The 144,179-nt window shown below is 39.4% G+C and overlaps 1 protein-coding gene and 1 long non-coding RNA gene across 2 annotated transcripts; one reads left to right on the forward strand and one right to left on the reverse strand.

The window, feature by feature from the left end:
• Window positions 1–39,792: 39,792 nt before the first annotated feature.
• Window positions 39,793–75,121, reverse strand: MFSD14B (major facilitator superfamily domain containing 14B). Its single transcript, XM_064437961.1, has 12 exons — window positions 74,867–75,121; window positions 61,520–61,615; window positions 58,001–58,063; window positions 55,563–55,690; window positions 54,564–54,678; window positions 52,448–52,666; window positions 51,180–51,293; window positions 50,537–50,608; window positions 48,434–48,546; window positions 47,423–47,520; window positions 45,462–45,619; window positions 39,793–41,433 (listed from the first exon to the last, which is right to left on the reverse strand). The coding sequence occupies exons 1-12, from the start codon at window positions 75,011–75,013 to the stop codon at window positions 41,230–41,232; spliced, it is 1,527 nt and encodes a 508-aa protein (XP_064294031.1). The 5' UTR covers window positions 75,014–75,121; the 3' UTR covers window positions 39,793–41,229.
• Window positions 75,122–89,277: 14,156 nt separating this feature from the next.
• Window positions 89,278–109,666, forward strand: LOC135310546 (uncharacterized). Its single transcript, XR_010370639.1, has 3 exons — window positions 89,278–89,585; window positions 97,110–97,165; window positions 108,801–109,666. It is a non-coding gene; the product is annotated as an uncharacterized LOC135310546 (long non-coding RNA).
• The last annotated feature ends 34,513 nt before the right edge of the window (window positions 109,667–144,179 follow it).

Below are 144,179 nucleotides of genomic sequence, written 5' to 3' on the forward strand. Positions count from 1 at the left end.
AATTTTCACCTCCACAGTGCCATACGTTTCTATTAACTGCTGTCAGTCATCGTAATTAGAAGTCCATAAGAAGGAAGAGTAATGCCGGCATTCAGGGGAAGACAAAATACACATTAACTCAGTTTTGGGTTCTATCAACTTTGTTTTAGTACCTGAGGTAAATAGAAATCTTCACTTCATGCCCTCCCAAGCTCTTGATGCTGAAACCCCAGAGACCTCCTGAGCAGGGTGACTGGCATGAAAGATTTGTCTTCACCACTCATAAACCCACTGAAAGTACACTTTGTCATGACATATGAATGATACCTTTAAGGTTTATCATGATAAACTGAGACAAGGATCACATCACCTATCATTTAATAGATTTTATCTAAAGCAACCATGGCAAGTTTACACAGAAACACAGTATCAGAGAAAAATAAATTTTCATTTCCTTAACAAGATTTGGCAACAGAAAACAAAAAGATGTTGATCCAGTGATCAACCGCACTGGACAATTTGGCCTCAAAAAGCAACTGGGTCTGTTTTTTATAAGTATCCAATCATCTGGTAATCCAGCCCTTTGTATTTCAGTTTTCTGATATCATTTATTCAGAACAGAGAGGGAGGATGGGCGTCACACAACCAACAGGAAAAAAAAAACCTTGCTGATGAAGTATCCAAAATTTCCATTTCAACAAAGGAGAATTTTCCAGTCACAGTAATAAACAATGTTCCAGCTAGAAAGTCCTCATCTTATTTTGCTTAATGCATTTATTCCAAATTGAAGGATATAACCCTGCAATACAAATTATTTCATGAGATTATTTCTTCCAGCCTGCCAGGGTTTGCGTTATACCTTTGGGTGAGACAGAGAAATGCTACCAGTGAAGAATGGAAAGCCCAGAAAATAAATGTTTAATCTAAAAACTGCTTTTCCCTTTTTATTTATATATATATGTATAAAATTCTGGGTTGCAGTGATCAGGGGCATACCATGTGACATTTCAACATGTTATAACAGCCTTTTATGCAGGTAGAGAGGTGGAATAGTTACCTCCCAGTGCAGTTAAGATCACTGTTGTTGTTTTCTTTTCCCTCTATTATTTCTCTTCAAAGCTAGCACTTCCATAGCCCACATGTCTGAAAAACATTCACACTTTTATTTTTCACTTTATTGTGAGTTTATCTGAACATATGCTGCGGCCACAAATCTGTTGTCCCCTACATTTTGCATGTTGAATTATACTTGTTAGTTGTGATATCTTTCCTGATGCCAAAAAGAAATCATTACTCCAGTTGAACTTTTCCTGTCTGCTTATTACTATGTGAACACCTGAAGTAACAGGCAAAGAACAAACACTCATGAATTAAAAGTAATCTGGCTATTTACCTTCACTGTACACCTGGAAATATTATTTTAAAACTTTTGTGAAATAAACTTCCAGGAAACTGACAAATCCCTGGAAAATTAAGCCATTTAAAATGAAGTAATGAAATCACATCCATAACCAGCAATGGATTTTCTAAGGATTTCTTAAGAAAAGAGGTTTTATAAGGTTGTGTAGTCTATTTGAAAACAAGACGAGTTCATGACAGATTTCTACACTGGACTCTAAAAGTCTCAAAGGCCACTTGAGGTTTGCTACAACTGAAAAGAAGATTCAAAGAGAGATTAAAAAAACCAGAATGGCCCCAGCTTTCACTAGGAATTCAATAACCTGTCTGGGTTTTTAATATCCTGCCTGAGACAAACCTGAAAATGCTGGTTCTGTTCAAGCCAGAATTTATGCTTAATGAAAAGTAGTTTAATACTTCAGCCACATCAGAGCCACTAAGCAGGACAAGATGGTCCTATGTGAATACTCCAGAGTCATCATTAGTTTTATTTTTTATTTCACTAAATGCTTGTCTGCACTAAAAATATCACTTCTCTGAGAGGAAATCCAGCTTTTTCCTAGGATTCAGTGTTTCAAAATGCCTGCAAGCAAAATCGAGGCAAGGAAAACAGGGAGTGATCTTTTGCCTTGTGCCTCCAGCACACGTGCTCATCAGAGACACCTGGCTGGCAGGATTCCCAGCCACCAGTTCCCTCAGAGATACCTGCTGGCATGTATCTCATGGGGCAGCATGTCAACAAACATTTTTATTCTTCCAGAGAACTCATAGTGGTTGTGTAATACAGTCAAAAAAAGTCAATCTGAGTCAGCTGAGATGCACAACCTCAGCAAATTTGTATGAGACAATTTCATATATGCAACTTCAAAATTAATGTGGTAGCTTTGCTATGGTACTCAGGCTGAAGCTCCACAGCCCACTGCTCCATCCTCCCAGTGGGAAGTCAACCACAAAAGAAACAGCACAATAGCGGGGCAATGTACTCCTGTAAGAACCATCTTAAAAAAGAGGCATTAGCTCAGAAACAGGAGATGAGGTGATTCAGTGCGTTATCTGAGAAAGCTGTGGAGCACTTGATACAGTTTAAAGCTGCCATTTTCTCTGCCTTTCCTTTCTGAATTATAAATCCCATGGGACAGATGTACTCCCACTGACATATGAAGGTACAAGCTGCACTTCACAACAGCATCAGTGTATCTAGTTTTCTGTGGATTAGTCCACACAGACTAGTAAATATTTCTTTACACTGCAGCTTATTAAAAAAAAAAATTTAAGATAGAAGCACTGCCCCAAGGGAGTTAAAATGCATGGAGAGCAGACTTACACATCCGGAGGGAAAATTGAACATTAAATTTGAAGTTCTTGAAAAAAAATTCCTACAATCTCTCTTACCAGGATAAGTAGTGGAAATAAATCATATTTTTATAAGTTGACAACAAAGTATGGCATACTTCCTTCCTTAACTATGATTATTCTGCATAGCTGAGTAGCAGTTTTACAAGGTAGAAAAGAGTTAATTTGCTGTAAAAACCTTTTGTTGCAAAATCATGAACTTTCCTTATGAAAATATACAAAAAATACCACACTGATGCAGCAAGAGCTGCCAGTTTAGACCAAAAAAAACCTTTGCTCTTTTGCAGGCGCTCTGAAACTTCTGAGGTCTGATTTACAAATACATGTAACTATTTGTAAGTATGTTTGAGGATTTATTCATCTAAATATGACCATAACATTACTGGATTAAACATATAGAATAAATATATCTTGACCTTCCTGGTACATCTGACTAGATAGAATGCTTGCAGCAAAGAAGAAAATACTGGGGTTTTCTTCTGGGTACTTTTCAAAAGGACTGCGTTCTCTGCTTGTGTTTCAGTTTGAAGCTTTTATATTTCTGACTGCAAGAAGTGGCACAAATATGTCTTGCAGCTATAGAAAACTTCTCTGCTATGGAAAAGGTGTAAACTTAAAAAATCTGGGCTTCTAAAAACTTTCACTGTAGAAAAAAGCTCTGTGGAAGTTATTATACTATTACAATAACCAGTATTAGGAAACGTATAGCAAGATTTTCTAACATAGGTGTCCAAGGTCATATTCCCAAATGTTTGTAGATGCTCAGGTAAAGGCTCTGGAGTTCATACGAAAAGGCAATTTTGGAAAGTAGCTGCAAAATCCTTTGGTTACCTCTGTTTTTCTAAATTTCCTTATTAGTTCAAGGGATCTTACACTGAGTAATACTTAGCATTACTGGCATGTTCCCAAAACATCTAGGGCAGGCAGAACCTCTGCCCATGCACAAACATATCATGTTCTCTGCATTTCCAGCAAAAAAACACTGCACTTTGGCCCTCCCAGCAGGCATCATCTTGAAAACAGCCTCGCAGCACAGTGGTGCTGTCTCAGAGATGCAGGCAGGAAGGACCCCAGCTCCATCTGCCTCTAAATTTTGGGCCATCATTTAGCATGTTGCTTTGTGTGTGCGGTTGGTCCAGAATCTGGATTTTAAAACACATGGTTCTACATAGCAATTTTATCACCCACAAAACATTTTAAAAAAAGGAACCTATGAATATAAAAAAGAAAAAATCAAAGCCATCAACACTATGGATGTGTGCACTGCTGGCAATGAGGAGGCTGGAACAGCTGGGATGACAACAGGGGTTGCCAGCAGACAAGGCACCAAGTGACAGGTTTTAGTTCTTGTGGTGCTGGGAGACCTCACTGAGCAGCACCTCACTGTTCTTTGCCTTACCAATGGTATTTGATTTATTTACTAATGTCCACTTTCTCTTAATTCTCTCCTGCTGCCTAGACCACTTTACACCCTGGAGAGGGGCATATATAGCACTTCCCATATAATCTAAACAGCAAAAAGCCACTTGAACGTCAAGTGGAAGCCAAGACGGAGCTTTGAAAAAACATGCGGCTCAAGTGCACAACAAATAAATACACAACACAGAAATGCCTCAGGGGTGAAGCTGCTCGTTGCTGCTGGCCTGGCATGCCCGGACCTCAGGCTGCAGCAGTGTGAAGGGCCCCGAGTTGTGGCCACATGGGCCCTGGCAGGCCCTGATGGCCAGACTGGCCTACCTAGGACACCACAGCCGGGGCCAAGCTCACAGCCCAGGCCGCCCCATGGTGCGGGGGCCTGCCACCAGCCCAGCCTGTCTCCCCCGGTCTCTCTCACAGGCTGGACCCGTGGTGTCGTGCCCAGCAGGACCCTCGGCTGGGCACCCCCCTGGCCTGCTGCCTCCTGGCACAGACACAAGGAACTAGGCTCAAAGAAAACTGCTAATAAAGCCTAGCTTTATTAGTCCTCATTAGCTTCTGGTGTGCCCATGTGAGTAGAAAGTTTTGCCTGGTACTTACAAAATCATAGTTACGGTATGCATCAAACAGCTTTTCCAAAGGGTTAAGCATCCACCTCCCTGTACAGTAACAACACCATATGTAGACAGTATATTAGGACATTTTTTGTACATTTCTTCAGATGGTAGTATTCCAGTGAGTATGTGCCAACGTGGTAACTTACTCTATCCTCTGTAAAACATTTTCAGCCAACTCATGCCCCACATATAGGACCATCTGAAACCTCCACTGAAGAGATGGAAACAAATGCAGGCAGCAAAATACAGACTGGATGACAAACTTGTCTTTTTGTTTACAGCTGGTAGTATACGATTGTTTTCAAATACACAGTTCAGCACTGAATATATTAACTTTTACATAAGCAGGCGAGTCAACAATGAAAGTCATTAGTACCCTCTGCTGGTTGACTTTATAGTAGCAGACAATACACACGTCCCTCCTTGGCCTAATGACTTCTGTGCAACCCATATTCTTAATAGGATCTACGGCTAATTAAGAGAGCTATTTTTTCCTCTATAATTTAAAAAAAAAAAGGTGGAATTATAAAAAGACATTAAAATTTGGGCTCAGTTTTCTTATACCTTGATTACCCAGAACAAAGCCCAGCTTGGAGTCTGTTTCAAAGTCAAGCCAACCCAGCCGGCTGTGCCAGGGAGAAGTAGACCATGGTCTGTCCGCTGCTATACAGGAAGGATGAGCCAAGTCTTTTCATATTGCCTGCTACCAAACCTTTAAAGAAGTACATAAGCACTATGATCTTCACACTTTGCCCATCAATTTCTCTTGCTCTCTATAGAAATGAATCTTGAACACATAGGGGTAAGAGTATCGATGCAATACCTAGAGATGTGCAGACAGCAGAGCCCCCAAAGTCACTGCTTGCATTGTAAAAACTACTTGCTTCCCACAGCCAGCCAGCCAGCCCACATCAAGCTGTCTAGGTGCACACATTGCCCAGCTCAATCCCAGCTTCAAGGCGCTAAATGAAAGAGTTGTGGCCTTTACACTGTGGGCCATGGTATCCCATTGTGCTACATCAAGGCACAGAGATATATCTCTGAATCAGAACTTCACAGTGGGAAATAAAGGACTGAAAACAGAGGTGCTAAAAGCTAGTGGAGAAGATACTGACAGCGAGCATTTTGTGTTACATCTTCAGAGGCTGGGACACAAACAAACTCTGCTCTCTCCATACTTCAACTACAGAGAAAAAGAAGAGTTTTACAACTATCTAAATTAATTCTGGATGGCTTGACATATCTGTGATGATAATCAAAAGGAAAGACTGTGTAGCAGCCATCATTCTGTAACAAGAAATCACAGCCTGTTATGATCTACACAGTGCCTTTGAAAGCTTTGCTTGAGCATTTTGCTCAGATGCCATTCAATCCTGGGAAGCAGCAGACCAGATCAACAAAAGATGAAAAAACTGAGAAGGAATCCAGAAAAACTTTGTAGCTCCAAACATTGTTCAGCCTTCACAGGTAGTTAGAGTAATTCCTTTCTGTAAGTGCTTAGAAGGAGATTTGTTGAGAGGAGTAATGAGAACAAAGCAGTTTATTTTATATCATAGCAAGAAGCTAACACGTAGTACCTGCTGACATATTTTATCGTAACAATGTAGGAGATACTGGTACAAAACAATTATTTCATTCAATTTCCAGAGCAATGCAGCAAGATTTTTGGAAAAAGGTTATTATAGTGCTAGGCTTAGGACAACAAAAAATGAGAAACACAAGTATTATGGCCCAAGCAAGACTTTCTGTCTGTCTTTTCAGTATGTATATTTTATTTTAGAAGCAAACCTTAAGCCTGAGTAGACTGTAAATATATTTCTGCTTTATTGATATCATTGTGTACTATTTATGTCAATGACAGAAGTGCCTAAAGATTCCAAACAAGGTCAGGATAGAGGATTCTAGGTACGAGGCAAGCACATTTAATTTAAAGCAAACAGACAACCTAGTGAGTTCAAAAAAAGTAGTCAGAACCTACAGTTTCAGAAATGTCAGAGGATGCTTGTAGCAAAACTGTGGGCTATACCTTAATCCTGTGCTAAACTGATGCCTTAGCCAAGATGTCTTTCCTTAATGCTTTAAATGGAATTGCATCATCCTAGTACTAGCAGGCAAGGCAGACACAGCAATGGAAGTCTATCTTGCATGTGTATTTGTCTATTCAGATGTCACCCCTCAAACTGCAGATACTCAAACCTGCACCAAAAATCTTTGATTAAGGCTAAGCAGAGAAAAAAGGAGGATTGCAGGTGATTTGAAATAAGGCAAAAGTTATTTTCTTTCTAATACAGAACACATTTTTCATTAACATTACTATAATGACTTAGGACTTTTTATGTAAATAATTTATAATAATGCAAGGTCTGTGTGAGTTGAAAAATTAAGCAAATTTTAATCTAATAAGAGGGAAAGCTAAATGACACATAATTCATTACTATATCAATGGGTTGAGGATCATGCATTTTAAAGATATTCTGGTACCTAGAGATATAGATAGGCATGATGGGAATTAGAAAGAGAAACAAATTAATCATATGAAATCCCTAAAATCAAGGAGAATCACCTGCTGGCCATTTTTAATAATTACTAGACATTTATCTTCATCTAAAAGTTGTGAAAATTATTTTCAAATCTCTATGCCTAAGAAAATTTATCCTCATACCTAGTTTACTTCTGCAAGCCTGCAACAGCATTTCACATTGTTTTGAAGTCTGTTAAAAATATCAATAAAATAAATTATTTTCCAAATGTAATGAACTATAGTGACGGCTCCATCAGCTAAACAGCTGTGGTCAATATTTAAGAAAGCAAGATTCTGTCTGCTCTTCATAAGTACTAAAGTACCTATTCTCTTAGGGATTTTTGCACCAGTGCAGTAGCTCCCTTTATCATCTGTTATGCATGTGATTAGGGGCCTTGCTTAGCAGTAAGTTAGAGAAGGTGAATCAATGAGAGAAAGCAGAGATATTAGCAAGACTGGAGACAGAGGAAGCAGAGGATTTTGAACTTGCAGCATGAGTTACAGAAATTTATTTTAAGGGGAGGAATACCATGCCCATTTTAAAGAATCCCATTTCAAAGAAGTTCCAGTTTTAAGGGATCTTCCAACCTCCAGTACATCTTTCATCTTCGGGAAAAATTCACAACTTCCAGTCATTACAACTGGAAAAATGCAGTTAGCTGCATTAAAAGCCAAATACTCTTTGGTAATGTAGAGGCTACATCTGCAAAGGACTCCACAGTCTATGAGCCTTATTATTCCTGCTTGATCATATCCACGACTATTAAAATTTCAGCATGCCAAAATAAGAAGCTATGCGTGATATGACCTACCGCCTGATGTTGATCTACCAGGAGTCTTAACTCATGCCTAGCATCAGTAACTTTAGTAGGCGTTCCTCCACCATGCTTATCTTGATATAAAGGTGTTTTTAGGGCATTGAAACTGAATTAAATCTCGTGCAAAAGGCAGTGACTGGCAGGACTTTTTGGAAGGAAGGGCTCTCTGGGATATCTAGTAGATCAGAGCACAGATCTGATCCTCCACTCCACCTGATTCGGATCAGGATCTTGTATAAATTTTCCACACCCTTGGACAGTGCCTGAATTGCACAATACCATGGAATTACTGTTCCTCTGTTTCTCCAACTGAGGCCATTCCACTTCATATAGCTAATGAGATATTGTCAGGATGAGTGGTAGGAAGAAATAGAAGACAGAAACCAGTTGTTACAGCACCCACCCAGCTAGTGTAAACCCCTGCTCCATAAAATATTCATAGGAAATTAAATAACTTCACAGGAGGAAAAACACAAGCCTGAAGTACCTAATTCAATGAGTTGGCTAAGGTCTCTTCTCCAATGCAGACAATAAACACATTTTAGACTATAACCCGTTGAATGTCCTCGCTATTAGTTTAATGGAGAGGATCTTTGTATTTTGTTTTTTCTCATTACATAGGATTGACCCCGTCTTCAGGACAGGGTTTACAGCTGAGCAGCATTAGATGTTTCTTTCTATTTTAGGCTTAACTATCTAATTATCTGTGGAGAACAGGAATCACAGTTTTATTCCCTTCCTTGGCATTATCTATTGCTTAGCTAAGACAGCTTTTTGCTCAGACTGCTGGATCTAGTGAACGGTCTGCTTTGGCAACAAACTCTCCAGGCTTTGCTAGAGAAGCCAGTTACTACTCAAACTAAGCCTGACAATCACAAAGACATACACAAGCTGCTGGAATACTCTGCAGTACTGAAGAGGGATTGCCCAGAGATTGGGAATTGTGTCTAAATAACGTATAAAGACTGAATGATCTTCATATTAGTGTCAGAACACTTTAAATAATTCATTTAATTCCTGAGCATTTTTCATTGGAAAATATTTGTATGTCAAATATCTTTCAGTACAATATTTAAGAATTTGATCCAAAATCAAAGCAAGGAAGGGTAGATATCACAGCAGAAAGTATTTTTGTGTAGTTCTGCCCAAATCAAGCAGCTGCATTTAGTATTTCTAAAATAGCTGTAATTAACCTTTAATCCAAATTTAATAAAGGTGATAATTTAATTTATATAGCTGTTCATACGCAAAATATTGTGCAACATTGGTGATTGCAAATCCTCTGTGATGATGTGCACATTTAGAATCAGGCTTTTAAGCAACATCCTGTGGAGAAGTACATTTCAGTTTATATCATAATGGGTTCAAGGTAGAAATGAGCAAATTTCATGTGAGGCTACTGTCCAAATTGCTTAGTTAAAACTGCAAATTGTGGATTCAGGCATACACCTGCTTGCAGATCAGAGTAGGAATTTCATAACTGTAAACACTCAAAGGCTTTCCCATTTTTGTCCTGATAATAGTTTAAGTCCAGCTTGCCTAGAAAAACAGAGTGAGGAATTGTATGCAAACCCTTCAATGACAAATTGTATTCCATTTGAGAAACAGAGATTATATAGTAGTGACCCCATTTCACATACCGTGTTCACAAAAAACCCCAATAGTTCCAAGAAAAAAGAAATCTACATTGCATTACAAAAATTTGAGATATGTGAATTTTCTGACCCAAGCCATTTTTCCTGGGTGCAAAAGGTAAATTGTTTGTGGGAGAAGGAATGGGGACTGTATCATTGCAAGAAGATTTGTCAACTGGCTATGGGGATAACAAACCAGGTCTGAGGAGCTGCACTCCAGGGTTTGGAAGCAATTACTGAGAAGGGCACTTGGCAAGAAGAAATATTTGAGGCAGAAAATGAGAACATGAAGAAACATGCAAACAGTTTAAATGCCTTTGTTCAACCTCTCCCTGCAGTAAGCACAAGGCTCTCAAACAAGAAACAGTGCAGCAGAAGTTCAGCTGTTAAACACCACTCCTTTGCGTAACATAAAGAGTTCAGATAGCAGCTTACCAACACTCTGCCAGCACCAGCTGGGCATAAAAAGCAGGAAGTAAATGAGTGATTGTATCCACCAGGCCTCTACCTGGCAGCAAAGTTGCACAAAGACAGACAAACTCTGAAAAATTGATAATTTAGGGTGTGAGCCTTCAGGAGCTGGCTAGGAAAGTCGAACTAAAAGTTAAAAGAAAATGGAAAAAAAAAAAAAAAGAAAAGTAAAGTCTCCCGGAGCACATTTAATCTGCATTTCAGGTATTGGTGAATAGGTTGGAAAAAACAGCAAATTATGCTATGTAAAATATGTGTTTCAGCATGACAGATTACTGGATCTGGTCGCATGTACTGACTTTGGCAACAAGCATTTCATTTCACCAGGTCCCACAGAGCCAGCCCAGCTATATGCATTGGCACTCATTCCTCTCTGAGCATTACTAATTCCAGTGACTTTTACTTGCACGCTGAACATGCGCCATAAAGAGCATATTGAAGACCACAGCTACAATGCAATAACTGAGGTCTAATGCAGAGAATGTTACCTATATTATTTGCAGGGTATAAGTGGCAGTGATGGGTGGGGTACAAAGAAACTAACTTGGTATCCAGGATAAACATGTACTGCTGTCCTGGAGGAAAACAAATCCACATCTTTTTACTTGTAAATTGAAAGCGTTAGATATGGAAATTAGGAAGAAATAAGAAATACTGGTTACTGTCACTTTTTAGAGTAGAATTGTTCTTTGCTTTTATTTATTTCAATATCTTCTCCCATATATCTGGCCTGCCTTAAATGCACAAAAAATATCTGCATAAGAAGGATCTCAGATTGCAGATCTCACTTTGCACCTGATTATCTTTTCTCATGTCTGCAATGTTCAAATCACTTTTAGAAGAGAGGCATTCTGGCAAGCAAATATGAGGAGAGTAAAACTTTCTACATCCTATTTAGCATCTAAAATAGAAAGGTTTGGAATCTTTCTCACACTGGTTTTCATCTTTCTCTTCTGCTCTAACAGAGAGACTCTGCTTAGATTTTATTCACAGCCACGTTAATTTAGAATTTATTCTTCTCCCATAGCAAATTTTCCAGCCCCTGTCTGAATTTTTTTCTTTAAGTCAACAAGCAGGCTTGACAGAGTTGAAAGGCCAATGTCATCCCTGGCATATACAGTCACTGCATCAGCACAGCTGTCATTGTTGACACGAGCACTTAATTTGGATGGGCCAAACTTGTCTGCAAGACCTGTTTTGACAAACCATCCCAAGAAAAGAATTACTATCCTGTCAAGGGAGCTTGTTGCAATATCTAATAAACCAAAACTTGGTTTCCATAGTATGGAGAAGAGCTAGGCAGCTAACACCCCTCTATGGAGATATTCTATGACAGCTTTCACTAGTGTGAGAAACCCAGCAGAGAACATTTTCCTTCTGTAAGTTTATTTAAGCATAACAGCATAGTCACCAAACATTTTAATTTCCTTTCTTGTAACATTGAACTAGGGGCACCAGGAACAAAACAAACCAAGAGCTGAGTAAATCTGACTTTTTATCCTGTTTTAAACCCCAAGCCTTCCAAATTTAAGAAAAAAAAATTACTGCCAGCAGCAGCATGGTCAGGGGCAACAACCCATGCCGTACATCCAGCACCTGCCCAGTCCTCAGATGGTGATGGCAGGCCACTAACTGGGCAGCTCTGCGCGCCTCTGCCCACCCCCTGGCAGCCAGCTCCCCCATTACAGTACTAAACCCAGTTGCTATCGTAATGACAAACTGGTCATTACTCCCTTAACGTGCCAGCTAACAAATTACAAAATTAAACTTTGGTAGCTGAAGTCTCCAAACCCAAAGTGTAATTATCGTATTTTTCACACAATGAGCACAAATTCTGTGCTAAAGGAAAGCAACCCAATGTTCAGCAGGGATTTTGATTATAACTTGTGTTGTGATTATATGAGAAAAGTTGACCCCTCCTGTCAAGTCCCCTGGCACTGCTTACCCCTTCTTTCCTGCATGTGCTTCTCTGGCAGGGTTCCTGCCAGAGCACCACCAAACCAGGTGCTCCGAGCTTCTAAATTGTTTAGAATATAGACTAAACTAAATTTTTTGTGAAGTATATACAATACATTCTGCAGTACCTGCATTATACATGACAGTAGAACATTCCGCATGGACTGTAAAACTCCAGGCCTGCTCAGGTTTAAATTTTGCACACACGTTAAGTTCTTTGCTGAAACAGCATCGCAGTCAAACATGGAGCTGCTTGGGAATCTTTTTAGCTGTTTTTTAATCTGGAAATACAAATGGAGGTCGCAGACCAGAACTGACTGGGAAATACCTCCCAGGTCCAAGATGGATTGGGTAATCAAAGCAGGAGTACATGAGTCCAGAACAGGCAGCTGGTCAGACCATCTACCTGGGTTTGGCAGTACAGGGTATGAATTCCTGGCCTCAGTCAGGAAGAGCAGAATAACACCTGGTTTTCTCGTATGTTACACGAGTGCTCTCTTGCAGATATCTTTCCCTCTGTCTCTCTGCAGGAAAAAAAGAATGTTAGAAGGCCAAGGTTTTATCTCAGAGTAAAATGGCTAAGATCCCAGATTTCAAGATTTTATGGAGTAGGAAAGAAAAAATATTTACTGTCTGGGTTTTGTAAAAGATTATAAACATTCTATGGGGCAGTATGAAAGTGTTTCAGCCTTAGAGAAAAAAAAATTGGTTTGGCATGATTTCTAGAATCAGTCTACAGCATTTGTCTTTATTGTTTTATATTGGCTAGAGAACTCGCAGTATTTATTGTTTTCAATTGCTTTCACACTGATGAGTTAGCCCTTTCGATGCTTCATCCCAAAACCGGAGTTTATAGAGTATTTCATATTTCCTTTGAGGCTGGCAAGTCTCCCAAGGAATGATAGTTGTGAATTCACTGGAAATAAAATAATCTGAATTATTCAAGAAAATCCTGCTCAACTTCAACCACTCCAGACTGCCAAACTTGTGCGTACACATGATTTTATATGCAGAAAGTAAATACATTATTTGTATGTGCATAACTTTGGCTGACAGTACAAACCCCAGAGAGTACGTAACTCCAAACACTCAAGTTACAAAAAATAATTGAATTTATAAGCTTTTAAGGCTGTATTAACTCTGTATTAGTTTTCTATGCACTATCACAGCTCCAGATGTAGAAGAATAGGAACCACTCCAGAAGCAGTTCTGATCCCACCTGTCAGTAATAAGTACTGTGTGCTGCAGCCACAAACTCTGTTCCACAGGTGAAAGACTAATAAACTGTGACCTCAATTCATGGGTACTGAGTACAAGAAAAATCATTTTTGGACCGGACTGCATCAACATATTCTGCAGTACACATTTCTGCTAAGCTTCAGCAAAGAACAAGAAATAAAAACTGAGCTAGATAAAACCGAAGATGAGAGCTGAACACAGTGAGAAGAGGTGGAAGAGATGCAGCTGTCAGCTGCTTAATGGATTTTTTCTGTGTACAATAATACGAAGAGGAACAGAACGATATCTGAGCAAAATAGCTGAATGAGGTGCATACCAAAGACTTGGGTGGGTAATCAGATACCTTGGTAATCTAATGACCAGAAAGAGTCAAGTCCAAGAAGAAGGCTTGAGCAGAAGATCCCTAACAGATCACTAACATTCATGCATCAAATGATGGAAACAGAGAACTGGTTTGAAACTTACTGTGCCTGCAGAATGAAGAGCACTGCTTCACTTACAAAACACTGAAGAATGGCAGGCTACATCTGCAGTTGTTCTGTAGGTTTCTAACGGTCTCTCTCAGTGAAGAGAGGTGTTCAAATGCTTCAGTTCCCCAAGTACACTGCTATTTATGATTTATAGTGTGATAAAAGGTTGTTAATTTCTTATACTGGCAATAGACCCTTCTTTCTAAATTCCAAAAATACCAGATTTCTGGGAAAATATTTCCCTGAGAAGCACCCATCTGCCCACCCCAAACTGTGAGATTTCAAAAGTTTTTCTGCTCTGCCCAGCAGGGACATGATTTCAAACCTTTTCTTAAAAAGCAAACTAGAACAGCCCACATCCCAGCAGTTAGAGCAATCAGGTGGCCCTTAGGAATGAGACTCCCGTTCAAGTTTGGCTTTCCCATTCTCTCACATGTTGTCTATCCTGGAGTAAGTATCTTTTAATATCTTCTTGTTAGAGGCATTCCATTTTCTACAGATGTTTAACTGAGGTGACATTTGAACTTGAACTCTGTATATGAAGTAAGTACCTTTACCTCTTTCTTTTTTGTCATTTTGATAGGAAACTACACCCAGAAGACTGAACTTTCTTTCTGAAAGTTTAGTCACACCCAGTACAGTCCTATGAAAATGCATTTTGTCAAAAATACTCCTAACAAACTAGCACTCCAATTAAGCTGTGCCTCACAAAGATGCATGATGGGAGCAAGACTTGACATGAAGTGAAAATACTGAAGGAACAAGAGAGACTGATTCCTTTAAAGCAATTCCACCTTCTCTATTTTCCACTTAAAAGGTGGGGTCAAAAATGTGGAGGTTTTTCTCCTTTGCAGACATACTTAGGTATCCTGATTGCTTCTTCTTAAAGAGATAAAGAAATATGGAAGAGACCTCTGGGAAGGACTCTCCTCTATTCCCTTACCAAAGATATCTATTCCTGAATGCATGATTGTTATGGTCTTATCAAAACTCAGTTCTAGGATATCAGGTTGAAAATCTTCCACAGTGGTTGATGTGAGACCCATAAGAACCAATGGTATTTCCAAATAAAGGGAAGTATGCCTCAACAGTGTGCCTCAGGAAATTCCCAACGAAAAAAAAAAAAACAAAATTTTATATTTCCTTATGATTAAAGATAAAATACTAATTAGAAATCACTGAGATTTTCTAACTAGTAACTAATAGGGGCCTTAAGAATTAAGACTGATCTCCTATTTCTCTTTCTGGTGACAGAAAAAAGCTGACCATTTCCATTAAGTTCTTCCTTACCTGCCAGAATTTGAATTTTTGTAAAGGACTCATCCACATGTTACAGATAACAGAGCATGCTCTTTCTACAAAGTCAAGAGCTGCTTGGAGCAGGTCTCTCCAGACAGATAAACAGTCATGGCCTCCCTGCTTTGGAAAGGCAATCTGGCTGCCGCTGTGGCCCTGGAGGGCAATGCTGGGATGCAGCTGGGGAAGCTGGCCACCTACAGTCAGTGAAGAAAACATTTGGTCTCCCATTCTCCAGTTGCGATGGAGTAGCTACAGGAAGCCCAAAATGGAAGGTTTTTCCTAATCACTTCCCAAACCAGCTCCAAGTCCTTTCTGTCAGAAAGAACACACTAATCAAAATTCACTTTTGGCTTAAGTTGCTATGAAGCCAGGATTCTCATCCTCTAAACAAATAAGAAAATCTCCTTCTAGATTTGTGTGTGTTCTCAGAAAAATACCATTAAGTTCACTCAAAGCAGAATAGGAAAACACACTAGTTTTGATGTTTCTCACACCTACAGGAAAAGCTATTCCTGTAGAAATCAGACACAAAGTGATCAATGCAAAAGACAGTCTGCAGTCTGGGAAAGACTGCGCAGATTGATGGTTTGGTGTGAGATTTATTCACAGGTGTATTTTCTCTTGCTCAAGAATAAAACAGGCAGTAAAGAAGTATAATTAACACTTCTGCAAATGACTATTTATGGTGCATTGGTTACTTTGGAAGACAGACTGCTTGGACATGGAAAAAATTTCAAAAATCCCAGTGTCATTCTTACTGTCAGTCAAATTACCATTTTTTCCAGTACATGCAGGAAACAAGAATTATTTTCTCTGCCTTGTATCATTGTGCAGTCGAGTTAATATCCAAAGAACAGCTTATAGAGAAATTCTAATTTGAAAACCAGATGGAGAAAATATTTCATACATGTTTCAGTGGCTAGTTATTTTATGATTTTATGAAAACATACTCCTCCAAAATAATAACTATGATAAATTCCGTTTTTATTATTAGAGACATGAGAAAATTTCCTTCCATTTTATTGTCTTTTCAGCCAGCTTGCCTCATGTTCTTTCAAAGATCTCAGGTTGAGGAGAAAATCTCAAGGAATAATTGGGTTTTCTAATCTTTGATGATGCTCAGGTTGAACAAAGCAGACCTCAATGTAGGCAAAAAGAAACCAAACTATTTTGCAGCTTCTGTGATCCTAACGGTTGACAATAAGCTCTCATAAATGTCATGACAATGTTACCAGAAAATCAACCCTGTAGATTATTAATCACAGTTTCTAGAAGTGCAGTTGGCAATGAATGCAGCAGCGGCAACAGTAAGTTCCATGGCTGGGCACTAGACTGGGGCTGACAAGAGGGTTCCTGGAGACAGGGAAGCCCGAGAAAAAGCAAAGAGGCCTGTGATGAGGCTGACGCAGCCTTGGCCTGACCATGAGCAACGATGGGAGATTTAAATGGCCCCAGGGAGCGTGAGCAGCCAGGAACATGGTGACCAGGATGGGCACACAGGGCAGGGTGGGCAGGGAGGGTGCTGCATGCCACTTGTAGGCTCACAGCCGAGGGAAGTCCTCTAGGTCTCTGCCAGGATGGTGGGCACTTGCCTCAGAGCTAAAACTAGTGTTCCCATGAAGAAAGCCCCAGAGATGTCTGATGCATCCACCCAGATGGAACTGGTAAGCTTCAGTAGAGATGGTAGGTTGCAACAAGTGCCCAAACCCTTCTCCTGATGTAAAGGTAAGTACCTGAACAAGTGTGCACAGGTTGATGATCTGTTGCCCCAGGTGGCTGAGTTGCAACAGACAGTTAGAAGGCTGCGCAGTATTAGAAGAGCTGAGGCAGAGATAGGTGGTTTAGGAACCACATTCCTGTAGAGGACACCACTGAACAAGGCACCTTGGTCCCTGATGACCCTCAAAACCAGGGCTCCGCTTCAGTCTCCACACTCCACCATCACTACCAACAACAGATTTGAAGCTTTAGCGGCTGCAGACACTCAGAGCAAGGTCTGCAATGTGCAGCTGTACCAGAAGCACAGAGTAGATACCATAAAAAGAAGAGACGAGTGCTCATAGTGCATGACTCTCTGTTAAAAGGCACTGAGGTGCCCATCTGCTGACCTGACAGAGTCACAAGAGGTTTGCTCCATTTTGGGCGCTAAGAACCAAGACATTGCTGAGAGGCTGCCACAACTTGTCAAGGTCGCAGATTACTATCCACTGTTACTCCTCCAGATGGGCACAAATGACACTTCAAGCCAGAGCGTGGGCAGAACCAAGGAAGAGTATAAAGCCATTGGGAAGGAAGTGAAAAATATGGTGCCCAAGTCATCTTCACCTCCATCTAACCCGCTGGAGAAAACGGGAAACTAGAAAAAGGCAAATAATGCAAATGAACTGTAGGCTACATGGCTGGTGCCAACGTGAGGGTTTTCGCTTTTATGACAATGGGACATTCCTCAGCAACCATAGCCTGCTAAGGAGGGATGGACTCCATTTGTCCAGAAAGGGTGAGAGAATCTGGCAACAATCAGGCCAACTTGGTGAGGCGGGCTTTCAACTGAGGGACTCGCGGGTGGGGGCCAAAGTGCAAATGATAATGTCATGATATCCAATGGGAAAATACGGCAAGACAAACAGAGCAGTGACAAAGGTGACTTAGCTGCCTCATAAGATGACAATCAGAAGACCAACCAACACAAGGGTATGCATGGCTGTAGTGGGTCCTCATGCACCCCTCCAGGGAAACCTGCGTGCTCAAGTACCCCTCTGAAGTACCTGTACACCATTGGATGCAGCACGGGCAATAAACGGGAGGAACCAGGGACCTGTGTGCAGCCGCTGGGCCACGAGCTGATTGCAATTACAGAGACATGGTGGGATAGCTCACATGACTGGAATGCTGTCATGGATGGCTACAGGCTTTTCAGGAAAGACAGGCCAACAAGGCAAAGTGGGAGAGTTGCTCTTTATGTGAGGGAGCAATGGGAATGTATCAAGCTCTGCCTAGGGGTGGAGGAAGAACAAGTTGAGGGGCAGGCAAATACGGGTGCCACAGCAAACGTGGGCATTTGCTACAGATCACCTGATCAAGAAGAGGTCGTTGATGAAGCCTTCTACAGACTGCTGGAAATAGCCTCACAATCACAGATCCTGGTCCTCGGGGGGGACTTCGACCACCCTGATATTTGCTGGAAAAACAGCATGGCGAGGCATGCACAATCCAGGAGGTTCCTGCAGAGCATCGAGGATAACTTTTTGAAACAGGAGGTGGAGGAGGCAAGATGTGCTGCTTGGCCTTATACTAGCAAACAAGGAAGGTCTTGTTGAGGATGTGAGAGCTGGGGGGTAGCCTTGGCTGCAGTCACCACAAGATGGTGGAGTTCAGGATCCCACATGGTAGAAGCAGGGCGACAAGTAGGATTACAACCTTGGACTTTGAGAGATCCAACTTTGGCCTCTTCAGTGACCTGCTTGGAGGAATGCAGGTTTAGGCTCTAGAAGGCTGGGGGGTCCAAGAGATCTGGTCAATATTCAAGTACTACTTCCTCCAAGCTCAAGGTCAACACATCCCTAGGAGGAAGAAGTCAAGCAAAGGAGGTAGGAGACCTGCATGGATGAGCAAAGAGTTTCTAGAAAAACTCAAATGGAAGAAGGAGGGTCACAGTATGTGGAAAAAAGGGACTGGCCACTTGGCAAGAGTACAGGAACATTGTCAGGGTATGCAGAGATGCAACGGCCAAAAGAGGGCCAGGGCCCACTTGGAACTAATTCTGTCAAGGGGTGTCAAGGGTAACAAGAAGGGCTTCTTCAAGTACACTAGTAATATAGGAAAGACTGGGGAAACTGTAGGCCCACTGCTGAATGAGGTGGGTGCTCTGGTGACACAGGATACAGAGAAGGCCTCTTTACTGAATGCCTTCTTTGCTTCAGTCTCCACTGCTAAGGCTGGTCATCAGGCATCCCAGCTCCCAGAAGAGAGAGAGAAAATCTGGACAAAGCCGGACTTCCCCTTGGTTGAGGACAATTGGGTCAGAGATCACCTAGGCAAACTAGATCCCCACAGATCCATGGGCCCCAGTGGGGTGCACCCACGAGTGCTGAGGGAGCTGGCAGATGCTGTCACTAACCCACTCTCCATCGTTCTTTGAAAGGTCATGGAGGACAGGAGAGGTGCCTGAGGACTGGAGGGCAGCCATTGTCACTCCAGTCTTCAAAAAAGGCAAGAAGAAGCACCCAGAAAACACTAGGCCAGTCAGCTTCAGCTCCACCCCCAGAAAGGTGATGCAACAGTTCATTCTGGAGGTCATCTCCAGGCATGTAGAGGAAAAGAAGGTTATCAGAAGTAGTCAACATGGATTCACCAACGGAAGATCATGCCTGATCAACCTGATAGCCTTCTATGATGGCAGGAGTGGCTGGGCTGATGAAGGCAGAGCAGTGGATGTTGTTTCCCTCAACTTTTGGAAAGCTTTCAACACCGTTTCCCATAAGGTCCTCACAGACAAGCTTAGGAAGTGCGGGTCAGATGAGAGGACAGTGAGGTGGATCGAGAACTGGCTGAACAACAGAGCTCAGAGGATCATGATCAATGGGGCAGCCTCTGGTTGGAGGCCCGTAATTAGTGGTGTTCCTGAGGGGTCTGTGCTCGGTCCAGTCCTGTTCAATATATTCATCAAAGACCTGGGTGAACAGATAGAGCGCACCCTCAGCAAGTTTGCTGATGATACCAAGCTGGGAGGAGTGGCTGATACGCCAGAAAGCTGTGCTGCCATCCAGCGAGACCTGGACAGGCTGGAGAGCTGGGCCAAGGGGAAGGTCATGAAATTCATTAAGAGCAAGTGCAAGGTCCTGCCCCTGGGGAGGAGCAACGCCATGCACCGGTACAGGTTAGGGATTGACGTGCTGGAAAGCAGATCTGTTGAGAAGGACCTGGGAGTGTTGGTGGACAGCAAGCTGACCCTGGGCCAGCACTGTGCCCTTGTGGCCAAGAAGTCCAAGAGTATCCTGGGCTGCATTAAAAGGAGTGTGGCCAGCAGGCCGAGGGAGGTTATCCCCTCCCTCTACTCCACCCTAGTGAGACCACGTTTGCAGTACTGTGTCCAGTTTTGCCCCCCCCAATTTAAGACGGATGGGGAACAGCTCAAGTAAGTACAGTGGAGAGCTACCAAGATGATCAGGGGACTGGAGCACCTCCCTTATGAGGAAAGGCTGAGACACGTGAGTTTGTTCAGCCTGGAGAAGAGAAAACTGAGGGGGGATCTCATCAATACTTATAAATACCTGGAGGGTGGGTGTCAAGAAGATGGGACTGGACTCTTTTCAGTGGTGCCAAATGACAGGGCAAGGGGCTCAAGTTGGAACACAGGAAGTTCCAGCTAAAGATGAGGAAAAACTTCTTTACTGCGAGGGTTACAGAGCAGTGGAACAGGCTGCCCGGGGAGGCTGTGGAGTCTCCTCTCCTGGGACATTCAAAACCCACCTGGACATGTTCCTGTGCACCCTGCTGTAGGTGTCCCTGCTCAAGCAGGGCAGTTGGAAGAGATGATCTCCAGAGTTCTCTTCCAACCCCTACCATTCTGTGACCCTGTGATTCTGAGAGTTCAAAAGTCAACAGAAAATCTTTCTTCACTGAAAGAGAGAAAAAGATATTTCTCCCTATCTAAAAAAGAAAATTACTGGGGACAAAGGCATATGCTATCTCTGTATTTTGCATTAAATGTACATCACAAAGCCCAAATTAATCCCTGATTTCACTGAAATCTCGTGAAGGGTGAATGTTTTTAAACATTTTAAATGTTTAAAGCAGTTTTTAAAGCTATCTTCCTCTAGAAATGTCAAAAAACAGTGCATTTCAGATAAAGAATTAATTTTCCCTCTAACTACCAAAAATATCTAAGACAAGACCAAAGGCAAAACAATTACTACTTTTACAATGCAAATCAGAGAATCCATATTCATAATTATAATATTAATAGTATTCCATTCCACCTCGGTCTCATTGTAGTACATTTCTTCTGCTACCAGGGACAATATAAAACTTTCTTCTGGAACAGTTAAAGATGTTCACTGACAGATGAAAGTCCTAAAATATTCATACTTTCACTGGAGTTAATGACTCTTAGAGCTTAAGAGTTCAATAAAACATTGTTTGCGCAAAATTTACACTTAAGTAAGTAATTAGGCAAATAGATATGACCTCTTGCATATGATTTCAACTCTGCATGCATGCCTGCATTTTTCCAGGCACAGTAAAGAGCAAGCTTTCAAAAACAGGTCATCAAGAGTACCAGGTATTTTGTAACCACCAATTTCACATGTCCCAGCGTTTCCCAATTACAAACTTAATTGGGAGTATTAAAAGTACAGAATATCTCCCCAGTTGCTCCCAAATAAATCAATGGTGCCTTCACCATTGGCTTCCACAGAAAGAGTATTAATTTCAAATAAGTGCTTCTGAAAATTAAATTTCTACACGTAATAACCTTTAAATAATTACAGAAAATTATTGGCAGACTAATAGCACAAGGAAAATACAAAACAAAAAAAGAAATATCTATTTTAGAAGAAACAACAATGGACTGCTTTCAGTCATAAATTAAATTACTTCTGATCACTTCAGTAAATCGGCAAAAAAAATTTAAGCAATAGATAGATGCAAGCAATAGATGCAAGCAATAATAAATCTGAAACAATCAGAGCCCTTCCACATCTTCAAAACCATTGCTTCCAAAGTCCAGATTTCCAGGCAGAGATAAAGGGTTTTTTGCCTTTCTTGTCATTACAATGTAGAATTGCATCTTTACCCTACCTATGTGAAAACATTTTGAGACCTCTCCCCACCCCTTGTTCTTTCAGAACTTTACCTCAGGGCTGTGAGGAAGTCCAGATCTTCAGATTTTGCTTCTCACAATGGAAAAACTATGAATAATCTGATGTTTTATTAACTATGGGTTTGTGTCACACAAGGATATCAGCCCCTAAAATAGGATGGCTTTGTCACAGAATCCAGCCCAGGGACTAGACTTCAATCAGTGCGATGGATCTTATGGATTCAGCAATTTTCTACCCTTGGGGAAGGACACAGAGGGAAAACTCCTCTGCTCAGCAGCTGCCACAGTCTCTCACTAGGACTCACTAGGACCCATCAGTCAAGCTGAATAGTTACCTAAGAGAAAATATTTTGCCAGGTGCTTCCACTGTTTCCCAAACATTAGGTGGACGCAGTTTCAAGAAAGCTTGTTCCTTCACACTGCAGGTCTGTGTTCATTCATCGTTCATAACTCAGAGGTGAGGTTAGCAAAGGTGCTGAAAAACCTGACCCTTAGTTTAATAATGAAATAAGCTCTTCTGGGTTCCTACAGTTTGTGCTCTACCTTCTCAATCTGCTGACACAGAATTTCTAATTAAGCTGCAAAAAAAAGTTCACACAGCTCAGTAAAATACATCCTGTCCCCACACAGCGCAGAATATAGGCTTTTTTCTTTATTCTGAATATCGTATGATGTCGAAGTGTGTTTGTGAAAGTGCAATCAGTATCAGCCCTTTAAAATTTAGCACTAAATAGCCAGTATGCTAGCAAAAAAAATTCAGAAGATAATGGCATATTAAATCCTATCTCTGAGGAGTGGAGTAAGGATTTTTGTCATTAAAAATTTTAGAGTAGAAAGGCAGAAGGAACTACCGAAAAGGTACTGCTGTGTTCCAACCTCCAACATCACAGCACAGGCCATGAAACTAAGTTCTTGCTTGAATTAAAGAGCATCAAAAAAACCTAAATCACAAACAAACTGAACAGAAAATCTACTGTGCCACCAAATACATTGTTCCAGTACTTTATTGCCATTTGTGACAGTCTTCATTTGAAATCCAAATTAATCTAGTTTCAACTTCCAAACTTCGGGTCTTCTTTTATACCTTCAGTTTCTGCTTGTCACGTATTTATTAGCAGATGTCTGTCCTGTCTCAGATGCCTGTAAATCATAACTCCTTCCCTTTCTTTTTGATAAGCCAAATTTTTCGTGGAGTCTCTCATCTTACAGGAAACTCCTCATTCTTTTAACTCCTTTCTGAGTCTTCTCAGACTTATCAAGTACTGTCTTGAAATTTGGACAGTTAAAAATGATCCAAGATTCTGAGAAAACCTGCTTTAGAGCCAAATACAGAAGTAACATATTTTCTGCTTTTCTACTGATAAACCCCTGATACATTCTCTATTTTACTTCAAATAATTAGAGGAATACAATCAAAGGTGTCAGTACTAATCTGATGCAGAATCAGGATGAACTGTATTTCACAGGTAGCATTAAAATTATGTTTTACACTCTAATTATCTCATAACTTGTTCATTTTCAAGTCTCATAGATAATAGTGAAAAGATAATAGGCAAAAAAAAATGTTAAAAATGGAACAGGTTCTTTGGAGACTTGGTTTTTGTGGAAATAGTCTTACTAAGGAAAGAATGAATCAACTATTCTCAAAACACCTCTATCATTAACATGATATGACTCTTGGCCTTTACAAGATAGTCTGATGCATTGTATAGAATAATGAAGAAACTGTCACACTGCACAGAGTGCTTAGCTGCAAGTGAGAAACACGAAATATTCCTTAGAAATGCACAAACATGAAAGAAATATTATGTAATATGAGATGGTGAACAGATCAAAAATAAATAAAATAGAAACTAGGTAGTCATTTCCAACAACATCATTAAAAAATTCCAGTAATTTAATAGCTGGTAACTTTTCTACCTAAGCCAAGAAAATTACACTTTCTAATTGTCACATTTTCACATTCAAAACAGAAAGAAGAAGAAAAATCTTATCTCTTTCCCAGGTGCAGCAAACAGTTTAAATGCAGAGGAGATGAAAAGGAAAATTTTTAAATAAGATTTTATGTTAGTAAAATCTACTCAGAAAGTGATCAGGTGCAGTCAAGCAGAGTATGGAAATGACAAGACCATCTGAAGAAATTATATTTCACAGAAATGACAACCACGACTTAATTTCGTACATTTGAACCAGTTTGATTATATAACCCCTGCCCACTGTTGAGGTTTGTATCTCAATAAAGCAAATTTACAAATGGCATGGTTCCTGTCAGAAAACAGTCTTACATCAAGTCATATAGCTGCACAACACAATAAAGTCCAGCAAGCTAGTATTCAACATAATTTTTGCATCCATTTAAATTCTTATTGCAGTAAGCAAGACAAAAAGAGTTAGAGCTTTACACAGAAATGGACTGCCTTTTTTTTATTCTACCATTCACTGGCCTTTCCAAGACAATCCTTAAAATGAACTGAATAATAATAATAATAATAATAAACAACCCAGTTAATAAAGAAAACTGACTGAATCAAAAAATATTTTGGAAGTAGAACCAGACTGATAGTGTGGGTTCCTTTGAGAATGGCAGCTATAGAGGACAACTTCTCTCTGTGATTTTGATAATTTTCAGATTAAAAATTCTCCACAAATTCTTGGACAAATTAAAAAGACCCCCACTACCACAGTTCCATCCTTTGTTTTTTTTAAGAAATCCTGATGGACATCCACAGAAGAGTGGAGCAGTACAGTTGGTGTCAAAACAGTATTAGACATTTATTACAAATAAATGTAATATCAATCAAGATTTTTTTGCCATAATTCCACCTACTTAGTTGTGCCCACTGGCCCAGCTTTTTGACAAAAATGAGCACATCATCCCTGCTAAGCTTAGTCTGGCAAACACTGAATTCTTTCAGTAACACATCAAACCACATTTATTAATAACCTCTGTCTTGATTAGCTCCAGTCAGAGAAGGTGCTGCCTTAGGGAGATGGCAGGGGAGTCAAAATAGAAATGCAACATACTAATCTGCAGTTAGTTATTTTCTTTGCAGCTGCAGTGATCTGAAGAGAAGCTGATTAGAAGACACATGTTAGCATATAGGTAACAAAGGAAGAATAGACTTGCCATTTTCTGATGATATAAAACTCCTCTAACCCGTAACACCAACTTTTGCCTAGTGCATCATTTTAAGAGTGTGATTTAGCAAGGTGTGGTTTAGGCTTGATTTGTTTGTGGCCTGTTCTATGAAAACAGATTTTTTTTTTAACTTCAGAAAACCTGCAGGATGCATCTCAGTTTTCAGTGTTGCTACTGTTAGAGATCATTAGTATAGATCTTCTTGGACACACTCAGAAAAAAAATGGAAGACAATGCCAGCATCTGAGAAATGGAGAAGGTTTTTCCCTCAGGTGTCTTGGTGTCAGAATAATCTTTGTAATTTCTATAAAGTAAGCCCATTTTCAATATTACACATAGAATTATATTTCATTAGTAAGCAAGCTTTTCTATCACCGCACTATAAAACATCCCTCTTTAATGAACATTTATGAAGAAAAACAAGGGTAGTTTTCCCATGACTTGAGGTCCAGCTTGCTCCCTTTGTTGACCAGTGAACACCATCTGAAAATTTATCCAGCACAGAACGACATCTACTGACTAAACAGTTTCCTGAAGTAAACATTTCATTAACCTTTCTAAAGTGAACAGTTTCTCCCAAGAGAGAAACCATGTTTCAGATAAAAGAACAGCAAAGCAGGGTACATGATCAAAAGAGCTTTCATATTAAAGAGTAGCTGGCAGATATCAATAGTGTGAAAACCTAAGAGATATGGAAGTAGGTAATTACATACCAAAAACTCCCACCCTTTTGCCTGCATCCCAATCATAGCCAAACTCCACTAGGCAAACAGCTGGCCGTAAGCCACTTTATTTTTAGATAAAAGAGTGCTACATGTAAGCTACAGTTGTGCTGTTCACATACCCATTCACTCCAAAGTTTTCTCAAAGCAGGTGATTCTTCACGCATCGAGAAGCCCTTTAGTAGCTGACCTCAGCCACTGTGGCCCAGATTTCCCACTGCATTTACAGGGTACTCAGCCACCACCTTGGACCAGCAAAGAATATGATTGGCTTTCTGTGCTGATCCTATACCATGCTGAAGCTGAGTTCAAGATATCTGCTCTCACTATGTCTGCCTCCTAAATGCCTCTATATAAATGATTTACAGTCATATTTTCTTCTTTTCCTTGTAATGGTTTTCCCTCTACCAGGGCCTTGTTCTTCTCCAGCTTATTCCTGAAGGGACCAGACAAAGCATTGACTAAAGAAAGTGAAGGGAACACTGAGAAATGAGTGTACACAAGCCTATTCACTAAGTGAACAAATGGAATCAACCTGATTCCAAAAATCTTACAGGTATAAGAATCTCAAGACACTTCGTGTAATAACTGTAGATAAAACGTTTTCAGTCTTGAGCATGATTTCTTTTCCAGAATCCCTTTAGAATTAAAAGAAGGGTTATACCCATTTTTTTGTTCCCCATAAAGGTCTTTCCCAGAATAAAACATTTTACTTTACAGTATAAAATACTGCAAGCAGTTTTTTAAACTCATTTGACTCAGCATTTCATTCTCTTTTATATTTTTCTTCATATTAAGAAATAATAGACTCTGACCACTAAGTTTCATACAAGCGTGAGTTTCCACCTACTTGCAAGTAAAAGACCTGGTAGCAAAAAAAGAGTACAGTGAATAATGGGAATTGGAGTACCTGGTGCATGAGGATAGAAATGTAGTCATCTTGTGCTGCCATTGGTACCCATCCCCATTGCCCTGAACTTCGGCGTTTGTCTCCTTTGGTTGGATATTGAAGAAGACATGACATGATGGAATAGAAAACAAACAATAGTGGATAAGCAGGAAGGGATACAGTTTTAAGACGTTTGAAGGTGAGGGAAAGATACTTGAAATAAGTGCAATGAAGGACACCTACACTGGAGTTTCACAGAGCTGCTAGTATAGTCTAGGCTATTGGCAGATTAAATTATTATATAAGCTTCATTTTCAACACACTGGATGGTTTGAGGTAAGTAAAAGACATTTAAGATCAAAGTTAAAACTAAACACACGGAACTGCAGAAACAAAAGAAATCCTATAAGCAAAGGTTATTACTTTAGAAACTATTTCTGTCCACTGTCCTTCCTATTTTCTTGCTAATCTACACTGGAGCCTTTGCGGTGAAATATTCAGCAGTGCCCAGCCCCACTGAAATCCAATTTCTTTTTCTATTTTTAAAATTAAAGGTCTTGAGTCAAACCATGATATATTATGCAATGAATCTGCAACAGGAAGAGCTGTATAACATTGCCAGCTAGTGGTCACTTGACTTCAGAGCACAATAACTCAATTCTAGCACAGTTTTAATATTTTTGAAATGTAATAAACCCTTTTATAGTTGTAGTTTAAGACGATGACAAATAAATCGCAAACATATTTCAGTCGTTTAGCTATCAGAACCTAAAAACCTGCATGAAGGTAACATTTAGTTCATTAATATGTTAGTCCTGCATTTATGTTTAGTTTTCCAATTCAGGAGCACATGGATATTTTAAGATCATAATAGCACTGATTCCCACAGTGCAGGAAACTGTATTATAGCTTAATTAATGTTGTTTCATTTTACTGTCTGTGCCGTCTCTGAGCTATATATTCTGACACCTAGATAATAATATGATTTTTTATTATGATTGTTGCTGATAAATACTATTTATCAATTAAAAGTGAACTCTGACAAAGGCACAGACATCAGCAAAACAAACATGAAATGGATACTAAAGGGGCCAGGAAAATGCAGGAGCATGCATTTATCATGAGGCATGCATTTATAATAATTACACTTACAATATTACTGATGCATCTTTCCGAATTCTCTCTGTAATCTAAGGTCCGGCTTCAAACAGGCTGTTCTGTGAAGCAGGAAATAAAGAAACGTAAACACCAAGTAATGCAAAATACATGGTAAGAGAGAGGAAAGGAATGGAAAGAATGGATCCTAAGGTAAATGTCATGTCCTGCAAAAACATATATGCTTAACTCTGTTTCTATAGATAGTTTCACTGGCTATGCTGCCTTTGTAAAACCTAAGTCAGTCAGCATTTGTGTGTCAGGATGTAAAGGTCATAGAGCTGAAGATACATTTTGGAAGCAGAGCTTTCCTACAGATTAACATAAGAAAAATGGAATTTGTAGGAAATTATATCAAAAATTACAACTAACACAAAACATTAAAGGCAAGCCAATGATGCTATAAATAGTTATCACCAAACAGTTCTTATTAAGGCATCATTGCGATCAATACTGTCCCAGTAAGCTAAAGCGTATATCTACACCACAATTTGCAAGAGGTTTTAAACTCGCTCTGTTCACACTCTGATCAACCGAGATTGGGAGCTACCATCACCTTGCAAAAATGTGTTAATTCACCTTGCCTTGCAGCCAGATTTATTGCATGGACTTCGTTTCTGAGCTAGCTGTGGTTATGGGGCACAGCCGGCTCAGAGTGGGAATACACCAAGCTCATATTGGCAGGGAGCGCCGGCAGGATCATTCTGGTTTTGCCTGTAGAAGACCGGGCCAACATATCCTGAAAAACAATCTGTTTAAGGTCCTTCCAGCCTCAGGACACCATTCTGCAAAGATTTACATACCCGTTTAATTTTATTCTGACTTCAGCAGGACTACTGAGCATGGATAAATACAAGCATAGCAGGCATCTTTGCAAATGATTCTGAGAGCTGGGATAAGTACAAGGTGCCAACTGAGATAGAGTCTGAGGGCCAAGTCCACAGTTGTCTGGAAAATGGTGCTAACACTAAAATTCATATGAAGAGTATCCCTAGAGGAACAGATCTGTCAATAAAGGCACAGAGCTACTACTGAGGACAGAGTATTTGTCCTAAACTCAGAATCCTTTAAAATTATCCACTCCCTGTGATGGAAGTCCTAATTTAGGACATGCCTTTAAAAAGGGGAGAGAAAGTAGATTTTACCTTTTACCCTGCGAGAGCGATTAAAGTAGGCAAAGGAAAATTGGTTCCCTTCAGGCTGCATCTGCGCTAGTGACGGTTCAGAGCAGTTTTGAAGCACTTCCCCTAACTCCCTCTACTTAACAGTCTCTTTTCTCAGAGTGTTTTTTCTGTGCACTGAACAGATTCCTTCGGCCTTGTACCAGGTCTCCCTGTCACAAGAACATCCAGTAAGCCCTTAAACTTTTTGGCTTTAGCTATCTCCAGACCACATGTGTGATGGAGACTTTTGGCCCAGGGCACCAAGCTAGGTGTAATTCAGAGTAAATCCCATGAACCACCACTGTAAACAGAAACAGAAGTCCAGGACCAGCCTCCAACTACTGATCCCCTTATATAGTGCCAAATGATCTCCTAGTGCAGATATAACAAAAAGTTCTATCTACTGTAAGTAAAAAACACAAAGCCAAGCTCCTGTTATGTTTAGTCATGTCTAACAGAATATAGATCTTCAAACACACAAAAACATTGTTCGTCAGCAGATTATTTAATTAACCATAACAGTGTCAGGTACTGTGAAGTGCATCTGTAAGCCTCCCAAGGCATAAGCAGACTTGCTATCAAGCAGGGGAGTTGGTAATTTTAGATGGGCCATTGCCATCCCCACAAGTGCCCAGGGATGACTTAGATTTTGTTAACCATCAGAGAACCATGGAGCTCATCTCACTGTAGTTCTCAGATTCTCCTTAAATATTTGCAAAAGTATCCAGCTGCTGTGAAGTACCTATTTTTAAGTTACGTTTTCAGGCACTTGCATGGGTGCCCCACATACATTCTCCTCCAGCCCAAGGATGCTCGGTAGCTCCAGCTCCTCTCTTGGGTCAGACATGGTGGCCTCAGCCTTGCTGCGATCTAGCTGTATGACTCATGTTTTCTTCCCCCTTTTTTCAATTACAGGAAGTTTATGGTTTTGTTTGCTTTCTAAAAGATGTTGGCAACCCTTTTCTAACTTGGTAGTTACTAACTTGTGCAGCTACAAGCAGCTTGCGGAGGAGTGCTTTCAGGCTGACAGTCACACCGCTCCAGTGCTGTCCATGACTCTACAAAGACTAGCACATTTGTCACCTCTGTGCTCTCCCACTGTGCCCGCACTGGACAAGTTTTACAATGTTTTATATAAGCCCCTCCACAGCCTTCACCCTCTACAGCCTAAAAACTTCTGAGTGCCAAAGGCTCATTGATCTCAGCTTCCAGATTTCACTCTTTGTCCCACATAATCCAATACCTGATCAGGAACTTGTTTTCCTCCTTCTAATAAGTGCTGTTGGTACACACACATACATTTCCTTTCTTTTTTTGTTCTTGGAGCTTTTCTTGATCTAGGCTTCACTTCCGCACAGAGAGCAGCATTCCTGATTTTTCTGTGATGCAGTTCCACAGTTAGCTCATATGCCTGAGATAATGGACACTAAAAACCCATTTCAGAACTAGAATTGCCACCAAATAAATTATCTTCTGACAGCCTTCCTGCTTGGTGGCACCACTCTCTTTTACGGACACAGAGCAAAGCACTCTCCAGCCACCACGCACTCTACTGAAATGTTGTCAGTCACAGCAGGGCTTTTAACTCACTCCTCTATTTGTGGCAAGTTAGTGTGGCAAAATTCAATGCAAGATGTTACAGAAGAGGAGGGTGATTTCACTTAACAAAATTATCTGAGATACACTGTGCACACAATTGCATGCTAACCAACACCAAGGCACGTGACTAAGCAGTCTGGCCAGGATCGCTTGGGCACGATGTGGAGGACAAGCAACACTGTCTATTCGACTCTCACATGTCCTGATTTATTTTTGGGTGATGATGACACACTGACTGGGGGACGTGCTTTTTATAATCCTTCAATGTGGACACTGCTTGGGGTCTTTCACTTCTGTAACTTACTCACTCCTCATAAACCTCGAGCAAAATACCTGAGACCTGTGATTCTTTTGTTTTCCTATATGGTCGTTTTACAGCTCCAGCCCTCTCACCTTGACAGCATTAATAATTCAGGGATTTCTTTCTTGCTACCAAGTCACATGAATGAAACTATGTAAAAAGTTCTGTAGCAATTAACATATACCATACCCTTGTTTGGCTCTTTCAAAGGCTTTAACGCACTATTCTGATCACAGTTTAGTCATACCAGTCTTAATATTTTTTGGTACAAATCTCTATATGTTCTTTTAGATCAATTCTCTTAGTTTGCTTCCATTTATTTTTCAGTATTTTAGCCATCTCACCCTATAGAGGTGTGCCTCGTCCTATGTCTGGTAACTTTCAATCACAAGGTCATTTAACGTAACGGCTGGCACTTGCCAAAGGTATCCTGCTATTTGACCCGTTTAATTTTAAAACGGGAATATGTTCTACTTTCCATCATCTGCTTTGGCAAATACATTTCCACTGCACAAAGGGTGATTATTTTTGAAAAAAAAAAAAGATATTTTTTTCAGTTTAATGAAATCCAGACTAATATGTACGCAAACAGACAGAAGACAACTATTCAAACTTACTAAAACTTTTGTAAGACGTGAACAACAGAGACTATATGGCGTTGTGCATGTGTAGGTGAGGATTTTTAGTTCATCAACAGAATGCATTAATGAAACTGACCTAAGATTTCACAACTGGCACTTTCAAAGAGATCAACACAACAAGGACCCTCCACTCCCTCAGTGTCATTTACTGGGGGCTGTCTTATCTAGTATTAGAAAGAGTTTGCATCCCGTTGGTAAAGCTCTTTCAGGTCCTATGAGTTGAAAGGTGACACCAGATATAATTATTTTAGATAGTTCAATGGCTTTTTGTCATAATACAGGCATTGTATTTTCTGAAAGGGCTGACAAGAAGGTCTCAGACTAACATCCCAAGAAGCATTTGTGATGTGTTACCCAAGCCTTTGAAACTCAGTGCTTTAAGGCACTTTCCAACTCAGACAACATGCTGGGTTTTGTGGGTGGATGCACCACTTCCTCAGCTAAGACTTTCTCCTATGACTAATTCTACTTAGGAATAAAGTGGTACACTTACAAAGACACCAAACACCTTAAAGCACACCTGAGACCGTGATATGAAGACTAACACTGCACCAACAAAAGTCAATATTTCCTTATATTTTTACTACTAAAACTATGCTTTCAAGAAAGCTACAACTAGCAGTGTCAGGCACTTCCAGTCCCTGCTGTCAATGGGATTAATCATCTGAATCTTTTCTAGCAAAGAAACGGTGTAGTCAAGGATCAAGCGATCAGCACATACAACGCTCTAAATAGCACTGCTGCGTGACCCTTTCCTTAGACTTCCAGATCTTTTTTATGCAGGACAAAAAGGACACAAGAAAGCATTAAACTAGTGTTCCTCTGACAATAAGCGTCTGAACGCTCTGATTCAAGCACGGTTATTTGCTGCTAAACACCGTCACGTACCAACTACTAGAAATCTTCTCAGAAGCCACATGGTCAGAAAAGAATTGTCATCTCAGGGAAAAAAAAAATATTAGAGCATGAACAAATAAACAAAAGATATTTTTACAGCACTGGAGTTAAAGAATTGTACCCTACTGGAATCAATTGTAAAAAGGACACCTGAGACTGCAGCAGCTGGACTCTCCCAGCTTTAAAGGACAAGGTACCTGAAGATCTAAGTTTTCTTCTGAGGGGATGAATGAATACTGGAAAAGATTGTGGGACCCAGGGTATCACAGGAATATGGCGCTGTGAGGTGGGGTTGAATTCTTTTCTTTGAAAGTCAAGTTTTTCAGTTTTCAGAGATCAAGTTTGGTGTGCAGGTTTTCCTACTAGCTTTTGATTCATAGGATTAATTTTTAAAAATCTAGATATTTTTCAGATATAACCTTGGCCAAAAACATCGATCAATGGGATGTCAAAAATATTTCATTTCAAAGCTAGGTTTTACTACAAGTAGAGCATTTTTTTATCTAAATGGTTTTCACAAAACCTTCTTGCAACAAGTACTAATCCTTATTGTATCAACCTCCAGATAAAGCTTGCTCACTTCATGAGATTTTTATCAGGTTTGAAAACTCCATTGGTTAAGGAAGTCAAGCAGCTTTCTTTCCTTCTCTCTCTTCAGTAACCCCGTGCTGTCTCAAATGCACTTGTATTACACTTACCCCACAACTTACGTGGGTCAGAATTTCTGGTGATGTGTTAGAAATGTAACAGCAGCAGGTGAAAATCTCAGGTTGAGTTTGGAATCTTTGCAATTAAGGAAAAATAAACATCCAATTTAAACAGTGAAATTTTTAAAAACTACCTAAAAGGCACATATGGAATTTTTCCTGTTCCATTGTTATAGTCCCTTTTCCAAATATAACTACATTCAACACTGAATAGAAGCAAATAAATTCAAAGATATTTGCCCTGGGCTCCTTCCGCAAACTTAGAGATAAGCTTTTACCTTTGTGTATTTCCTAATAAAATAAAAGACCAAGACCTCAGCCAGCTGCTTGAGGCACCTGTGCAGAACTTTTTAATATTATTGCTACATGGTAGCTTGACGTTTTCCCCCCCCTAGAGACGGGAGAAATAGGGCAAATGGGTTGTTTTTACTACCTTCAGTTATTGCCTAGAGTCATGAGTTGTTTTTCCTTTTGACAGATGCTGTAATGTCAAGGTGGCACCAGCCCACTCTTGGTGAGGCTCTACCCAAGGAAAGTGTTTTGCTCATAATATGCTGCCTGACAGTCTGACCTTTATCACATTGGGTTTTTTTTCTTTCACCTTCAGGAAGGGCAGCTGTGGTGCTGCTGATGTATTTCATATACAGATAAATAATTTCAGAATTATTCTGTAACATTAAAACCTGAACTCTTGATCTTGCTATATCTTCTGTTTTCATAGGATTTGTATTAAAAATAAAAAATATTAATTTATTTTTGATTACTTGGTTCCAATAATCATTAGGAGCTTTCAGTGCTCCACATTTCCTAAGGTATTTGCCCCAACATGCCTTCTTGTTTGAAAAATGCAAGCTAACTCATTGGCAGGGAAAGCTTGCTTCTTGAGCAAAAATGGAAAACCGTTGCCCAAGCACATTAAATCCTTAACCACTCAGTTAAGATTGCAAATTAGCAGCTCTGCAAACAGCTTTTTCCTCTACGGACTGCACAGAGGCCTACAACCTCTCTCAGATGTTAAAATGTGTGCCTGACAAGGATCTGCAGAATGAAATTGGCTTTACGTGGCATAGTCTACTGAGAATTTATATTCCTCAATCTTCCTTTTCAGTTTTCTTTCTCTCTCAGTGTTGACAAAAATATAAGAAGTACACCTTTGTACACTTCTTTAAATATTGTATTTAAAGTACTCTGCAAGCACTTAAATGTAAATGCATGTTTAAAACCTTCTGGGATCACTAGCTGCATTGAATTAGAACTCCCAAAGCATTTAAGCACGAGCACAAAGTATACATGCTAGAGGGCAAGCCTACAGAAGTTGCAGCTACTTATAAGCCAGTTATAGATGCAGCCAATGATTGCTAAATAAGTTTCAGATATCGTGGAGGCATAAAGAAGTAACACTGCAAGAAAAAAATGCTTAGGAGCTTTAAGCAATGTGGAAGGATGCTTAGACCTGTATGTTTCATTTTTTTCTTCAGCAATTAACACTTCAGTCCGTTACTAGAACAATTTTGTCATGTTTTCTTTTCCTTCACTGTTTTTCACAGGGATGTTTGAATCACTGCTCTGAGAAAAGGCATCAACTTGTCAGAAGTGGTATCTGTACACCACACAGCAGACACCTCCCTATATGACTGCGTATCTCTAACAAAAGAGAACTCATCATTTTCAGAAAATACTGCAGTGTTTTGCTGAAAAGCATGAAAATATTCTTAAAAATACTCTTTATCAGAACTGGGAGGAGGAGAAGGGAAAGAAAAACAGTTTCCTGTGAGACAAGATATGCCTGTAAGGCAGATTTTTCTGGGCAAAATAATACAGCTACAGCAAAGTTTTCCAGAACACCAACACTTCCCACCTGTGTAGAAACATCATTTGACATGGCTGATGTTGCTTGCCTGTTGTCCACTGTCAGTTTTTGTTGCATCATCACTAAATAAGATTCCTCTAAGCAGATTTTTGCCTTCATTCAGATGGAGCAGAGCTAGCAGGAGAGTTTCCTTTACAGCCTGTTTCTTTTACACAATTATAGTGATACATAAGCATTAAGGAATACATAAGGCAGCAATTAAGGGACACTTCAGGGACAAGAAACTTCCTGAAATCCATAAGCCTAAATTCTAATTTGGGTATGCAATCAGAAGTGGCCATTGTTTCCTGCCAAACAAAGCCAAGGGTTATAAAAAATATTCTGACTTCAAAATTGTTAGCACCTAATTCAGACAACTGCATTTACATCACCCAACTCTATACTTCTCAGGCATCCGGCAACTGATCCAGCAATCACCTTCAACTTAAGGAAGGATATTAACACGCTTGATAATATTAATTAACACGCTAGCAGCGCTAGGCCTGGGAACCTATCTTGAACCTTGTGCAACATCTTCCGTCCTCTTACTGCAAAGTGTTCTTTCAGAGAACGGAGCAAGACTCTTCTTTTGAAGCAATGAAAGAAGACAAATGGTACCTTGTGTTCTGCAACACCTATTCAAGAGAAATTGTCGGGAAAATAAAAAACTCTTTTAATACAGTTATTTAAACATATGGGATTCAAACCTTTACTTCTACTTATATCAACCTCCTCACCACCAAGCTCCCAAAATGCAACACGTGAGACAGCACACAAATAAACAGAGGACTAGAAATCATGTTTATTTTCCTCAATCACATAAAAACTAGGATATTCTGCTTGTCGTTTCATTCTGGTTCCCAGACATTTTCAGGTTGACTAAGAAGTGTCTGCACTTAGCCAGTCAAGCTTGGAAGATCCTGTAAGTGAATGCTTTTGGACCACATTAACAGGAAAGTCTGACCAGGAGATTTTTCAAACAACTTTTTAAATCTAATTCTTTTCTTGTTAAAAGACACTCCAAAGCCAGTATATATATCAGATTGGTTAATACTCTTTTTTAAACAATCTAAACTGTAGATCAAGGTTTTATCGCAATCTCCCAGTATGTTATAATCAACGTACAGTAACATCATATTTTTGTGATAAATGCATTTACACAGCAGCGCAAAATCTCTGCACAGAGGCAGAAGGAAACAAGTATCCTAAACATAGTTTTCCAGATCTTTCATCTCCCTTCCCTCTTCCCTTCCCGTATTTTTGTGGGGACAAGACCATGTTTAATTTCTCCTGAAAAGAAAGATATGTTGCACCAGAACAACTAGAACTTTCTCTGGATAAGGGAAGCACAGCTCAAAACGAAGACCAGCAGCTATCCTGAAGAAGCATGCCCATCACCTGAGGAAGTGAGGCGCTGTCTTACTATTATTCCTTGTTCCTACACTACAATAAAACATGCTCTGGAGTAATGGTCTCCCAGCCAGGGGGGTGAACACCCCAGGGGTGTGCATGGCAATCCACTGGGATGCAGGAAGAAAATATTACAACTTCTGTTTATTTTTTGTCTTAAAAACTAAGACAGAAACCAAGCTTTACTAATGCTTAGTATATCTTGACACTGGCACCCTCACGTCATCTGTATGTCAGATAGTCACGCATCACGTAGGCAGTATCACGAAGATACACGAAGTATCCTTGGGGAAGAATGGGTTCTTCACAATGCAGAGGGGTATTGACAGTGGCACCCTTACCCATTTGTTCACTTTGAGTGTATTGTGACATACTGCAGTTTCCATGTGCCCAGTTAAGTGGATCTATGGATTATACTATGTAGTTGTAACAAAACTAACCCTCACAAAATGACCAAGTGGTTTAAAAAGATTTCTAAAAAATACCTTGCAGATTGAAATCAATACTAATAATACAAGCAAAACAAACAAGAAAGTTGCAGAGCTGACACATCTGCTTCCAGTATGAGCCCTTTGTCAATGACATTGCACGGTAGTATCAATGCAATCTAATCAGATTTGACAAAAAGTTGGCCAAAAAAATTCAAAACTATCAAGATGACTATTTGAAATAGAAATTTACATCCTACACTGCTAACAATGAACATCAGTTTAAGTGTATATTGTGCCTTTAGGTGTTAGCTAATCTCAGTATGAAGCCATCAGGATTAGCAGGGCATTTAAAAATTAACCATCCACACATGAAGACAAACCTTCACAAGTTTTTTCAGTGATGTTTGAAGTACTGTGATAATCCAGTACTTCACAAAATTTCATAGCAAACACTGCTGAAGGTTTGAAGAAACAAGTATTAGAACAAGTTATGGCACGCGGGAGGTTTCTTGTATAGTTGGATGAAAGTGCAGGTGTTCCTAAGCATTCTCAGTTTATGGTATTTGATAGATTTTTTTAAATGACAAAATATGTGAAGAACAACTTTTTTGAGAGTCACTGAAGACAAGATGCACCAGAGAAAACGTATTCTCAAGAGTAGTTAGTTTCCTTAATAAGAACAATGATCTGTAGAAAAACTGTACAAGTGTAACCTGTGAGGTAGTGGTTGCTTTGGCTGGAATAAAAAAAGGATCCCAGGATAAGGTTACAGCAACAGTGAAATTCATGCACTGAATCACCCATGGGCAAGCTACTGCAGCAAGTTAAGTTGGAGCCAGAAGCACACAAAGTGCTAGAAGATGTCACCAGTATAGTTAATTTTATAAAAACAAGACCTTTCAATACTAGAATCCTTGAAATACTTTGGGAAGAGATGGGGAGTGACCCTGGAAGTCTTTTGTACCACAGGTTCACTGGTTATCTCGTGGCAAAGTGCTTAAGAGTTGTCAGAATTAAAGATGAGTACACATTTTTCCCACAGAACGACAAGCAAGTGTTCCAAATCTGCTGACCTTTTCTGTGATGAAAAGGGCCTGTCAGTACTATGCTACCTAAGCTGATATTTTAGAAAAATAAGAACATTTAATATCTCTTCAAGGTAAAGGTGATGTTTTAACAAGTGAGAAAATAACTGGCCTTTTAAAGAAACTCGTTGCATGGAGAGAGCGTTTTGAAAACAGAAGCTTGGAAATGTTGCCATCATCACCTGACTTTGTTGCAAAAAGCAGTGCAAAGGTGCCACCTATAAAAACTCTCATAACTGTACACTTAACTTGGAAATCATTTTCTAACCTGTTTAAAAATCTTCTAAGTGAAAAGTTTTAGTGGGTTTTCAATCCATCTGCGAAAAACCACAAAAATTCAAGACGTTCCAGTTAGCTTGCAGGAACACCTGATTGACATCAGGGAACACTGAAACTTACTGGCTGAATTTTAACAAACGCCTTTGCAAAATTTGTGGAGGGGATTGAAAAAAATGAGCATCACCATTTAGTAAGCATAGCCAGCCATGCATTGCCTCCGTTTGGATCTGTGTATCTTTGTGCGGTATCTTTTTCAGCAACAACAGCCATTAAAACCCAGTCTCAAACCAAAATGAATTTGGAGCCAGTCCTTTTAATCTCTGTAACAGAGTGTTAAATCAGGATTTTAAAAAATTGTTAAGCATATTGAAGAGCATCACTTACCGGGAATTATTAATTTTCTAGTGAGAGCAAAAAGGTATTTTGTATCACTAATATTTTTAAATTGCTTAATCTATGTCTCATCTGTTTTCATTTTTTATTTTTGACAACATACTTTATTAGTACAGCAGTACATGTATATAATTTATAAAGTATGGGTGTATGGTCAAAATGGTTTTGCATCAAGCTCTGGAGTCCTCAGCACATGAAAGACATGGACCTGCTGGTGCGGGTCCCGGAGGGCCACGAAAATGGTCAGGGGGCTGGAACCAGTCTTGTATGAGCACAGGCTGAGAGAGCTGAGGTTGTTCAGCCTGGAGAAAAGGCAGCTCTGGGGAGAACCCTTCAATATGAAGGGGGCTTGTAAGAAACGCAGAGAGAGACTTTTTACCAGGGCCTGCAGTGACAGGAAAGGGGCAAGTTTTAAATGGAAAACCTTAAGGAAGAATTTTTTTTACGATGAGGGTGGTGAGACACTGGAACAGGTTGCCCAGAGAAGCCGTGGATGCCCCATCCCTCGCAGTGTTCCAGGTCAGGTTGGACAGGGCTTTGAGCAACCTGTTATAGTGAAGGATGTCCCTGGGCCCATGATCTTTAAAGGTCCCTTCCAACCCCAACCATTCTGTGATTCTGAGTTTCTGCTTTAAACATTCAAATTTGATCCATTGCTGGGATACTATTAGCAGCAATAAATTTGACGCCTGCTACTTTTAACACTAATATAGTGTACGATATCTTAAGTTCCACACAAAGTTTAAGACATTCTACATTGGGATCATGCAAAACCTTCTTGACTGCAGTCTGGCCTGCAGCAAAAATAAAATAGCCAGGCTTGAATTCCAGGTAATTCAAAGCAGAAGAAACACCTAACCCTCATCAGAAAAAGCATCTTAATTCTGCAGTACTGTTCAGATCAGCAATTACTTTCTTTTTTTAAACTGACTCCCTTCCACTCCTCTACCCCAGTGAACACCACGTCAGACACCAAATGGACTTCTGAGCAAAGCGCGCTTTTTACCATGCTTGATGACACGGACACAACACAGCAGTATGACAGGAATTCAGGTACTTTAACCCAGCATCAGAATTAAACTCCTGTGCTGAAGCAGGGAAGGCACCATAGTGAACTTGGAAGAACACACTTACACATGAATCCTAGAAAGCTTAAGATGCAGATTTATTATGCATTAGGAAGCTTATTAACTTAAAAACCAAACCGCATAGTACAAAAGGTTTGTTATCTCTGCTCAATGTGGAACAAGTTTCAAAATATATATTTTTAAAATTTGCTCAGTCAATACACAATCCTTTTAAAAAACTGTATATCTGTCAGTTCCCTCATTACATTTATAAATACATGATTTACACAGCACCCCATCTGGAAAAATTAAAACTCCTTACAAATATCTACATATATTGCATACATATAAAACATTCATAGGAGTACTTCATTAAAGTTGGGTTTAATGGTCCATTTACACTGCAGCAAAATACATATAAATCTGTGTGTTTTTCTTAAAATGTCTCTAAAAATTAGAACATCTGTAGCCATTCATAACTCCTTTAAAGCATCTTTTAGAAAGGAAATTTGATATTAATATATCCATGAGTTTCAGCAGATAAGACAGTGATATGAAGGCTAAATATGATTAATAAATGAACACTAAGTAGCAGTTAAGGCAAGGGTGAAAAGAATTAATAGGAAAGATTATTTCATATGGTAGATAAAGTGACAAAATGCAATAAATATACATATTTCACGATGTAAACTACTTTGGCACCCACTAGTTCTTCTGCCTCAGAAGTCAGGAGTGTCCATTTTTCTGACACTTTGTTTTATCATTAAAATTCTGTTTTTTATCAGCAAAACCTTAATATGACCAGTGCTGTCAGGTGCCATCTGGATTTGCTTTAACTGCTCAGAACTCACTGTTCTGGAATGTGGGTTTAAGACTTCAGTAAGACCTTCATTTGTGGGTAATGACTGTCACATGTGATCATACACCCTCAGAAGTCACCTCAGTTTCATCACTGCTTTCTGGTAACTACTGGACCTCTCGTTCCTAAATAATATTTGAGAACGTGTCTTTAGGAAAGTTGATTACCTTTACTGATAAACACTATTTCAGATACCAGAACTATATAGGTTTGTCCCTCTCACATTGTGAGGACTACATGTGGCATACATGCAGACAAAAGGCATAAGAAATGCAAAATAACCTTTAACAGTAGTGGCAGACGCTGTTCTGCCTCAGACCTGATTATTTTGCGTACAACTTTGGGAACTGAACATTCAAACTATATAAAAAAATCCATTATGTTTGTATATTCGGGTTTCTTCCCAGTACCAGGATGTGACATAGCATTTGCTGTCCAATATTGGGTAGAATCACAGCTAGTTGTGACCTGCCATGATAAACAAACCTTCCTCCAAGTATGGTATCAACCTCAAGTATCACACAGCATGTGAGCTTCCCGTGTACACAGCTGCCTTCCTTTCAGAGGCCAGATGGTCTGTACATCCCACCAAGCTTCCACAGCCACAATTCAGCACATGAATTTGTTCCACAGTCTCCTCCGAAGTTAGCCTTCATACACTGCTATCCTGCAGCAATGGTTCAATGTCCTCTTCACTGCTTTGGTCTAGGTTGTTACTCAGAGTACTGCTGATGCTGTTGCTGTGTTTTCTGGTACTGCTGGCTTTGCTGTGCTCAGGAATAAATAAGGCGACTAGAAAAGCCAGAAGAACAATGCATGCTCCAACCAGGAAGGGTGGACCAGGAACAATTGCACTCTGTGTGTAAACAAGCATATCAAAAATTCAGGAAGTTTTAGACATTGACTTCTGCATTAAGAACAATACCATTAAGGCAGGAGATATTGGAGGATATTTACAGTGACTATAAAGTTTATGCAAACAAGTTCATATGGCAATGCAGCATGCATTTTCTGCATCTACAATCCCTAAGGATTCCTCACCCAACCTGCACACTGATCTAAAAAAACAGAAACATGCACAAAACTAGTAACTGACAATAGGATTGGTAGCAGATGAGAAAGACATTCACTGATGCTTCTTTGACATTTCTTTTTCTTCAGGCAACATGCCTGTTAAATCAGCAAGACTCCTCTGAAGATTAATAGGATATGGTTTCAACACCCAGAAGTACAAATGCTCAGCAAGTCTTTAACTTAACTTCACTTTTTCCACTTGCTTCCATGGCTGACATACTTCAGAATCAGATTCACCGAATAAACAAATGTCCCCAAAAAGCAGTACATGAGTGAGAAAAGTAACAGCAGGGCACGCAGGACATACCATTCTCACTGCAGAGACAGGATGCTGCCATGTATGATAACCTGGTGTTTGGAGTTATTCTCTCTTGCTTCTAAGCAGTGTATTTTAAAATTTTAAATACAATTTACCCACGTTTCACAACCACAATTAAAACAAGCACCAGAGAGGTTATAAGACTAATTTTAAATCGTCTAAATTTGATGACAAAACTCAAAAGTGTCAGCAGCCCAGCAATTTTTTAAAAATCCTCAACAACTTTTCTGTATTTTTCTCAATCAAAACCAAATAAAAGACAGAAGATGAAGCTTGTCAATCCAGTGTACTTTTCTTACTACCGAATAAAATGCCAGAAGTTATTCTGATATGCAGTGGGAAAGTAGCTGAAATTAAGCATACAGTTACAGGATATTTCCCTTGCTTCAACTCTTGTTATAAGCAGTGGCCTAATTTGTAGTACAACAGCTGATTTATCTGAGCAGTGTTTGAATATTCCACTATTGCAGTTTCACTGAAGAGAGCAAGAAGTTTTGAAAACTGGTCCTTACTCATTGCATTGCCAAGTGTTATTATTACTCTCCAAAAACAGCCTATGACTGCACTGTTTGCTGTAAGGGCTCCCTGTAGATAATTTCAATGATGCAACCTCACTCTCTTTTCTGACAGCAGAGAATCACAAGTGTGGCCTGTGGTAACACTGCAGCTCTCCCACTTCCATGAGAAAAAAAAAAAGTGATACTCAGTAAAATCCTATTCTTAAGTCCCCTAGAGTAACAGAAATTAATAAAGGCAAGCCAAAAAAAACCTAAAAAATAAGTTTGAGCTGTTTAAAAACCACCAGAAATGACCACTAAGATGTATTCTCCTCCATTTACTCTACATGTTAAATAACTGAAATTTGCATCCAGACTTTCCTGTCACCGCTGTTTCAATATGAAGATTTACAGAACCATTATATCTAACAATTTGTTTTAGCACTCTGTCCATCAGTCAACTCAGAAGACTTTATATCTGAAAGGTACAATACTAATAACAATAATCAGCTTTGATTAGTTAATTTTTTTAAAATGGGATAAGACAGCTGTCTCTCAAAGGAACACATGTCAAGTGACACAAATTTATTCTTCATATTAATAATTTTAAGAAAGCCTATATAAATAACCTATTTCTGGTAACAGCTTAAAAACCTGTTTCCTCTAGTTGCAGTAACACCTAGTATTACAGTAGTGGAAACAAAGGAAACAAATTCATCTCAGTAGCACACTGGGTTTGATGAAGGTCCAGCACAGTAAGAGTACATTCTTAGTTAAGTTTCTGTACTCACTGCCTTTGACAAGCAGGGGTAGAAACCAAGCTTAAGTGTCAGAAAAGAACCCGAAAAATTAACAATGCTGTCGCAGCCTAAAACGTTATATCAGTTAACTGCAGTTCCACAGACATCCAGTAACTTTTTAAGACAAGGTACTTGACCATTTAAACTTGCTATTAAAATGCTCTTAGTGAACATTTATTAGCATTCAATAAAATAAACACTTTTCAAACTACGTAGATCTGTAAAGCAACTCCCAGCTATTGATTTAAAACACTGAACAAAAATCAAGACAGGTAGCTTGCATTTGCACCTTGCAAATCCAAGGTACTAGTACCAGTGTTGCAAGCCAGGCTTGTACACATTTGCTAATTTCCTTGTTTAACTTGGTGCATACCTTGGTGTTCACTTCCACTTGTTTTACTGAGATCAATTCTTAAAGCTATATAATATTTAAATTGTGGAGTTCTTTCCCACTGTTGTATTAGACTTGAGCATAAGAATTAGTAGGAAAAAAATGTGTTATTTTCCTGAACGATAGTTTTGTGTTAGATGCCTGGTAACTACTAACAGGGAAATACGTAATTACAGACATTTAACAAAGCTTATGAGCACATACATAATTAAACATAAGAGCTGTCCCAAAGAAATTAGACTAAAAAGCAATCTTAGTTACATGCAAATACTTACTGATTTTGCTGTACTGCTAACTAAAAAATGCCTATTTATTAAGTAGGTTTTCAACAAAACAAGTACGTCAAACAATTGTTTAATTTACACTTACAGGTTAGAAAAATCATTATTTTTTAAGGAAGCTCATACATTAAGCTTCAAGAATGAAGCTTAATTTAAGCAGGACTTTCTTCTACCATAAGCTTTAGAAAATTCCACAACAGAAGTTTTGACTCATTTATAGCTTACTGGAACAGTCAGTTGCTCCACTGTAATGTATCTGGGCTACTTTAAAAAAAAAAAACAAACCACAAAACCCAAACCTAAACATGAATATTCTTAATGTAACGGAATATACTGAAATTACTTGTAACAGAAATGCGTGTACAAGGTCAAAAAGCCAACATGCTCCCTGACCCCAAGAAAGGTTCATGTGATTCGATGCTTTAAAAAACAGAGTTCAAGAGCGAAATTTTAACTAATGGAAGCATGACAAAGATCTTGAAAACCTGAAATCATGATTATAAAGGCTTCCCCTATTTTACTGTAGTTCCCTTTTTGTAGAACTAAAAGAGCGTATCTGCCCCCTTACTCTAAAACTCCATTCAGTTTGCTTGAGCAAATTATGTCGCACCTCACCATAGGTACAGCTGTGAGCAAATATGTTCAAGCACTGATTACAGTTAATACAATGGAAATATGCACGAACTGGGGGATGAACAACAAACAGTTGTTTCCACAGTAACAGGACCAGTTACTTACATATTTAGCTTATCTATTTTCTTAATCAGCTTAATGACAAGCTATGAGATCATCAGCTCTCTGAAAAGTCCATCCTTAGTATTTTGAAAAAGCAATGAATAAAAGCTGAAGACGTCAGAGCAATCAAGTCAAAAAGGAAAAAAGGTCCACAAGATTCTCCAAGCTCTGCTAAGCATATATTTGATATTTTGGAAGGCAAATAGAAAACAACAAATCAGACAAAAATGCAGACCTGAAACAAAGATGGAAGGGATACAAGAAGAGACTGAAGGGAGTTCAAAGAAATGTTGGATAGGATCGATTTCTCCCCTCCCTGACAAGTCTCATACAGGTAAGAAAAGGTGAAAACAGCGTTGTTACTGCCATTGAAGAAAAAAAAAAAGTATCTCTACTGTATACTGAATTACTGTACACATAATTAACCTACTGCTGTGATGTTCAAAGATAAACTTTTTACAATTTACTGAGTTGGCAAAAATCATCTATTGTCAAAATTTGATGTTTCACTGTAATTCACAATTACACCTGTGCTGAGTAGATTTACATCAAAAAAGTTAACTGATTCTATTAGAATACTAAAACAAAAGCTGATACTACTGTAACTCTAAATATTTAGTGTCAAGTTCAAATTATGAGCTATCTTACTATTTCAATAAAGCTGACAAGTGACTACAATTAAGTAGTTCAAGAATTACATATCAAGACTATAAATCAACCAAAAATGACACATTTTTAGCCCTTATGAGTTCTACACAGCAAACTTCATACCGAATTTTAAACCTACTTCATCACTGGGATCTTGCATTGCTTTTTTTCCAGAAGTCTGATCAGGTGGCAATTCATTTAGCTCCACATGAAAGAGAAAGAAAATAAAGCCATACAGTGCTGGTCCCAGGCCATTGCACAGACCTCTTATTCCAGTTATTATTCCTTGGACAACTCCTAATGAAGAAGAAATGAAAAAGAAAGTAGCATTTTTTTTTTTTAAATAAAGAATAAAATACACAGAGCCAACAGCTCTGAGCGTATTCTAACGGCTGTTCCAAAATAGCATGTCTCAATTATTTCTACATACCAAGATCTTAAGAAATACACTGAAGACAACTTTGCTGGATTAAAATAATGCTCTGCATGACCATAGTTCTGTCACTGTACTTGCATGCTACTGGAAGTGATATGAATTTTCAGTATGAGTGACTAAATTTATGTGCAAGTCTAATTTTTTTAATTAGTTCTTCCACCCTCACCCAAAGCCTACAACGAAGAAAGCAGAGATTATTTATTTTCAACTGAAATTTAGAGCAATATATCTGTGTGTTAAGGGTTGTTGTTGGCAAAATATGCACCAACTGTAACAGATTTCTTCCCTTTACCAGTCTAAAACCAGGATTTATTTAAGTACCAACTGACTTATTTGGGGCAGTAAATTCAGCAGTACTGCAGTAAATTCACAATACTAGACTGGTTGCAGTTTTACATTAGATTATTTGAAAAGCTTGATTAATCAAACTTCTACAGGTGTATTTCTGTTTCAACTTCATTCAGTGATTGTGACAACAGTGTAAAAAGCTTTTTGACGATCTTACAGATGAAGATGCTACAGAACACCATTTTTACACTATTAGTAGACTGTGTATCCCCTTCCTTCTTAAGGCAGTAAGTTGTAAAATGGAAGGAAAGAAAACATTCCAAAAAGAAAGTTGTCTAAGTTTTTTCTTTATAGGTTGACATGTAAGCTTAAAATCTTTGTGCCACTAGGTGGCAAAACTTCACTCTAGAAACTACTTTATGCCTGAGCTATTAACAGTAGTTTCCCCTATGTAAAATGAAAGATCAGTGACTTCTGTCAACTTAAACTAGTCATTTCATGGCGTAAATAGAAAACAAGTCTTTTAAATCTCTTTAAAATGTCTGTATTAGAAACAAAAATGGAAGACAGGGGAATGATAAAGAGCCATGGAAAATAGTGTCTTTTGCACCTTTCAAACTCAATAGAAATCTGCCCCCTAGAACTGCACCGCCTTTGTGCCTCCCATATTAACTGCACTTATCTAACTTCAGACTGTACATTAAAGCAGGACTGATACTTATATGTACAGGATTTTTTTTAAAGAGAACAGTAAATTCAGTTATTACACACCAATGTATTATTTTGTAATGACTCCTTCCCTCACTTCATTTTAAATGAAGAGTTATTTCTGATTGTTTATTCATTCCCCTTCACATCAAAATCAATCAATATTTCTCTCCTCTCAGATCAACTATTTACTTAAACTTCCTTTTCTATTGGCAAATGGGGCCAACTTTTCCACACAGAATAGAGCTTCTGGTATAGGCTTATTTTAATTTGGTAAAATGTGAGTTTGTTTCTATTAAAGAGATAGCGAGGGTTAATGTAACAATACTATCTACTTAAAGAATATTACCTTTAATTAAAAAAGAGGAAGGAAAAAACATGAAAGTTACCCCATCTGTTTTTGTTGCTTTGGTAGTGCTTTTACAGGAAGCTAGAAGAGAAGTAGCGGGTCACACAGAAACTATGCATTTTGCAATACAAATTTGACAAATTTGTGTACCTCCTTCCTCTCTGCATAGGTTGGCAGGCTTCCACAGCTACTACCAAAGAAACTCCTTACTTCTCAGCATATTTCAAAAGTACACACAGGCAAGTATTCTGCTTTCTAGACAGAAGAGTCATCCAAGAAACCAGTATGATGCTAAAACAGGAATTCAGTCAATACTCACCTTGTTGATCTGACTCTGCATTTCGTGAAACCAGAGCACTGATTGCTGGGAACGTAATACTTGACATTGCTGCTACAGCTCCTGCTGCCCACATCATCCTGTGTTAAATATGTAATTTAAATTAAAAATGAGATTGCCCATGTAATTACTCCCCACTTCCCCAGGAAGGGCCACAAGGCTACCCTCAAGGGCTTAATAGCCTTTCAAAACTACTCTTATTAAAATACCTAAAGACTGGAAGTTACCTGGTCAGGGCCTTCTTCCTGCTGCCCTCCCACAAATTACCCTGAGCTTGTTGTAACAGAAGCACATTTGATTTTACACCAGCTATTACAGCAGAGGAAAAGAAGAGAGTAGGAGTGAAGTGATGCACAGGCTTTCACTCTCCAAAGGCTGTACAAGGGAACAATTTCACAGCAAGTCCCCATGAGGCAGTTCTCTAACTTGTATAACTCACTGGGAAGTACTCTGATAAAGAACAAGCATTCTTCACTGACAGTGGGACAAACTCTGTAAAGAAAAAGCTGGTCCAGCTTATGGTTCTAGTTCACTTTACTTACAGTCAGTTTTTCCAACAAAAGAAGCCCTAGATAGTTTCCAAGACCAAATATAGTATGAAAATGACATGTTAAAAAAAGTAGAGGTCCAGTAATTGATTGATAGAATGGATTTAGTGGAATTACTGGAGAGAACATACCGCTTACTAGGTTGTGAGCTTAAAAAGAAGTTTTAACTACATTTGTAAACATAGAAGCCAGTGGACAAAACAGTGCAAGACTCCTTTTTTCAAAAGGGCTGTTAGTCTGCAGCTTACACAATATATCTGGAATGTTCTATCATTCCTACATGTGCAAAATACAGACCGAACTTTGGCAGTGTAGCGCAAATGAGAATGCTTAATTCACAGAACATTTAAATACTCAGGAAAACAGAATTAAAGGTAGAATTTCTTGGAAAAACATTTTCAGTTCCATAACCTATGTAAATGTAACTATGAAAATGCGTCCTTACCAAGACTGAGATCCAAAACCATACCAAGCCAACTGAAGGATCTGGAAGCCAAGGCCAAGGAGAACTGTGTTTTTGTTCCCTATCGACCTCATCAGGATACTGAGAAATACAGTCTGCAAGAGAAATTGGTTCATCCAAAAGTTATTTTAAAAAGCCAGATTGCTAAAGTAATTTCTCCTTCTACACAAAGTAATTGAGAAGACCTTTCAACTGCTGAGGAAATTCACACTATTCATGCTCTTACTTCCCCTGTATTAAGTCCAAAATGCAGACTAGTTTATAAATATTTGATGTACAGACTTTCTTAAAGAGTTTCTACTTCAGGACATATATTGCCTCCTCTGTAGACATTACACCTCAGTGTCTGCTTTTGCTGTAAACAGGCGTTCGTTTCTAGTTCTACAATTTTGTTTCATTACAGGCTAGAGAGTTCCACAATAAATGCTGGTACAAAGTTAAGATAGTGCAGGCTGAATATGGCTTGAATTTACAAGTATCTACAAATACTGGAGAGAAAAAAAGACTGTTAGCTCAAAAAAAAAAAAAACTATCTCTTTAGGTCAGGTGAATTACTACAAATTTACAATTAAAACCGACAGGTAAATCCTGCTACTTTTCCAACTTTACCACATGCACTGAAATTTGGCCAAGCCCAATTCCTAGGCATCTTTAATACATTTTCTGCTGACTCTCTACATGACTCATACAACCCTTTTATTTGCATATGGCAACTACTCCTAAAGGAAGACCACTGTTTGTCTTCTGTTAGTGGTGTTATTGCTGTCAGGGAAGGAGGTCCCAATTCAGATAAAACAGCAATACACTCAGGGCAAGAAGCAGACTGACTGTTCCTAGTAAGGGAAAGTCCATATGGACAACTTCACTCAGTTAACAGTGCACATGTTTTTCTTTAACATGAGAAACTCAGCAATGCCACAGTAAAAAGCTAGGCAAAAGGAACCAGAAGGATTGCAGAGCAGAGTTTACTTCCTCTCTCATGTAGATCTTACACTTGTTTTCTTGTCTCTCATTCTTAGACAAAGCTAGTTTGAAAGCTAAATAGCAAAAATACAGTAATTCTATCTACGCATGATGAGTTCTTTCTGGAGATATTCACATGCCAACATAAATCAGTACTTATGAAGCAAAGTTTTTTTCAATAAGCTGCACTCTTGAAAGAGTTCAAAAACCAGTGCAGAGTTCACTCATTTTAACACTGAAAATTATGAACAGAAGGGCAGGCATTTTAGAGATTTTTGGCAAAAATACTGGTCTGAATAAAGCATGATTGGCAAATGTAAGTGCACATAAAAGTATCAGAACAATCCCCAGAGCAAGGATTAAAATAATGACTTGTATTAATAATGAAGGACACAACACCAGTAAAACTGGTAAACACTGAAGAATGTGTTGTTTACATCAAAACAGTAAGACCTCCACTCTGCTAAAGCTGGCAACAAGGTTCCAGCACATTCTCCGTGCCATTCTTCTTCCCATTACCACAACAGGAAGACAAACTGTACCCATAAAGGCACCAACAATCACATCATAAAAAGTTTGATTCCTAAAAGGTATAAAGGACCTGTCCAAAAACCAGCTCACTGTTGCCAATTAAGAGGTATGAAAGCAATATACCAAGCCCTCACAGTTCCTCAGCCTCCACGCCGAGCCTAAGTAACCCTGAACACACCGTGTCAATACCTGCACTGTCAGTACGCAAGTTCAATAGCATAAACCAACTGAATAGGTGCAAGTAGCATGGCTTTTTCTTAAAATAAATAACACGTTTCCCTTTCAGAAGGCCTTGCATTAAGTAACCAATTTCCTACATAATTGTAATCATTTAAAGCCAGAGTTCCAGTAAATTTGGTGATCCATGCTTATCAAATTTTAGTTTCATTTTCTGATGCCCAGGTCCAGGAAAGCAGATTTAAAGCAAGACATTTACACAGACTAGTTATGAATATAACCTTTAGTGAATGCAAGATATGTTGGCATTTTAGAGCATGTAAGAAGTTTATAGACAAGCTTAACAGTAAGAAGTGTGCACCCTGGCATTCAGTTTGTACTGTTTAATAAAACACTAAGAAGAATAAAGCTTACCTGAGCTATTATAGACAGAATGCCTACCACAGCTATAAATGCCGCAATGCTAGCAGATCCAAAACCTATAATCTGAAGACAAGCAGAAAATACATCAAACAAATGCCAAACACAATCCAGGACAATCACTAGCAAAGAGATATCTTCTTAAAAGAAAACACTGATCCCTGCTTATAATCTAAATACATATAGGAAGTGTCCACTTTCAAAAATAATCCTTAACTTGACTGCTTGCCAAGAAATCCACGTGAGAAAAAAAAAGAAAACACGCCTTAAAGAAAAGGAGACAGGAAGTCATGTATCTGGAAATTGTAATTCTCTATCCCCTCCCACAGACACAATAGCTTTTCAACAGGCAAGATCCCAACTTGAGACATATAAACTGCTGCAGTGAATGGGAACAAAGGTCTGCTTAACTTTATGAACACATGCTTAAGCTATGGCAGGGTTTATGCATCAGGAGTTATTCAGTTATGCACCAAGTGTTACTTGGTTCTTAGCTTAGCAAATTACTCTGCCTTTATTTTTTGAAGCTGTATTTTGCCAGAAGGCAGTTTTCTGAGCAAAGTCTTCAAAAAGAAGCAACTCTTAGGGAATACTTAATTAAACATTCTTAATAAGAGGTGAAGACACTAACACTTACCTGTCTCAAGTAGAGAAAGAAGCTAGAATACTGGCCAGCCTCAGGCAGATAAGAAAAAAACACTGTAATGCAGATCGGGAGAACTGTAGAATCTTTTCTAACCTTCTTCAGAGACTGTAAAACAAGGATACACAAGTATTGCAACGTTTATACAGAGTTTAATGAAAGCATAAAGAAAGCAGAAAGTGGATTCGCTTTTTAAAAATCCATTTTTACTCACGCCTATGAGTCAAAAAAAAAATCACACATGGAAACAGTTAAGCTGAACATTAAGTTAGAAACAACTCCATTATGTACGGTTTGTGGTATCTGATTCTTCTGCAAAGTTTCCATTTGATTTTTGAAGCTACTGATCAGTGCCAAATTACAAGTATTCACTAAAAACAGCATCATGTAATATTTAGAAAAATGCATAATATCTTCTAATTGATCTCCCTAAAAATCTGTTCCAAAAATGCTAGCAATTAGTATGGCCTTGTTACAACTGTTTTTCTTCCCAAATTATGAGAGTATTTTTGTTGTGTATTCCTTACACTTCTTGTCCCGTAATATGAATCAGTTTGAGTAACAAATAAATTGTGGAAAACAAACTCTTTAACTGCAGTCTTTCAAGCATGTCACTCATCTCTCAATACTCACAACCGGTTCCCAGCAAGATGCATCTCATAAAGATCAATCACTCTTTCCTCTCTTAAGACATCAAGGTATAACACAAAGACAAATTAGCTAAGTAAGTAAGAATAAGTGAAAAAGTTTCTAGAAAGGCTGCATTATATGTTTTAACCCTTCCTATGTATGCCCACAGAAAAATCAGGCTTAATAGATCCATTGTCTATTAAAAAGAAATCACATACAACCAAAAGTGTAATTCAAGAGTGGGGAAAGAGATTGCCAACCAAAAGTACAAAGCATAAAATGATTATGGAAGAGTCTTACAATTATCAGGCTTTGGGGTCTGTAGCACTGTAAGAATTCAGCATTTCTTACAACCAAACAGAGTAAGTAAGTAAGAAGAGTAAAGCATTTTCCCTTTGGATTTCAAACCAAACATTGGTTCCAATTCAAGAATCATTTAATTCATAGTTTGGTTTGGGGTTTTAAAAGTAGCTAGGTCTTTTTGTGCAAGAGCAGAGAAGAGACATTATGGTATACTGGATAGTCAAGACACCAATAAGATTAAAGACTTCTCAAGCTTATACAATGCAATTAATTACTATTAATATTTAATCATCAATTATTTATTAATTACTTATTGAAGTGCATCTTACTGCAAAAGGGTCTGCTTGTTCCCAAGATATAGAAGCTCCCCGTGAAGCAGGCCTCATTTTTTCTGGCAGAGATTCTGGTACAGCTAGCAGGATGAAGCAGATGTCCACAACAGCTACCAATGTGGCCACTAGTACAACAAGATTATCTCCATAGCTGGCAGACAGGTATGCTCCAATGGCAGGGCTAGTTACCAAACTTGCTGCAAAGGTGGCAGATACCTATGCACAAGAACAGTTTACAAACTTATTGAAGTGGTTATTCTGCCCCTGCAGAAAAATGATGTAACTTGTTCAACACCATCACCCCTCCCCAGCAGTGTGTTTTTTTTTAAAAAGAAAATCACCAGTTAAAATTTAAATTTAAAAAAAACATCACTTATGACAGTAAACATGGGTCCAAATAAAGTTTCTCCAACCTCCTCCACAGCACACCATACGAGACAGTATTTGCAGTCCAAGAGTGAGTTAGGCTGAAAGTAAAACAGCTCTTACTTTCAAATAGGCTAAAATGGCTTTTGTTTTCCAGTTAGGGATTTGATGAGATTTCACTGAAAAAGTGGTCAACACATTTAAGTGCCTGCCTAAATGAGCCTGAGCCTCAGCACTCTGGGTAATACATACAGTAATACATAATGCCTTTGTTAACAGTTTGCATTTTAAATGCATAGCTACCACTGGATAGCACAGTGAACTAGGAAATCATTAGCTGTGACAACAACTTCAACAGTATCACTTCATACTATGTTGTAGTGACATGCAGCTACTAACAGATCACTTACTGTATTGGTATACAGTGGAACATGATGAAAAATCAAGTGTTATAGTTAAATTTCACTATACAAATCATTAGAAAATGTTTAGAAATAAAGCTATTTTGTTTGGGTTTGTTGTTTTGGTTTTTTTTTTAATTACTACTCTTTTCCGGTCCCCAAAATAAAAACACTCTGCGCATCTAATATTTATAATATTTATATATTATATAAATTATGTAATATCTTTTTATATATATTTATAGAATAAGAGAGAACACAAGCTAGAAATTTAGCTTTACATCAAGCTAGAAAAAACATCCTAAGGAAAGGTATAACAAAAACTGATTAGAAAGAGATGCCAAACAACAAAACAACTGCACCTTCATCTATCATCTTGTAGAATTTTAGATCAAACCGTTTCTGTTAAGAAAAAAACATTTGAAGGCAGGCAAATATATTCTCCAAAAATGCTTACAGCCCTTTTTATAGACAGGAGAAATGAAGTGGGAATTCCAGAACTTTTAAACCTGTTTTGTGCTCTGCTACAAAAATACAAGTTTAGTTCAAGAGAACCAAGTCCTTTATTTTCTTAACTCTTAAGTCAATAGCTGAGGAATCATACATCCCTAAGACTGAAAATATAGGAGACCTTAACAGCTCAAAGTACAGTACAGTCAGCCAAAATCAAGTCCATGAAAATCTGTATAGTGAAAACAGATGCACAGAGGATGAAGGGATAAGTGACATTCAAAGGCTAAGGGCATCCATCTATCAGTGGGCCTCCAACACCTAAGCCAATATAGATATTCAGGAAAGCAAACTAGGCAGGAATTATATTATTACTGTACAAGTTACTTGGTACTAACTGAACTACTTTCCTCTTCTCTTGCCAATTAAGAAAGGTCATGATTAAGTTACTAAAAATACTTCATTATGCATTTTTACCCTTCCTGCCTGTTTTGACTATAGAAAAAGACACTCCATATTAAAAAGAAATCACATAATTTAAAAGTGCAATTTACAGCTGATGGAAACATATCGTCAGATCAAGTATTAAATAACTTGCGTCGCCTTTAACAATATTTCTTGTTCTGCCTGCAAAACTTAAAACACGTTTTGTTACCTCTTCACAGGTGAAGTTGTCAAATTCTTGTCCTGTTCCTATGAGCACAGAGCAGTCTGTGCAGCAGTAAAAAGTCTAAATTAGATTTTCCAAACTCTAACACAGTGCCTTGATGAATGGTTCATTCCTTTCTCTGTCAACCTCATTATATTAATCAGGAAACAATCTATGCATCAAAATACAAGAAGTTCAATATAAAGGTCATAACCTGACCTTTTCTTTCAAGTTTCGCATATCTTACCAGTCCATAGGCTGTAATTCTTTCATGTTCTTGTGTTACATCAGCTACATAGGCAAATATTACAGAAAAGGTAACAGAAAAGATTCCAGATACCGAAATCATAGCGAAGTACCACCTAATGATTTAAAAGCAACAATTAGAAAGTTTAAGCTAAGACCTCCTGCTTCTCTCTTACTAATCAAGTAAGTTTGTATTTAAGCCATGAGAAGTGTTCCTCAAGAACTAACAAAGAGCTTTACTGGAGATGAATGATGGTGTGGCCTCACTTAAATATTGGAAAACAACATCTTAATTTTTAATATTCTACTGTTTACTTTACATCACCCTAAAAGAAGAATTGGCCCCTTCAGGACACAGTGCCTATACATTTTCACACTCTCGAAGCTGAAGCAAGTTTAAGTTATGAAAAAGGAACTATCTTAGAACTCAGTTTCTCAACCAGTTAAGGAATAAATTATCATATATAATGCTTCGGAAGCTAAAAGCATTCAGTGTACACAAAGGTCTTCTGTAATCCTCCCAAGTTTCACAATGAATGTAAACGACACTGGAACTAAGTCAATTGCACTCAGTTAAGACGTCAGAGTTGCCTAATCATAGAGTTAAAAGATCTCTTCTGCAGCAGTTATGGTATTTTTGTGGTCAGTAATTTCTAAGGTCCATTTAGCTTTACAAATATGTTTACTACAGCATTGTCAGTCCTCAGGGGAAAAAATTAACAGCTGAGATTAAACCTGAGTTAGACAGGGCTACCAAATAATTTCAATTACTGTTATACTTGTGTAAATACCGTAACTAAATCACATTCCGTAATTTCTACTTTTAAGATACAGTTTTAACACCTCTTAAAGAGAAAAGCTTCAGAATATTGCAATGACAGCTTCAAAGGAAAGTGTCCTTCCTCTTGTCTTGTTGTCCCTCTTTCACTTCCCCAAATTGCTCCTTTGACTGAATTTCTACTGCACTGACAAGCTCACTACTGCAGCCTTTACCACTTACCATGGACTTATTCTCATTAATGGAATTGGGGCACAGGTGAAGAAAACTGTAAGAAGAAGAAAATATTTTCTTCCCCAAGCATCTGATAGGGCACCTATTAGCGGAGCGCTGAGAAAGGACAAAAAACCCTGTGACAGAAGAAAAACAATTACTATGTCTGTATTTGCATTTCCAAGTTTCACTTTTACCACAATATAAAAAAGGACTACAATTCCAATTTGATTTTAAACACAAAACAGTAGATAACTGAAATTGTACACAATTTCTTCTACAGTCTACTTTTCTGTGATTCTTATGTTTTACGTTTAAAATCTATTAAACCTGAGTGCATTAAAAAAAAATTTTAAAAGCCATACATTTTTTCAGGATCAATTTGATTCAATGGAGAAGTACAACGGACTGCAAAAGCTTCTTAATCTCCAAAAACTACAATCTAGGACAGCTTTGTAGCCTCTATCACAAGACTTAGTGCTAGATTCCAAACCCAAATTCCCCTCTAATTTGGACTGTCCTAAGGGAGGGTTTTCGGTAACCTAACTGTTCTCTGAAACAAATTAAACAGACCACTAAGTGCTTTATTCTACATATTTATCACATACGTGGCATTTGTACATTTCAAGAACTATGAGGACCATTTAGGCAAGCTTGACAACTTGAGACAGGGGAGCACCATAATGGTAATCCAGTGGCAAAAGTCAGATTTAGAGGTACAGTTGTCATGGGAAAAATTGACTAAGCATCAAATACTAGATTTTTTTGCATTTCACAAAGTCGTAGAATCTAGGCCTCAAATCTGCTCTGTATTACACAGAAGAATTGAAATAAGCACAACCTTTCCCATGTTCGTTAACTGCAAAGCCTCCAGAGCAGATTCATTTTCCTAATAACTAGTATACTGTTCTTGCATCAGTCCAACTCTGCCATAAATCCAAGCACTAATAAACACATGATTCTGTAAGCACCTCAATACACCCAAAGTCTAGTCCAGCTAACTTTAGCTAACATCTGGTCAAATATTGTCACCTTCAAGTTTAACATATGTATACAGACTACTGTACTAAATCACTATTCTGCCAAATCCCAATAAACAACTCTGATTCTGATAATTTCAGTACGTAAACAGAGCAAAAGCTATAAAGCCAGACCACTGGATCCTAGGCAAGTTAGATGCCTTACTCAGTTGAAATTAATGTTTTTGATCCTTAGAGTCCGATTTCAGTAGAACATGAACTAACATGTTCTGCTGTCATCCAAAACACTTTTGATGTTTCGTAAACAGCGTTTTAAACAAAATATTGGACTCTGAAGTCCAAGCTCACTCTGGTCTATGCTCCCCTGCCATTTATTATACCTGTTAGAGCAACACATACATTTAACACCGTGATATTAATGCATTTTTCTACAGATATGCTTTGTAGCAAATATATGGGGAATCCTCTATTCACTACTTTCAAGTGATATGCATTGTTTCACTGCACTGTGAATGAACAGAGCTGCAAATAAACACCAAGAACAACATGAACTTTGGTTCTTTTAAGAGAACAATACAGAGTTAACTTCCTCTTTCAGTTTGAGACATCCCGACATCCCTAGTGCATGGTGTTCTGCCAGTCCACCATGAAAGATACCAAGGCAGCAAATCCATCGTAAAGATGTCATGTTCTTATGACTATAAACAATGCTTTAGATCTGTTACAGTATTCAAAGCTAAGTAATTTATGGGTGCTATAAATTAACTTAGTCCTAAATTATACTAAGTGCTTTGAAGTCTGTTAGTAAGACAGCAGAGACTTAAGTTTTAGTTATGCAAGACAAATTTTGCAAGCTTTTTTTGTGGCAATGATCCAGTATGACCACTGAGTGAATGCAGTGGTATAAGAAAGATGTAAGATGCCCTGAGTATCTTGACCATCACAGAGCACTCAAAAACTGCTAAAAAAAAAAAATAAAACAGAGGGGTGGGGGTGGAAGAACAACGAAACAAACGGCCCTGCTGAAAATTATCTTTTGTACCACATCTTGGACAAAATCACAGTGTTTAAGTGCTTCATTTTTTTACCTCAATGATATCACAATGGCTGCATTAATCTGCGTCTGATATAAATCATCTAACATTAAGAAGCACACATTAAAAAATTAGCTCCATTCTCAGAAGGTTCCTTACCAAGATTACAGTAGCCACAACTGGTACCTATGCAAATTAGAAGAATTTAAACTTCTGAGAAATATTCCACTTGTTTCAAGGAGCTACCATTTAGCAAGTAAAACTTGAACTGAGCCCAAGGACACAACCATTACAATAAAAAAATGGCTTAAAAAACTAATTACCTTCTCAGTGTTTTGGATGCTCTTATGGAGAATGCAGGAGAGACAAATTACAATACAGGAGCAAACAGAATATTTAGGTCAGAGGGTTTTTTTTTTAAAAATAATCTTACCTTAACACCTTGAATAAGACCATTCATTAAAAATGTATGATGGGAAAATGTTTCATGTAAGACCTGAAAAGGAAAAAAAAAAGCATTCTTTGAATCAGGAGAGACAGGAGAAAGTTGATTCAAGGTTTAAATTTGATTTGTAAAACAGGATAGCTTCATTGGGACATGTTAAGAAGTATCTTATCCCAGAATTATGCTCTTATTTGTCTTAATGGCAAGGTTTAATATCAATTTATCGGTATAAATTCCTCTGTTGGCACAGATGACACTGTACCACAGAGACAGTTTGGTTTGGGATACTTTGCTCAGAAAAGGGATCTGTGTAAGCAAAAAGCATCTCCATGTGGTACAAATCACAGACTTTTTGAGGTAGAGACTTCCTTCAAAAGGCCGACTCATTCATTGTTACTAATCAGGAGTGAAAATGAGATTCAGCTAACTTACTCTGTCAAGAAAAAAAAAGCGCTATATTCACAAGTGCCCAAAAAGGCACTGTGCAGACTGTTTCTGAATATACTGCAGACATTCAATAGTCAGTTAGGAACACTTCTGATGAACAAGTAGCTGCTCATAAATACTAGCAACAGTTCTGAGTGCTTCATGTATCCTTTAAGTACAGCTATGAATTCATTCAAGGTGCTTTGCCAGCAGTCTTAATTCAAGGGCAAGCATGTTAATCTATACTAAACAGATTTACCATAAATATGCCAGACAGTTAAAAGGCCTCACAGGTGCTACTGTGTTGATTAAGAGTTATTGCAATGATCAAAGCATGTATGCACACACACTTCAAATTCATTTGCTGTTTTCATCTACAGATAAGTGCCAAAAACTACAAAAAATATTTATATGCATACTGAGAAAGCAACTAGCCTGAAGAAACAATACTTTAGTGTAAATGAAAAATATCAGCATCATTTTTCAAGGATGACTGAGATTCTTAAATCGTAAGTTTAATAACAATGTTGTTCCCATCTTAACTACTAGTCAGATAATTCTGCTTATTTACATCCCTTTTTCCTTCTGGTCTCATCATCTGTTTATATATTTAGCATAGTTTTGCACCTGTTTGACCACTAATCTAACAATACAAATGGAGGAAAAAAAGTCAGGGTTCAAATTAGAGATCTAGAAAGTAGATGTCTTCAAAGTTAAAAAAAAAAACCAACCAAAAAAAACCACCCAAACCACAAGCAGGAAGGTCACAGAGTCAAATCTAATTATATTTCTGTGAAGTGTTTTCCAGTATTTTTCCTGAGAGGCAACCCTTGCTGATACTGGTTCAAGCTCTGAAGATTAATTTCTATTATTTTTTAGACAAGAGAAACACAAGTTGACTAACTGGTAGAGGGAACTGCTTTACTCAAGCTCTACTGACAGAAACACATATTCAAAAAAATATTCTATTGAAGACAGAATATGTCATCCAGTTATTAATATCATTTATAGTGATTTACTGGCTTACAAGTCCATAAATAAGAGTAACAAGCATAAGCTTTTGGTAGTCTGTGAGTAAAACAGCCTTTGTGTGCTTTATAAACACTTTCAATCTCTTCTAAGTGTAGTGTCATGAAACAAACGCTACAACTTTGCTGACAGATGACAAAAGAAGTGAAAAAGTATTTAAAGTTCATTGTTTAGATTAACCTCAGCTATCATAGAATACGTACATATAGTTTATTTTGATAATACACAACATCTTAAGCTGACTGAATGTTGACAATGACATGGAGAATCATGACACAACCAGAAAAAAATTTCAGTGATCATGAGCTTTGATCAACAGGCCAGACATTTCCAGTTCTGCCCTTCCTACCAGACAAACCTGCTTGAGCACAAGTGGGCAGAGACGGCAGTTCAAAGGCTAAACATTGCTGCTATTACTGCTGGCTGATCAGCAGGCCAAGATAAGTTACCACAAGTACGTTACAAGGCAGAAGGCTGCAAAGTATCAAACCAGATTTGAAATTATTTAAATCAAACAGCAGCCTTTCAGTGTGTGCAAAACTGATTACTAATAAAGATGACTACCCCCCAAGAACACAGAAGTCATTTACACCTGTGTAAAGTAAGTTACCGCATTATATGAAACTCAATTCTTTAAATTAAGTTTTCAATGCAACAGCCTCCTAAGTATTCAAGACCATGTAAAAGAGGAACATAACATTCAAAATATAAGACATTCAAGACCACAACTGTACTGAATCCACATACTTTAGTCAAAGTAAGAATTTAGCTTTGCATTAGAAGCATTTCATAACACTCCCATTAGCCACAGTACAACAATAAATACTAATTTTAAGAATTAACATTCCAGCTGCATGTGACTAACAGGAAAAATTCGTATGGAACTATTTCAGTTGGAATACACTACTGAGACACTACTGAAGAACCCACCTTACATACAGTTTTATTAGAGTGTTGGGTTGGGTTTTTTTAAAACTGCATAAGAATTTCTATTTGCACATTATCCTTTTAAATGGGAAGTGTCAAGCTTGGGCAACTTGAAGTTGACAATTTTGGTTAAGAAAAAAAGGAAAGGAAAATAAATAAGGAATCAAGAAAGACCACCCAGTAAGCTTCCCCATATTTTGACACTGGCAAGACAGCATGACAGGATGGTAATTTAGTGAGACATCTACTTTGTGGAAATCTGTTAAATGTTTACATAGACTTTTTTTACTATTAAGCTATATTAAGAAGATCAGTGATTGTCTTTAGGAAGGTTAGACAAACACCTTTCAAGAGTTATTGAGATGAATTTTTTTTTTTTTTTGTAGTTTGGGGAAGGCAAATAATTAACTTCAAGGTCCTTCAATCTCACAAAACCTTGCTCATCACGTAGTCAAAGTGCTCTCAGATATTATCTGATGAAGAACTGGACTAACAGGCTTTTGATGACTTCTCTCAGGCAGGCCTGATTTCAATGAGTAAGACCCATGTCTTCAGAAAGGCTTTGTATCCTATTACCAAACACTCAAATTATCTATTCATCTGGAAAGTAACTGCATGCCAAACAGATTAAATACTTATCCATTTCTTACATGAAAGCCTTTATATTTCACTTCAAGTTACATGCTGGCAAAACAGCCAGCCCACAATGGTGTACAAAGATTACTGTGGGATGCAATTTATTCAACTGCTAGACTGGAAGATGAATTCAACTATGAAGTCCTAAAAAAAGCCAGAATTTCCAGAGAGACTTTCATCAATACACTAAACCGATGTTACTCTAGAAAGCAAATAGAAGTTAAAGAGTAGTACAGCGTTTTGTACACTAATAATAAATAAATAAATAAACAAACAGCTAGTTTATTTTTCACTACCTTGTAGTCTTTCAGTAGTCCAGATCACAGCTGTACTATACTAATATTGGGCAGTGTTGAATGTTAAGACTCCTGGAACTCAGTTAATGAGATAAGCAGGAAGTATAAAACAAATTAAAATCCCCATCCCTAGGAATTATCAAATTAACTTTCACCATTACTGCCAAGACAATGGCAAATCAGTGATACTTACCGTTAGCATTGGAGTTGTCAAGAGGCCCCAGGCAAAGAATTCTAGGAATATGACCACCACCGCATGGTATACACTTGGCCGACCAATACCGTGTTGCTAAAAAAGAAAAACAGATGCAGTGGTTGCACACATTCAGTTCATTACCTGTGCAAACATCTCTTACAAGCATATTTTGAGCATAACCAGATTTCAGGATGACCTACTACCAAACCCTTGGGAACAATAATAAACCAAACAAGGGTGGAGAAAAGTTATTACAAAACAACTAAAGATCTTCTGGGAACTTGAGAAAGTTTGTTCCCTCAGACTCTTGCTGACTGATAAGAACTATTTTCCCTATTCCTGACGCTGCCCTGTACTGTTCTCATGTCCAGGGTACCTTTAGGTTTCCACCCCCTTGAGCACTATTCACAACCCTTCCACAGCAGTGCCACAGATGCTGTAACTCTCCCTGCTACCTCTACAAGTGATTACAAAACATATCTGCTTTATGAGGATCGCATCACCATTACAACAAAACTGTGACGATGTACATAATCCAAACAGCAACAATTTTTGTATTTGAAATTGCCAACGTATGAAAAAAGAAGGGGCAGCTTATGCCATCTGTACAACTGCCTTCTGTTGACTGCTGACCAACTGATTTCATGCTTAGGTTTGTCCATAGACTAGAGACCCAGGAGCTATTCTACTGGTCAACAAGTAATCCCAGGAAGAATTAGCAAACTATGGAAGTTCTCATGATGCTGGGAAACCATGGCCATTCAAAAGCCAAGGACTGAATTCCAGACAAGAGATCCGGAATCTGTTTAGACAAACCAGGCAGAACCCTTGGGTAAAGCAGATTTAATCAGAACTGCTGCTTGCTTTCACCTCTGTGTGTCCCTTGCCATAGTAACTTTTACAAAGTTTTGGGGTTCTAAAATTACTTTTTCCCTTTCCCCTAACACTTGCCCTGTAGAAGATTGTTTTTGTGTCTCTAGCCAATCTAAAGCCATTACACTGCCACAGGATTGGCAATTCTTAGAAAAGAGCGGTACAGTGCTCTCATCTGGTACCCACAGGTACCAGATAGAGTACTTCAGGTAGACCTGAGGTCTACCCAAAATATAAAAGCACACTCTCTTGCACGTTGCACAATTTAGTAGTGCAGGATTTAACTGAAGAGACATCATCAAGTGACAAGTATCAACTAGACTGAGTCATTTCAGCTGGTGGAGAGTAAGGAGAACACAAACCTCAGGGTCCCCCACTGAACCCAAAAAATTTTACGACGAAGGTAGAGCAGAGATGCATTTGGTGTTTCTCCCTTGCTCAGTACCTTTCATCTAGATGAGGCTGAGAAAACATTTGCATTACGAGATTCATTTAAGCTAACAGCCTATAGTAAAGATTTTTAAAGAAATCCCTACTTCCTGGACAGTTTAAGTGCCCAGATCTCGACCAATTTTTAAATCTATCACAGTTTATCAAAACCTGTAGCAGCAAGCTAGAAGTAACCCAGACAGCATTTTTTTTCTAGCTAATAATATTCAGATTATTTTCTACATTGCAGCTTGCTTCAAAGCTTGCGGATTTGAAGAAGACAGTTCTCATCCTCCTGGGAAATTACATCATATCACAGAATCACACAGAATCACACAGAATCACACAGAATCACACAGAATCACACAGAATCACACAGAATCACACAGAATCACACAGAATCACACAGAATCACACAGAATCACACAGAATCACACAGAATCACACAGAATCACACAGAATCACACAGAATCACACAGAATCACACAGAATCACACAGAATCACACAGAATCACACAGAATCACACAGAATCACACAGAATCACACAGAATCACACAGAATCACACAGAATCACACAGAATCACACAGAATCACACAGAATCACACAGAATCACACAGAATCACACAGAATCACACAGAATCACACAGAATCACACAGAATCACACAGAATCACACAGAATCACACAGAATCACACAGAATCACACAGAATCACACAGAATCACACAGAATCACACAGAATCACACAGAATCACACAGAATCACACAGAATCACACAGAATCACACAGAATCACACAGAATCACACAGAATCACACAGAATCACACAGAATCACACAGAATCACACAGAATCACACAGAATCACACAGAATCACACAGAATCACACAGAATCACACAGAATCACACAGAATCACACAGAATCACACAGAATCACACAGAATCACACAGAATCACACAGAATCACACAGAATCACACAGAATCACACAGAATCACACAGAATCACACAGAATCACACAGAATCACACAGAATCACACAGAATCACACAGAATCACACAGAATCACACAGAATCACACAGAATCACACAGAATCACACAGAATCACACAGAATCACACAGAATCACACAGAATCACACAGAATCACACAGAATCACACAGAATCACACAGAATCACACAGAATCACACAGAATCACACAGAATCACACAGAATCACACAGAATCACACAGAATCACACAGAATCACACAGAATCACACAGAATCACACAGAATCACACAGAATCACACAGAATCACACAGAATCACACAGAATCACACAGAATCACACAGAATCACACAGAATCACACAGAATCACACAGAATCACACAGAATCACACAGAATCACACAGAATCACACAGAATCACACAGAATCACACAGAATCACACAGAATCACACAGAATCACACAGAATCACACAGAATCACACAGAATCACACAGAATCACACAGAATCACACAGAATCACACAGAATCACACATTGGAAGGGACCTCAGGGATCATCTAGTCCAACCTTTCTAGGAAGAGCACAGTCTAAACAAGATGGCCCAGCACCATGTCCAGCTGAATCTTAAAGGTGTCCAACATGGCTGAATCAACTGCCTCCCCGGGGAGATTATTCCAATGGTTGACTGTCCTCACTGTGAAAAACTTCCATCTCATGTCCAGTCGGAATCTCCCCAAGAGCAACTTGTGTCCATTCCCCCTCGTCCTCTCCATGTGACTCCTTGTAAAAAGGGAGTCTCCATCTTCTTTGTAGCTACCCCTTAAGTATGGGCACATGGTGATGAGACCCCCTCTGAGCCTTCTTTTCTCAAGGCTGAACAAACCCAGTTCTCCCAGCCTATCCTCATACGGCAGGCTTTCAAGTCCTTTTTGATCATCTTGGTGGCCCTTCTCTGGACTCCTTCCAGCCTGTACACATATTTTTTGTATAGGGGGGACCAGAAATGTACACAGTACTCCAGGTGTACTCAGCGCAGTACTGACAAGCGCTGAGCAGAGGGGATAATGACTTCTTTATCTCTGCTGGTGATGCCCTTTTTGATGCAGCCCAGCATCCTGTTGGCCTTCTTGGCCGCAGCAGCACACTGTTTGCTCATGTTGAGCTTTCTGTCCACCAGGACCCCCAGGTCCCTTTCCACAAAGCTGCTCTCCAGCCAGGTGGATCCCAGTCTGTGCTGCACTCCTGGATTATGTTTTCCCAGGTGCAAGACCTTACAATTCTCCTTGTTCAGCTTCATAAGGTTCTTGCTGGCCCACTCTTCCAGCCTAGCCACATCTGCCTGCAGAGCAGCTCTCCCTTCTGGAGTGTCTACTTCCCCACTCAACTTGGTGTCATCAGCAAACTTCATCAGGCTACACTTGATGCAATTATCCATATCACTTTTAAAGATGTTGAATAACATTGGGCCCAATATCGATCCCTGGGGGCTTCCACTTGTGAAAGGTTGGCACTTGGAAAAGGAGCTATTTACCCCCTTTGGGTGCAGCCTGTCAGCCAGTTCCCCACCCACTGCACAGACCACTTGTCTAGGCCATAATGCATTAATTTCTCCAGGAGGAGGCTGTGGGTGACCGTATCAAAGGCCTTGGAGAAGTCCAGGTAGACAATGTCCACTGCCTGCCCCATATCAACGAGGAAAGTCACCTTGTCATAGAAGGCCACCAGGTTTGTCAAGCACGATCTGTCCTTAGTGAAGCCATATATCAAAGATTATCTCTAGGAGGCTGATAACTTAAGCAGTACTAACATTTTCTGTACATTATCATGCAATTTTTAATCCCTAAATAGGAAAGATTCCAAAGATGATGAGGGGGAAAAAATCTTCCTCTTATGAGAAGTCTGCAAGTACTTCTACATAATATAATAGGATAATAATTTTAAGATGTTATACATCTTTTTGCCAAGATGTATGTCAGACTATCACGTTAGCACAGATTACATTGAAGTCTCAAGATCCCTTTCACAGCAGCTTCCTCTGGAAAGGGAAATTTTACAGTAGAGCAGGTAAGGGATCCTCAGCCTTTTTCCTGCCTCTACTGTACTTCAGCCCCACCTCTGTATCACTAAGCATGATGTTGCACCATAAACCTCTGGTCTGCATTCAGCAAACAGTTCCAATGCCACTAAAAATGAAGTTTTGGAGTGTTTTGGTTTTGTAATAATGTTTTTATTACATGCAGATTTGATCTGAGATCTACATTGCTTACCAAAACTATGATGTACGTACATAATCAAAAAGACATGCAGGTTTTTTCCTCAGAACTGATTTTAAAACTTCTGTGAAAGAAAATGGTGTGAAAGAAAGGCTGTACTGAGCCTAAATGAATATTTCCTGGAGATTAAAATAACCTGCAAATCATTTTTGGCACTACCACGTAGCTTACAGATAGTTGCACTGAACTACGAAAAAACCAGAAATCTCTACAGCCTTTTGCATTCAAGCTATAACCTGGAAAAGTAGAATTCAAATCCTGAAAGGAACATGCATCTGTCAAAATGTAGTCAAGTGTTCCACATCAGATATACTGATAGCTATCAATCTATGAGCCACATAGACTGCAGCTGATGATTTTCAGTTTTCTTTAGAGCTCTAAATGTCTAGATTAATTCAAGAACACGTGCAAATGTCTGTTCAGGGAAGCTAAAATCACTTCTAACAGGAAAATTCACTGACATTGTCAAATGTGCCAATGCAGATAGTTACTTCTAGATGCCCATCTTTTCTGTAGGTCCTAAAAACTCTTATCACAAAAGCTTTCAATTTTTAGTCATGCATCAATTTTTTTTTCAAGAAAAGAAGACAGTTTATGATTGATCATGTACACAGCCTGTACAAAAAAGCAACAAAAATTCTTTACTCATTTTGAAAACAGAGAGCTTTCTAAAAACACTTCACATTTGCTTTTGAGATTAAGCTACCCCAAAAGTATTGGGCATGGCTCCCTTCTATATTGAGAAAATACTTTGTAACAGAATGCAGCTGCATACGATTTATATAAGGAATGAAACTGGGATGAAGATGCAAAAAATTATTATAAGTTTGAAGCACAAAGACCTTTAGGCTTCTTGAACTAGACAACATGGGGACAACCCACTGAATTTTTTCAGGCTAAAAAGATTTAAATAGGATTTCAGAAATAGCCCAGATACAGTCAACATACAAGTTGCTTTCATCATCCGCCACCCCCAAATTTTAAAGTGTTAATTTCAAAAATTATGTGCCCTCAGGAAAGTCTTAAAATCTGTTATGGGCTTATTTTCTATCCACACCGATCTTCTTTATATGACAGCCCAGTGTGTGGGCTGAGAAACTATGTATGAACATTATGATTGCTTTCAAATGCAGCTGCTGGTCAAGCTATTATACTTGCATAATCAATAATAAGCAAAGCATTACATAATCTCAAATGCTTAATTAAAAAGTTTAAGGCCCTCATAGAATCTAAAGTCCTAGAAGTTCTAACAAAATATCTGCCGTTTCTCCAGTTTTACACTTCTGTTCCTTCTGTGCTTCTTTTTGCCCATACCAATTCTAAAATAACCGTATTTTCTGCTGCCTTTATTGGAGGAAGAATAAACCCAAAAGTTAATCTGAAGACAACAGGGAGAACTACTGTGATGCAATACTAACTTTTTTTTTTAAAGCAGAACACAGCTGTTGAACATTAATAAATCCATGAGAAGATGTCAAGATCATAAATCCAGCTGGCAAGGAATTGCTCATTGAAAAGGGGAAAAACTGCAATACAGTGTAAGTAAGGAATACGTTATCTCAGACATTCTGAAAGAGCGCTAATGCAATTCACCCTCAAGTAACTCCACAGCAAGACGCAATTTTACAGGCAGTACCAGATCTTCAGAGCAAAGCTGGAATTGACAGCATTCATTTATTAACACAATTTTTAGGTAACTACTTATCTGTTAATTCAAATCTGTAATTTAATGATTAAAATTGTTCAAATGCCTGCAAAAGCACCTTACCATCCATTTTCAAACATGCTTAACTTTGTTTCTCTTAATGTGCTTATTTCAGAACAAAACCACTTCTCGCTGTTCAAATCCTGAAGACCTCCAGGTTGCCTCTTCAAACTTTTCACATTTGGATGAAGGCCATATAGTCCTGCTAGGCAGACTAAGAAAAACTCGATTGGATAAATACAGCATGCTTTTTTCACCCCATGAGCGTGAAGCAACAGAACCCATTCATTGCCCACAGAGCTGGGCACGTGTTCTCTGACCTCGAAGGGTTTCAATACTCAACTGGAAAAGCCCTGAGCAACCTGCTCTGACCTCACAGCTGATCCTGCCATGAGGAAGAAGAGATCTCCCTGATGTTCCTTTTCAGTCAAATAATCCTGTTATCTCTCAGGCAGATAATAACAAAACTCAAGCTGAACTTCTGAACAGGCAATCACAGGAACTTTCCTTTCTCCCTCCACATACTTCTCTAGGAAATTTTTTCCCACCAGGAGAGCCTGGTAGTTACTTGTTCCACTTCCAGTACAGAGGCAACTTTGCAAACAGCACTCACTGTCCTTGTACAGCATGTAAATCAACATTCGAGCGCATTACTTTGAAGAGTATTCTTTCTTTTTAAAAAAGCATCTACTGAAACATTCTCCCCTACAAAAACTTACTACTACATTTTTTTACACAACTACCTGCACTGCAGTCCACTTTGTCAGCTGTCATGTTTTCAAGAAAACAAAGAACTTAACAAAATCAGTAAAACACTTTGAGAAACGTGCTTTCGTGTATGAATCATTCAAACTTTGAAGTTCATACCAAATTATAAAGCACATTCCCTTTCCGCATTTATCTTCACTGCTATTTTCTTAGTTTCCCACAACCATTCAACCATTTCAAGTGCAAACTCTTCCTGGTATGCTTCACTATATCACCATTAAATCATTTGAGCTTATTCTAGCACAAAGAGTATGCTACCAACTTATCTCACTACAGTATGAGTGCTCTTTTCTCTGTAGGTATTACCCAGGCAGCTCTCTAGGCATATTATATGTTTACCTTGCTTTCCTCTTTCTAGTGCCTTTAAGTTTCAAACAGAAGTATTTAGGAACCACCTTAATTCCAAACGTTCCCCACAAATGCCCCATTTGTTGGAACTGGCAAGAATTCACTCAAGTGCCAAACAGCACCCTGAAGACCTTGACTGCCTTTGTCACATGAAGCAACCACCAAGTGATTATGCGTACAGAACCCAGTCTAAGACATCTAACCTCAATGCAGTGCAAAAATACACCAAACACAAGTGAGAGTACTTTCCAACCAGCACAGCCCTTAGCATTTTAGATGTGCCTTGTGACCTGGAATATAAATCATAACTAATTCTGCTTATATGTTGTCCAAGCCTCTATTTCAGTTGCAGAAGGAATACCTTAAGCAAATCTGTATCTGGTCAGTAAGATCGCAATGTACTCTCTCAAGAAAAAGCTAGGTTAAATCATATTCCACAAGTCCAGAGTATCAGAACCAAAATTTGTTCAAAATGGAAAAACCTGCACAGACTTTTGTAAAGAGAAATTGTGCCTTAAAAAAACCGCTGTAGTTCTCAAAGGAACATGTATGGGTAAGGGAGATCACGTTAATAAGCCTTCTGAAAATTCAAGTAAATGTACTCAAAGACCCTCAGCAAAGGCTCTAAAAGCAAGGAGAAAAAGGTGCAAACTCTCCACAGGAATTAAAAAGTAAAAAAAAAAGTAAAAAAGAAAAGAAACGGCATAAATATTAAAAAAAACCAACAATCTGTTTTCACAGCAAAGGGAAGTTACCAAATTCCAGTGCTCTGTCCTAGAGCCTGTGACTTCAATATATTCATAACTGAGTTGTAAAAAAAAGGTGAAAGCAAAGTGACAAAGGTGACTGATGACAAAACACAATTCAGATTAGAAAACTTAGAAGGCAATGGTGAAGAACGTCAGAAGTTGATGGGATCAGTAAAACAAATTAAATGGCAGATTAAAATTAATGTAGATAAATTTAACCAATGCAAACCCACGAAAACCCCTATTTTAGTTCAGTGTACAGGATGACTACTACTTAGGAATGTGATCTTGGAGAAAACAGTTGCATTCAGCAGTGGTTTACAAAAGCGTATTCAAAGATATACCATGTTAGGAAAAAGATTATAATTATATTACTGCATAAACATGTAATGTGCCTGCCTTGCTAACCCTCTGCTTCTGATGTTCTTACCATTTTTATTAGATGTACGTAAAGATTCTCCCTCGTATCCCATGACTGCTTGTTTTGTTCAGAAGCTTTAAGCAATGCACATTGTTGAATAGTCTATTTTACAGAAACACAAGTGAAAGAGGCCCACAGAAGGACAAAGAACACTGCCAAAGGAATGGAGGAATGCTGAAGTAGGTTCCTCCAAGCTGTAGTCAAAAAACATCTGCAGAAGGACACAACTGGGATTTACTGAATTGTGAGTGACATGAAGGGTGTGAGGAGAAAACAACTGTCTCTGCCTTCTTATACTAAAATACAAGAAAATAAGTAAAGTGGAACCCAAGCAGCAAGTTTAAATTGCATAGCTCTTCACACAAGTTACTCTCAGGGTCCTAAATTTATTGCCACATTTTTCCTGCTTGAAACCCACTCCTGTTTAAGTTTAGACTGGACAAGCTTATGAAGCAGGAATCTTCTGAGGAGCCTAAGACATGAAAACACCATTTCTGGTTCAGTCCTTGAGGCTGAGGCCATCAAGGGTAGAAAGAGAATCAAAGAGAACAATCACCATACGTCCTGCGCATTCTGAAAGCTCAGCCTTAGACAGTACCGCATTATCTAATTAAACTACTTCTTACAGAAATAATATATAACCAGCATATTACACTACACCAAAGCTGCAAGCTCATTTATATATTGATGTTTTCTTCCTAAAATGTAGAAAGATGTATGACACACAGAAATTCCTCTAAAAGGCACAGACTGCTTAGCTAAGTCACACGCTTCTCCGTGGCGTAGTTATATCCCATAGGTATAGAATTTTTTAATAAGTATAGTTATAGCCTATATCTTATACATATATATTAAAAAAAATAGTTCCATATTACTCAAGCTCATTGCCAACTGGTTCAGTTTGGATCTTCAGTACTAAAATATTAAGTCATCTTATACAATTCAGTTTCTATTGCTCTAGCCTAGCATCTCCCTGGATACAAAACCTTCCAGATTGCCAGAACCTGGAGGATCAGTAAGAGCAAACTGAGAAAGCAAAAGTGCCCTCTCAGCATGAATATAAGCAAAAGCAGTTTGTTTTTAAAGACAGAAGCTAATCGCTCCTGCTAATGGTTCAGAGTTCAGACTGAGTGTTATTTTAACATGATGGGAAGATTCAGAGTGAAATGGGCAACCCTGAGAAGACACACAGTTTATCTCTAATTATCCAGATTTAACAGGAAAAATAATTTTTGTGGGGGAGAAAATAGTGCTCCACAAAGGACTGAATACCCAAACTGCCAATTTGAACAATACGCTTATTGCTAGCTACTCAATTTAAATCCTACAAGCAAGAAATTTAAGAAACCAGCTTACTGGACTGAAAGGTGTTTCAGTAAATTCTCGTAACATTTCATGCTGCCTCAGTTTCACCATGCTGTTATTTTTTACGAAGAACTAAAAAGAAAAATGCTAGCAGTAAGGGTAAAATCCTGTAATTCTTTGGGTATATACTAGTTGTGCTTCGCTGTGTAAAACAGTTGCATGAAAAAAGGCTGACAAACTTCCAAGATGTACAGTTTCAACCTTCAGAATGCTTTTATTATGTCTGTAAAAAACCACAGAAGTCTTCCGCTTCAGAATATCTGAGGCATTTTATAGTGTCCAAGAACATGAAATTAACATACAATTAATTCTCGAAGTGGTACATTGGTGTGTTTTCTCCTGAGATATCCCTTTTGGGAACTTCTCCCATAAGAGCACTTCATTTAGAAAGTACAGTAGTGTATTTCCCTAAAAATCTTCCTTAGTATGACATTATTTTACTCACAATAGATTTCATAGAAATGAAGTACGTGGTATGAATATTCTGAACATCATGCTAAGTTTTATATTACCAGTGTTCATAATGCAGATGGAACAAGATTGCATAACCAATAACAAAATGTCCATGGCACCATTTACTTCAATTTCTGAACCTCACTGAAATTGGGGTAATAAAGCCAACGGAAACTGATTTCATTCCAGTGGAATTTACTGAAACATACTATTGTTCTTATTAGTTTTGAGCCAGTAACTCAATTCGTAAAAAGTAATTTCTTCAGCATTTATATTTTAGTCCTTCAATTTAGTGAAGCCAATGTGTTCAACAGGGTGAAGTTAGTTACAGATAAATTAAAAATAACAGAAGCTTATTACTCCCAAGCTAGATGGGCAAGGGGAGAAAGCCTTGCACAACCTGACAGCCTTAGTTGTACTTTTTCACTTTGTCTACTGATCTGATGTGACAAGAGAACCAGAATAAAAATTAAAATATCCTTCACAGACCAAAGAAGCAGCTCACCAAAATTTCATTTCTGTATTTACTTCTTTGCCAGCAGCCCAAAGGGCAAGCTTCTGCTTTCAAATGTCAGGGATGCACTCACACTGATATCAAAGAGATCTCTGCAATTACATCTAAAGCTGTGATGTGGCCCCTCATATTTTAGTCTGAATAAGCTCTTTCAATAAAGTCTAGGCAGAGAGAGTTCTAGCAATATGACAGGCACATGAGAATCACAGGGAGGTGCAGAGGCTGCAATAACAAAGTAGGAAACAGACTGTTCAGTCAGGAATTGTAAAGTGGACCCTAAGCTGATGTAAGTGTAATTGTACTACTGCTATACCAATGTACAGAAGATAAGGCTAGAGCCCCATGTCTTTCTCTCTTGTAGGAGATGCACTACAGGAACACAAACTCCCGTAAGGACACAATCGGGAGGGAGAGGGCAAAAAATCACCAAGGCAGGAAAACCTGAGATCATTTTACAAATTAAAAATGTATGTCATTCAGAAGCCAAATTTTCAAACTCATAAAAGAGCGTATTTTAAGTAATCAAAAGCATTATTTTAATCCTTAATCTAACTTTAATAAACATGCCATCCATTAACAAAAAACAGGTTAGCACCTTTGTCAGTTATGGATTTATCTTCCATTTGAGTTTTACTCTTCTTCAAAGTTAGAGAAAGTTTTTTGCTCTTTTTTAAATTGCGTTACCTATACGCTCCATTTCCTACCCTCTGCTCATATTTAAATAAATTAATCTTTTCTTCTATATAATGACACCATCCGTGCTAATAAAATTGAACACTTACATTTCTTAACTAAAAAGGTAATGGGCCTCTTCTGGAGTTACTTTCCTATTCTGACTTCAGACTGTGTTACTGCAAGTCCTAAATGGAAGTTGCTGTGTGCAAACCTGGAACAGCAAATATACCACAGAACAGATATCAGTTGCACTTCTTGAAGGAGCCCAACCTGTGTTTTGGAAGGCATAACCACTTCTAAAACAGAACTGAAAGACTCAGATACAGAAGCGATCGATTACAAGAAGCGTGAAGCAGTCGCTTCTGAATCAACTTACATAAAATAACTTATTTGACTGATTAATTCCAGAGAAAAACATTTTTTAATCTGGGTTAATCACGTATTAGAAGTACCTTAACACCTCCACCAGATAGAAGTAACGGACAAAGAACCCACTGGTATTAAACAGATGGTTTCAAGATTATTATTTTACATTCTTGAGCTTTATCCATGATATCACATTAACACTACACTACTAATGCTCAGCTGAAGATATTACAAGTTCATTCACTTCACATTAACATAGAACAGTAAACTATCCTCTCTCCAATACAGAGGTGCTTATCTGTGGGAAGGCAGGTGACACACATAGCATATGTTGGCTCCCTAACCCAAACTTAACATTGTTTTAAAACTTTTGGTATAAGCAATGCTTTCAGCATTTCTAATCTTTTGAGTAAACTAATATTAAATACGTTATTCAGGAACATCCAAACACTAATATAGTCTAAAGAAGTATTAATAAGCTAGTAAGCTAGCTGGCAAATAAAATTTATGTGATTTCAACTTGTCAGAAGACATTTATCAGGGCAAGACTTTGCCTAGTTTTGTATCTGTGCCCCTTCCAGTGACAGGATCACCTGTTTTGTTACCTTGTGGGTTCCCCTGGGTTCCTCTACTCCCACTTAATGCTCTGGGCTCACTGCCAGCCGAACAGGATGGGTTATAACACCTCAGCCTGACGACAAGTCACCTGTCCCCCCCCACTGCAGAAAGCTCAGGAGGTGTCATCTCAGATCTGTTTTTACGGCTGCTTGTGAGCACGCATGTACAAAGGGAAAGGCTGAAGCCACCCGAAAAGCGCTTCAGCTGGGAAGCAATTACACGCCACTGCCACACTAACACCTTTACCAGAGCTGGTTTCAAACGAGCACTTAGACCACTCCTTTCCAACCCACTGTATTTGCACAAAGGCATCTTAACGCTTCATGTAGTAGGAAGCGAGAAAGAGCAGTAGGTTACTAAATCTGCATGACTAGTCTACGGTTTCGATTCACTGACAGGCACCTCCTAGAACTCCGAAGGAAAACTAAGCTTTACTTTCAGGCACCTTGGATTTATATCGTTTAGAAGAAAACTTATTTATAACCAACTGCTTACAGGTGTCGCCTCTGCCCGGGATAAGCTAGCGAATGCCCCGTGGTTGCCAGAGAGCCGGGGCTGGCCGGGACGGGCGGCGGGAGGCCCGGGGCCGGTCCAGCACCCCTCCGCACCCCAACTTCCACTAAGTTTCCAGAGTCGGAGTGGGGGAGCGGTCACCCGGCCCCTTATGGGCGGCGAAGCGGGGCGGGCGCCGGCCGCCACAGGCCCGGCCCGCACGGCGGCGGCGCCGGTGCCGGTGCCGGCGGCGCCCGCCCGCCGCCCCGTGGCCCCCAGCCCCGCGGCCCCCAGCCCCGCCCCGCACTCACCGCGCCGCCGCCGCCCGCCTTTAGACCGACCCTCTTCACCAGCATGATGCAGCCGCCCCGCCTGCCGCCGCCGCCCTCCCTCGGCGGCGCTGCCGCCGCCGCCTCCTCCCGGGCCGGGGCTGGAGGCGGCTCCGGCTCGGGGCTCATCGCGGTCCCACCATCCTCCCGGAGAGGCCAGGCCGCAGCAGCCGCGGGTGCGGAGGGGGCTGGGGGCGGCCCCCCGCTCCCGCCCGCCGCCTCTGCCTCTGCCCCCGCCCCCGCTGCGCCGCCTGGGCGGAGCGCCGCCGCCGGGCTCACGTGGCCGCGCGACCCCGCCCCCTCCTCCTCGGCGGAGGCACTGCCGCCTTTGGGAGGGGGGTCGCGCGGCAGGAAGCTAACGGCTATTAACGGCCGCTGACGGCCGAGGGAGCGCCTCGTGACGGCTCCCAGCGTCCCTCCGGGAAGGGGGGCCGGTCTCTTGCAAACCTGTGCGGCTTCGTGAAGCCTTGACGAGCACCCTGGCCCTTGGTCGCCGGAGGGATGCGGTGGCGAGCGCGGTTTCCCCTCCCCCGGGCACTACGACGCTGGCTGGTTACTATAAGTATCGCAATTCATCACAAGTAGAACTGCTTACCTCCACATTCACCACATATATACAAACATAGTATTTGGAGATAACGTAGTGCTGACAGAAGAGTTGAGGGCTACCTGGAGACCATGACAAATCAATTCAGCAGGCCAGTTGCCCCTCGAGGGAAGGCTCTTCACCAGAGAGCACAAAATGTGCGTGGCCAGCACTGAGAGGCTTTCATCCTTTGGGCGCTTCCTTCTGTCTTGATACCTTACCGGGATCAAGAATTTTTCCTGGTACCTCAGGTGTTCACCACTAAGTGCCAAGCTATTGACAGGATCAGAACTTTTCAGTTTGCTGGAATAATAAACGGTAATTTAAAATGGCATTTTCTGTTTTCTCTATCTGTTTTGTCAGGGTATAACAAGCTAACAAGCTCTGTACTTATTAAATACAGCAAATTGTGAAACTTATCTTCTGTGGTATGTTCCACAGCAGTTTAACAAGTGTTCTCTTTTAGCAAAGTAGTGTGTGTTGTCTTCAAAGCATTCCTCAGTATGACCTTTTCTCAGAAGCTGTTTTGTTTAAAGTAGATATTTTGCCATTTTAAAAGGAACATTGCATACCATGAACTAAATAGATAAGCAAAATTATATTTCTTAGTATCTAGGGACTAGTAAATCAATACATATTCTTTAAAGTTACTTTTCTGAGCCAGCCCAAGTCACTTGTGTGTAGAATTTTGTGCTTTCTTTCAGCTTTTTTGATCCAGTGGTGCTTACAAAACCTTTCATTTCTTCAAAAGTAGTCGCCACTATGAAATGCAGTAATATTTTTGCTCTGTTGAAGATGTCACCATTTTTCCATTGACTTGAAAACCAAGGGACTTCATCCTTTACAGTTTTGGGTGTTTTAACAGGCTTCAAAATACTGAGAATTTTTTTGATTCGAACAGCTTCCTCAGTTAGAAAGGTATGCATTTATAAGCTTAATGTATCAGCATTTGTAGGTAGGCAGGTTTCTGGCTACCACGTCAAGTTAGTGTCAAAAGTATTGCCTGAAATCATCATTGCATTTTGAAATTTTCAGCATTAAAACATTTACATGTGCCACTTAAGTATTTAATCCAATCTATATATAAACCGATATAAAGTCTTGCATCAACTTTAATGGCTGTTGATTCAGGCTCACTAGAGACCTACTAGTAGTTTTATGCCGTTAATTCCTTGTCTTGTACAGAATTTGAAGTTTTGTTCACGTGCTGAGCTAGGTATATAATGTTTACCAAGAACTGGTTAACCAAATAACTGGAAACAAAAAGAAGGAATGAATACTCAGTTTATGAAGAGATGTTACCAGTATGGTTCCCTTCAATTCTGTGCCCTACACTTTTTAAAATATTCCTAAGCAATATTTTTAAACTATCTGGAGGGGGGGTTAATAATGAAGATATGAAGTTTATTAGAGATTGCTATTCAGCATGACCAAAACAATAAAGAGTTGTAAAAAAACATAATGAACTTGAGTGAATGCTAAAATGTCAGCTGAAAGTGTTGATGAATGAAGATAGGTCATCTAGGGGAAGAAAATTCTAGTTAGTCATTGGGTTTACAGGTCAATGAATTGGCTATTTCCACTTATAAAAGATAGTAGAAACTGTATAGGTAGTTTTCTGAATGCTCAGAAGTGGTTAAAAGAGAAAACAGAATTTTTTAAAATATTAGGAAATAACTGGGTGAGAAAAAAGTTGAAAATACTACATCAACATATCATGAATCCACGAAGTCTCTATGCTGTTCTCATCCCCGTCTCAAAAAGGAAGTAATTAAGAAAAAAAAAAGTAGAACATGGAGACCAGGATGAGCAGAGTCACGGAGTGTCTTCAGTGTGTGAGAGAACTGAGGGAAGGGAGTGATACGACAGCAGTTATAAAATCCCAGCTGGCCTGGAGAAGGTGTCTGTTACTGCTACTGGATATTCTCTTATAATGCAGGGGGAGGGGCCACTGAATGATCAAGTAACAAGTTTAAAACAACAAGACACATTTTTCCAGGGAAATTGTCATTAAATCATGGAAGTCATTTCCACAGGATATTTTGGTTAAAAAGTACAAGTGGTTTAAAAGGCATTTACACAAATCTGTGGAATAAAATTACTTCAAGGGCCATTAGGCAACAGGAAGTCCCTAAGCTGCTGGCTGCACAAAGGTGGGTGGGTTTATTGGAAGATCCCTCTGCTGTTGCTTGTATTTTCCACTCTTTCCGTAAGCATACGCTAACATCTCAGAATCAGGATAGGTGGAAGTTTGGTGTAGCTCTGCATATCTGCTCCTTTATTTTAAGGCTCAAGTCTTGGCATTCTTACAAGTTTTTTTTTTTTGCTTGAGCTGTTTGAAACATAATCCACAATAGCGCTGCCTGACCAACTTTGCAAGTACCCAGCAGCCAGTCTGACGGAAGTATAACACCCGATTTCGGTCACAGGTTGTATCCTCTCTAGAAAATTGATGGCAGTTTGGATGTCAATGCCAATAACCATTATTACTGATCAAAGCGATACCAAAGACACAGAATCATTTGAATGCGGGAGGTGGTGTTGATTGGGCCTAGGTACGTGGAGCTTGAGAAAGTGATCCCTCCAGCTTGTGAGAATGCTCTGCCTGGCAGGGTGCTGATGAAGGTGCTCTTACTTGGTGCGTTGTCAATAAAAACAACTTGAAGGCTCCAGTCAATTAAGCAATAGTGTGTGCAAGAGGTGGGCCAGCTCATTCTGCAGGGTAGACAGTTGCCCTAGTTTCTGCACTAGTTTCTCCATTCAGTCTAGGTGTGTGTTGAAGTGATGTAGGCTATAGGTATTATGGACCAGAAACACCCTCCGCCCTCTCTTTACTCCATACATCACAGTCCTGGTGAGAATAGTTTAGAACTGACAAGCCATCTTTTCTATTTCTTTGTGTTATTAAAGGCAAGAGGAACAAAACCAGCAGAATGTGCTCTTACTGCAGTTCAGCTGTGTACACTGCCAGAATTCATTACTGGTTTCCTCAAATTCATTATAGCCTTGTCCCCAACATTCAATGCAGCAAGATTACTTCCTTTTATGCTCTTGGGCCCCGTTGCAATTCATTAATTTCCTATGAGCGCAGACAACTTTGAAGGAAATCCATGCAGCCTGGGTACTCCGGGGACCATTGGCAGACACTACTTGTATGTTGTACTTTTCTACCTAAAATCACTTACATTTCATAAAACTCAATGCTTGGGTTTTTTGCACAGTCTTACTCTAAGCTTTTTCAGAGCTCATCCAGATAATACAGTAGATAGTTCCTTGCATGCATCAACCCTTTGTTACTGATAAAGTAATCATAATGGTACCAAAGATAGTATACTTTAAGGAGAAATCTGGTGTAGGCAAAACATCGGAATCTCCCACTTCTATTTAATGGTCCTTAGTAACACAAAGTACTTAAAGTCAGAGTAAGGAACAGATCAAATCCTATCAGCTATTAAAAAGTAGTCCCACTAGATGGGGTTATAATTTCAAACGAAGAGTATTTTCTACAAGCATATTTTCCTTCTTATTTCCTTCTTATTACATAATTCTATGTAATTAGAATATACTCTATCTCTTCAGTTCACCAGCAAATTTTTTGGCCATTTTTACATTCAGAAAAGCTATTGTGGCTTTATCTGAGTAAATTATTGATGTGTTTGGGGCACTGTTGCCACCGTTTGTAGATTTCAGTGGCTGAAAATCTGTTACATTTTTGTTTGTTTTTTCTTCTCTGACCCTAGCACTACTGCAGTACCATTTCATATGCTATCATATAGCAATTACAGAAGAAAACTCTGGCACAAATCATCTTAATTTGGAATTAGTACTATTGTTGGTGCCGTAACCTATGAACCGTTTGGAACAGAGGTTTTATTTGGTTATTCATTTTTGCAAAGGGAGACTGGTTGGCATAGGGATGCCCTATACCTGGGTTCAAACTCTCCTGAAGGCAAATGCTAAATAGTCACATTGAATGTAAGCAATAATTATGTTCTTAGTCCTTCTTACTGCTCAGTTTTAAAAAAAGTTTCTCAAATGAGAATTAAGTGAACATAGAAATAACTAAAAGGAAGACCGCATACACATGAATCCAGTGAAAACAATTAGAGATCAATAGGCAAAATTAATTTTTGACATTGCCTCATTTGTGATTATTTAAAAACTTATATTAATATTCTGGTACCATATTTGTTATTATGCTTAGCACACTTTCATTCCTATATCAGTTTAATTAATAATTCTAGTAATGCCTTTGAATTTTACTCTTTAAGCATGATGATAGAAATCTCAAGTGTCATCCCCATTCTAATAAAGTTAATTGAATTTGATTGGTACTAAAACACTTCTATCTATGACTTTTAATACAAAAGATAAGAAATTAAATATAGCTTTTAAAATAACTGAAAAAAAAAAGGCAGATCTGGACAGGGACAGGAACACAGGGAAATTAAAAGTAATCTAGTGATAACAAATGTTGTGAGTTGCAGTAAGAGGTATTGGAAAATCAAGCAACTTTTTAAAAATTATCTAAAACTTACCAAAACTCTGTTTTCAAAAGTGATTTACCATCTCCCTTCCCTAGCCATAGTATGAGTTCTAATTTAGAACTCTAAATTTACAATTTCTGACAATACATGGAACTTAGAGGTAGTCACTACAGTATAAGTAAAAACAACAGATACAACAGCTGAGTAGTATATGGGATAAAGGAAAAGAGAAAAATAACAGAAGAGGGGTTTTTCACTTCACTTTTGGCTCACTGATCCTTAATATTTAAGTGTTTTTCAACAAAAGAGATTTCTAGCTTCGGACCTCTCAGAAGTACTGTCATTTACTATATGAAACAATAAGAACAGGCATAATAAATATACATGGCTATTTGTTTTCTTCCACATTCTTTAAGTGAAGTAATTGAGCTCATTAATTCATATCTAAACATTCTTGCTGAACTTGTTCAGAATATGTTTTTCCCCCCATTGTTCAAAGACAGCATTTGCAAGTGGAACCTAGATTACAGAAGAGGTCACTGGAGATCATCCAATCCCAAGTTATATTATGTTAATTTCCTGCTGCTTGCTAGATGTTTTCCAACTGCACATCTGCATTACACTATAATTCACCTTTGATGGGACTTTTGTTTGTGTTGCTACAGTTCCTTGACACATGAATAAGAAATTCAGCTTCTGTTTATACTTTCCATTTTTATTTCTTCTCTGTGCTTGAAGCTTAGCATTAGCTAAAAATTACTTGGCCCTCATATATTGGAATACACTGGGATTTTGGTCTTTTGCAGTTATTTTTTAGATCATGCATTTAGTAGAGTTATTGAAAATTAAGGAGCTTATCATCATGTGTTGATCAAAATCTGGTTTTGTTTCCTAAAATTTACCTCTGTTACCACTACTCAGAATTTACATAGTGAAATAATGAACATGTACATGCCTAGAATAGTCATAAATATATAAACTGTTTGCACAGTGTTTTGGGTCCGTACTGAATTAAGAATCCCATAGCCACATATTATTTTCCTGTAGGGGTTGTACCAGAATAGCTTTACTAGCCTTCAGGAAAATTGGTTCAGGAGAAATAAGTTACTGAATCAGAAAATTGGTATTTATAAACTTTTTTCATTTTGTAACAAATTTCACACAAAAAAAGGTGGGTGCTGCAGAGATTCTTTTGCCACAGCCCTGGAGACCTTCCAGCTGCCTGTAGGACCATGACACTATCAGGATACTAGATAGGATGTAGAGTTACAGGATATGGTGTTTCTTTATACAATCATAGAGTCATAAAGGTTGGAAAAGACCTCTAAGATCATCAAGTCCAACCATCCATCCAACACCACCATGCCTCCTAAACCATGTCCCAAAGTGCTATGTCTACATATTTTTTTAACACCTCCAGGGATGGTGACTCCACCACCTCTCTGGGCAGCCTGTTCCAATGCCTGACCACTCTTTCAGTAAAGAAATTTTGCCTCATATCCAATCCAAACCTCCCCTGATGCAGCTTGAGGCCATTTGTTCTCGTACTATCATTAGTCATCTCATCCTATGGTTAGTTTAATATCCTAATAGAAAGTTGAGATGCTCCTTGGCTGTGTGGCAGCTAAAGAGGAGGACAAAAATGTGCCACAAGGTGCTCATATCTCAGTCTAGGGCAGAGATGTCAAAGATAGGAGAACCACCACCTGAAGGAGCCACCCTCTGGTGCCACCGGCAACTGCTCCCTCCAGGCACAGGGCACTCCCAGACACACAAAAAAGATGTCCATGACATTCCACTGCTATGGCCACAAGACAATGATCCTGGGGCAACCATGCTGGCAACCACCAGCAGTCTGCCAGCTCATGATTGTCACCTCCATACTGGGGCTAGTGCCAGGACCTAAACCCAGGGTACTCAGAGAAAAAGGCACAGACACCCTTTGACCATGGTGCTAGGGAACTTCCAGCTCCCTCCAAGAGCACCATGGGGTGGGGGTAGGAGATGATGCTGCCTTGTCTGTCCTGTAGACTGTGTCAGTGCCTGGGGCTTACCTCCCTTGCCAGTGGCTTCAAAGGAAAATTCAAGCTTGTGGAGTACACCTTCAGAAAAAAAGAGTATCTCCTCTTGTTGAGGAGGAACCTGCTGTCTTTCAGCTTGTGCTCATTGCTTTTGCTCAGTCACTGGCACCACCGGCCAGAGGCTGGCTCCATCACCTCTACACCCTCCATTCAGATACCTGGAGGCATTGATGAGTTTCCCCTGGAGCCTTCTCTTCTCCAGGCTCAGCAGTCTGAGCTCTCTCCACCATTTCTTTTATGGGAGATGCTGCAGTCCCTTCCTCATCTTAGTCCAGCCCTTGGCTAGACGCTTTGCAGTAGACCCCTGTCTCTCTTGCAGTAGGAAGCCCTGAAGTGGGCACCACACACCAGCGGTGGGCTTCCCGGTGCTGGGGGGAGGGGAAGGATCAGTTCCCTCACGCTCCTCCTTCCTAAGGCAGCCCAGGACACCGCTGGCCACCTTTGCCAGACGAGCACAGTGCTGGCTGATGTTCAGCCCGCTGTCACCCATTCCCACCACATCCTTTTCTGCAGAACTGAGACGGGTTGCCCACAGGAACGGCAGCGGGGCCTTGCAGGCTGAAGGGGGTCACTGGCTGCAAGACTGCGGGAGTCCTTGTGGGATGCAAACATTGCAGGGGGCATGCTGCTCAGGGGCTTGTGGAAACGTGTGAGGCTCATCGCGGGATGTCTCAGGGAAGGCCCAAAGGTGGGGGAAGGGGATGGATGGGGGAGGAGGCGTTGTGGAATGAGAGGTGGAAAAAGATGGGCCCACCGGCAAATCCAGGTTGGAGAGGATGCCAGGAGGTCCCCCATGTCAGTGCCTGTAGATGTCCATCTACAGTAACAGTCTACCATCCTCCATCAGCATGGGCAGCCCCTGCCCCCGTAGCCTCCATTCCCTTACCTTGGCCACCTGGCTACTCATCTGCCACAGGAAGTGTTTGGGTTTGCCTTATCTGTCCTGTAGACAGGTGGCATATATACCACTCGGGCAGAGAGAGCATAGAAGCGTGCTGTGGCCTGGTGGCTGTCCTGTCCAGTCATCCTAAGGCAGCACAAAGTAGGCATCCTGTGTAACGATAGGCAGCCGCTACCCTCGTGCTCTCCTCTGCCTGCCCTTGGCCACCTGGCTTCTCGTCTTTCATGGGGAAGGGGTTTGGTGCTGCCTTATCAGTCCTGCAAACTGTTGGCAACACTACAGCTCAGTGGCAGAGGCGGGAGAGGACAGGTGCATGCTGTGGTCTGGTGGCTTCCCTGACCAGACATCCAACTGCAGTACAAAGCATGCACATGCATCACCATGCAAAGCCCCTGCCACTCTACCCTCCCCTGCCTGCACTTCCCACCTGAGTGGTCCTCTGCCACCACCAGCGTTCTGCCAGCTCATGCAAGGCAACTCCATCACTGGTGCTAGGGCCAGGAGCTAAGACCCAGGGTACCCAGTGAAAAAGGGCACCGAGTACCCTTCAATATCCTGCAGATAATGGCATTTTCCACTAAGTAATTGCAATGAACCGTGTGAGCTTTGCAAAAAAGAATATGGCGGTCGGGGAGGCAGCTGAGAGACAAGGAAGCACTTGTTTTACAACTGTGTCCTTGAAGAAGAACTTAGAGACTGATGAGAATATCCTGCCCCAGAAGATGCCAAAAGCTGGGTGATAAAGTGTGAAGTCAGTCAAAATTGTAGTAACAGGTGAAAGGTAAAGGCGGCAGTGGGAGATCACGACCACCAAGATATGGATTTGATGGATGGACTATTTGGTGGATCAGGAATTGTTTGGGTGGTCACATCCAGAAGGTAGTGGTCAATGGCCCAAATGTCCAGATGGCGATTGGTGACAAGTGCTGTCCCTCAGGGGTCCGTATTGACCAGTACTGTTTAATATTTTCATCAATGGCATAGACTGTGGGATCAAGTGCAACCTCAGCAAGTTTGCAGACAACACCAACTGAGTGGTGTGGTTGACACAGTTGAGGGACAGGATGCCACCCAGAGGGGCCTGAACAAGCTTGAGAAGTGGTCCCATGTGAACAACATGAGGTCAGCAACGCCAGGTGCAAGGTGCTGCACATGGGTCAGGGCAACCCCCAGTATCAATACAGGCTGGGGGATGAAAGAATTGAGAGCAGCCCTGTGGTGAAGGTAAATGACAAACTGGTCATGAGTTGGCAATGTGCGCTCACAGCCCAGAAAGCCAACCATATCCTGGACTGCACCAAAAGAAGCGTGGCCAGCAGGTCTAGGGACATGATTCTACTCCTCAGCTCCACTCTGGTGAGACCCCACCGGGAGTTCTGTGTTCAGCTCTGGAAAAAGGACGTGGACCTGTTGGAGCAGGTCCAGAAGGGAGCCACAAAAATTATCTGAGGGATGCAACAGCTTTTCTATGAGGAAAGACTGAGAGAGTTGGGGTTGTTCAGCCTGGAGGAAAAAAGGCTTTGGGGAGACCTTATTGTGGCCTTTCAGTACTTAAAGGGGGTTTATAAGAAAGATGGGGACAGAGTTTTCAGTAGGGCCTTTTGCAATAAGACAAGGTGTAATGATTTTAAATTAAAAGAGGGTAGATTCAGACTAGATAAAAGGAAGAAATTTTTTAATATGGGGGTGGTAAAACACTGGAACAGGTTGCCCAGAGAGGTGGTAGGTGCCCCCTCCCTGGAAACATTCAAGGTCAGGTTGGACGGGGCTTTGAGCAACCTGATCTAGTTGAAGATGTCGCTGATCATTGGAGATGAGTCCAATGAGTTCTCTCTGTCCATGAGGTCATCTACAGCTGCCTACGTTGTGTAAATGCCTGTGAGTAGTAACTTGCAACTGTTCAGCCATCATGTTCGAAGAAAATTTTTTGTAATTCTATGATTCATAGCTGCAGGATATGGGTAATTTCCCACTTTTGACCAGCAGTTGTGGAAGCAAATTTCAATTTGATTTGTGTTTAGTTTGTGTACAGCCATAATAGTGATACACATGAGTACTCAAAAAATTCATAATGGCTTTGCTTCAGATTTATCTGTACAATGATGAGGATGTCGTTTCCATCATTTCTGTTAATAGCTGTCAAGTACATTATATGCAAATATGACAGTCATCATTCAGGAACAAAATGTAGTTCACTGTGAACTGAAGAAGGTGTTATGCACTTTTACCTTTGTTTTTTTGAATAGGAATTCATCCAGGGGTAGATATTAATTTAGGTTTTCTGCTCAAAGGAATCTTGGGCACTTTTTTAGAAGGTGCTTTACTGTTAAGTATGTGAACATATTATAGCTAATTTAAGCAACCTTAGGTGAATGTCCTTTTAAAAACTGTAAAAATGTCATTGCTAATGAGTAACAAGAGTTACTGTTGAGTTGTTAGCGTAGTCAGAGAAGACCTGGAAGATTAGCATGCAGATGGTATCATATTCCTGATGAATTATAACAACTAGTTGGCTTGAATGTTTTCCTCTGCTGCTTGAAGTGAAATTACCTGATAGCAGGGGAAGGGACTAGGGCAAAGTCAGCTGATCATTAGCATTTTCCTCTGTGGTATTACCTATTTCAACTTCTATATCAATTATAAAACAGTTGTTCAATATAGCAACTCTATATTGCAAAACGTAAGGTGCACAATAGCTACACTTAAGGTTAATTAGAGACACATGGCTTGCTGGTCATCAGCTTGACAGAACCACTAAAGTAATTTCTGTGATTCATTCAAAGTGCAAGAATATTAGAGAACCCTATAGCTGGGATCTGAGAGAGGAGTGGAATTCCGGAATGCTTTGTATACCTGAGTGAAAATGCACTTTGCTGTGGAAAAGTGACCATTCCATGATTTATTTTCTTACCCTTTCCATATAGACATATCTCCACAAACCCTTATTACAGAGCCAATAAAAGCAGTTGTGAATGGACTTCACAAAATCTACACACAGTAGAAAAATGACTTGTACTGTTTCATACGTATACATGATATTCATGATATACATGATATTCATACATGCTATTCACCATTTATATTTTAGATCAGGGTGCTCCATTTGTTGATACATCTCTTTTAGACAGAAAATTGTACTACCTACCTAGACTAGTGTTGTTTTCCCTCAAAATCTAAATATGAAAATGAAAACTGCTTTAAATGGAGTCACAAATTACACTCCAATTGGGAATACTGGCATCATGGGAAATCAATAATAAGAGATAAATGAGACCTATTCAAACTGTGTCCAGCTATTTTATCTTTTAAATTTTTTATGTAATTATTATTTTATTAGAATTATTTAGTTATTTTTAAAGTATGAACAGGTCCAGCACCTGACCATCTCTTGCACCATTTACTTCAGAAGACATGTAAAATATGTGGTTATGCAGTGATTTATCAGAAGAACAAATCAAGAGGATTATTTTCCTCAGTCACTGGAAGGAGTTTCAAGACCTTTAACCCTTTTACTCAGAACTGACAATTCCATGTTTATGTCCTTTTAAACTTACTTCTAACTGTTTTGGGATATTTTTAGCTTAAGGGAGCCCTGTAGCAGGGAATTCTACTGCTTAACCATTTTACAAAAAAACATACTGTGTAAGTAAGTTTACATTCTTACTTGAAAATTACAGGGATTTAAGAATCTCAGAAATTATGATACTGATACATTTGGCAAGACAGAGGGCCTGTGTAATAAGGACTGCCAGTGCACTGTGCAATAAGACATGCATTAGCAAGCATGCAATCCAGAACTGTAAAGTGATCACCTTAAAGTGAATGGCTAGATTATCAGCTGTGTTGGGCAACTGCATCTTCCTTTGATATCACCAGAGAAAAGGCAAGTCAATGCCTTCCATCCCATTCAACTCCGATGAGTACCACAAATGCTCAGGACCCATTGAGACAAGGGTATTGGTGGTAGATAAAACCTAATTTTAGGCATATACAATTAAAACAACATCCACAACCTGTATTTAAATTGAAGGTCTGGAACCCTAACCATCCTTTTGCTGATTTAATTAAAATAGTCATTACTTTCTGCATAGTTACATATTATTTCATTAAGCATAAGACACAGGTGTTAGCTGAATATTCCTATTATTAAGGAGCTTATCTATTCAGAACATAACATATATTCTGCCAAGTCTGTGGGACAATATTCTAAGTAAGCCCATTATTATGGTCTCAGAGTGATCCGTTAGGAGGATTAAGGGACCAAGACACCTATTTGTAAGTCAAAACGTTATATATTTTAATTCTGAAGCGGGATGTTAGCATCAAGGAGAACGCATACACAGGCAACAGGGGAAATCTTGCTGGCTCACAGCAGTACTTAAAGAAATTTCAGCCACTGTTTAGCAGCTCAGAACTCATTTAGCTCATTTCCAATGGAAAATAGGTTAGAAGAAAGTTTCAGTAAATTCTTGTGTCTTCAATTACTCTGTAAAGAAATAACACATTCATCAATGCTTCAGGTATGCAGCAAGATTGACATTGATGCCATATTTCCAAGAGACTCATGTCTGTCACTGTGCTAGGCCTTTGCATGTGTTCGCATCTTGGGATCATTTGATAATCAAAGGAAAAGAAACTTTATTGTGAAAATTGCCACATTATCAAAATACAGTTTCATCAAGTGCGATCCCAGTTACAACAAATAAAAGACACTTCTAATTATTACTGTTCTGAGTTTTAAAATTGTCTCTACTATATACATATATGCATATGTCCTGTCTTCTCTATGAATTTTAGTAGTAGAAATTTATTATAATTTTTTAAAAAAAGGTTAAAATGCAGAGGAATCTTTTTCAGCAGGAAGTGGCAAGTTAGTTACTGGTGCCAGCACTAGAAACTTCAATGCAAGAATTCAAACTTCAACAGAAAAAAGGAAGATAGTGTTTGACCTTTATCAACACAGATCCCACTTCATTTAAGCTGAGCCCCAGATTAATTGACTGTCTACACGTGAGGGATGGAAATCAAAATGCAGCCTTAACTGAAGTGGGTGCTACTTTCTCACTTCATATTATAACAATCATTCAACCACAAATAGCTCCAGTTCAGCAGTTTGCAGGACCTTGTATAATTTAATAGATGAAATAAATAATACAGGAGAATCAATCTGAAGTAAAGAAAAAGGCCACCAAGGCACAAAGTACTTACTTAAACCTGAATTTGCTCGAGAAACAGAAAATGTGAAAATAAAAAATTCCAATGTATATAGTTGCAAACCAGATATTTTTGGTATTGGAATTTCAGCTAGCATTGCCCTTATCCAGTCAAATCTATCTGTTGCTGGTGCTACTGTTCCTCTGCTTCTCTGGTGTGAAGCAAATGTTTACTGAGCCATAGCTTGGCCTCAAGCTTACTTCTAGGGTAGTAGAAGAGCCATCCTTGTTGCGTTGACTTGTCTATATCCCTGACCTTACATATAGCATATGTCACCAATTAAGAAAGAAGAATTAATTTCTCACTTTTTTATACTTTTAGTAAAATAATAGAATATGAATTATAACAGTGGTTTAAGCTGTTTGAAAGGGCCTAGACTTTGGAGGATTCACAGCACTTCACTTTGAATGACAGATTCACCCATTACCAGCCACTGTAGAGCAGTGCTTCAAAGCTTCCTGCAACAGGGATGGTCATAGCTGCTTCCTCTGCTCGCCCCTTGACCCAGATTTCCCAGGGCAGTGTCCCATTCAGGAAGTAACTAGCGCTCCAGTTTCAGTTTGTAGTGCATGATCATATAAATACCTTGCAGTAGTATATCTTCAGCTTATTTTCTGGAACATTAATATCATTCTATAAATTGATTGTTATTTTGAATCTCCCCTTTCAGTTTGAAGAAAAGGGCTCTAAAAGTATTTACCACATAAAAGCTATCTCCAGTAGCTAGTGATTAGCAAAATAGCATTTTAAAGAGCCAAACTAATTAACGACAATGAATGTATAAACTCACAGCACAACTAATAAGTATACCCATGTAAGTTACAGGTACAGAGAAGTTTTGAGTTCTGGTCGTATAGCCTATTATATCTTTTTCTAAAAAACTTAGAAGTTAAGAATATGTGCCTCCAGTACAGAGTGCCTTAAACTTTAGCAGAATCCACTGTGAAGCTTGCAGCTCTGTTTATAACTGTATCATATTTCACAGTTCCCCCTTGGGTGATGTAAGGGACTAGAAACTTGTCTCAACATTGTTGGCAGGACAGTTTAACTACCGAAGCCTAATCACCATGGCAACTGAGTGGGAGGGTTTAATCATCACAGCGACAGCATGAGTTCTACCCAACAGGATTGTGTGTGTCCTATTGTCTCGGAGCACATGTCCTCTGAGCATGCGCCTAGGCCCAGCATATAGTGACAGCGTATAGTGGGGGATTTGGACCCTCTAGAACTTTCAAGGACCCTCTAGTGACAGTACCGGGCATGCGCCCCACCACCGAGTGGGAGGCGTGAGTATGCAGAACAGTTATTGACTATCCAAGAGGACAACACTCTAAAAAAGGAAAACCAGCGGAGACCATGAGGAGCGTCTGGGACATTCACCTGATGGATTTGAAGATATATCAGACTGATGGGGCACTGCAGATCTGTGGTGGTAGCTATCGCAATACTCTCTCTCCCTTTCTCACTTTTTTCTCTCTTTCTCTCCTTTTCTTTTACATACTTGTAGTTGGCCAAATAAGGTGACTTGGCACTTGACTCCATTTTAAGTCTTAATTCTGTGTCCAAGAATGTAAAAGCAACCTAGCCACAATAAAATATTTGAGTGAATCAGAAGTTAAGCCCAGCTGCCCCCAACCTCCCAGAGGTACCTGAGGCTGGCTGGAGAGCAAAGGGGTTTAACTTCTGCCAAATTGTTCAACCCAACAGTGGACTGTGACAGGTATTTGGTTCTCCTTCATGGTTCTTTCACATTTTTTTGTATAATTTGAATATGAAACCTCAGATTTTGCCTTCAGAACTCCAGAAAAGATTAAAGAAACAAAGCAGTCCTAGAACTACTAAAATGTATGTGTATTTTAGTCAGTTTATAAACCGTCTTCTACACAGAACTGGAGTTCTCTAAAAATTTTCACAGATATACTGGGAGAGAAAGGAAAAGCAGACATTTTGCACAGCATGTTCCCCTTCCCTACTTAACGGTTCACATGTAGTCATGTAATAAATACTGCAGCATCATCAGCTCTGCTCCGTGTTGCGTCCTCTTCAAAAAGCAGGTGAATAATGGTTGCGCTTTTTCCATGGATTAAAAGTACCATTTCAAGCATCCAGTTAGAAGTATGTATTCTCCTTCATGGCCTCCCAAGACGAGAAATGGAGGGGAGTAAACAAAACCAGATAACTGTATGTGTAACCCCTTTCAAACAAATGAAGTACTCTGTTCCCAAAGTGATGGCACTATGGCCTTTCCTTCCTGAGCAAAAAGGGGACAATTAAAAAAGCATGTCTCTATTTCCAAGTGAAGTAGCTTTTGTGAATATAAGCAGGGAGTCTCATGCCCATTTGGCATACAAAACACGTTTGCAAAGGATTCCCTTTTCCTGTAGCGATTTCAATCTTTTGTTCTCTCTGCTAGCATGGATGTGCATTTTACGTCACAGTAAACCTGACTTGGCTCCAAGGTCCCTGAGGATCCAAAGAACTGAAGCCAGTATTTTGTGCAAACCAATATAATTTTTAGGCTACGCCCTCAGGACTTTCCCTGAAGACACTAATACTTCCCCTTGGTGGAAGCATAAGCCAACATGTCCTGAAAACTATAGAGGCATAATTTCAAGTGCTGTCAGCTGAACATCTCATCGACTGCATGAGGAGGCTAGTATGGACCTTTCTAAGCATCTGTGTGTGGTCTGTAATTGTCTTCCTCACCATCCTCCCTCCAATAGGCTTAAATCCCTCTCCCCGCTCCCACCGAATTCCAGATGCTGACTGTATTTTCTTTTTATCATTGAGAGCTCATTAATACCTCTGCAGTGTTATTTAGCCCATTGTCCACAAGTCACAAGTTACTTACGGTGCAGGAGAAGTTAATCCATACAAATATTGCAATCAGAGGAATAGCAAGTGCCCTTCCTGAAGGAGCTGGGAGTTAATTCATGAGTGCTATGGGTATCTTCTGGCATCCCAGCACAAGTGTCACTTTTTTTTTTTTGTATTCTGCACTTAGTTGTTCCTATTTTTGAGATAAAACACAATTTATAGAGTAATAACTTTTTATTTACACACATGACACACAGCAGTGCTCAGCTGTCTTGCCTGCTGCTTAACAGTAGAGGTGTACAGTTCTCTGTGTGTATTTTTAAAAGGTTAGATGATCTATCAGTTAAAAACTTTGAAGAATGCAGGTGTAAGGGAATGAAATTTAGCTGCCGTGGTGTGAGGTTTCCAGCTCTGAATAAGTTAGACCTTGTATATTCTTGTATAATTATGTCGATATATTCCTGAGCAGTTTTCTAGTGCAATATGCTGCACTGAGGTGAAGCAGAGCATTTGCTGGTACAACCATCTCTAAGATAGACAAAGCTCTCCTCTCACTGTCAGGCTTCTCAGGAAATGCACATCAACAGAACTGCTATGCCTGAGTGCAGTAAACAGTCTGACTGCTAAGTGGAAACACACCGCAGAAAACATCCCACAGCATAAGATCATGTTTGTTAACAATTTTGGAATAATTTGTAAGGTTCCTTCACATTAACCTTGATTTACACTATTGTCTTCACTGCCTCTTGCACAGGCTTTTGCCATATGGAGCCAATTAGTCTACTTGAGAGACATACATTCTTAAAGAAAAATTGAATTTTTAATCTTGAAAGAAATAAGAATATTTTGCCATTTCTAAGAATACTGAAACTCTTTAGAGTATGAGGTAACCAAACTTGCAGCATTCCTGTGAAGTTGCTTAGTATTACTTCCTTTTAAAGGATGAGGAGAGCAAGAAACAGAATTGGTTTAGTGTTTTTTGCAAGTTTATGGTTAGATAAGGCCCAGAAGCTTTGATCCTTGATTCTCAGCACTACCCTCTGGACTCTGCATTTATTTGTCATTGTAATATGTATTCTCATAAATAGAAGGACTGTATTAAATACATAAAACTCGTGACTGTTTTTGGCTTTTAAAAAGGTTTTATTTCGTTGCTTGGAATTGATTTTATGTGGTGCAGCCAGAAAAACAAACTAAAAAGATGAGAGCCAAACAGTTGCATGGCAGGGAGTCCTTAACCATGAGAGACATGTGAAAGGACTGTCAGGAAGACAGCTGACATCACTGTATTTTGAAAGCATCTGTTTCTGAAGCACATATTTATAATCCATGTAATTACTCTACCAGTGTCCCATTTGGCCTCTAGCAGTAGTCTTTAAGATTTCCACTTCCTGCATAGACTTCAGTAATGGATATAGAAAAGACACATGACATGACTCTCACAGATTAAACTTTCTATTGTCAAACAAAGTATCTGTCTGGATTTTTGCTCCTCTACATATAAATCTCTACTAGTGCATCATTATTTTAGAGATAGATGGTTTAGACAGAAAAATATATCAGATATTAGCTCTGACATTTTCAAAAGCAGCATAAGGAATCAGTATACTAAAATGCCATATGCACCCTTTAAACTATATACCTATACGAAAATCCACAATGTTTATCAGGAAAAAGTATACAACAGTTAGATATGTGTAATAGGTAACAGAGAAGAGTAGCACAGCCTTCCTTACACAAAAAGCTTAGCAAAAACTCTGTAAATGTACTTAAATATATCAATTGCTCTGAAGCACCAAATATAAAATCTTGGTGTCAGGAAGATGGTGTAAAACATTCAGATTGGTATCCATCAAAAAATGAAAATTGTTGAATTCAATATAAAAATTAAAACAGAAGAAAATCTGGGGAAATATAGGTAGAATCCAAATACCCATATTAGTCAAACTGAAGGAAGAATAACTCAGTTCCTTTTCAACAGCAGTGGTGAATTACAGGTAAAAAAGTTTGCATCCAGTGTATTTTTCTTCTCCAGGTTTTTAATCTATACTATATTTCTTTAAACACACTGACAGATTTCTGTTCTTGAGTTTGGAGGAACTACCTTCTACTTACCTTGATTTAGAAACACTTTTCATTTTTTGTAGTGTTTTTTTTAGGAACTTGGAAATAAAATGCATTTCATGTATTTCCTTACAAACACTGTCATGAACAAGCAGCACTGGGGATTCACACTGCTCAGAGTGCTTAGACTTTGTCATATGGACAAAACAACATTTCTTTTTCACTTATTCAGCAATGAGTTGAAGGTATTCATTTTAATTCTAAAAATTCAAAGAACAGGTTTTTCTGTGATACTTCTGAAGTTTGTAAAATTATTTGAGGTCTTTTTAATATACTGAAGACTAAAATGGAAGCTTTAGATGCAAGCAATGTTAATTTTCATTAGCTTGCAGATGAAATTCATTATGCCTGAATCCAATAAATATTTTACATACATTATTTGCTATAAAGAATAAAACTAAAAACATGCTGGATTTTATAGAAATTCTACCTATTACCTCAGGAATCGTGTTACGAAACAGTTGTTCAATCCTTTCTTTATATTTTAGTGTAGTGGAAGGAAAATTATATTTATTTGCAGGATGTTCAATGCAGGATGCTGAAGATTGTCTTCCAGGAACTACAGAAGTTCAAAGTGAATGTTGTTTATAGTTTAACAAAGGCAATGCCAAATGCAAATGGCTGGGCGCTTGTTTTTCTTTTTCTTTACAAATACAGCATTTTTCAGTGCTGTTTTTGTAATGCAAACTGGTGGTTAGAATTGTCAGCTATTCAGCTTGTGACCCAGTAGAACTCCCTATATCTCTATCACCTCCAAAAACATCAAAGTTATAAGTGTTATATTGATACATATTAGAATATCCTATACTAAAGTAATATATTAAATATTATAATGCATGTTATGCTACATGGCAAAAAATCTACCAAGTGCCCTAGAATACCATTGCTTTACAAATATGAAAACTTAACAAAATCAATTTTGGATTCTGAAAGTATAGCGTATTTTTTACAGCATTTTTTTCCATAAAGAGAATTAATTCACACACATTAGCTACCAGACTTCAGCCAGCTCTACAGAGGTAGTGTGTTACATGGTGTTTTAATAGAAGGAAGATGAATATAGAATGTCATAGCTGCTGCTGTAATTCTAGAGCTTATTTCCAAAGAAGCATAGAGAACTGACTGGAATACAGCTAACCTAGGAGTGCCTCTTTTACATATCTCCGCTGAAGGCAGCTTGGCTCAGTGAGTAAGGTTCTTTGCTGTGAGGTTTCCAAATAAAAAGCTAATTCTGTCCGAAATGTCACTTCTCAATATACAGCATCTCAGGTCCCACTTCAGACTTCTTAGCTCCGCAGAGGGACATAGCGTGGAACAGTGAGCAGAACATAGACTCAGAACAGGTCCTTTCAACAGTATCCTTTTCAGTGTTCATGTAAAAAGAGGAATTTTTATAAATACACATTCAAAAGTGTTCCCAGGCATTCCAGCATGTAGATGTTAGTGGGAGAAATATCTTAATAATTTCCAAAGTATTGCCACCAACATCAGAATAAACTCAATATATTTTGAAGTTTCCCTTTCCTTCGTCAAGTCCCATGAAAAAAACACTGAGATACTAAATACTAATATGTGATCTAGGGACAGGACATTTCTATGGGATAGAGAATACTCTGGCAGAACAAGCATGTGAACCTGAGTGGTCCATAGCTGAGGTACTTACCCACCTACTAAACTGTAGATTTATTCACTCTCTTCCTGCCTCTAATTCTCTGGTTTTAGGTCAATTAATATAAATGCCACAACTCTATTCAAGAGATCTATCTTAGAGCTTATAAAAAGTGCCTTATAGAAAGGCACATACAAACAAAATACATAAAAGTGACACATTTTTATATTTCCTGAAATAATGGGAAACGGAAAGGTAAAACAGCTCCAGCAGGTGCGGTGACATTGAATCAGACAACTTCTTATCTGACATTATGGGCTGCTTCATTCATATAACAGTTATGGATAAGATCCAGCTCCAGCCAATGCTCCACTGACTCCCGTGGATCTGGCTTGAGAAAGGAAGAGAAAGGTCACTGCAGATCAGTGTTGTTGAGCAGGCAGTCACAAGACAAGCGGAGGGATATTCATCACCAAAGCAACTGTGAACAGGAAATAGCGAGAGAAGGGCCAGAGGGCAAAATCTGACTGTTACATGATGTGTTTTGTGTGTGAATAGGGTGGAGCATGGGAACTTTGTAACTAATGTAAGGGTAATCCCTACAGAGAACTTCTTTTTCTTCTCAATTTTCCTGGGTTCCTAATGGATGAACGACTTGTTATTACATATAGCTGGATAAGACCTACTTGGTCTAGGTTACTTCCTGTTGCCATGGTGATTACAAGTGTTGGTTGTGTTTACTCCTCTGATCATGAGGAACATTAAAATTTTCCATCTTTTTATGCTGATTTTTTTATATTACATGAACAGTGTGAGAACACATTTTTCAGCAATAGAGCAGTATGGATGCTTAGGCTGACAGAACACCTCGTGTACATTAAGCAATTCTGTCATACCATGAATGCAACATACAAGCTTCTGGTACTGCAGAAAGAGCTGTCCAAGTTTTTTGATTGACCATGTTTGTAATTTCTAGTGGAGTGCACAACCTGCAGGGTGTTTAGCCAGCAACTTTAACCAGGTCCGTTAGAACTAACTCTGAATCTTATTTTCTCTAATGTTGATCCAGATTTGAATTGGTGCTTCACACTGATGAGAAAAAGTGTATTGCCTCACTTTGGTTTTGGGTAGATGGGGGGGAAACATGAGTAACTTAATTTGCATTTCTGTCTTATTACTGCTTAAGATATACCTGCTGTCAGGGTTTTACATCAGTCTTTGAGTACAAGAATTTTGCTAGCATTGTTCATGCAAGGTGACATTTTGCACATTTCTGTTTAGATCCTTTGCTTGGCTTTCCTTGAGGGTTTTTTTTTAATTAATTATTATTCTGAGACAGAACAGCATGGATAAAATCTATCAGTTCCAAAGAGATGACATAAAATTATGAAGTTCAATCAACTTGATAGATGACTTGTCACTATAGTTGTCTGTGAAGAAAAAATAGGGGATTAAGTTCAGGTCTCAGCCGGTATTAGACATATGTCCAAAAATCTGCATTTCTGAGGAAGGACAGATAGACCGGTCAGGACTCTACAGTCATTTGCTGGGATTGCAGAAATAGCATTATTGTGCAAATGCCATGCACTTCTGCCTGACCAGACTGATGTTTTCACTGCATAGAGTGTTTGTGTCTAAAAGGAACTGCGGGCTTTAAAGTTGGTTGTAGGCATATGAGAAATCACTGCCTTTGCTTGATACAAGCTTATTGCCAGCCCTGTTAAAGAATAGATATTGTAAATGCGTTCATTTTAAGCAAAGGGCTATACCTCTGGGCTTGATTTTTCAAATGATCTGTAAGACACAATATTATGGGTTGGTTTAGATATGTTTATCTAAAACTTGCTTCTTTTTGTGACCTAAATACAAGCTGTAACTGTATTACTACATTTCTTTGTTCAATTGCTTCTCTCCAAAACTAATTCAAGGTTAAAGCTGTATGAGGAACTAAAATAAGAGATCTTAAGCTTTCATGTCTTTATTTATTACAATGTCTGTTCAAATCTTACTGCTTAATATTGCTTAAAATGGCTTTTGATTTCTTTCCAGTCAGCCAAATCTCCTGCCTGCAGCTTAAATGTCCTAAAGTCTTATAATTTCTTTGCTTCTTTTTTTCTCTCCCTAGCACTTACCTCCAAACACTTACACCATCACAGAATCATCTGTGTTGCCCTGTCCATTTTACTTCACTCCTTTTGTCATGTAGCTGGTTTCCTCTGCTTCACTATGCCAAGCAGAAGTGTCTTTACTATTTTTCCTAGACATTTTGCAACAACACACTGCTACTTTCTACTATTTTTTCTTATTGTCTCATTTGTCAATTGTTAATATCATCAATAACTGCTCCTTTATCTCCTTGTCATATGATGTGTCTGCTGCTCCTTCCATTTTTTTTTCTCTTCCTAGCCTGATCTAGAAGATACTAGGCTTTTCCCCTCAGTGATTCCACTAGACCACTGAAGGTAAGGGCGTCTCTAAGTAAGTTGTCGTGAATAAAACTCAAGATAAGTTGTTATGGAATAATTAATACATTTGTATTATCATTGAAAAATATTAATGCATTTATTATCACATATTCAAATACAATCAGCTGCTTCCTCTTTTTCCATTACCTCTCCTTCTGTCCCATCCATACTCTCCCCATCTTTCTCACCAAATACACATACCCGCTGCAGTTTGTATTCTTAGGCTGTGGTTCTGTTGTCATGAAAGACCCTCAACACTACCAATGCATATTTTCTTTCAGGGTCAGGGCTATTTTTTTAGACTTCTTGCTCACTCTCCTTTTCTGTGGTGCAGCAGAATTATCTTCTTTCTGAGACGCAGAAATAGTCATCCAGAGCAACAGATAACCAAAACATGCATGATACTATGTTAGGGGTTTTTGCCCCCAAAAAATAAATGTATCATTGAATCTTAGCATTGGAGGTAGGAAAGGACTTCTAGTGATCACCTACCTCAGTGCCACTGACTCAGAGAAGGGTGAGCTATACCAGGTTGCTCTAGACCATGTCTAGTCAGGTTGTGAATATCTCCACAGATGGAAATTCCTCAACCTTTCTGGGCAACCATTTCCGGGCAACCATTTCCAGTGTTTGACCACCCTCACAGGAAAAAGTTTCCTCTTGTTTTCTGACAGAATGTTGTAATATTTTTACACTTTGTAGGATGTTTAAAACACTACTCCCAACAGTATTTAGTTTTGAAAATTATAATAACCTGCTTCTCTTCAGACTCCCCTCAATACCTGTGCACACAGTGAAAGAAAAGTAACTAGACCATAACCTCTTTCTCCAGCCTCTCTGCACCTCCAGTGAAAGTGGTTAGGAATCTATGGCTAACAAACAATGCTATGAGGAAAGCAAGCCAGCAGGAGATGACTAATATTAAAAAAAAAAAAAAAAAAAAAAAAACACCAACCAGTAAAACTATACACACACACAAAACATATAGGAAATTAATTTGGATACAAACCAGAGCTCTGCACACATAGGCAAGGAATTCTGAGTAGCTTAAACGTGCATGCCATTCACTGTTAAAAAGGCTGACACAGTAGATTGATTTTGTCTTCAGTAAAAGCAAGTATGTATCATTGAACCAAACTCAATGGAATTCTTTCTGGATACACCAGTCCTGTTCACCTCCCATTCCAAAATGTTGAAAGCGGGGGGGGGGGGGGGGGGGGGGGGTGTTATATCTACTTCTGTTCTTACTTTGTTTTTTTCCTAACACACCAGGAGATAAAAAAGCTATTAGCGTCACACCTCAAACACTCAAGACACAGCTCTGCTGTGCTAGGGGAAAGTGTCTGTGTGTATTCTGGTATCCACTATGAGAAAGTGATTGATGATCTGTACGTGTTCAGTCAAGTAAATAAAGCCATCCTAAACTGCCTCTGTGTTTAGGAAACATGTCTCACAATGCCGAAACAATATATTTGAGTTTCAGGGTAAGTCTGTGCAACCTTCAGAAAAATTGCAATTGGAAAGTGAGAAGGTGTGTTTGCACACAAAGTATTGCATTAGATGAAGAATACCATTAAAAATCAGGCTTACAAACCTTTATGCATACGCTATATAAACATTAATTGCTTAGTAAGTTTCTTACTGCTTCCCATGAGATCAATACAACATAAGACTTAAGGACGTACCTGTAAGTCCCCATCTTTCCATTCATACTATTTACCAAAACACATGTCTATGCACCTCAGAAAATAATCTAGATCTTACTCACAGGTTGCATTTAGTTGGATGGAAATTTTTTTGTTACCATTAAGTATAAGAAGACCAGTTACACAGCTGGATAACTTTAGGGGCTTCTTTTGGTTTTGGTAAAATATTGGATCATATTGCATATAAGTATTGCTTTCTTAATGCTGCTAAAGTAATGACAATACCTTTTCGACTGTTAACATTCTTTCTGTGCTGTCATATAGAGTCCTCATTCTTCATTCAAATTTACAGCTCCTGCAGAGGGTACAAGTTATAATCAACTACCCTGCTGTTACTATGACTTTTGGTTTAAAACTCCATATTGTATTTCATACTACTAGTTAGACCTCTGTTAAAACCACTAGTTCAGCATGTGGTAGCAGATTAATGATGAATTATTTTAAGACTACCATAGTTGAGAATAAGGAATTATTTGATTCAAAGTTTTGAAGTAAGTGAGCTCAAAAATGAATAATTTACCAACTAATTTCACCTTCAAGCTGAAATTCAAGCTCCAAGCACCATATATATGGTACAATTCTGTACTTTTTCCAAAATTTTCACTGGAAAAATGCCACTTTTTTTAAACGTTTAAACACATAGAAAGAATACATTCCTATTTTTAGGCTGACATGATAATTCAAGATGCATACTTGAGGAGCATTTCTTTGGAAACAAATAGGATACACCATTGTTATTAAAATGATCCTAATTTAAAAAGTCCCTTAACTGACCTGAGACATTTATATTCTAGAGAATAAGATGAAATTAAGTCAAAATAGCAAATTATTTGACAGAGGTATTACATGGATGCATAAGACCTAAGGTAAGAAAAACATTCTTCTGCAAGTATTTCTGCAATTTAAGTGACAGGAAATACTTAGTTGTCCTCAAAAGACAAGCATGTCAAAGTCAGAAAACCTAAAGAAGAAATTTTCAGTGCTGCTTTAAATGCAAATCGCAAAGCAGCTTCCTTTTTTTGTCATTAGTGCTGCCTCCATAAGGCAGTTCTTACATAACACCATTTTTGAAGGCTGCAAAATTTTTTGCTCTCATAGGATAAGAAATAACACTTTCATTATTAACATTCTGCAGTGCACTTCTTATGAGAAATATGTAAGTGATAAATGTGCAGTCAGTGTAGAAAACATTATAAATGACAGTGCAACAAAACACAAAATGACAAATTAAAGGTTACTGTGTATGGTGTTTCAAAGGGTAAAAATCTTTATTCATTCCTCAGGCAGCATCCTTGCAGGTTTACTTTCACAGTGAGGCTTTCATACAATTTAAAATTAAAGACTAAACCCCATTAAGCATGACAAAATATGTACAACTTAATGCTCCTAAGCCTGCAATTCAGTTGGAGAAACGCTGGGAAAATTATCTTTCATCACCTACTGCCATGAGAAAATGCCTGGAAGAGCAGAGCAAGATTCTTCAGGCTCTAAAGTAAATTTGAAATGAGGATGGAATTTGCAGTCTTTGTAGTGTTTTTTGGAAACCTCATCAAGATGTTTTGAGTTTTTATTTCATTCTCTTGGTGTGTCAATAGATGTAGTAATCAATATGACAACCATTTTTTAAAGTTTCATCAGACATAGGTCTTTTAAGTTTTGCTTAAGAGAATTTGGGAGCTTGAAAGCAATGGGACTGTCTCATTTGTCTAGGAAGTGGGCAGTATGTGGATAGTGTTAGGACAGGTAAATACGTACGTATTCCATCAGTGGTCAAACTCATTGCAAGCTCTATCATTTGCACATTTTGCACAACCTAGTGAAGGTATACCCATGCTAGCAGCTTGGCTTCTCTAGAACAGGGTCTTGAAAAAATGGGAATAATAACTGGCAGCAAGTGTTTCTGTTTATTTCTTTTCTGTGGAGAAACCGAGTGATTGCCAGTAATGAAAGGCAGATCCTTGGCTAACAAACGCTTGCTGTCAGTCACTATGGTCTTTTCTCACTTTCCCACCTCGAAGGAACTGAGCTTACGGACAGCTTCCAGAAAGTTAAACTGCTGCTGCTGCTGCTTTCTGTCTCCTACCACCTAACACCGGATGACTTGCCTGAGGGTCTTGACCTGTCATTTGAGGATTATAGCTCTATAGAAACAAGTTAAGCATCATTGTGATGACTAAAATCACGGTCTAATCGTTGTGATGATTAAAATCACAGAATCTGAAATGTTTGTTTCTTTCAGTGAACTGTACAAATTTTAAAACGTTCCTACACACAGATGCACACAAATATTTCACGCAGATCTAGTGATTTTAAGGTCAATTATCACTTCTCATTATGACATGCTTTATAACTCTGCCAAGCGAAATCATTACAGCTTCTGTTTTACAAGCCATGTCTCTCTCCCCTAATGCTGGCTATTTCATTTTGTCTGGGATTCGAAATTCTGGCAAAATTTTGGCAAACATCCTTTTCAGAAAGCTTAAGTTTGGGAAATAACAGAAAATTTTGTGGAGAGTCTTTCATGGGTCACATAACCCAACACATCATTACAGGCTTGGGGAGGAGTGGCTGGAGAGCTGCCTGGAGTAAAAGGACCTGGGGGTGCTGGCTGACAGCCAGCTGAACATGAGCCAACAGTGTGCCCAGGTGGCCAAGAAGGCCAACAGCATCCTGGCTTGTGTCAGGAATAGTGTGGCCAGCAGGAGCAGGGAGGTGATCGTGCCCCTGTACTCGGCACTGGTGAGGCTGCACCCCCAATACTGTCTTCAGTTTTGGGCCCCCCACTACAAGGACACTGAGGTGCTGGAGCGTGTCTAGAGAAAGGCGACAAAGCCGGTGGGTCTAGAGAATCCTAGAATCTTATGAGGAGCGGCTGAGGGAACTGGGATTGTTTACTCTGGACAAGGCTGAGGGGAGACCTTATCTCCCTCTACAACTACCTGAAAGGAGGTTGTAGCAAGGTGGGTGTCGGTCTCTTGTCCCGACTACCAAATGGTAGGACAAGAGGAAATGGCCTCAAGTTATGCCAGGGGAAGTTTAGATTGGATCTTAGGAAAAATTTTGTCACTCATTGGATCAGGCTGCCCAGGGAAGTGGTTGAGTCACCATCCCTGGAGGTATTTAAAAGATTTGTATATGTGGTGTTAGGGACATGGTTTAGAGGTGGACTTGGCAGTGTTAGGTTAATGGTTTTACTCAATGGTCTTAAGAGTCTTTTCCAACCTAAATGATTCTATGATTTAAGGTTTGCCTACCTGTTTTATGTTCTTAATCTCCCCTTTCACAATCTTTTGAGTTGTGAAGGAGGAAGACACTTCAGCGCAATTCATTGTTCTGAAGGCTCAGTACTGGGGCTAAAAAACACAGGAGTATCTCAGCTTCCTTTAGGGCTTGTCCAGACAGAGGCTGGCAAAATGACAGACGGTTACACTATTAGTTCAAGTACAGAGTTCTGTGCAGAGATTTTTCAGATTTGAAGTCAACTGATGACCTGAATGGATATTGCAGTCTTGTCCAATGTTATTTCTCTTTTTCCATTTTTTTTCTCCCCCATGAGATGTGTAATGTTTATACAGTGCACTGAAAGAGGCAAAGATCTTGAGGATAAAAAAGTAGGCAACCATGAAGTTACAGACTGCATCAACGTACACGCTCAAGAGAACTAAATTAATCCCACTTACTTTCTGACTTTGCAATTTGTGTGGGGGAGGGGGCAGGGGAGGTATTTCATTTACTTGTAGTTCAGTTTCCACAGGCGATAAAAAGTAGTTTTTAAATGGTTTAAGGGCCTGGGGGTGAGGCTGTTGACAATTTTGAGGGAATCTCCTCCCTTTCTGCAGTTTCTCCAAACACTTAAAAACAAGATCATGAACAATCCGTGGGTTACTGTCACCCCCCAAAAAAACCCATTTATTTAGATTTTCCTGTTTTTACAATATTTAAACTTGCAGGAAACTAGTAAGATCACAGGGGTTGAAGTGGAATATACAGACTTCCACTTCTGCTTTCCTGCGTTATGTCGACACTATGCTGGCAATGACCATGATGTGTTAGTTTTATGATGCAATTATGTGAAACATATTTGGTGCTTGCCCTTCTTTTCACAGTGGAAGAAAACCACCTGTCCTAACAGTCTTGTTGCAGAAGCCAGGAACTGTGTAGAAGTACAGACTGACAGATTTTCTCATCCTATAAATACATATCCAAGTTTCTGCTAAGGCCTTTTGGTGAAATGATGTAGGGTATAGCCATGTGTATGTACGACAAAGCTGGCAGGGGTGGGGGTTGATTGAATTTATGAGTCCAGTTTGCCAATTGAACAATTCAGAGCTTTTCATTAATGCCAACGTCACGCTTAAGGAAAGAAAAACATTCAGGCTTTACCAGTTTACAACCAAGCCACTGCTGCCCCCAGGTGTCCATTAGGCACTGGCACATGAGCTGCGCTACAACCACAGGCTCTAAGAACAGGCAGGGATGGAGCATGTAATCTGGTAGTGAAATCACACGCGTATCTGGCTTCATTCTTATCTCCGAGTCACAAAAAACAGCAGAACTTTTTTGCTGAGTTAGCTCTAGGGGGTGAACGGTCATTATTTAACTACTTCTGCAATTCCATTTAAAAGTCGTCTGAGTTGATGAGCTCTTCAAGTCTTTCCAATTAAATAGGTACAGCAACTATTAACAGTGTCTTCAAATATAGACAAGATCTCAATTAGTTTTCACAATAAGGCTGAAAGGACTGCTTTATTCCATTGTTTGGATTATTCGCGGCAAAGGACCAGCTCACAGAGACGATAAAATTCTGACTCATTTTTAGTTCCTTTTAATCCATTATTCAGTTTATTACTTTATATGTAAATTCTGAGAAAATTCATTCAGTATTCAATTAATAAGTGCTAAATTTTGGGGGAAGATATGATGAATTCCATGTACTTAACACAGAAATTGAGTTTCAACTTTATAAACAAAACTTAACTCAATGAAGGCTTCAACAGTGTCTTTGTAATGGATTATGCCCCGAAGTCTAGATTTGTTCCTGCATGGCATCCAACAAGGAAAGTCAATTTTTTAAAAACCTTATATGACTTCAGTGTTTCATAAAAAGCTGGATCCTAAAATGCGTCTGCAGCCAAGACTGGCTCAGTAGAATACTGCTTATGTCATGGAGGCTAAAATCTGCAAACTTGTAGTAGATCACAAATTCACACCTCTCATTAGAAACAAAAAATAGGAACAAATCAAAAGGTTATTAATAAACAGACTGACTTTGTATATCACTAAATATCCTAAAAGATTTCATAGCAGGGAAATTCCCCCTGAAGTGAGTATTAAGCTAATCCATCTAGGCAAGCTTTCTAAATGTTAAGCCAGTCTTGGAAAATATTATAGGCAACTACCACTGGAGTATTTTCTCAGCTAAAAGTAAATGTTTCTCATTCAAACAAATTGCTACTACTTGTAAGTAAGTTTCCCAGCAATTAAATGTTTAATTTAATATGCAGGTCATCCTAGCCATCAAAGATAGCATATGAATGTGTAAGTAAACAGAAGTGCTTCTTCTCTTCATTTCATGCAAGGATCTATGACAAGAATTGTCCTGGAGAAATACTCACGTTAATAAATATGATGATTAGAGGTCTTTTCTGCTTAATGTGAAGATTTAGACTCCTTGAAAAGTAAAGTTCACTGAGGTTCTTTGATAGTGGAAAAGCAAACAACTTTGGTGGTCCAGAAAAACAACTTGGTTGAACATATTTTTACATTAAGGTTTTTCTAATATCAGTAAAATCAAATTATGTAGTGTACACAATGATTTGTGGTGTGGAGTCTTCTCTTTCTTTGCGTTTTTGTTTGCAGAATCAAGGGAGTTTAGTCATGAAATTAATTTCATAACCATCTGTCATCCTCTGTCCTTTGTGGTTTCTGGTTTAAGCCAAATGTGTTTGCGACATTTGACAGAACCATAGGTGCTACAAGCTTTAGAATGACGCAGATGTGTTAATTGTACAGAAAGATTTTTCTTACCCATCTTGCTTTTACCTTTCAGTTTAATTCAGTGCCTAATGAACAGGTATGAATGTGGTTATACTATCACGATTAACAAAAGAAGCAAACATGATTCTTAAAAATGGGAATAATTGCACTTTATTTATAAATAGCAGATAAATAACTTTGGGCCATGTTTACCTCTGTCAGAAACAGAACAGTCATTGCAGCACCCCACTTACACCAGGACTGAATTTATACACTTTGCAACTGAGCTACTGAAGTAATTTGAATATATATGGAATGCGAAATTTAAGAACATTGTGACTAGAGTTTTTCATGGCTATGATTCCAGCTGGAAAATCAAAACACTAATTAGCCATTTGCTGCAGTTTTTCAGAGCTGTAATTGTAATGGAAAAATATTTCTTATGCCTCCACCTTTATCATAAAAAGCTTTTCAGCAAAAATCACAAGGTGTGCTTTATGAAAGAGGTACACAAAGAATGGGTTGTCCTAGAGAATGTGTTCTGACCTTGGCTCTATATTTACATTTCCATGACAAAGTATTATTCACTACTAATAAAACACAGGGGCTGGCATAGATGGTAAGTAGACTTAAATCCTCTCACCTTGATTAAATAGGCTTTGAAGAAAGGAGCTATGCAGGGTTGCAGCGAACAGTGTCCTACTGTGAAGGTCCTGGTGTGCAGCAGAGCTTCTCCATGACGGTTGCTGATGTAGCCTGATCAGGCATGAGCAACAGTTCAATGTACACAGTTACTTACTTGTGCACAAGAAAGTGGAATTAGTGAAAGAAAGTGGAATTAGTGAACATGTCATGTCATAGACTGCAAAACTGGGGGATAAGCATAATCTTTTTCTTCTATGTTCATGCAGTAGCTAGCATAATGTGGTCTTGGTCAAAAAAGAAAGGTCCTAGGTGATCGATACCCCACAATACAGATGAGAAATAATCATTATGATAGTACCATAATGAATTATTCCAATTCAATTACTGAGAGAAAAAGCCATGCTTTTGACTTCTAGGTTTGTTATAAAAACATGTTATAGGACAGACCTTAAGGGAATCTAATAAATTCTGTTACAAAATAGAACCCTAGGTTATTCAATTAAAGATTCTGCATGGTGCTATTATTTTCTTACCCAAGACTTTAAAAGCTCTTCAGAAGTCTTACAGACACTAAATATATGTTCAAATAGATGACTAGTCTGCCCATTTTGTAAACTGTGTTTCCTTCAGGGTTTTGAATAATTTTACGTGGAAATGGATGTTATCCAGATGATACAAAGGAGATATGCCTTCATATCTGATTCAAGGAGGAATCTCATGATCTCTTACAAGCTCATGCAGAGCGTGAACAATTCACTGAGCAATGCTAGGGAATAATACACACATTTCTTCCGTCTTCTAATTAATATCTCTTTTATTTTTAATGCTACCTTTTCAAACTTGATGAAGGACCTGAGGGGAAATGAAGTCACAGATACTATTAGAGAAGTCACTATGGCAATGTTAAAGAGACCAAGGGATAATGACCTTTATGTATATAACTTGAACAAGCCGTTTGTTTTCTTTTCATGTTTGTTCTTGTATTTTACTTACTTGTTATCCTTTTTTCTCAATCTAGTAATTAATGTATAATGAGAAGTGAACTTTTGCTACAGTAACTGGGACTAAGTATTGCATCGCCTCTGAACAGTGACATTCATTTGGTTGGGCCACTGAATCACTGAGTAATTTGGGTTGGGAGGGATCTCGGAAGGGCATCTGGTCCAACCCCAGTTCAAAGCATGGAAAGCTTGGATCAGGTTGCTCAGAGCCTTGTCCAGCTGTGTGTTGAATATCTCCGTGGACATATGTAGCACAGTCATTTGGGAACTGTTTCAAGGTTTCACTTCTTAGCTATTGTTTGCTTTGTGTTTATATTGTTTCTGACTTAACAAACCTTAACAAACTAATATTGCCATGTTTCTTGATAGTGGCTGTAAAAAGGGAGAACCTGGATGTTTTCTTGTATCTTATGCTTCATCAAATATTGTAAAGATGAAAAATTATCCTAACACGGTTACTGTCTATGTAGTTTCACACAATACTTTTGATTTTTTTTTGCAATGACACTTGTAAATACAGTTCTCTCCTAGAGAATTAAATTCTCAATATGAAATCAAATCATTTACAATATTTTTTTATCTGACAAAAATGCACTTCAAATCCTTCTGATGGTGTGTTTGAAGTAATTAACACTGCAAATCAATGGAATGCCTGCTCTTTTCTCTTAAGATGTTAAAAGTCATTATAATCATGACTTATTTCTCTTACACCTGGTCATGTGGAGAACTCTGGGACTTTGGAAAGGCCATGTTTTTTCAGCACAGATACACTGTCCTCCAAGGACAACCATACAGGCATTTTCACTTGCATTCTGCAATTTAACATTTTACCATATATGATATTTTAGACTTTCTCATTAATGATTTGTCATTATATAAATTAAAACTTAGCATTTCTGTGTAGGAGTTACTCCATTTCTTCCACATATTGATGTCTGTCTTTCATTAGTTTTGTTTTCATTTTAAAATATATTTTTCAATCTTTTGAAACATTATTTTACAATCTGTCCTAGTTTCAGTTGGGGTAGGGTTAATTTCCTTTCTAGTAGCTGGTATAGTGCAGTGTTTTGGATTTAGTATGAGAATAATGTTGATAACACACACTGATTTTTTAGTTTTTGCTAAGTTGTGCTTACACTAGTCAAGGACTCTTCCAGCCTTCCATGCTCTGCTAGGTGCACAAGAAGCCAGGAGGGGAGGCAGCACAGCCAGGATAGCTGATCCAAAATGATCAAAGGGATATTCCATATCATACGATGTCAGCTCAGTGTATGAACTGTGGGGAGTTGGCCGGAAGGCCGCAATAGCTGATCAGGGACTGGCGTGTGGTGAGCGGTTGCATCACTTGTTTTTACACTGGGTTTCACTTTTCTCGCTGTCTCTTGTTGTTTTCCATTTCATTACATCATCATCATCATTGTAATCATCATCCTCATTATTATTATTATTATTATTATTATTATTGTTGTTGTTGTTGTTGTTGTTATTATTGTTGTTGTTATTATTATTGTTGTTATTATTATTATTATTATTAAACTGTTCTTATCTCAACCCTAGAATTTTCTTACTTTTACTGTTCTGATTCTCTCCCCCATCCCACTGAGGGGGGTGGAGTGAGCAAGCGGCTGTGTGGTGCTTAGTTGCCAGCCAGGGTTAAACCATTACACAATCTTTTGTAGAAATTGTGTTACTATTTGCTTCTTGAATCTACTTTTATGTGGACTGAGACAGAGTGGTCCCAAAGGGTATAGCAATCTTCTGGTACTCCAGATCTTGTGAAAATACCATGTTCTGCAATGATATTTTTAGTTCAAGGTTTTGACCAATACTTTCCACCCTCAGAGCATACCCATTTTGTACATCTGGAGATGTATACCAAGATGCTGAAAAGTGGATGAAGGAAACTCTATGGTAGGAAGAATTACTGCTTCGGTGACACTGGAACAAACTGGGAATATGGAATTAAGATTTAGAGCCTCTTCAGAAAAGGGAAAGAAACTACTGGCAGCATTATAAACAGGATACGTTTTCTGCAGTGTTATTCTCATCTTCATCTAATGCTAGTCTGATTTCCCTGCATTTAATAATCATGCTCATTTAATTAATTCTAGCAACATTATTGGAATCAGCAGTTAATTCATTCTTTTCAGGTCATGCTTTTACTACAATGTGACAGATTATGTTTCGAAGCTTTTCTGATGAAAATACGTACTCTATTGATGCATGTGTATTGAATTCAGGTAGCTTTCTGTATCACAAATTATTCCCTTTGTAAGACATTTAATGTCCTTACATTGTTATCAGGTTAAAGAAGAAGAGTTTCTTGCTGACTGCTACTAGCAGCTTCCCAGGAGATGCAGAAGACTTCTGCAGCCAACAGTGATATCCTACAGTGTGCTATGTTCCCATGAAATACTTTGAGACTTATTATGGAAACATTCTATTCCCCACTTTTCCTGCTCCCGCCCCCTGCAACCCATGCTTTCATTTCAGTCGGTTCATCTGGAAATTAGTCATTTTGGCTGAGATGTTGGCATTTTTAAAGTGAAACAAATTTGCTCTAAAATAAAATTGTTGCTATTTTGGGTGGGTATTGAAAGGTCATACCTGAAACTCAGTGTAGTCCTTGTGGGATGTGCCTGTCTTAATCTTTTGCAGAAAACAGAAATCTAAGAAGTAGAGAGACATCATTCTTTTTTTTTTTTTATCACCCACGAGACTGGAGACAGTAATATTTCTTATTTATGGTTTTATTTCTCTTGATAGCTGCATTTCAAAGAATTGTCATTTGTTGGGGAGGAGGGAGAATTTTAAATACAGTTTTCAGACAGCAAAGGAATTAATGGAAATTGCACATTTATTCTAAGCTATTTTGCCTCAGACTGGTGCAACAGCAATGCAAAGTCAAAGGAGAAATACCTGTTGGAAGGACACATCATTACATTTACAGCATACCATGACAAAGAAACAACTGATTTCGTCTTTCTGTCTAAAATTATTTTCCTTATGGTGTGTAAAAATGGGCATCAGTGATTAATTTTCAGAGTTCTAACAGAGACAGCATCAATGGGGGTGTCCAACAGTCTTCTAATCTGTGGCTTGCTAAACAGCACTGTGCTCAAAACAACCTGAGCAGGGGACCAAAAGGCTGCATCTCCCACACCCTGATCCTGCCTCTGACATCCCTGAGCTATATTGCAGCCTTGGGTATGACTTGTAGGCCTAAATTTACAAAAGGGCTCTTCAACCATTGGCACTCAAAGAACTTCAGGAGAATAATGACTGAATAGCATTACATTCTTGTGGCTCTTTGACATCTGAAAGCAACCAGGAAAGTGAGCTGTTGTCCACATGAATTAATAACTCTGTGTTTGGAAGTCTTACAAGACACACAGGACAGATAGAGAGGAAGGTAAGGCTGTTTTCACCCCTATAGAGGGATTTTTCCAGCACTAAGGTGAGGGGCCACAAGCAGCACAATGTGGATATTTCTTGAATTTCACTACTGTCATCGTTTAACCCCAGCCATCAACTAAGCCCCACACAGCCGCTCAGTCACTCCCCCCTCAGTGGGGTGGGGGAGAGAATTAGAAGAGTAAAAGTGAGAAAACTCCTGGGTTGTGTGCTGGTTTTCACTGGGATAGAATTAATTCTCTTCACTGTAGATGGTAAAGTGCCAATGGCACAGTGATGCTTTAGTTGCTGTTAAGTAGCAGCTCAGTGTCGCTAAGTAGCGCCTGTAGTAGTGAGGGACCTTTCCAGCTTCCCATGCTCTGCCACGTGGGCAGGAGGCCGGGAGGGGCGGGGCCACACCCCAGACAGGTGACCCCGACTGGCCAATGGGATGCTCGTTCCATACCATGTGATGTCATGACTAGTATATTAATAGGGGCAGTTGGCACATGTAGGGGTGGTTGTGCCTTGGGGACTGGTTGTGTCACCTTGGCAGGTGGTGAGTGGCTGCATCATGTGCCGTTGGTTTTGGTTGTTCATTCTCCCACCCCTGCACTGGGTATCGCCTCTGTCTTCTTATTTTCCTTTTCATTGCATTATTATTGTTGTTATTATTACTGTTTTATTGTAATTATTAAACTGTTCTTATCTCAACCCACGAGCTTTACCCTTCTGATTCTCTCCCCCATCCCACCAGTGGGGGAGTGAGCAAGCAGCTGTGTGGGGCTGAGTTGCGGCTAAACCACAACAGTCTCTTATTTAATGCCCAACGTGGGGTTCAGAGGGTTTGAGATAATAACAGTGGCTGGTCACAGCACCATGTTCTTGTTTTTGCGGTACTTGTTAAAGATTGGTGTTGTTTTGCTTAGTCTGCTGTGTTCTGCTGTGATTAGTGATGTTTTGCCTAAGAGATTTGTTATGTAAACACTGGTGTTCAGCTTTATCTGGTATTTGGGGTTTTTGCTGGAACCACTACTGTACTTTGGATACCATCTCACTGAGGCAATTAGCAATTATACCTCCTCCTCTGAGAGATTTGATATGGAGGAAATACAGAATGATATTTTTGCTACTTTCTTCCAGGATGTCTCCACCTTTACTGCAACAACCTTTTTGTATCTTGAACATCCTTAGTTAGTTAAGATATACTTATTGTTAGCTTTTGGGCATGTTGTTTTGATTTTGGCTAAGGTTAGAAAGCAATTTCAGAATATCACCCAGAGATCTGCCCCAAGGCATGATAGTTACGAGTGGCAGGGCTTGTGGGATAGCATGGGCAAATACCTAGGGCAGTGGGCACCCCCAGTCTTTTGGAGCTTTACCCCTGCACAAGTGCAGAATACCTATCCTTGAGGGAGTAGCGAGACATGCAAAAAGATTTCGGCTGTCTTCTAGGTGAGCAAATTGCCACCTGGTTGCTCCAATGTTGGGATAACGTGGCCAGTAGCCTGGAATTAGAGGGAAACGAAGCCAAACAACTGGGATCCCTTTCTGGGGAAGGGGGTGTTGACAAAGCAATTGGAAAAGGGACACAAGCCCTCAGCCTCTGGAGGCAACTCCTGTCTAGAGTGAAGGAAAGGTATCCCTTTAAAGAAGATGTTACATATCACCCAGGAAAATGGAGAACTATGGAGAAAGGCATCCAGTACCTAAGGGAATTAGCTGTGCTTGAGGTGATTTATGGTGACCTGGGCGATCAGCAGTCATCCAAAGATCCAGATGAAGCCGAGTGCACACGACCCATGTGGCGGAAGTTTGTACGGAGCGCACCATCCTCATATGCAAACTCATTGGCAGTAATGTCCTGGAGAGGTGGCGAGGCACCAACAGTGGCAGAGGTGATAGATAGACTCTGGGATTACGAAGCAAATATCTCTTCCTCACTAGTCTCTGCTGTGGAGAAACTGTTCCCAGAGGTCCAGCAACTCAAAGAAGATATGTCCTGCTCCCCACCTCTACAGAGTAGTGTCTCAGCTGTTAGGAATAAGTGTCCTTTGGTTCAAAGGAGAGGATACACACCACAGGCCACCATATGGTTCTACCTGCGTGACCACAGAGAGGACATGAGGAGGCAGGATGGCAAGCCCACCTCGATCCTAGAGGCACGGGTATGTGAAATGCAAGGAAAACAATCACTCAGGGAAGTTCTTCCAGGAAAGCTGCTGCTCCAATTTCCAGTGAGCAGGTCCCCAGACAGAGGAGTAGAAGCGCTGATTTTATTTCTGAGCTTAATTGAGAGACTTTTGATTCATATTTACAGGAAGTGAGTTGTGACTGCCATGGTCAGGACTAGAGGGGCCCTGCCTCCAGCCAGGTGGAGGAAAGGGGTAACCAGGATTACTGGACTGTGTGGATCCGATGCCTGGCACACCTGACCCACAGGAGTATAAAGCTTTAGTGGACACCGGCGCACAGGGCACTGTAATGCCATCAAACTATACAGGGGCAGAACCCATCAGCATTGCTGGAGTGACAGGGGAATCCCAAGAGCTAACTGTATTGAGGCCAAATGAGCCTAACTGCCACCACAAAAGTGCACCGGCGGCAATATTGTATTGAGTCTCCCTGATTCCCATGCTTGAGCACATTCACCAACTGGAGAGCCAAGGAGTGATCAGTAAGACCCACTCACCCTTTAACAGTCCCATATGGCCAATGCAGAAGTCTAATGGAGAGTGGAGGCTAACAGTAGACTATCGTGGCCTGAATGAAGTCACTCCACCGTTGAGTGCTGCTGTGCCAGACATGCTAGAACTTCAATACGAACTGGAGTCAAAGGCAGCCAAGTGGTTATGCCACAATTGATAGTGCTAATGCATTCTTCTCAATCCCTCTGGCAGCAGAGTGCAGGCCACAGTTTGCTGTCACACAGAGGGGTGTCCAGTACACCTGGAATCGACTGCCCCAGGGGTGGAAACACAGTCCTACCATTTGCCATGGACGGATTCAGGCTGCACTGGAACAGGGAGAAGATCCAGAACACCTTCAATACATTGATGACATCATCATTGTGTGGGGCAACACAGCGGAAGTAGTTTTTGAGAAAGGAGATAAAATAGTCCAAATCCTCCTGAAGGCTGGTTTTGCCATAAAACAAAGTAAGGTGAAGGGACCCACACAAGAGGTCCAGTTCTTAGGAATCAAATGGCAAGATGGTCGTCGTCATATTCCAATGGATGTGATCAACAAAATAGCAGCCGTGTCTCCACCAACTAGCGAAAAGGAAACACAAGCTTTCTTGGGCGTTGTGGGTTTTTGGAGGATGCATATTCCAGATTACAGTCTGATCGTAAGCCCTCTCTCTCAAGTGACCCAGAAGAAGAATGATTTCAAATGGGGCCCTGAGCAACAACAAGCCTTTGAACAGATTAAACAGGAGATAGTTCATGCAGTAGCCCTTGGGCCAGTCCGGGCTGGACAAGGTGTAAAAAATGTGCTACACCGCAGCCAGGGAGAATGGTCCTACTTGGAGCCTCTGGCAGAAAGCACATGGGGAGACCCGAGGTCGACCCCTAGGGTAGGGTTTTGGAGTCGGGGATACAGAGGGTCCGAAGCCCGCTATACTCCAGCTGAAAAAGAGATATTGGCAGCATATGAAGGGGTTCGAGCTGCTTCAGAAGTGGTTGGCACTGAAGCACAGCTGCTCCTGGCACCCCGACTGCCAGTGCTGGGCTGGATGTTCAAAGGAAACATCCCCTCTACACACCATGCAACTGATGTTACATGGAGTAAATGGGTTGCACTGATCACCCAGAGGGCTCGAGTAGGAAACCCCAGTCACCCAGGAATCTTGGAAGTGATTATGGACTGGCCAGAAGGCAAAGATTTTGGATTATCACCAGAGGAGGAGGTGACACGTGCTGAAGAAGCCCCACTGTATAACAAACTGCCAGAAAATGAGAAGCAGTATGCCCTGTTCACTGATGGGTCCTGTTGCCTTGTGGGAAAGCACCGGAGATGGAAGGCTGCTGTATGGAGTCCTACACGACAAGTAGCAGAAACTGCTGAAGGAGAAGGTGAATCTAGCCAGTTTGCAGAGGTAACGGCCATCCAGCTGGCCTTAGGCGTTGCTGAACGGGAAAAGTGGCCAGTGCTCTATCTCTATACTGACTCCTGGATGGCGGCAAATGCCCTGTGGGTCTGGCTACAGCAGTGGAAGCAAAGCAACTGGCAGCACAGAGGCAAACCCATCTGGGCCACCACATTGTGGCAAGATATTGCTGCCCGGGTAGAGAACCTGGTTGTAAAGGTACGGCATGTGGATGCTCACGTCCCCAAGAGTCGGGCCACTGAAGAACATCAAAGGAACTAGCAGGTGGATCAGGCTGCTGAGATTGAAGTGGCTGAGGTGGATCTGAACTGGCAGCATAAGGGTGAACTATTTCTAGTGCGGTGGTCCCATGACACCTCAGGCCATCAATGGAGAGATGCAACATACAGGTGGGCTCATGATCGAGGGGTGGACTTGACCAAGGACGCTATTGCACAGGCTATCCACAAATGTGACACATGCGCTGCCATCACGCAAGCGAAGCGGGTAAAGCCTCTGTGGTATGGGGGACGATGGCTGAAGTATAAATATGGGGAGGCCTGGCAAACTGACTATATCACACTCCCACAGACCCGCCAAGGCAAGCGCCATGTGCTTACAATGGTAGAAACAACGACTGGCTGGATGGAAACATATCCTGTCCCCCACGCCACTGCCCGGAACACTCTCCTGGGCCTGGAAAAACAAGTCCTGTGGCGACATGGCACCCCAGAGAGAATTGAGTCAGACAATGGGACTCATTTCTGAAATAACCTCATAGACACCTGGGCCAAAGAGCATGGCATTGAGCGGGTGTATCACATCCCCTGTCACGCACCAGCCTCTGCGAAAATTGAACGGTACAATGGACTGTTAAAAACTACACTGACAGCAATGGGGGGTGGGGCATTCAGGCACTGGGATACACATTTAGCAAAATCCACCTGGTTAGTCAACATTAGGGGATCTGCCAATCGAGCTGGCCCTGCCCAGTCAGAAATCCTACATACTGTGGAAGGGGATAGAGTCCCTGGAGTGCACATGAAAAATATTTGCTGGGGAGAGCAGTCTGGGTTATTCCTGCCTCAGGCAAAGGCAAACCCATTCGTGGGATTGCTTTTGCTCAAGGACCTGGGTGCACTTGGTGGGTGATGCAGGAGGATGGGGAAATCCGATGTGTGCCTCAGAGGGATTTGATTTTGGGCAAAAACAGCCAATGAACTAAACTGCATAATGGAAACTGCTATATAATATTGTGTGTCATCTCTTCTGTGGTTGCTTTATGTTATATCAATGATACCATAGTACAAATCTCCCAATCCATGGAAGGTGAACTCTGATGAAACAAGCAAAGTTCAGCAGTGATGGAACGATGACTGACTTGGTATGCAGCAACCCAACGCCACACGCACCATCTCTCCTGCCCTGAAAGACTGATACGACAGATGGAGACCGGGAGTCATGGGCTGGGTGACCTCAACGGACATTTTTATGGACATTTTACAGGGAAGGTCCATAGACTAAGGGAATGATGTCTGTGTACTATGTCAAAGGATGGGAAGGGAAGGGGAGGTGGTTGGTAAGGTTGTATTGAATCGTATGGGAACTGGGCATGGTGTAAATGGTATGGAATAAGGGGTGGAGAATGTGCTGGTTTTGGCTGGGATAGAATTAATTCTCTTCACTGTAGGTGGTAAAGTGCCAATGGCACAGTGATGCTTTAGTTGCTGTTAAGTAGCAGCTCAGTGTCGCTAAGTAGCGCCTGTAGTAGTGAGGGACCTTTCCAGCTTCCCATGCTCTGCCACGTGGGCAGGAGGCCGGAGGGGTGGGGCCACACCCCAGACAGGTGACCCCGACTGGCCAATGGGATGCTCGTTCCATACCATGTGACACCATGGCTAGTACATTAACGGGGCAGTTGGCGCGGGGGGGGCGGTTGTGGCTCGGGGACTGGCGGCGTCGGGTCGGTGGGCGGTGAGAGGCTGCATCCCGTGCTGATGGTTTTGGTTGTTCATTCCCCCTTTTCCCCGCAGTGGGTTTCACACACCTCTCATTGCTTTCCTTTTCACGGCATTATTATTGCTGCTGTTGTTATTATTGTTTTATTGTAATTATTAAACTGTTCTTATCCCAACCCACGAGCTTTACCCTTCTGATTCTCTCCCCCATCCCGCTGGTGGGGGAGTGAGTGAGCGGCTGTGTGGGACTGAGTTGCCGGCTAAACTACAAGAGCTGAGATAAAGGCAGTTTAATAGGTAAACAAAAGCTGTGTACAGAAGCAAAGCAAAACAAGGAATTCATTCACTGCTTCCCATTGGCAGGCAGGTGTTCAGCCATCTCCAGGAAAGCAGGGCTCCATCATGTGTAATGGTGCCTTGGGAAGACAAACGACACCACTCTGAACATCCCCTCCTTCCTCCTTCTTCTTTACATGGTGTGGGATATCCCTTTGGTCAGTTGGGGTCAGTGGCCTCATTTTTCTGTTTCTTTCACTATGACATGGAAAACATCTAGGATGCCTAAGGACCCACTGAAATTGCATTTGGGTATTAGGCAGTATAGTACTCAGGGAGTTCCCTAGTCAATGAGATCTACTTAGAGATTTTATAGTACATTTCGTCAAATCCCACACTTATCTTCCATCCTTAATAAGAGATAATAACTGATGAGCTCCTTCATTCTTTCCCCCACTGTTTTTAGTTTTTTGCTCCATAAGTGAGAGGAATATTTTTACAGTTGTATAAATACTTGTCTGTCTACCTATATATGTGGGAAAGATTTTGCATAAGATACTGATCTGAGTATGGTGACATGTATTTTATTACAGGCTATCTGTTTGTTTGGAGGAACATAGGGGTCCAAAGATGGCAATAAAGCACCAGGGAACGATATATGGAAATTAAGTCTAGGTGAGTAAAATTCCAATGATGGGTTAGTCAGGAAGCAGAGTTTTTAATTGCTGGTTAGGATAACACTGAATACAGAAGGATCCTAGTTAAACATACAGCAGGGCAACAAAACAAGATTGTATACCTTTTTGCATCTGCTTGAAACTATATAAAAGAATATCCAGACATGATGCTGATCAATTTGTGATCCTTCATTTAGTAGTTAGTTGCAAATCTGTGAGAAGTAACGATGACCATATAATATTTATACAAAAGAAACACTGGATTTTAAATCTAAGGCATACTTTTTTTTGTGCTTTCTTAAAAAAATATTATTGTGCCCTCTGGTAATTTTCTGGAATCTTTAAAACAAGTCTGGGCAGCATTTTATGGGATAAATCAAGTTACAATATTTCTTTACACAAGTTTGATAAACAACTTCAATTCAACACCTTATTTTGCACAGAAGACTGCAAGATACAGGCCTATTTATCTCCTCAGACACATTTTTTATAATTTACAATATTTTTTAGGATTTGGAATCCTCAGACACATGTTGAGAGCCCTTTGCTTCCTTTCAATGGTGAGCATTCACTCGCACAACTCGTACCAAAGGAGTCTGTGAGTTGGCTTAGACATGCAGTTATCTACCAATGAAATTAGCAGTTTCTTAGTGTGACCCACTGTAAAAAAAAAAAAAAAAAAAAAAACAAAAAACTGTAAGCAAACACAGTTCTAGTAAAATCAGTTAAACTTCTAATTTTTCCTTTAAACCAGAATGCAAATAAAGGAAGGTAAATTATCCATGGATGAACTTGCATCATGGAGTGCAGAAAGGTAGTGATAGCGTGACTGCTTATGGCAATTTTTTTCATTTTTAACTGTAAGAGAAAAATAAATCAGATAAAAATAAAACTATCTGTTTTTTGTAAATACATTGTTGTTTCATTTTCTTCATGTTATTTTGATGTTTTTCATTATTTTGTTTTTAACAGCTTCTCTTCCTTTAAATAACTAATATGCTTAAGAGTTCTGAAGTCCCAAAAGTGAATGCCTTTCTGCTGTTTGTACTGAACATCTGCATAGCAATGCTTTGTACACATCCGCCCTTTCTTTGCATCCAGCCCTGTTGTCTGTCATACGTTTTATCTCAGCACAGTAAATGTCATGGCTTTTCGTGCCTTACCTTACTCTGTGCAGCTTCTGGCCTTGCATCAATGGAGGTATTACCACCAGCAGAGTCCTTTGGTGGCAGAAAGCCCGTGTAGAAGTAGAGCTGTAATACAAAACATCTCTGATTCACTCTTCCACAAGATATCAGGGCACATAACAAGTATTGAAATACTGAATCTGTGGGGATTAGTGCCAGTACTTCTTTGCCTTTTCCTATACTCTGCACCACCCCTGTAACTCCACCTGGTTCTCTGGAGTGAACACCATCTTTTCTCTCAAGGAGGAATTGATTCAAGTCTGTCTACTGCTGGAAGGGACCAACTTTTGTTTCCTTGGTGACTTCTACCACTGGACAAAATTATTCCTGACTACAGCTTATAAAACATGGGAATAAAATCCACTCTGTCTATATAAAAGATTTTCTCATCATATTATAATCCTTTCTGACATTGCAAATAGACTTTCTCCTGTCACTCAACCTTTCACTCTTTGGAAGAATGAAAGATATCTACCTGATAGAACCTTCCTACCTGTTATTAGACAATTACCTAGAGTCCTGCATATTCCTTTTCCCATAGCTTTCACTGCTGCAATTGTTTACGTGGCAAGGTGTATAATTACACAAATATCCTACACTTGCAAACTTTACATTATGCACTTGTAATATGAAGAACACCTAGGATGAAATCTGCTGCAGAGGTTTGTCTCTAGACTAGAGTGTCTCTAGACTAGAGCACTAGAACTGTATTTCTCTTATTTTGTATTTGGCTTTTCCTGTTGGATTTACAGCAAAGATGAAATGGAAAATGCCACTTTACATAGGAAAGTCCCATGCTTGTATCTGCAGCCATGTGACATTTATTCTTCATAGACATGCCAGTGAAAACAATATTGCATTTTAATTACCCATGGGTTTTTAGTCCCTTAGGAGCACCTGAAGAGGTATCAGGTGGTCCCTCGTGGTCCCTAGTGGTTTGTTGAAGGGGTGTTTCTTGTGTCCTTTCCATGAACTCTGAGTCCTTCTTGCACATATGGTCATCGAGTAATCCTGTCACGGTGTGTGGCAGGGTGTGTTGGTTTCAGCTGGTGTTCCAACTCTTATCTAGATGGAGATGTCCTTAGTTCCTTTTGTCTTGGTTTCAACTGGCACCTGCTGCTAGGTTGTTTGCATCCCTCCAGGATGTCCCCCATCACTCTTGCAACGATTATGTCCTTGACTTCATTCTTGCCTGAGGGCCCTTACAACAATCCCAAATCAGACTCAGAAACACACATCAACCACAAATGTTTGTGTGTGTAAATAAGCATGGAGCTGACAGAGTTCAGTTATGATTTTGGTGACAGGGTATGATGGTTCCCCCCAAAGTGGCAATATCAGTATGGGTAAATGCAAGAAATAATCTGAATCTGTTTCACAGAAGCACCATTTCCCTTGTTTGGTCTGGAAAGCAGCTGCAACTTGTTTGGCTCTCTGCTCTTGTTGACATCTAACTCTAGCTAGCGAACTTGACAGAATACCAATACAAATATACAGGATGCTTTCCCTTTTTGAATCCTGATTTGTTCATACCTAGCTAAAAGAAGGAAATGCAAAAAGAAGAGTGCACCACCAGCAGGGACATGGCCCCAGGGAGGACTTCTGACTGGAAGGGGGAAAGTAAAGGCTCAGATCTTGGTGGTGATGAGAAAGGCTTTTAAAATATTGTAGAGCATACCTTGAGAGTGTTCTTGAACCACATTATAAAAAATTATGACAATGAAAAAAGGAAGAAAAAGAGCCCAGACCAACCAGGAGATAGAACCCAAGGTATTTATCCAGATTTCCAGATGAAACAGCAGAATACTCACCCAAGTCAGTGTCACTCACTGATGAAAATTAGGTCCATGAGGATAATAATGTTGTTTTTAACTCTTGATTGAAAAAAACTTCTCTAAAGGTCTTCTAATGCCTCCTTTTTAGTACCTTCCAAGAAAAATAACAGAAAGAGTTGCAGGTTTCAATTTCTTATCAAAGTAGAAAGCTTAGCAATGTTCCAGCTACCCCTAATAGTAAAAGATCAGCGTATACATCCTTGCTCATTTTTTCTCTCTACAAATCCATTAAAATGCCTGTCTTGCCACAAAATCGATTGTAGAAGACAGATCAAGCCTCCAGTTCTGCTCTCCATATTTGGGACTTGATTTAAAAGAGCTGAAAGAAACACCACTGATTCTCTCAGTGAAAGCTTGGCTGGTTCCCTGAATGAAGCTTATGACTACTTAGATACCAACAGACCAGTATAAGTACTGCATCTCATAAGTCAGGGCTTCAAACATTCTTTGTAACATTTTGCTCAAAACCAATCAAAAATAGGGCCCCAGTTTGGGACCTTAACAGGAGTAAATCATCATTATTAATTATATAAACCACCTCAAATTCAAACTAGTGTGGGCATTAACCCTGTGTTAAGGCAGTAACACCAGAAACTCTGCCTGTGCTTAAGGCTCTAAGTCAACCAGGGGCAAACAAAGACTCCTCCACCCGCTGCAGCCCATTCAGAATTGTACAAAAAGTTGTGAGGTTGGAAGACTTTGTCTTCTGCCTATTATTTGTTCTTGCTTTCAATGGCCATGTTTTTCAAGTGCTCCAGGCAACCTAAAGCTTAACGACAGCCCTCCTCAGTTTGGTAAAGTTTGTAAGCACAGATTGTCTAGGTATGTAAGGCTTAAGAACACAGGTGTTCTGCTGAGTTCTGGTGCTACAGAGCCACAGCACATGATCTTGCTGGCTGCAGTGAGTGTTCATGGGGAGCAAATGCTTCCTGCACTTGGGATATTCATTGTACTAGAGCAGGATAAGCAGGATAAGCATTGTACTAAAGCAGCTTCATTTCAACATAAAAGCCTTTTCAAATAGTAGCATAGCAATTTAACAAGACAAGATCATCCTCAAATAGTCAAGTAGCTCCAGTAAAGCAAAAATAGCAATAATTTACCATTCTTTCTGTTGTTTTTTAATTAGGACCAAGTCTACTTACCTGCAGATACAGGAAAGATCAAAACAGGGCTATAAAAAAAAATTGCCTCTGTATTATTAACCTATTAAAATCAGTAGAATTTTTTAAAGATCAAGCTGTGATTACTGGAATATTTTTGCTTTCAAGTCCTCTCAGATTATTAAACTCTGAGTCTGTATAAGTAGAATTTGACTCCAATAAAAAGTACAAGTTTAATAAATAAGTTTCTGCTCACTCCTCGAGCCATTGGCTGTCACTGATTTTTACAGCACAGCATACAGTTAATGCTTTAAAAACAACAGTCCCCACATTGAAATAAAGCCCGGCATGGACACAATATTAGTATTTATGACTGTAAACATACACATATATATAATCAATGGATTTGGATCATTTGGAATGGTAGATTATTTTAATTCATGATATTTTAAAAAGCATTAAAACATCTTAGAGAGTGAGTTCTGTTCCTCATCCATAAAAGACTGGGTGAATCATTAAACAGCACAGTACTTATTTGGTGAATTACAGAACAAAGTCACCAACATCTCAGTAATATGTATCTACTGTATTTCTAGCCTAAAACCGCATATTAAGGAGTGAGCAATTTCCTCAACTGTAATAAAATTCCATCCCATTATGCCACCCCTTAGATATCAGCAAAGAAACATGCTCCAGCTTTCTTTGCCCTCCACACTTACAGACCATTTTCCTGGTATGCACTTCACAGTCCTGCTTCACAATTAGCAATAACAATATATCGGCAAGTACAGCAGCACTGTGTGAGCTGGTACTGAGAGCTGTAGGCCATTTATAACATACCACTACTTACTTCTGAACAGGCTGTGATTCTGTGTTTTTGTAGTGTAGCTGTCTCTCATTAGGCTCATGCTCTTCTATCAAGAGGTAACAGTTTTTCCAGTGACGTGAGCAACTGTCCTATTCTGGTGCAGGTCTCTTTTTGAGGAGGACAGTATCTGGCCATCTGTGCCTCACTGGTGGTTGTTTCTTGTTAGGGGTTTGTAATTTTTAGAGGTGTATAAACCCCTAAGTTAAGTGCAAACAGCAAGATGGAAGGGACTTAAGCTGTGCATGATCCCTTTCCTGGCAACATCTTTTCAACCTCGTGATTTCTTTTGCTTTTCATTTTACAATGTATTTTCAAACATCTTTCTGAAGTCAGGGATCAAGTGCAGTCTCATAGTTGATATATTCTGGCACTCAAGTAAGTCACATCATGTTATAGAGGTTTAGTACAGCAGCTGGAAAAGACTGTAAGCCATTCGTTGGACAAGCTGTCAAGCTGGATGAGTACAACAAGGGCAACAACATGAGGTTTGGACCAAAAGTGATTTTATTCCTGGCTATCTTTGTTTTAAAACTATATTTCCAAAGCAAGAGCTTGAACCAAGGAGCATGGAGCATGTAAACTTGGCTAGTTCTTCATACACAAAAGAAGCTTGGTTAAAATCATCAGGGGTATACTCAGCCTTTAAAGAGTAGGGCTAATTCTACCGTGTCAAGTAGCTATAACGCATTCAAAACAGATGGAAGATAACTGAAAACTAGCACTTATCCAGACCAAGACAGTAAATATTTTTGTCTTTTTCATAGATGTCAGTGGTGTCTGCAAAAATGGATCATGTATTTTCCTGATGTAGAATAGCATTGAAATGAATAGAAGGATTTTGTGCACTGTTCTGTGCAAACAGAGGGAACTACAGACTACGGGCAGAATGATGATATAATGTCTGTAACAAACACATCTTCATTATGCTTAATTTACACAATGTTCAACTTTCAAATGGAATTGAGTTTTGACCATGTTGACAAACACCCTATTTTCAAATGCATGCATATAGAATATGGCAAAAAATTTAACTCAGAAGCAATGCTAAACAAGAACAGGAGAAAAGGAATATCCTTCAACTTTGTGAATACCAGCAGCATGATGTGGACCCTAAGGAGGTGCCCAAATAGGGGCCAAATAGACTAATGGTTAGTAAATACAAATTGATAATGGATTACAGTTTGCACTGAGCCATGTGTATGTACACCAAAGTCCAATGCCATGTTGCAGGTACAGAGAGTTCCCAGTATTCACACTAAAACAAAGTACAGATAAAGACTAAGCCAGCAAAAATGAATGGATTAATGAGACAGCTCTTCCCCGTTCCTCTGAAAATCTTATGCCAAAGTACAAATATTTACAACTGGTGAGTAAGAAAATGTAAAATTAAAAGGAAATTAAAGAAAGAAAAACAAAAAGGTTCAGGAGTTCATCAGCTGATGGACTGTGCTGATATTGTGAAGCAATTGCTGAAGCAGCTAGAATGACAGCCCTTATAATTAGTTAATATTGATGTTCTCGAGGCAAATACAACCCAGAGAGGATTAGAATATAGTTATGTCTCACACAGAAAAGTAGCGACAGCCCCTGTCCCAAGGTGTTTGTAACTACACCTTAGCAATATCACCATGCAAGTGCATATCCAGGATGATTTTTGGACAAATGGTTTAATATTCTTTCTGCCATATGATCCACTAACAGAGCTGGCAGTAATATTCTAAGCTAGCTGCATCTTCCAAATGATCTTGAAATATGTGATTGTGAAGGTGTGAGCATTTTGAAATGCACCGTGCTAATGAACATTTGCAGTGATTAAAAGAGCTCTGCATATCATAGGTAGAACATCTACCAGTGCTACTGCAAGTGTATGATTCTAGCCCAAATAGTTTGTAAGAGGGCAAAAAAAGTTTCCCATATAAAATCGTATCATTTCTTGCTCTAGACTTCTTTCATAAATTGTCTTAATGTACTGAAGGAAAATGTCTGACTTAATTTCTGTAATGAAGGAGATTCACCTGGAGTTTGAAATTCAGGGAGCAAGCAGAAGGCACCCCTAGCGCTTTTTCATTGTTTTGCTCTTTCTCTTAAAGGGGATTAAGTGGGTTGGGGTGAAATTGAAAATGTGTGATTTTGTCGTCCTGGTTGTTTCTCTGACTGACCTGTCGGGTGGGCTGTAAGATGATTTCTCTTTGTAAATCGGCTTATATATGTGCTTAGCTACTGTGATTTGTTGTTTCTGTCCCAACTCTAATTATTGGTCACATTTCAGTGAGCAATATAGTAGCACAGACAAGTAAGTGACTTCCCTTGCTAGCCAGAGACCAACTTTTAATGACAGTGATAGAATGGGTACATGAGTGATAGACATAAGCGCAATCATTCAGAATCTCTTACATGAAAGTTTACACTCTTTTCTCCTCTCTCTTTCTTTTCCATTTTACTCCTATCTGCTTCCAGCAGCCCACACCTCAGGCTTACCTTCTTCACTGGACTACTGTGAAAACAAAAGAAGCATATCTGTCTTAGTAGATAGTCTGTCAGGAAGAAAGAAGGTTTGTACCAAGCTAACCTTCAGCTGCTCCTTCAAAGTATTTGAAGACCATTAGTTTTCCTTTGTGATGATGGCCAAGGAATAAGGGCAAATATAGAATAGATATCTCCTCCCTTCCTGAAAATAAGGAAGTTCTATGGAGATTTGCAAAAAAGAATAGGGGAAAAAGGAAGGTGTAGAACCAGTTTCCAATCCATATAGATGACAGAAAACACACGGTTGGAGCATGAGATGCCTGTACTTCCAAGTGACAGAAGTATATGAAAAATGCAAAGATGGATCTGTGACTTCACAGAGTTGTGACCATATGCTAGTCTGAAAGAATTTTCTACCTTCCTCATAGCGGCATCATGTTCTTGGAAAGCATCCAGCTGGTGCAAAGCACCTTCTTTGGTCGTTCATGCAAGCTGTCCACCCTATCTTTCTGCCCAAAGGAGCTCTATCTGTAGCAAGGATGCTGTTCAGCTGTTCGTATGCTAAGACAATCCAGTTCATGTATTAAGACAAATCAACATTTCAATGTGTTAATATGGCAGACTATGAGCTCCAGCAGCTGAAAGTCCTCATTCGTCAGTCCTGTCAGATTTAGATGCAGCAGCTGAAATGATGACTTTAGCTAAAAACCTTTTCAAAGACCTCAGGTGAACTCTATGACAGGGGTCATACAGCAAAGCACTACTCCTGCAGTTAGAATATTAAACTAAGCAGAGTGAAAAAAAGCTGATGTCCTACTCTTAGGTTCACTGAAAGGTTTTTTAAGGTGTGACCACATATTCAGAATTTGAACTGGCCTTTTTTTTCTTCATTATTAAAGCAGAAAAATTGTTTCTTCTCTATTATTAAATTATAGATCTGTAACAGATACTATTTATACAGATATATTAATACAACTAATTTGTAATGATATGTACAAATTTGTAAGCATGGTCAATTTTCAGAGGCAGTCTATTTTCATATTTCCGAAGTTTTCAACCCTTAACTTAAAAATATAATAAATAAACCTTGCCTTCCTGGCTATAGTGTGTTCTGATGCAGTGTGACTAATCTGGTGAAATAAGCAAGGTTTGACCCGATGATAATATCTACTGGTATCAGTAATTATGGATATAATGCTGATATAAAATAAAAATCATCGACACTGGATGTGGCGTAAGAAAAAAAACAGAATGCAAACTGTACATTCAGGCTCTCAAATGGTGTTGCTAATTTGCCGGTTACTTTATTCATTTTATCCAAATATAGCAAATAATTCTGTTGATATGAACAGTTAGGCTTCCATTAACTAAACAGAATTTCCAGATTAAAAGAAGAAAAAGCATAATTCATTCCTTGTGAAGCCATTTTCTCTTTGTTTGAAATTTGTTCAGCTGCAGTCTTGTGTGTGTGCATGTATGTATGTGTGTGTAGGTTTACTCTCACTAAAATCCCCAAAGTGAAAAATTAACAGAATCACCACTCCACACCAGGACGGGCACCTGACTGCAGTACAGTAAGCATCTTAACTTGTCATCAGCAGAGCTAGATGCTCAGTTTCTTTCTCTTATTAGACCTACAGACACACAATATTAGACACATTGATGAAATGCATATTTACCTGAAAGTAAAGCAGGAAGGGGTGAAGCACTGCATCTGTTTTGTTCTCTATAACATTAACCCTCAGGTTTATTGCAAGGAAGAAAGACAGGTGTCCTGAATGCACTTGGGAATGATTTGTATCTTATTATGCCTCAAGACAAATAAAAACCAGCTTATTTGCAGATACACTTTCCTATTTCTTCATGTTTTCAGAGCTGGGGTTTTTATGTTCGTTTTTAAAGTACACATTTTATATCAAGGTCACTGCCTGAGAAAGAAAGAATCACAGAAGAAACACTCCTGTGTCAGAACTTGCATGCCACTCAGAAAGTACAGGAGGGAAGGGAAATTCTTCTTAAAGAATCACAGAATCATAGAATCAGTTAGGTTGGAAAGGACCTTTCAGATCATCCAGTCCAATCATTAACTTAACACTGCCAAGTTCACCACTAAACCATGTCCCTAAGCACCACATCTACACACCTTTTAAATACCTCCAGGGATGGTGACTCAACCACTTCCCTGGGCAGCCTGATCCAATGCATGATAACCCTTTCAGTGAAAAAATTTTTCCTAAGATCCAATCTAAACCTCCCCTGGCATAACTTGAGGCCATTTCCTCTTGTCCTACCATTTGGTAGTTGGGAAAAGAGGCTGACACCCACCTTACTACAACCTCCTTTCAGGTAGTTGTAGGAACTATAGAGAGAATTTAAGTATTGACAACCAGAGTTATCCTGCAGTAGTAACTGCTCCTTTTCTGCTTCCCTAGCCTCTGGCAACATGACTTCTACAGGACTTGACTTACTGACAGATGTCCATCTATGACTGTTCAGTAGTAGCTGCAGAGGTGACTGCAAGGCAGACCTGAATTTGGCAGAGCTCTATGGCTACCAGACCAGTCCTCCCACTCTTCTTTTCTCAGACTTTGCAAAATGAGCCCAACAGAATTGAATGCAAGCAGGGTGAAGTCCCATAGGGAAGCATCTGTGCTAAGCAAGGAAGAGCTGATGTTGTGAAAGGGAAGAATATTCCTTTTGTCCCAGACAGCACCACACACAAGAGCTGATAATATTAAATATGGAAGTGACCCTGTAAACATCACTGGAGAGGTGAATGACTCCAGGAAACTGGAAATAAAGCCAATGCTCCTACTGGGAACTATAAGCTTTGTAGCATACCTCTGAATCTGTGTGCTATATAGATCCATCAGTACTTGATTCATCCAGAACCATGTACAAGAGAAGCAAGGCCCATGCTAAGGCACTAAATGTACTTAGGCTGACTCCAGTGTTGAACTAAGAATCCCTTTTAGCATAAGCTTTCTTATGACGTGTACAATAGGCACATTTTGATATCTGGCTCAGACTTTCCCAATAGTGTCAATATACCCTTTGGACTGGGGTGACAAGTAAATAGCTTTTGTTCTCCATGAAACAAGAGTGACATTTAGATTCCTGTCTTTAAGATGTTTTATTTTTTGCTGGTTAAGGTCCCAGAGCATTCACTCAGCAGCATAAGGGCTTTACTGGATAGTAAAGGACAGTAAAAATGGGGCAGCTAGCATTAGTCCATCACCACTGCCACACACGTACAAATTTCAGCAACAGCTTTCTAATCATGGGCTAATAAACTCCTTATTTGGTAGAAAACATTCAGGTCAATTTCATATATTTTTATGGTATCACAAGAAAATTGGAGTTTTCAAGCTCAGTGTACAACCTGCATATGTAGCCTTCTTGGAATAAAATTTCAAAATTATTGCTACAATACATTTACTATTTGCTGGAGGGAACGATTTAAATGGGTCACATGTTCCTTCAATTACTTACTTGGGAAGATTTCCTGGATTACCCAGTAGCTACATTAGTGAACAGATAAATTACTCAGTACTTAATTTACTTAGCAAAATATTTAATTAATGATTCAATTTCTAAGTAAAGACATTGCTCAGTAAAGGAATTAATTCATCCTGAATGGCCTGAAATTACTAAACAATCCACTATGAGTTATTTGCAGAATGAGTGCATTATTTTATTGCTATTAATTATTTGAATACAGAGTTACTCCCTTCAGGGAAGACTCCAGATGATTCAAGTCTGAACTTGAGAAGAGTTTTAGGCCTGCCTCCAGGTCTAGTATTAGAAGCATGTTTTACTTGAGACCGGAATTTAATAAAGAAAGCTGTCATAGGGATTAAACAAGGAAAATCCATGGTATAATAAATCTCTTTTGGGAAGAGAAGGTAAAGTGGCTACCCAGTGAGACAGGATGAAAAACTGTGATAGTAATTGACTTGAGTAAGCTACACATTCTGAAATTACTCCCTGCTGTGGAATAATGACCAACATAGGTCAGCACTGCAGCCAAACCTGCCTCCACTTATCATCACAAAGGGAAAAACTGGTTCTCAGAACAGTGGGTCTTGATGAGAAAATTCAGACTGATTTTAACATGCTATAGCAGAAATAAGTGGAGACTAATAGTAATTAAATTATTGCTCTTCTTCTGTGGTTCTCTATAGTAGCTCAAGCGGTGTTAAATAATGACTTCTTACACAGATAATTCAACTTGAAGATTTCATTTCAGTGCATAACCAGACAGTGGACCCTACTACCAGAGACATTGTCTTGCTGGACCTGAAGTTTCAAAAGCTGACAAAAACTATGATGTTTATACTGTCTGCTTAAGTCTTGTCCAAAATTAGGATAGTTTTAGAATGTCAAAGGTTGCTCATTTTTAACGTTGAATGAAAATTTGGAAGAGCTTCTATTAGATTTAGTGCTTGTTTTCAAGGTACCAGATTGCTGCTCTGACAGGATAATATTTGTATATTGTATATATGACTGTATAACTGTATGAGAAGGCTCATGCATATGTGCACACACATACCCTGTAGTATCCTAGAAATCTGGAGAAAACCAGAATGACACACATGGAAACCCTGTGCTGCCCCAACTGTGGTAGTCCAACAAAGGACTCCACCCACTGCTCTATTTTTAACAGGGATTCTCTTCAGATATAACTCCTCTGCAAGGAAAAAAATTTAGACACTGAAACATAAGGAAGGACTGATTGCACAGAAATACACAAGCACACAGTTGCAAAAGGAAAGGCACAGTTTGGAAATCCATCCCATTTCTGAGTAATGTGAATATAGAGCCAGTCAACTTTGTTCCAAGACATGGCTCTTAGATGAACAGGTAATTCAAGGAAGGTTGAGTAAATAAAATGGACTATAACCCTGATGCTACAGCTGTGTATTACTTGCTGCAGATTTAAAAATACTAGGAACTTGGTCAAGAGGAGTTTGAAGAGATGATAGAATGTGTTGGGGTAAGAAACCGGCCTTGAAGAAAGAAGGATTTTGGTGCTGAGTGGAAACCTTCCTCAGAAGTCTTTCTATGGAGAGACAAGCGTAGTGTAGGAAGTCTCTGAGGCATCTTTAGGCAGAATCTGGCCAGTTCTAGTCACAACTGCTGTGACAGAGGTTGAAGGAGAAGTGCTGAAAGAAGCTCTTGAAACTCCTGAGGAAGGAAGGAGTTTGCTTGACTGGCCTCAAGGAGCTTTATACCATGAGGGAAGGTAATGAATTGCTCCTCATGAAATGACTGAGGAACCAAGCTGGGGTGCTACAGTGCTCTATCATGTCACAACTTTTGCTAAATACTGCCGGCAGCTACAAGTGGAATAATGTGCTTCATTCCATCCCAGAATGGTTGCCCAGCAGTCAAGCATCTTCCTTATTCCTGAAAGCACAGCAAAACCAGAGAACTTTTGTGATTAATTTTTTTTCCTGTCAGAATTTACTTGCATTTTTTACCTTGTGGAAATAATTTGATTTGACAGACTTTCCTCTGGATCTCAACTCCACTAGAAGCCATGCTTTCAGAGGTTAATCCATTCAGTCTTGGCTGATGTGCAGTCAGGAGACTGTGGTATGCTTGGAACTGTAGACCAAAAGAACTTTGGAATGATATCTGGAAAGCCCCTGAGACACAGAGTTCCTATTTTAGCAGATACCCTTCTACATAACACAGTATACCAAATTGTGCAGCTGAACATGCTTTTCTAATTTGTTAAGAATGCATAAATTCATTGGGTGGGGATGTGTTATGCATCCCTCTATAAAAGTATAATTTAACATCATGGTGTCTCTCTTCTATTTTTTTTTAATATCCACAGGAGAAAAAATGGTCTCTAATATCTTTCTTGAAGGAAATTTTTACAGCCAGCTCAGGCTATGGCACTTGAGTCTTGCTTCAGGTATATCCTTAGTACTATGAAAACTGATTCTTTGCTGTTCTGCGACTTCTACATGTACATCCTTCTTAGAAAGAAAAGGTGTCAGTGATCGTTCTTACATTCTCAAAAGATTAGAACAGGCTGCAAGCTGAGCATGTTTCAGGTGTTTTATCCTATTTTGTCTAACCAATTCTGCATGTGCACCCACTAGAAACACAGATCTTTATGCTGGAACATCAATTTCTGGAAACAGATTTCCACTTTAAGTGACAGTATGGGTTTTGTTATAGAAAATTGAAAATATTAGCATCTTTGCATTATGACTTACAAAACATCAATACAGGAAGCATTCCCTTTTTTTATATTTCTTGGAATTTTTAGGGAGAAAATCTGAACTGTTTCAGCCCACTATTACTTTTCAACAAGAAAAGGAAGCTTACAAATTACTGAGAAATCAGCAGCAGGTAGGTTTCCAGGCAGGGCTGATACCACAAGTAAGGGCTTCATTTTCATAGGCAGTGTTTCTTCTTTGGGTCATTGCCATACAGAGGTGAACAAGAACCTCTCGTAGTGTGTGACACTTATGTCTAGAGTTCCTCCTCCTAGTCATTAACTGCAGAAAGCTTTTGGGATATGAGAATCCAGGAAATACCAGCATAAAATGTAATTGTTGTGACTAGTATGGCCACACTGTTCTTTCTCTGCACTCCCCATGCTCTCTGTATGATGGAGTGACCTTCCTGGTGTGATCCTGTATATTTATGCACCCTCAGTGTGTTTTCTGCATTACCTCAGAAACTGAAAATGCTGCCGTTAAATAAGGGCTACATGAAGGAAGTTTCTTGGGAAACAGCCAGCTGGATGCAGTTTTTCTCCTCAACTCTTACACATGGAAGCTGTTGTTGTAGGATAGAAAAAGGAATATGATAGGCAGAGAATTAATAAATCCAGTACAGAGTTAAGCTGACATGGGCTGGCCCCCTTCTCATTTTTCCAAGTTATTATAAAAAACAAAAAAGCAATAAATCACACATGGATACTGTGTAAGTTTTTATTTCAAGGGTATTAATGAGAATGTAATGACAAATTTACAACAAACCTCTTGATCCAAAGTCTCAAGGTGGCCCACAAGAATCAGTCATCGACCTTCAAGAGGAAATAGTCAGTGCCCAGGAAAGAATAGTAACAAATCAGCCAAAAGTTTAATAGACTGAATATTTATCCTGTACATTCCTAACCACCCTTCTACAGAAAATTTTGCGTGCACAAGCTCCTTCCAGCACCTCTTCTCTTCTCTGCTGTACCAGATCTTGTTTTCTTTGATTTGTCCCTAGGACCTGAGCACCTGTTCTGTGCTGCACCCTCTGCTGAATGGGGTGAAATAGTGCCCTGTTTTGAATATGAATTTACTATTACAAGGTAGGACAAGATGGAAAATGTAGTAACATTTTCCCACAGTGTTTTGTCTGAGGGTTATTTCTACACAGACACTGTAATATGTCACTACATAACTTAGCCAGCTGTTATGTACCTTGGCTACCAAATTCCAAGGCAGCGTGCTGTTCTGAAACATTAATCATCTGGGTTTCTTTCTGTAACACACAACTTCTTTTCTCCACTTTTTTTGTTCTGTGGTAGGGGCTTGGAGATAGGAGAGTTTATGTTAAAAAATCTATATATTTTTTTTATTTAAATGAATCATTAATGTTGTAACTTTCTAAAAAATACTCCTCTTTCACCGCTAAAAGTTTTGGAATGGTTTTTAACTGCTGCTGCACTACAAGCCTTAGGTAGAACCAACTTTTCTGAAGACTAGGTGGCACTAAAAGAAATCCTACAAATATTTATTAGGTCTTAACAATAAAAGTGTTTATGAATAGCCTTATCTCTCAAATAAATAAAAAGAGATCACTCACTTGCCATTTTCATATTCTGAAAATTTTATCTTTCCTGATGTAATGACAGAAAGTCATTGTGCATTTGAATGCAAGTTTCAACTACATTACTTTCTCTGTGTTTCACTGTTCAAGTTTTCAGTGAATCATAGCAATTTTCTCATGTGTCTCCTCTCTGTGCTAACCTGGGGATGTTCAAACAATGCTTGACATAATTTTTAACAAAGCAGTATTTAAAGGTAATTAAAAATAACTTGGTTTTTGACAAATCTGGCCTTTAACTACATCACAATATTTATGCCTGACAGCTTTTTCCTCCTGCAGCAAACTCTCTCATTCAAGATTGAGCTGACTTAAATTTGTGGGTGGTAGCAGAGGAAGGAGCAAGCTTTGCCAAGTTAATCTTGAAAAGCAAGATTATTACTGTACATTCATCTCTTTCTTTCTGAGCTCAGATGTGAGCTGCTGCTTGCTAGTGAGTCAGAATTAGAGACCTGTTCTGCAAAACTAGCCACTCTCTCAAAAATCTTGCAAACCTTAATGATCTAGATGGCTTTCCTATTGTGAGCCTGTGCTGCTAAGTTTAAAAATTAATGTGGTACCTAATTGCGTGTACACACCTGGTGTTTTAAATAAGACTTAAGTACACAGAACTTTACTGTCCCTGCTGGTGTCTGTTTCATTTTTCATCTTTTCCACATTTTGTGTTTCATTTGTGGCAGCACCCTTTCTAATGGTTTTCATGGTATTATAAAGACATTCAGAGGCATTCACTGTGTAAGGAGTGATTTTCTTCAATGAGAAATATCAGCAGTGTATGGTAAGGTTTCCTCATCCTGAAGGTATGAGTTCCTAATTCCTTACTTCTCTGTGTTTGGTCTCTTCCTTTCCTTGTGCTCCACATACTTGTAGCCCACTTGGAGATTTTGCTTGGGTCTAACCACACAGAATCCTTTTAAATTTCACTTTCAGCTTAAAAAATAGCCTGACCAGACTCATGATCTTAATAGCTTCTCTCTTCACCAGTGTCAGTCTGGATAAATCTTTCTTCACCTGTCTTACCAGAAGCGTAAGTTTTACACAAAGCTGTTTGTGGCTTCAAATGTAGTGTAAGAAGCCCTTGCACTGTTCTTCAGAAGCTCTTTCTTCTCCTTTTCTCTTTTGGGATCCCCTTTTATTCTGTAAATGCAATAGGATTTTGCTTTACTGCTATCTGCAGTGGACCATCTATGTTGAAAACCATCTCAGAATAGCTATCATGTACATCTATGTTGAAAACCATCTCAGAATAGCTATCATGTAATAGGTCTTCTCCACTAGGTTTTCACTAGGATCCTTTTTTTCTTCTGTTTTCCTGCATGTAAGGCACTGATAAAAGGATGCAGAAGTTTAAAAAACTCCCACTCCTCAAATGTCTATTCCACCTCTTTGCTGGAGATTAATCCCTCTATGGAGGGAAGAATACAGGCTTCTGCGGAAAGTCTGAAGGATTGACTTAGATTGACAGTCCTGGACATCATACTGAAACAATGGAAACACATTCATTTTCCCCTTTTGCAAGCTCTACTCTGAATATGTGTACACTGGGAAACCTTCAGTGGAGTGATGGGAGCAAACTCTTTAAAGCTGAACTGCCACAGTTGTCTTGCAATGTCAAAAGACATTGCAATGTCATGCCTCCTTAATGAGTATTTGTGTAGCTGTGCAGTGAAGTGAGGCGTAGAACTAGCTGGCAGGAAGAAACAAGCCAAATACTTATTTCTCATCTCCACAAGTTCCCTGATCTAGTTAACCTTCCAGCCACGCAGACAACTGTACTGGAACAAGGGAGTGGGTACAAGTGTTGGGTAGATGGGAGTGGGACTGATTCTTTTGATAGAAGGACTGGCTTACATCAGCTTAAAGTATTAACTGAACTGCAGCTTAAGTGATTGAACTATTTCAGCCCTTTTTGGAAGTGTCTTCAGCTAAGTTACTGTTAAGTATTTGATATAACATAATTTTGTGCATTGAGAATGAATATTGAAGAAGTAATGGTTGCAAAATGAGTTGATAAATTAAAGCACATATTCCTTATGCAGACAGTTCTTGAGCTAGGGGTGAAGGGATTTCCTGTTAAATATGTAGTGATGTTTAATAAGTATCATTCAAAAGGGTTGTTACAGCTCTTGAGCATAGATTGTCTGAATGTCCACTGAGAGATTTCTGCTGTTCATGGAAGAAGTTTAAAATTCTAAATTAGTCCCTTCCTAATTGTCTTGGTTCTGATATTATTTTGGCAGATACGTTCAATCTGTTTCACCACCCTGCTGAAATATCCCAAGAATACTGTATTTCCCAGTACTTATTCTCTCTCTCACAATAGTTGGAATCAAATATCAGCATTAGGATTGACCACAGCTTTTATACACAACGTGTTCCACTGAATATGGAAACTTAAAAGTCAGTCATTTTCCCTTCATTCTTTTGAGCTTCTGTTCCCATCTTTGCTTGGGTAAACTCAGCTGCTTACCCTCTTTTCCAGTGCTCTTACATGTTTCTTTTCCATTCCTCCTTTAGCCCGACCAACAGCAGGCAAGTAAAGCATGGGCCTTCATATTTTTGCCTGAATGACTCCACTAATAAATGCCAAATAAAAATGCATGCAGAGTTTGTAAGTAGAACAAAGAAAAAATTATCTTTCACCAGCTGCAGGGTCACCAAAAATATCCATGGATTTAACTGTATGTGTACATGAACCACAGTCAAAGTCAGCTTAGCTCCTCTCAGCTGTATTAACTCTATAAGACTAATAAGTGGTGTAGGAGCTGGCTATTCGGACAAGCTCAAATCTCTCTTTACTACTAGAAGACGATATCCATTAGAAATTTAATCTCATTTTACTGAAGTTCTTTGACTGCATGCTTTTAGTTGATTCTTTTGACTCTTCCCGACCTTTTCATCTTGGAGGTGTGGCTTAGACAGTGAATGTAACAGGTTAGGTAGATTTTGTAAGAAGGTGCCATTTTCTATAACTGCTTGATGATTAATTGCTCACTACACGTTTAATATTCCAAATTGCCTCCCAGTGGTCAGAAAAAAAAATTGAATTTTAAGAACTGTAAACAAATCCTTATAATAGTCTATTCATATCTCCCTAAAATCAGCTAACTCAGAATAGCAAGTTCAGTAGCTTTCAGAGCAAAGATGGACTTTAGAAGGGGATGTAAACATCCCCTTTGCATAGGCTTCAACACTCCAAAAATTCATATATTTAAAACTTGGTCTATTTAAAATTTACATAACATCAGTAACAATAATCATGTGTCTATCATTCACAGATTCTGTATGTATGGTTCATTAACCTAAACTCAGCAGAGTACAATGGTCTCATTTACAAAACTGTATTTTCTTCGTGGGTTTTTGCACCCATACATTGCTGCATCATTTGAAACCACTTTTCCTATAGCCTACCTTGCTGATCTGATTTTTTAATTCTCATTTGCAATTTTCATATGAATTTAAGAACTTTTTTTCAAGCAACATTGTTAGGCCACTAGATACATACTCGTCACCACTGAAGTTCAATTTGCAGGCCCAACTTAGAAAAATAATCTTTACTTGTATAGCTTCAGACTTGCCCAGGATCTGCCCTGGGAATCCCCTGGCAATGATCTCAGATGTGCTTATATCTCTTCTTTGTGATATTGAAAGATGTTAATGCAGCTACCGAAGAGGTTTTAGATTTCACTTACAAGTTCAACTGTTCATGTATAAAGCTTCACCGATTACCACCCATCATACAAGTAAAATTTAGCAAAGCGAATGTGGACTGGGATATATAGGACCAGATATTGAAACTGTAAAAACCTGCACTTCGCCAAGTGTTTCTAGTTGCTTACTTAGCAGAAAAGTGAGTGAAATACAATGTTGAGAAAGGAAAACATAGAAAGACCTCAATTTCAATGGGAATGTGTTTCTGATAAATTTTATCTTAAAGATGACCTCTGAGAGTCTGGATTAGCTTTTCATCTGTCAAACCAATTACGAAAATATTAAACTAATAGATACTAGGGATGTATATTCATTCTTGCAGTCTTTTCTTTTTATATCATGAACTGCATGGGATCCTCAGAAAGAAAAAAAGCCCAAGATGGAGCCTGGCTCAAAGCCAGGTCAGAGGAGAACAGCAAGGAAGGAAGGGAAATCTGTAAACTAAGGGTAAACTTCTTCCAAATGAGGTCGTACAGCTGTAGATACAACTGAAGATTCCACTTGCATCCTTTTTATATGTGTTTTGGGCACAGTTCTTACTGCAAAAGGTTTTTCTTCTCTCTTGAACACTGCATACCAAGATGATACAAAACCACTATTATCTAAATACTCCAGGGAACTGTTAGAACAATTCACTGACTGCTAGTTCTGGGTAACATTTTTAAATAGCTTTCAAATACTGTACTTGTTTTTTCTTCAACCTCTTAGTTATGTTTTATGGACTTGGGGGATGGAACAGTTGCATGAATACTAAACACATTTTTTCACCACAGCGCTATTTGAGCTCTAATTTATTATTATGAAACTCCCACATTAGGAACTGAACCAAAAAAAAAAAAAAAGTTCATGTTGTAGGAAGATAGGAAAACCCCTTTTCTTGCACTGCTTTACCAAACACATACATTTAAAACATCCTAACTGGTCCATGCAGAGTCAGGCTTTCTTACCATTACCAAAATACCTTTGTTTTATTACAGCGGGGGCAGACACAGCCTTCTGAAGTTATAATGATGCATGAAACTTGGGTATTTTTCCTTCTCACCAGGTAAGCAGTTGAAGACACAACTTTGGGTCATTCCCTGGACAGAAGCAGAACTCAGACTGGAGCAGGGAGATGACAGTGCTATCAGAGAGACAGCAGTGCTAACCTCCACCATACCTGCCATCCTCACTGCTCCCAATGGTGCTCAGGTGCCATTATTCCACACACCTGGAGGTTTCTGCAAAACCTACTTCAGCCTTTTTGTTTTGGAATGAGAGGTACCAGGTGATAGAGAAAAACTTCCTGGAACTCAAGTGTTTTCTGAAGGAGCATCCTTTCCTTGGCTGTGGGTTTACACACAGAAACCTGAACTAAGACAGTGCTGTTCTGACCACCATGAGGTCCTACTGCTCCATGCAGGAGTTAGGTCCATTTTGAGTCTCTTTAGAGGTGCCTGACTTACTGGACCTGTGATTAGACAGAAAACAGGGCAAAATACATTGGCCTGGCACCTTAGCTGTCAGGGAGAGTCACAGATTACAAACTCGTATTCCAGCATACCCAAAGACAGTCTTTAGGTTAACTGTTCTGTCCTGGATTTTAAAAATAATATATGGGACCAGTAACCACATGCATACTGTCTTGAATTTTCCCTAGCCTCCCTCGCTCAGTCTGTGAACCTGGGGAAGTAATGTCCCTTCCCTCAGAGACAGCAGAGGAAGAGGAGGGAGGTCCTGGCTGAGTTTGAGTTGCATGACCTGACTTGGGCCTGCGCTTTCTGAAGAGAGGCGACAGGACTATTGCCGTCCTGTAATGCCTCTCTGTGGGGCACAATCTCCATTTCTCTTCTCTTTTTTCTTTTTTATTTGACAACTCTAAGATAATAAGCTCCAAGGAGGGCAGCTATGTCCTTATAGTGTTGCCACCTCTACTTCTGAGGATTAGGAAGGACTCTTTCTTGGCAAGGCTGGGTGTCCCTGTGGGGCTGAGTGAGGCTGGGGGCAAGGGGCACTGGCTGTGCAGTTATTGCCCCTTTATAGCATGTGACCTTGAACACTGAGCAGTGCTAGTAGGGAAAGAAAAAGACTGCAATCTTCTCAACTCCTGGCAAATCCACTGTGGGTCCTGGTAATCACCCTGAGGTAAAAGATTTCTGTCTTGCAGAAGCATCACGTAAAAAAAGACCACTCCCTGCAAATTCAGAATTGAATTATCCATTTTCTTGTGTTTCTTTACAGAAAGCATGCCCAAACTTACAACTTTAAGTATCAGGATTAACTTTGTGGAGTTCTGTTTCTGGGTATTTTGTGGTTTGGTATTTTTAGTTGGGGTTTGTTGCAGGGGGTGGTAATTTTGAAGCTAGCTTTAAAAAAAAAGTCAGTTTACCAAAGCAGTAGCTCTCTAGCACTTGTGAAGCTTGGGTGGAGGATGGCAGGGTAGCAAGTTATAATATAACTCATTCTCCATGCTAATTGCTGCATCTGATGTTTCATCTAAAGCTTCATCTCCAGTTTCCCTGCAGGAGGAGATTCTTCTTGATAAGGAAAGGCTAAAAGAAGAAGAACGGCACAGCGTTCAGCAGCGTGCTCAGCAACTGCTTTCTATTATGCAAGAGTTTAAAGGAATGTGAACAGTCTGCCGAAAGCCTCCTCATGTGACCAAGATCACAGCAACAACCCAACACCAAATGAACAGCTGAGCTCTTATGAGCTGGTACAAAGACTGAGCTAGAAAAGCATAGTGGAAGTCTAGCTTCAGATACGGTGAATAGGAGTTTAATCTCAGCAGGTTGCTCAACTGAGTCCTTTTCAGCTGTGGGACAATATTTTAATTAAATTCTCACCTCACCATCTTTAGCATATTTTCAATTATGACTCAATGTTTTTCATCAGATCTTTGAAAATTCATCTCTTTGCCCTCTGTAAGCTTTAAAAAGCAGGTGGGAAAAAGCCCTGTCTCTCTTAGTGAATTCACGACTGTTGGATTTTACTTCTGTGCTGTATGGTTAGGATCAGGATGGGTCTCATACACAACAAAACAGATGGGTACCTGAGCTGGACCATCATAAAAAAAAAAGCAGAATCATTATATTAAATATCTTGCAATACTGAGAAGGGGCCGGGGGCGGGGAGAGAAAAGGAAAAGGAGGGAAGGAGGGAGGGAGGGCACAATGATTGCCTGCAATGCAGAGATTTCGGAGAGGCTAAGGACAGATTTTTAGCCTCATATAGGAAGGCCTAGACATGAACCATGTTGCAATAATTTGATAACAGCTGAAAAAATTTCTTTTTCTTTTGTGGACAGCAGTTGTCTCCTGTTCCAGGGCCTCTTACTCTTTCACACTTGAATTGAGAAGGACAGGCATTACAGTCATCTGTTTCCCTGTATTAAGGTATGTCTCCCTTTCAGATTTAAATAGGCTGCATTATACCATCAGTTATCAAGCCAACTCCCTACTGTTTTAAATCTGTCCTGGAAAATTAATGGTGTGTGGTGTGCCCCTGTATCTTAAAAATATATTACAGTAGACAACTGTCAATGTTTGTAAAGGGGAAGTTATTCATTAAGTTATATGTTTATTATCTGTTGTAAAGGGGGAAGTCCCGTTTATTAATAAAAAAAATTGATTGTTTTTTAGGTTTTTTATATGTGTATTTTATGCTAGTATTTATTTACATATATGTTTAATATGTGTGGTTTTATGCTCATTAAAGTCCTAGGCATAGACCAGGACCTGACCATGGTAGATGTGCAAATACAAAACAAAAATCCTCTATGTCGGGGAAACTACAGATTTAAAATACACCTGACAGACTGGGGATCAAAAGGACTTAAGAGGACTATATCTTTATGCCCTCCTCTATTTGCAGCCTAACAGCTCTCCTTTGAGAATTAAAATCTTGATTCTGATATCAACACCATCTGATCAGTAGGAATAATGAACAAAAACAGTAGAAGGTATCCTTGAGACAAGACAGATAACAGCACTTACAAACTCTCAAAACAAAAGGCACCATTTTCAAGGAAAATGTTAACCAATTTCTTTACACTTTGAAGACATCAGCTGCAACCAGACATCTTTCTCTAACCCAGGGGAAAACTCACAGTTCACTTTGGCTGCCAGCAGAAAGGAATTCCTGAACTTTTCAGACAATGGATGGCAGCACAGGATAGTGAGGATCTTCCCTGGGCAATGACAGAACAGGGTAAACCAGGAAGAGGAAGATCAAATCTCCAAAAGCAGCCTTTTGCTGCTGGCTGGCTGCCATTGGAATCCAGATCTTATCTATCCTGAGACTGTGCTATATGTCCAACAAAGCTGAAACAAAATTCAAAATAGGAGGGGACTGCAGTTCAAATAAATCAAATAACAGATTTTAAGATAAACACTGTAGATGTTATCTTGCTGCAGGAAGAGTCAATCATTTCATTCCTTCTAGGAAGAGGAACATACCTTACTGTAAGAAGGTAAAAAAAGTTCCACTGTATTGTCAGCAACTGATTATGAAACAGTAAAATATAATCCTAACAGCTTAGTAACTAAATAGCTGTTTACAGTACTGCTTGCCTTCTTAAACAAATCTTTATGTAGAAACCATGTAAGTGGTGAGGTAAGACTGTAGCAAACTTTGTTACAAGGTTGAGGGCTTTTTCTGGAAATAGGGATTTTGAATAAAATATTGCTCTTTGTGGGTGTAAAAGCATATAGCTTTTTAGACTTAGCAGGCCAGAAGGTTGCCCTCCTGAGTACAAGTCAGACTACAGCAATTTCAATGTTAAGGTAGCTTCTAACTGAAGAAAAGCTTCAGATGACTGTGAGTTTCCAACGTGGTATTTCGAAGTCTGTTTACAGTTTGACTACTCTTTGTAAGTTGGGTTTTTTTTATTATTATTGTTATAATTACTATTGTTCCCTCCAGACAGAGTATAATAGTGGCCAGCTGATCTGTAGGGCTCCACTTATATCTGGCCTGTGACCGTGGTCAGTTTTGCTTCAGGTCTGTGTAGTCACATTTAGCATTTCTTCTTCCTTGTTTTGTGGGACTGGTCAGCTTGGTGAATCAGAAATTAACAAATGCACGCCTATGCTCCACCCCCTTTCTCATGGTGAAAGGCTTTTTATAAGCTTCCTGGTTCTGGGACAGCCTTACAAGATGGTTTGAAGAATCTGTTCATGGCTATGAAAAGGTGATCTCTTTACATCAGAAAAATTAATTAGGAGTAGTTTCTCATAGTATTTTGAATCTTGTAAATAACACTGTTCTTACTACCATGTAAATTAGCAGAATCTCTCAGAAGCTGGATTTAACCTCTATTAGCTACAGTAAAGCTGACACAATAGCTTCTTTTTACTAGAATTGTGTGTTGCAATAACTGCCTTTATGGTAACGCATGCTTTTAAAAATGAGCTTGTAGCTACAAACTATTTTCTTTTCAGCAAATGAGTGCATTCATAGCTTAACTACTTCTGTTTTTTAAGGAAAACTTGTATTTCTAACATGCCTGACTTCTACTGTAGGTGGCTTCTTATCATGCTGGCAGTAGTGTGGCTCCACTGGTGTTAATGAGAATGAGAACAGAGGAAGTCTATATGAGACAATGTGACAATGTGGTGGGTTGACCCTGGCTTGCTGCCAGACCCCCACCAAATCATTTTCCCACTCCCCCTCCTTGACAGGGCAGGGGATAAAAATAAGATGAAAAAGCCCATGGATTGAGATAAGGACAGAAAGGTTGCTCACCAGTTACCAGCAGGAGCAAAACAGACTTGGCTTGGGAAAAGTTAATTTAATTTATTGTGTATTAAAATAAGAGTAGGAGAGTAAGAAATAAAAACAAAACTAAAACCACCTTCCCCTTCTTCCCAGGCATCTTCACTTCTCCATTCCTGACTCCTCTACTCCTACACACACCCCAAGCAGTGTAGGGGGTTGGGAATAGGGATTGTGGTCTGTTCATAGTGCTTTGTCTCTGCCACCCTTTCCTCCTCATGCTTATGCCTTGCTCCAACGTAAGGTCCCTCCCATGGGATACAGTCCTTCACAAACTTCTCCAAGGTGGGTCCTTCCCATGAGCTGCAGTTCTTCAAGAACTGCTCCAGCATGGGTCCTTTCCACGGGATGCAGTCCTTTGTGAACAGAGAGCTCCAATATGGGGCCCCCATGGGGTCACAGCTCCTGCCAGAAAACCTCCTCCTACATGAGCTCCTCCAGGTCATAGTTTCTGCTAGGAGCCTGCTCCAGAGTGAGCTCTCCACAGGCTGCAGTTTCCTTCAGGGCATGTCCCCTTGCGGTGACGTGGAGTCCTCCACAGGCTGCAGGGTGCATATCTGCTCCAGCGTGGTTGCCATGAGTTGCAACGGGACAACTTGCTCCACCACAGTCATCTTCAGGGGCTGCAAGGGAGTCTCTGCTCTGGTGCCTGGAGCATCTTCTCCCTCTCCTTCTTCACTGCCTTGCTGTCTGCATGGTTGTTTCTCTCACATTTTTCTCACTCTTCTATCTCACACCTGCTGTGCATCATTTTTTACTCTTTCTTAAATATGTTATCACAGAGGTGCCACCGGTGTTGTTGATAGGCTCAGCTCTGGGGGAAGCTATGGGTCCGTTCTGGAGACAGCTGGAACTTTTGTCCAACAAGGGTGCAGCCTCTGGTCTTCTCACAAAGGCCACCCCTGCAGCCTCCTCACTGCCAACACCTTCACACATAAACCCAATACAGACAGTATCTAACTGCATTATTCTTGTTTCAGCCACTGAAACCACCAGGTGCTACCTAAGATATTTCTTTAAAATGACCAGAATAGCTAAGGACTTAACGTAACTTCCTACGTGAAAATTAGTAGCATGTTTCTTAATTTCTCTGATAATAATGAGTATCCTTGAAATATCAAATACCAGAAGGATGTTAATGACTCCTTAAGGAAAAGTCATTAAAATCAATAACTGTATAGCAAGGGTGTTGGTTTGATATTTAAAAACAAAGCCTTTTACTGAAAGTGTTTTTATACAGTTTACCAGCTATGTGATATTCCTTTAGCTTTTAGATTTCTTTTAGATTTCATTTATATTATTAGGGTGTATAGGAGATCAATATATCAGGCCAGTTTTAATCTTCAGAAGAAAACTGTACTAAAGTGACATTGACTAACAATACACATTGCCGATGGCTAGCTTTTATTTGCTCTCTGTCATTACCACTGCATATTCAAAGTCACTTCTTAATAATCTTGTCCGAAATTAGCTATAAGTGAGGAGTTGATGCCATGCTGATAGCACTGGTGGCTATGGCTCACTGTATTATTCACCAAGGTCCAGCTGATCTGGCTGAGAGCCCTCTGAAGAAGAAGGAGGAAGCTGAAACCAAAAGGGGACAACATTTTTAATTGCTGTTTCAACACCTTTGTTCTTATAACGCTTGGTGCCCCTGGTGCAAAAATAAAATGGTGGGCATCTCATCTTCACCCAGGATTGTTCATCTGATTTCAGGGCTGGATCCCACCAGGAAGCTTTCCTGCTTATTCCACAGGATTTTTCTGCTTTTTCTGAATCTACAATGTTTGTCTCTCAGGTTTTCTACCTAAACTATTGTTCAGGTGGTTTTCCTGCACCCTGGTTGTGTAATTGGATCATAAGTCTGCATTTGTCTCTTTGTGGTTTACTATTATTTATGTATTGGTGCATCACAGCGTTACAAAATGCTTACAGGTTGTTACCAATTATGCTATTAGCAGTATTACTGTGTTACAAAATGCTAACGTATTGTTGCCATTTACACTGTTTTGGTGTGTTTATGCCTAGGTTCAAGGCACACAAGTATTAATTACATTCTACTTAGCGTAATTCTACTTTATGGGAAGCAACAGTCCTCTGCTTTGGCTACAATTTATTTCATATTAAACATTTGGCTTCCTTGTATTTAAAAATTAGCAAAGGCAAAAGACCTCTGTTTCCTGTTTTCCACATGGATTTAACTCTCAAAGATAATGAATCCTTGAACATAAAAGTTTAGCAGAAAGATACTGTCAGGCACTTGTACTATAATTGTTAACTGGGGATCTTTAACTGCAACAGTGTCATTTTGCTGTGTTGAAGCCCTTGCTCATGCCTCAAGGCCATCCAAAACAGTAGCATTTGATTTACTGGCAGTTGTTATCATGCAGTGTAAAGGACTATGAACAGCAATCCCAAGTGGTATAATACAGCATAGTGATTCTTTCTACAGTGCCTTCTCCAGTAACTACTTTTCAATTCCCATTATTTTTAGATATGGTTTATATTCACTTGTGTTCACAG

The sequence above is a fragment of the Phalacrocorax carbo genome, chromosome Z (genome assembly GCF_963921805.1).
Source record: "Phalacrocorax carbo chromosome Z, bPhaCar2.1, whole genome shotgun sequence".
NCBI lineage: Eukaryota > Metazoa > Chordata > Aves > Suliformes > Phalacrocoracidae > Phalacrocorax > Phalacrocorax carbo.

Bases quoted from the DNA above. Each gene is read 5' to 3' on its own strand.
- MFSD14B (XM_064437961.1), bottom strand. From the start codon at position 75,013: ATGAGCCCCGAGCCGGAGCCGCCTCCAGCCCCGGCCCGGGAGGAGGCG. The intron at 55,691-58,000 runs GTAAGATTATTT...CTTCTGTCACAG, and splicing joins GTCTTATTCAAGGTGTTAAG to GGTTTTTTGTCCTTTCTCAG. The intron at 54,679-55,562 runs GTAAGTGGTAAA...TTAAATCATTAG, and splicing joins TTAATGAGAATAAGTCCATG to GTGGTACTTCGCTATGATTT.